The 118,779-nt window shown below is 31.9% G+C and overlaps 11 protein-coding genes and 1 pseudogene across 20 annotated transcripts; 5 read left to right on the forward strand and 7 right to left on the reverse strand.

Annotated features, from left to right (window-relative positions):
• The first annotated feature begins 5,287 nt into the window (after nucleotides 1-5,287).
• On the forward strand, nucleotides 5,288-15,534 carry LOC121230890 (homeobox-DDT domain protein RLT1). Of its 4 annotated transcripts, none has more exons than XM_041116420.1 (19): nucleotides 5,288-6,690; nucleotides 6,781-7,218; nucleotides 7,395-7,474; nucleotides 7,901-8,081; nucleotides 8,163-8,311; nucleotides 8,402-8,491; nucleotides 8,584-8,748; nucleotides 8,853-9,075; nucleotides 10,388-10,488; nucleotides 10,648-10,734; nucleotides 10,822-10,974; nucleotides 11,050-11,205; nucleotides 11,320-11,529; nucleotides 11,615-12,319; nucleotides 12,402-12,962; nucleotides 13,098-13,730; nucleotides 13,819-13,923; nucleotides 14,242-14,490; nucleotides 14,598-15,534. In XM_041116420.1, exons 1-19 carry the CDS (start codon nucleotides 6,549-6,551, stop codon nucleotides 15,339-15,341), a joined length of 5,172 nt encoding a protein of 1,723 aa, XP_040972354.1. In that variant the 5' UTR covers nucleotides 5,288-6,548; the 3' UTR covers nucleotides 15,342-15,534. The 4 variants fall into 4 exon arrangements, with proteins under 4 accessions (XP_040972354.1, XP_040972355.1, XP_040972352.1 ...); XM_041116421.1 differs by having other exon boundaries at nucleotides 6,148-6,690; nucleotides 8,163-8,299; XM_041116418.1 differs by having other exon boundaries at nucleotides 6,180-6,690; nucleotides 7,901-8,311.
• Nucleotides 15,535-17,322: 1,788 nt separating this feature from the next.
• Nucleotides 17,323-19,791, reverse strand: LOC107960217 (uncharacterized protein At4g28440). Its single transcript, XM_016896512.2, has 2 exons — nucleotides 19,278-19,791; nucleotides 17,323-17,979 (listed from the first exon to the last, which is right to left on the reverse strand). The coding sequence occupies exons 1-2, from the start codon at nucleotides 19,534-19,536 to the stop codon at nucleotides 17,765-17,767; spliced, it is 474 nt and encodes a 157-aa protein (XP_016752001.2). The 5' UTR covers nucleotides 19,537-19,791; the 3' UTR covers nucleotides 17,323-17,764.
• A 1,552-nt stretch (nucleotides 19,792-21,343) lies between these two features.
• LOC107960215 (MACPF domain-containing protein NSL1) lies at nucleotides 21,344-24,912 on the reverse strand. The gene is made up of 7 exons (XM_016896511.2): nucleotides 24,511-24,912; nucleotides 23,722-23,960; nucleotides 23,383-23,569; nucleotides 23,125-23,208; nucleotides 22,869-23,052; nucleotides 22,525-22,691; nucleotides 21,344-22,396 (listed from the first exon to the last, which is right to left on the reverse strand). Exons 1-7 carry the CDS (start codon nucleotides 24,778-24,780, stop codon nucleotides 21,704-21,706), a joined length of 1,824 nt encoding a protein of 607 aa, XP_016752000.2. The 5' UTR covers nucleotides 24,781-24,912; the 3' UTR covers nucleotides 21,344-21,703.
• A 5,905-nt stretch (nucleotides 24,913-30,817) lies between these two features.
• On the forward strand, nucleotides 30,818-31,917 carry LOC121230891 (ethylene-responsive transcription factor 4). The gene has a single exon (XM_041116422.1). It carries the CDS (start codon nucleotides 30,927-30,929, stop codon nucleotides 31,611-31,613), a length of 687 nt encoding a protein of 228 aa, XP_040972356.1. The 5' UTR covers nucleotides 30,818-30,926; the 3' UTR covers nucleotides 31,614-31,917.
• A 4,996-nt stretch (nucleotides 31,918-36,913) lies between these two features.
• On the reverse strand, nucleotides 36,914-40,825 carry LOC121230892 (protein FRIGIDA-ESSENTIAL 1). Of its 4 annotated transcripts, none has more exons than XM_041116426.1 (6): nucleotides 40,424-40,806; nucleotides 39,933-40,033; nucleotides 39,399-39,837; nucleotides 39,047-39,267; nucleotides 37,537-38,969; nucleotides 36,914-37,324 (listed from the first exon to the last, which is right to left on the reverse strand). In XM_041116426.1, exons 2-6 carry the CDS (start codon nucleotides 39,964-39,966, stop codon nucleotides 37,295-37,297), a joined length of 2,157 nt encoding a protein of 718 aa, XP_040972360.1. In that variant the 5' UTR covers nucleotides 39,967-40,033; nucleotides 40,424-40,806; the 3' UTR covers nucleotides 36,914-37,294. The 4 variants fall into 4 exon arrangements, with proteins under 4 accessions (XP_040972360.1, XP_040972359.1, XP_040972358.1 ...); XM_041116425.1 differs by having other exon boundaries at nucleotides 39,047-39,276; XM_041116424.1 differs by lacking the exon at nucleotides 39,933-40,033 and having other exon boundaries at nucleotides 40,424-40,825.
• Nucleotides 40,826-42,391: 1,566 nt separating this feature from the next.
• LOC121230893 (30S ribosomal protein S5, chloroplastic) lies at nucleotides 42,392-45,184 on the forward strand. Its single transcript, XM_041116428.1, has 2 exons — nucleotides 42,392-43,155; nucleotides 44,762-45,184. Exons 1-2 carry the CDS (start codon nucleotides 42,503-42,505, stop codon nucleotides 45,009-45,011), a joined length of 903 nt encoding a protein of 300 aa, XP_040972362.1. The 5' UTR covers nucleotides 42,392-42,502; the 3' UTR covers nucleotides 45,012-45,184.
• Nucleotides 45,185-45,408: 224 nt separating this feature from the next.
• LOC107960212 (transcriptional corepressor LEUNIG) lies at nucleotides 45,409-49,712 on the reverse strand. Of its 2 annotated transcripts, none has more exons than XM_041116427.1 (16): nucleotides 49,488-49,712; nucleotides 49,321-49,361; nucleotides 49,090-49,187; nucleotides 48,853-48,977; nucleotides 48,602-48,756; nucleotides 48,470-48,512; nucleotides 48,292-48,391; nucleotides 48,067-48,123; nucleotides 47,842-47,891; nucleotides 47,378-47,426; nucleotides 47,164-47,273; nucleotides 46,923-47,072; nucleotides 46,600-46,755; nucleotides 46,312-46,428; nucleotides 45,950-46,147; nucleotides 45,409-45,782 (listed from the first exon to the last, which is right to left on the reverse strand). In XM_041116427.1, the coding sequence occupies exons 2-16, from the start codon at nucleotides 49,353-49,355 to the stop codon at nucleotides 45,636-45,638; spliced, it is 1,590 nt and encodes a 529-aa protein (XP_040972361.1). In that variant the 5' UTR covers nucleotides 49,356-49,361; nucleotides 49,488-49,712; the 3' UTR covers nucleotides 45,409-45,635. The 2 variants fall into 2 exon arrangements, with proteins under 2 accessions (XP_040972361.1, XP_016751996.2); XM_016896507.2 differs by having other exon boundaries at nucleotides 49,321-49,397.
• Nucleotides 49,713-53,575: 3,863 nt separating this feature from the next.
• On the reverse strand, nucleotides 53,576-56,767 carry LOC121230894 (transcriptional corepressor LEUNIG_HOMOLOG). 3 transcript variants are annotated; one of them, XM_041116431.1, is made up of 12 exons: nucleotides 56,654-56,767; nucleotides 56,485-56,528; nucleotides 56,254-56,351; nucleotides 55,881-55,975; nucleotides 55,712-55,777; nucleotides 55,520-55,592; nucleotides 55,235-55,344; nucleotides 55,020-55,162; nucleotides 54,726-54,881; nucleotides 54,519-54,635; nucleotides 54,154-54,383; nucleotides 53,576-54,026 (listed from the first exon to the last, which is right to left on the reverse strand). In XM_041116431.1, exons 2-9 carry the CDS (start codon nucleotides 56,520-56,522, stop codon nucleotides 54,863-54,865), a joined length of 642 nt encoding a protein of 213 aa, XP_040972365.1. In that variant the 5' UTR covers nucleotides 56,523-56,528; nucleotides 56,654-56,767; the 3' UTR covers nucleotides 53,576-54,026; nucleotides 54,154-54,383; nucleotides 54,519-54,635; nucleotides 54,726-54,862. The 3 variants fall into 3 exon arrangements, with proteins under 3 accessions (XP_040972365.1, XP_040972364.1, XP_040972363.1); XM_041116430.1 differs by having other exon boundaries at nucleotides 54,154-54,455; XM_041116429.1 differs by having other exon boundaries at nucleotides 54,154-54,635.
• An 11,080-nt stretch (nucleotides 56,768-67,847) lies between these two features.
• LOC107961524 (uncharacterized) lies at nucleotides 67,848-69,588 on the reverse strand. The gene is made up of 2 exons (XM_016897635.2): nucleotides 69,049-69,588; nucleotides 67,848-68,301 (listed from the first exon to the last, which is right to left on the reverse strand). The coding sequence occupies exons 1-2, from the start codon at nucleotides 69,545-69,547 to the stop codon at nucleotides 67,883-67,885; spliced, it is 918 nt and encodes a 305-aa protein (XP_016753124.2). The 5' UTR covers nucleotides 69,548-69,588; the 3' UTR covers nucleotides 67,848-67,882.
• A 9,451-nt stretch (nucleotides 69,589-79,039) lies between these two features.
• Nucleotides 79,040-83,056, forward strand: LOC121230895 (probable hexosyltransferase MUCI70). Its single transcript, XM_041116432.1, has 9 exons — nucleotides 79,040-79,488; nucleotides 80,767-81,033; nucleotides 81,113-81,326; nucleotides 81,408-81,517; nucleotides 81,586-81,785; nucleotides 81,880-81,983; nucleotides 82,066-82,253; nucleotides 82,338-82,537; nucleotides 82,656-83,056. Exons 1-9 carry the CDS (start codon nucleotides 79,236-79,238, stop codon nucleotides 82,752-82,754), a joined length of 1,635 nt encoding a protein of 544 aa, XP_040972366.1. The 5' UTR covers nucleotides 79,040-79,235; the 3' UTR covers nucleotides 82,755-83,056.
• Nucleotides 83,057-89,657: 6,601 nt separating this feature from the next.
• On the forward strand, nucleotides 89,658-94,028 carry LOC107961068 (linoleate 13S-lipoxygenase 3-1, chloroplastic-like; annotated as a pseudogene).
• Nucleotides 94,029-100,239: 6,211 nt separating this feature from the next.
• On the reverse strand, nucleotides 100,240-104,020 carry LOC121230896 (linoleate 13S-lipoxygenase 3-1, chloroplastic). Its single transcript, XM_041116433.1, has 7 exons — nucleotides 103,584-104,020; nucleotides 102,825-103,331; nucleotides 102,472-102,747; nucleotides 102,302-102,387; nucleotides 102,100-102,207; nucleotides 101,151-101,716; nucleotides 100,240-101,067 (listed from the first exon to the last, which is right to left on the reverse strand). Exons 1-7 carry the CDS (start codon nucleotides 103,942-103,944, stop codon nucleotides 100,311-100,313), a joined length of 2,661 nt encoding a protein of 886 aa, XP_040972367.1. The 5' UTR covers nucleotides 103,945-104,020; the 3' UTR covers nucleotides 100,240-100,310.
• Nucleotides 104,021-118,779: the final 14,759 nt, after the last annotated feature.

Raw genomic sequence — 118,779 nt, forward strand, 5'->3', positions numbered from 1 at the left:
GTTTTTTGTTTTTTTTTGTCTTTCATGACACAATTTACTAATTACTTAGCTATAAATTTAATTTAAAAAGTGTATTTGTTAACTAGGAAAGCACACAATACCAAATACATTTTTGTCTAACGTCAACCACCCAATCAACGTTAAGGACCCCTTTTTTTTTGTCTTTCTTGACACAATTTACTGATTACTTAGCTGTAAATTTAAATTAATAAGTGCATTTGTTAACGAAGAAAACACACCCTACCAGATACCTTTTTATCTAACGTCAACCATCCAATCAACGTTAAAGACCTTTTTTTTTTTGTCTTTCATAACACAATTTACTAATTGCTTAGTTGTATTATAACTTATATCACTCTTCCAATATTAATAAAAAAACTTTTTAAAAAATTAACAAATAATATTAATAGCAAGCATTTTATTTGAAGTAAATGCTTTCATTAATGAGAAATAGCCTATAGTTACAAAACCGATGTGATGCGATTGGAAAGCAATTTTCCAAAGCATCAAGTTTTGAAAGCAAATAAAAATATAGACTATTCCCAATGACAAAGAATGAGCCTTGGAAAAACAACGAGGGAGGAGAAAAAATATAGACTAATCTCCAAAGCAAGGAATGGATGTTGACAATTGCTGGAAGCGACAATCAACGACTACTAAGTTTGAGACTTGAAATGAGAGAAGAGTTGAAAAGAAGTAGGGAGGCAATCGACAGTCAACACAACAAAGAGCAGCAAAATTTTCTTCTAGTGTTTTGGACTTTTAGTAGGTACACCGCAGATGATCGCTCCTCGGCGTGTGTACACCGAGGCAAAAGACTCAATGCAAAACTATCAAAATTAAACCAGCTTACCTACAAGTGCGGCAGGTTAGTTGTAATATTTGTCTTATAACGGAACATGGAGTATTCAGATGATCGAACCTTGAACACCAGCATGTGGTACACATCACTGTTTGGTATTTTGTTAGTCACACTAGTATTTAACATTACAAAGTGATGAAATGTTTAAAGGAAAGGACCAATTTGTTTTTTATCTAATGTACAATGAGTAATTTGCTTAAATTTTTAAGTTGAGGGTGCAAAATACAATAAAACTCCTAATACAGGAGCTTTAATGATATTTTTACCAACATATGATTTGCATAGAGTGAGACTTCAACTTATATTTTCAAAGTTCTCAAAATCTTAAACTTGCATAAAGTGGTGAAAAAATAAACCAATTGAAAAATAATACCATTACTAACTTAATTTTTTAAACTTGTCTGATAATCCACAATAAAAATTATTAGATAAAAATTTCCCTACAAAAAGATACAAAAAATAATAAATAGACAGAAAAGTAATATACCAAATAAATTTTATAATTTGAATTCAATTCTTAATTTTTTTTAAAAATTTATGAAAAGCAATAAATCAGACTTATTATTTATTTATTTATTATTTTTTATGCTCAATTAAAGTTACAAGGGAAATAAAATCTTTCCAAATTAGAAATATTATCAACTGTATGAATTAGGTAAAAGTACTGTGGCATTTTTGTATTAGTAATCAGATTACATTTTGCACCTTTTATTGAAAATTAGATAAATTAGTCCCTGTACATTACATTAAATAGTAAATTGGTCATTTCTGTTAAAATTTTTATCCATTTTTAGTGTTAAAAATTGGTTCGTGAATGTCAGCATGAGGTACATGTGGCATGTATATTGTGTAACTGTTTGGTTATTCTGTTAGTCATTTTAGTTTTTAACAGTAAAAATGGATTAAATTTTTAATAGAAATGACCAATTTGCTTTTTGATGTAATGTACAGGGACTAATTTACCTTTTTCAATAAAATGGGCAAATTGTAATCAGACTCTTAGTATAGGGACCTCCATGGTATTTTTACTATATGAATTATTTAAAATTTTTAATTAGGAGTTTCATTAATCTATTTTACTAAATTCAAGAAGTTGATAATTTATATCAATTTCGAAAGGGAATAACTAATGACAATTAATCACAATGTTAATATTTTTTGACAATTGTACATATTTTTATTAGTACAATAACAAATTTAGCTCTCAAATTTTACACATTTTGTCAATTTGGTCTTGATTTGAAAAATTTAGCTAGTAGCATTTATATATTTTATCAACATTTACATAGAATATATAAACATCAAGAGCTAAATTTGTTATTAGACCAGTCAAAATTATATAGATTTAACAAAAAATATCAACATAGTGATTAATTGTCATTAGTTATTTACTTTTAAAACTAGCAGAGATTAATTGCTCCATTTTTTTTAGATGAACCAAATTGCTTACTATTGAAATCGGGAGGGACCAAAGAAGTGTTTTTACAATAAAATAAAAAAAACGATTCTAATTCATGTGTTGGCCAACAATTGAGCTAATTTTTCAATTTTCATAAATTAGGAGGATCAAATTTTAACAAATTAAAGTATTAAACTTTTTTAAAAATTCCGTCTTAAAAAATTTTAATAAATTTTCATATTATTCTTTCTGATACGATGCCTAAAATTACCCATAGCTTCTCCTCAACCCTTAAATAAGAGGATAATACGTTTCAGCATAATCGAGCTCACGTCCTCCTATACCGGCAACAATACCAATACCAATTGAGTTAAGATTGAATCGAAAAATTCGTATTAAAAAAAAAGTTAAAAAAGAATTATCAATGATGCAAGTAATGAATCATGTGTCTAGGCACGTGATTAACATTATAAACACTAAAATATTTTTTTTTTAAATTCGTATCTTCTAATTAAATTTATTGTACTTTACCATACCAAAATGGAAAATTCATTTTTTTTTATTTTTCTACTTAAAAATTTATTTTATTTTTTTACTTTAAAAAAACTTAGAAATTAATAAATGTCCACGTCAGAAAGTTTTTATCTTACAAAATAATATATCTAGTGGTAGGTTTTTCATTAAAAAAATATGTTATTATCTTAGGTTTTTCCAATTTTACAATATGATGTTTTTATTTTTATATTATATAATTTATATTAATGAAAATTAAATATATAATACTATGTAGATATTTTTAAAAAATATATTTAAGTGATTAATGTTAAAAATTTAATAAAAAGTATTTAAAGGTAGTAAACATTAAATAAAAATAATATATATATTTTAAAATAAATATTATGTGCGGATTTTGACAGATTTAAGGTAACCATTAATAAATACAAACAAAATTTCACAAAACTCTAAGGATTAAAGCTCGAGCAATTATGTATAGTGTTGCTAGTATATTACAAGCTTGAGTTGTACTTGACTCCGATGTTTTTGGAATTTTATCAGTAATTGAATTAGTCAGACTACTAATTCTTAGTCCAATCGGTTTCAATTAAATAAATTATCAATATATTCATAAAAAATAAGAAAATAAAAAAATGTAAAACTCGGCGCTAGTTTTCAGTAGATGTGATTGTTGTATGTGCCATGTTATGAAGAGGTTATTATTAGGGCTTGGGTGAATTTGTCAGCTTGCAAGGTCGAGGAAGAAAAGGAATTAGGTGCGATGAATGAAATGTTGAGAATCAATGGGGATTCGAGGATGAAAGGATTGATCAATTGCCGGTTGTTTTCGTCAGACGGAAATTGTTTGGGGGGTAGAGAAAGTAATATCAACTAATATTTCAGGTGAATTGGTGCCTATTTTGAAAGATGCCGAGACTTTATGACTCTAATTTGTGAATCAATTTAATAAATGAATGTAGGATCATTGCTTCCTAATTATTTTCTTCTAAAAATTCATAGTGAAACTAAAACTTTGTTTATTCTTTTCTTTTACTACAAGAAAGAACAAATTCTTATTGGCAATTCATCGAACAACTCGTGTGCGATCACTAATACAACCCATCAACCAAAGCAAACTCCATGGCTTCTGAAGAACGCCCATCCTTTGGCTCAATAACATCGCTTTTTTCGTCGAGTAAACTACTTTAGTAGTCCCCTATTTATTAATAAATTTATTTTTTATCCTTCAACAATAAAAAGTTATGAAATGACCATTCAACTATTAGAATGTTTCTTTTTTAATCACTCAACTATAAAAAATTACAAAATAGTCACTAAACTATTCAATTTTATCTTTCTTATCACCAATTGGCTAACATTGGCTAACAGTGATAACTTTTAAAATTGACATAATTGCAACTTTAACGCTCAATATTTATACATTGTGTCAATTTAGTATTGATTCTAAAAAAGCTAACCTTTACACATGATATAATTTGGTTTTTTTTATAGCTTTGATTTTCTTTGTGACCCTTTCATCTAAAAAGTTGGAAAAATAAATTTATCTATTAAATTTAATTGAAAATATACAAAAAATAAAAATACCAAAAAGTACAATATAATATTTTTTATTATTTATTTTTAAATTAATCCTTAATGTCACAGAGAAAAACAAAATTGCAAAAAAAAGATACCAAATTACACAATATATAAATGTTAAGGGTTAAATTTTTTTAGAATCAAGACTAAATTGACATAATTTATGAACAATAAAGGTTAAAATTGCTATTATGCTAATTTTAAAAGCTGCCACTGATGGCCAATTGGTGACAAAAAAAGATAAAATTGAATAGTTATATGTTCGTTTTGTAAATTTTCATAATTGAGTGTAAAAAAATTACGATAGTTAGGTGCTATTTTTTTAACTTTTTATAGTCGAGTGGTCAAAAAATAAATAAACTAATAGTTAAGTAACTACTAGTGTAGTTTACTTTTTGTTTTTCATCTCATCAAGTAATCCCATAGCTTCATTACTGATATAAGTATAAACTAATGTATAAAGGATGAACATTTAAAGAACATATGAAGAAGAAGTATCATCTCATATTGTCATTTCTTTGAACGCTCATGCAGGGGTAAAGTCAGAAAACCTTTTTAGGAGTCAAAATTAAATTTAATTTCTATGATAGTAAAAATATATTTTTTAAAGAATTAAATAATTTTTTTATCATTTTTAGGGGGACTAAGTATAATTTACCTTTACTAATTTAAAATTTTAAAAAATTTAAAAGATTAAAAATGAAAAACTTTCTATTTTAGGGGGGCCTAGGCCCTGCCAGCCCCTAGATTCGTCCTTGCACTTATGTGCAATCAGTTAGGGGCGAAATCACAAAATATTATTAGGAGGTTAAAATTAAATTGTAATTTTTACGATAACAAAAATATAATTTACTATTTTAATAGTTTATATATTTATAATTTTTAAAGGATTAAATCAAATTTTTATATTTTTAGGAGGTCAAAATATAATTTTACTTTTATTAATATTTTAAAAATTTTAAAGTACTTAAATAAATAAAAAAATTCATTTTAAGGGGCATGCCATAGCCATCCCCTACTTTCGCCCCTGCGATCAGTACTAAAACCCATCAACCAAAGCAATTCCATGGCTTCTGAAGAACGCCCATCATTTGGCTCAATACCAGTGCTTTTTTCATCTCGTCAAACAATCCCGTAGCTTCATTTTTTCTTGACAGGCATAAGCCATGCATCAAAGTATGAAAATGTAAACATTAGAAGAAGAACAATCTCTTATCGTCGTTTCTTCAAACAATTCATGTGCGATCAGTGCTACAACCCATTAACCAAAACAATTCCATGGCTTCTGAAGAAGAACAATCTCATCAAGCAAATCCCATAGCCTCATTTATATTTGTATCAAGGGATGATTATGTAAACAACGGAAGAAGAACAATGTCTCGCTGTCATTTCTTCGAACAACTCGTGTGCGTTCAGTAATCTTTCGAAATCTCCAAAATCCAGCAAAAAGATCCCATAAACACAAGAATCTGAAGAACACCCACGATTAAGCATCAAATGAAGAACAGATTGGATCCATAGTTCCTATTGCAGAGTGCTTTTAAAACACATTCAAGATAGCAGCACTAGTTTGGTTACTGTGTTTATTCAAAGCATAATAAAATAAGTTGGAAGTTCATTTTTTTATATATTCAATGTTCTGATATGTATATAGTGCACCATAAATTATACATTAAACATTAAAAAAGTAAAAAAATAAAAAAAATACTTTTTTATTTCAAAATCGTAAAAAAAAAAAAACAATTTTGTTCTCTTTTAACACATTGTTTGGACATTTGAGGCACTAAAAAAAAATCAAATTCAATAAACAAACAAAAAAGAAAAATAAAAAATAAAGATTAATTATTCGTACCGAAAAAAGGAAAAAAAAAGGGAAATTTTATTATGGAATTTGAAATTGTAATTGGCCTCGAGAAACACTGCTGTTGTTGTAATTGCATTGTTCATAATTTCACTTTTTATTATATTTATTTTCCATTTATTTTAATTTATTTTTTGAAATTCATTGTTCTTGTTTTTGATAATAATCCTCATCCCTTTCCCTTTCTTGACTTTCACGATATTTCGTGGTGTTTTTTTTTGAGAGAGAAAAGGAATAAAGGAGAGGAAAAAAAAGAGGGATAAAAGAAAAGCTTATTTTGTTGAAACCCTAAAATTTTATGCTCCTTTGAATTTTTTTTTGGATCTGCTGCAATGGAGGCTGGTTCAGAAGGTGAGAATAATCAGATCAGTAATCCGAATAAGAACATTAGTAGTTCCAATGAAGGTAACGCTAAGCCTAAACGACAGATGAAGACTCCGTTTCAACTCGAAGCTCTGGAGAAAGCTTATGCTCGTATGTTGTGTTCAATCTCTCTATCTTTTTAACTTTTAACTTTTTTTTTGAAATTTCTGGTGATTTTTGTTTTGTGTTACTTTTTGTTAGTGGAGACTTATCCATCGGAAGCGACGCGAGCGGAATTATCGGAGAAATTGGGATTATCGGATCGGCAGTTACAGATGTGGTTTTGTCACCGGAGATTGAAAGAAAAGAAGGATACTCCTACGAAAAAACAGCGAAAAGGTGCTGCTTTACCACCGGAATCTCCGGTCGATGAGTTGCGGGCCATGCCAGGTCCGGATTATGGATCGGGGTCAGGTTCGGGGTCCAGTCCGTATATGGACACAAGGAAGTTGGGGGTAAGCTCTTCTCGGGGAATGATGGAGGATGCGCCGGCAGTTAGGAGGTATTATGAGTCACAGCAGTCAATACTGGAGCTCCGAGCAATTGCTTGTGTGGAGACACAGTTGGGGGAGCCATTGCGAGATGATGGACCTATGCTTGGCATTGAGTTCGATCCATTGCCTCCCGATGCATTCGGAGGTATACCTAAGCTCTATAATATTTGTATTTTTATTGAATTTTGACTACATTTATGTTGCAAGTCACAGTGTGTTATTTCTTGATAGTTTGTTCAGTGTAGCTTATGTAGTAGGCTTTGTAAGTGGAAATGCATGGATTTTAGTTTAATTTGTGTTTTTTCCCCCTTTTGTAAACAGCAATTCCTGAACCACATAATAGGACTGGACATCCTTACGAGAGCAAAGTATTTGAGCGACATGATGGCCGGTCAAGCAAAGTTGGTTTCTCAAACTCTATTTACTTTTAACTGCCAGTATATGTAGAACGTAGAATACTTTATACTGTAATGTAGTTGTAACGATTTCTCCATGGCAGGGTGAATTTTCCATACATTTTCCAAATGGTTCAAATTCTAATGCACCAATGTATATTGCTGAACTTTTTGTTTTTGGAAAGCTAGTTTTCTCTTCATCACCCATGTTTCTTTTGGACAGGTTAACCGGTTCATAATGTAGCTTCTCTCTTGTGTTGGCTCTTTGTTGTTGTTTTTGCGGTCTAGGTTGTTTGGATTGATATGCTGTTTTATCTTTGATTTTTTTTCAGCTTGAAGTCATGTTTGTTTTATATGTAAAATGCTCATTTGTTCTTGTTCTGTAAGTTAGATGGGTTAACTTATTGATATCGTATAAACTAATAATCTCAGGCTGCTGCAAGGGCTTTTCATGAGTATCAGTTTCTTCCAGAGCATTCAAGTATTAGATCTGATGCATATGGACTTGTTACTCAGTCTCATTTTCATGAATCCCCGGTCAGTGGTTCGAGGGGTAGAGCTACATCATTTGTGCATGGAGATGAACCATTGTCCAGGATTCATGGCATTCAAGGTCAAGGATCTCGGGCTCTTGTGTTACCTCAGCAAGGAATAATTCCTGCATCATCTCATGTGGCTGATGATTCTCTTGCAGAAAGGGAATCGTTTACGAATGGGAGAAATGCTCCGACTATTTGCCATCCAGTGTTGGGATCTGAAGATTCATATATGCTGTCTGCTGAGCAAACCTTGAATAATGATGCTGAACCACGGATCGATAGGAAACGCAAGGTGTCTAGTTTGGTAAAATCTGTTATATACATTATCTATTTTCCTCCTCGATTGTAATTCTGTATATCATCTGTTTCTTTTATCATTGTTTTTTCCTTGTAGAGTGATGAAAATAGAATTGCAAGGGAAGTTGAGGCACATGAGAACAGGATTCGTAAAGAGCTTGAGAAATTAGAGCATAAAAGGCGAAAGGTTTTCTGAGTTATAATTTTTTACTGACCGTGAATTTTGCTTCCAAGGAAATCCTCTATATTCACTCTTATTATAATAATTGTTTTTCTCAGAGTGAAGAGAGGATGCGGAAAGAAATGGAAAGGCATGAACGTGAAAGAAGGAAGGAAGAAGAGAGGTTGATGCGTGAGAAGCAGCGGGAAGAAGAGAGAACACAACGAGAGCAGAAACGTGAAATGGAAAGAAGACAAAAGTTTTTGCAGAAAGAATACTTAAGAGTAAGAATTTTTTGCAAATGATGTCTTGACCTAAATCATAAGTGATGAATATTTTCATTCTCTCCCTTCTAGTCATTTCTTTTATCTTTGGGTTTACCTTATAGGCTGAGAAAAAAAGACAAAAGGAGGAGCTTCGCAGAGAGAGAGAGGAGGAGAGACGTAGAGTTGCCAGGGAAAAGGCAACTGCACGGAAAATTGCTAAAGAGTCCATGGATCTTCTTGAAGATGAACAACTAGAACTCATGGAGTTGGCTGCTGCTAGGAAGGGAATGCACTCAATTATCCATCTTGATCATGATACCTTGCAAAATCTTGAGTCATTTAGAGGTAAATATCACTTGAAGTCTTGAATTGCATTTTTCTTGTATTTATTTAATTTGACTTTGCTTGGTGAGCTTTTTGGATTAGAGATAAAAACCCATTAAATTCTGATGTTACTTGCTCCACAGTTGAAAATAATATATTTTCAGTTTGTTGTGAGATTTATTTTTGCCCATTCTATGGTAAAGCTCGCTTGAATTGCATTTGCGTATTTGTACTTTGATTGGTAAGCATTTTTGGATAGCAGAAAAATCCCTTAAATTCTGATGTTACTTCTCAATATAAATTAATATGTTGTCAGATTGTATTAAGCTTTTTTTTTTTTTTTAGCCCTCAACAGCACCGATTGAATGAAAATGCTGGATGGCACTAATATAATGAATGTCGCAATGTGGTTGGTTGGAGCAATTCTATGTTCCCTGTAAAGAACAATTAGAATAATTTCTCGTTTTAGAGGGATATGATGCTAGGTGTACATAGGGTTGAGTATTTGATTGAGTTGAGTCAAATCAAGTGAAAAAGTTTCGAGTTAGTCGAGTTGACGAGTTTTATTTTGTCAACCGAACTTGAATTGAAATTTTATTGAATCAAGTCGAACGAAATGAAATTGAAGTCAAGTTGAACAAATCATTCGAGTTAAAATAAATATTCAATTATATTTAACATGATATAGGAAGTCCTATAAAATTTTACACAATTGAAGTCCACTTAAGAATCAGAAATCATCAATACCAGGAGAGACACAATTTTAAGTGGAAAATCCTTTTATAAGAAGGTTTAAACCATGAGACTTGAGAAAGTTCAGAAATTTCACAAAAAATATAGAACATCTATATGAACATCCAAAATGAACATTTACGAGTCTTCTAGCAATTGGAAAAAAATGTGCTTGATCGGACCACCTTTCAGTTGTTGACTCGATCAAAATTGTGCACAAGAGGTAGGGTAGAATTGTAGTTAATTTACTTGAATTACTCAAGTAATTTGAATAACTCGATTGTAAGTTTCAAATCCGAGCTAAACTTTTTAACTCTTAACTATTTATTTGAGTTGTCTCGAACAACTTGAACTATTTAAATTGAAATTTGAAAATTTAATTGATTTTTCAAATCAAGTCGGATTTTGCTCACCCTAGGTGTACTAATCTTATTTCAATCACTTGGATTTGCAGAAAGATTGTGATAGGTTTCTCTTACTGTTTTTTCTTTTTTTAAATACTTCTTTGATTTTTCATTTCTTGATGGGTTGTGTTCTTTCGCTGTATATTTTGATCCTTTGCACCTTTTAGCTGATAATAGCCCGAATATTTCCATTTTAGATTCTTTAAGCGTGTTCCCCCCCAAGTCGGTGCAATTGAAAAGACCATTTGACATTCAACCATGGATTGATTCAGAGGAGAATGTTGGGAATCTTTTCATGGTATAACATACTTGCCGGTTTTTCTTCTGCTATAAGATACACATCTAGTGATCTTTATATCTTTGAGTTTGTTTCCTAAATGATTTAAGGTAAAATTATAAATATAGCCGCTTTTATTTCTAAAGGTAAAAGGACTAATAACACGGTATCCTTTATCAGGCATGGAGATTTTTGATTACTTTTGCTGATATTCTCAGACTATGGCCTTTTACTCTTGACGAGTTTGTCCAAGCTTTTCATGACTATGTGAGTATCTATTGGAATGCCTTGTTTTCTAATTTTCATTTTTTGTTCAGCTTCCTATATGTGATATTCTTACAAATTTGACATCAGGATTCAAGGTTGTTGGGTGAGATTCATGTTGCTCTTTTGAGATCAATAATAAAAGATATTGAAGATGTTGCAAGAACACCAGCAACTGGATTAGGGATGAATCAGTACTGTGCTGCCAACCCTGAAGGCGGACACCTTCAGATTGTTGAAGGGGTAAGTGGTATTATAGGTTTTTCATGTTGCTTATTTTCATTGCTGCTAAACCATTTTTCATTTGGTGTTTGCCAGGCATATTCCTGGGGTTTTGACATCCGGAATTGGCAGCATCACTTGAATCCACTGACATGGCCTGAAATTTTCCGGCAATTAGCAATCTCTGCTGGTTTTGGACCTCAGTTGAAGAAGCAAAATGCAACGTGGACCTACACTGGTGATAATGAAGAGGTTGTTATTGCAGTCCTTTCTTTCTGCATAATGATGACCATCCTCTTTCTCCTATAACAGTTATTTAGAGTGTGCTTGCGCATGTATATTTATTTATTTTATCTGTATCTGCAGGGTAAAGGTTGTACAGATGTTGTCTCTACTCTACGCAATGGTTCAGCAGCTGAGAATGCATTTGCATTGATGCGAGAGAAAGGTCTGTTACTTCCTAGAAGATCGAGGCATCGTTTGACACCTGGAACTGTCAAATTTGCAGCTTTTCATGTTCTCTCACTGGAGGGAAGCAAAGGATTAACAGTTCTAGAACTTGCAGATAAGATTCAGGTGAGTTTGGGTTGTGTTCCTATTAGGTGTCAAATTAATTTGTATGTTTTTCATGCCTTTTCTTAATTTATCTGTTTCCTATAAGAAATCTGGACTTCGGGACCTTACAACGAGCAAGACGCCAGAGGCTTCTATTTCAGTTGCTTTGACAAGGGATGCAAAGCTTTTTGAAAGAATAGCTCCTTCAACTTATTGTGTACGACCTGCCTATAGGAAAGATCCTGCTGATGCAGAGGCCATACTAGCAACAGCAAGGAAAAAGATTCGGCAATTTGAGAATGGATTTTTAGGTGTAGAAGATGCTGATGAAGTTGAAAGAGATGAGGTGGAAAGAGATGATGTTGAGAGAGATGAAGACTCTGAATGTGATGTTGATGAGGATCCCGAAGTTGATGATATAGCTACTCCTTCAAATGCAAACAAAGATGCTGACTACCGTAAGGATGAAGTAAATACTTGTTTAGGAAGTAAAAAAGTCCTTGCTTCAGCTGATGATGACTTGGATGTTCCAGCTGAATTTGACAAGGATTTTCCATCTTTCCCTTCAAATACTGTGAAGGTTGACAATGATCCAAGTAATACGGGACAATATGTTGCCAGTGAGGAAAATGGAACAGGCAATCCTGATCAACAGAATATTGAAATTGATGAAAGCAAGTCTGGTGAGTCGTGGATTCAGGGTCTTTCAGAAGGCGAATATTCTCATCTTAGTGTTGAGGAGCGCCTTAATGCCCTTGTTGCCTTAATTGGTATTGCAAATGAAGGGAACTCTATTCGTGCTGTGCTTGAGGTAGATCTTTAGCTACAGTTTTGTCTGATTGTTCTGTTCCTTATCATTTTCTTCTTTGTAATTTCGATTTATGAATTTGCAGGATCGTCTGGAAGCTGCAAATGCTCTTAAAAAGCAAATGTGGGCTGAGGCTCAGCTGGACAAAAGTCGTCTGAAGGAAGAATGTATAATTAAAATGGATTTTCCACCTGTCATGGGAATCAAGACTGAAGCTCAACTGCCTAATTCTGCTGTGGAAGGCAGCCGAAGTCCATTTCCTGTTGCTGATAATAAAAATGATGAGGCATCTCCAAGCATTCCGGAAGACCAAAAACCCTTGCTATGTTCACAAAATGTTCAGAATGACCTCAATAGTTATCCTGCTGAAAGGGCATTGGTAGTTCAAGATGCCTCCATGGGTCCAGAAAACTTCTCTGCTCAGCAGCATGGATATGCTTCGAAAAGATCACGCTCACAGTTGAAATCATACATAGCCCACAGAGCAGAAGAGATGTATGTATACAGGTCTTTACCTCTTGGCCAAGATCGTAGACGTAATAGATACTGGCAGTTTGTCGCTTCTGCTTCTAAAAATGATCCTTGTTCTGGCCGGATATTTGTTGAACTACATGACGGAAATTGGAGGCTGATTGATTCTGAAGAGGTATGCTATACTCGTTAGAAAGAACTCTTTGATATATGTGGAAATGATTTGCTATACTAATCAAACAAATGAATATAACTTTTATATCTTACATCTGGTAATTTTTAATAATGTATTTAATCAATTTCTTTGTAGGCCTTTGATGCTCTCTTGGCATCTTTGGATGTACGAGGAATCAGGGAATCCCATTTACGGATAATGTTGCAAAAGATTGAATCCTCCTTCAAAGAAAACGTGCGTAGGAACTTGCACTCTGCCAGAGCTATGGGCCGAAGTGGAAGCTCTTCTGAAAATGAAGTTTCTGAAATAGATTCCAGTCCTGATTTTACTGGCAGTTTTGACAGTCCTCGTAGTGGGATCTGTGGGTTGAATTCTGATGCATTGGAGGCATTACCTGCTTTCAAAATTCAGCTTGGGAGAAACGAAAATGAGAGAAAGTCGGCCATGAAAAGGTATCAAGATTTCCAGAGGTGGATGTGGAACGAATGTTACAATTCCTCAACTTTGTGTGCCATGAAATATGAAAAGAAGAGATGTACACAGCTATTGGCTGTTTGTGATACATGCCTTGGCTCTCATATGCCAGAGGATGTCCATTGTAGTTACTGCCACCAGACGTTTCGAGCCTTTAACAATAATTTTAATTTCTATGAACATGAGATTCGGTGCAAAGAAAACAGGAAGCTAGACAACAAGGACAAACATACTCTCGATTCTTCTCTCCCCATGGGAATCAACTTACTAAAGTCCTTTTGTGCTGTAGTTGAGGTGAGTTAAAACAACAGCTCACTTTCGAATTTCCTAAATAAAATGGAATTCAAATTTTATGTTTTTGTCTAAAACTTTCCCTTTGCAGGTATCTATTCCCCCAGAAGCCCTTGATTCAATGTGGACAGAGGGCCAACGAAAGATGTGGGGCAGGAAGCTTAATGCATCTTCTTCTGCAAATGAACTGCTAAAGGTTTTTTTTTTGAAATATGGCCCAAATCCCAAAAATGATTCATTTAATTAAGGTTTTCATTTGTGGATTTAGCCTATTACTGTGATCAAATTGAGATCTTAACATTTTTTTGCTTCAGCCATTAACCGAAGTTGATAAAGAAGTTAGTGGTTATTGCTAATAGATTAAAGACTGCCATTTGATTGCATTCTCAAACGATACATTTTGCGAATTTTGGATCCTAACTCGAGCATTTAAACATTAATAGCATTTGCTCCTTCCTCTTGTTTTATGCAATTTTGATGTTGGTCTCACTCGAATGTCATGTTGGTGTTTCAGCTGTTGACGCAGCTTGAGAGTGCCATAAAGCGAGATTATTTATCTTCCAACTTCGAGACAACGAGGGACTTATTGGGTTCTAGTTTTCAGTCAGAGAATGATTCTTCTACTGATTCAGTGCTTCCATGGATACCCCAAATCACTCCAGCTGTAGCTTTAAGGCTTTTGGAGCTTGATTCATCCATCATGTATGTAAAGCAGGAGAAAGTTGAACCTCCAGAGAACAGGGAAGCTAGAGCATCATATATAGTGAGTGATTCTCGATTTCTTTTCTCCACTCTTCGTGTCTGTAATATGTAGGAACATTTTAATGTGGTCTATCTAATGTGAGCTAATCGTTTTTGTCTAATATGCAGAAGCTTCCTTCAAGAACCTCTCTTTTCATCAAGAATAAAGAGCTTGAATTAAAAGAACTAGACCAAGATGAGCCTATGAAAGAAGAAAACTTTGCTGACCTGAGTAACAGTAAACGCAGCAGCTATAAACGGGGAAGAGGCGCTCGTGAACAAGGATCTGGTAGAAAGTGGCAGAGGAAAGCATCTGGTTCCAAATCCGATATTGGCAAGCAAAGTGCTAGAGAAAACAATAATTTAAGTTTCCACCTCAAACAACAGAGCCAAAGAACCGGTCAGAGTTCTGGACGTGGCCGCCGAACAGTTAGAAAGAGAGCTGAAAGGAGAGTTGCTAACAGTACAATTGTAACTCAGATGGGTGATATGGTTAAACCTAAGTCAAATACGGTATCCTTACGAGACTTGGATGAAGAATGGAGGACTGAAAGATTCGGGATGATGGAAACAGTAAATCCCCCCGATAGTAACAGTACAGAAGAATCAGATGACAATGGACAAGGCGAAGGATATGAACAAGGAAACTGGGAGCTAGACCTTAACGGTGCCTCTAATGGGTGGAATCGAGAACCGATCGAAGCTAGTTATGAAGATGACGATGCTTATGAAGATGATAATGGCTTTGAACAGATGCTAGAAGAAGAATCCGAAGGCGATTTGGAGATGAGTGATGCATCAGATGATGTCCCGAATGAAACTAGAAACGATGATGGCTCAGACTCGGCAGATTCCGAAGATTATAGTGATTAAACTGTTTGCATGAGCTGCATCATGTTTTTTTTAAAGGAAAATTGCAGCTTGAAAGGTGACTGAACCCTAATGCAGATCTTAAATGCAATTTGGTTACTAAAGGGTTGCTAATGTAAGGGCATTCCTTTTGGGAAACCTTTTAAAAATGTTTGTATAACAGAAATTTTATTAAATGAAGTTTTAGTGATTCATATTTTTCCATCTTGAATGATATCAAACTCAACAATTAAATGGAGCTTTAGGGTTTGTAATTAGATTGTTCCACTAATGTGTAAATTAGACACTATTGACAGATCGAATTGAATTCAACCTTAGTAATATTCGATTTGTATAGTACACGAACTTTATCGATTTTTCTATTTTTAATAGGGTAAATTATATTAGTAGTCACCTAGTCATGGTTTCAATCCATATTCAACACATTTGAACTCACATTCTTCTACATTGACAACATTAATCATACCGAGCTAAGACTCAATCAGCATTTGATTGTTAGTGTTCATTAAATTATTTCTTATATTTTTTTTTCTGCTTTTAATATTCTAGAGTGAATATGATTTATGTGCAATTCGAAACAAGTATAGACATGTTAAAGATGAAACAGCCAAGAAAAATATCGAGAGCCAATGATTTGATCAAAAAAGAATAAACTTAATCGGTTGAAAAATATCTCCTTTCGATTTCAGATTTCGAACAAAGTATATACAACTGAATAATAAAATTCTTGGTGTAATTATTTCTGTATATAGTAACAGATGATAATCTTGTCTAACCCTATTGTTTAATTTATTAATTTTATATGTATTTTTTGAAGCTTAATATTTATTATATATATATGATCCAACTTAACATCATGATATAGAAATCCGAAAAATTAATATATTATAGTTGAAAAGATAAAAAAAAAAAAATTCTTTGGAAGAGCCAAAATTACAATTTTTCGTTTGGTCAATGTTGAAAAGGATTAAAATTTAAGTCTTAATTTTTAAGTGGGACTAAAATGGGTATTATCCTATTCGACAAGGGATAAATGCTAAAACAGACCTTGAAGTTTTATAGGTTCCTACAAGCATTTGGTCGTTAATTTTTAAGTTTATATTTCTCTCATTAGTCGTTAATTTTTAAGTTTATATTTCTCTCATTAGTACTTATTATTATTTTTTTTTGGTTTTATTTTGGTACCTAAACACTTCCTCCTATATACTTTGTCTAAAAATTTATCATTGTTCAAAAAAAAAAAAAATAGGAGTAAACTACAAGTTTAGTCACTTTATTTGCTTTAAATTATGTTTCAATCACCGAACTTCAAAAAATTTTCTATATGATCACTACCATTATCGATTTTAGGTATCAAAATGAGATAAAAAAAGGCATAATATCAAATTTAGCTCTTAACATTTATATCTTTTGTCAATTTAGCCCTTATCTTTTTTAAGCTGAATTTGACCATTCACCTTTTAAAAAGAGTTTAAATGGTATTTTTTTTGAAAAAGAGTTTAAATGATATTTTTTTACGAGAATACTAATTAAAATGTTAAAATTTTAAATATAGCAATCTACGTGACAATCACAAATTTTTTATTTTTATAATTTCTGAATTATTTATTGACATGACATAATACGAATAATGTTATGATAACATGACGTGCAAATAAACTACCATGCAAATTGTCAAGTCAAAATTAAAAATTAATATTTTAGTCATCATTTCCGTTAAAAAAAATACAATTTGACTCTTTTTTTAAAAAATTAAGGACCAAATTTAACTAAAAGAAACACCAAAGGGAAAAAAAAAATTAAACATTAAAAGTTAAATTTATCATTATGCTTAAAAAAACCTCCGATCCCTTTTGTAGGAATGGAACCTTCCTCACTAGTGTCTCAAAGGGGACCAAAGTACGTTCGGAAAATATTCATGCAAATACTGGTCGTGATTGACGTTAACACTGCATGACCAACTTAGAGAGAGTTGCCCCAATCATTCAAATATGAACACTTCGGCAGTCCAACATGAACGGCCTTTTGCATGGATGTCCAATACAAATATGTAAAACAAATACCTATTCCCGAAGCTAGACCAAACTTCGCATCACGGGATAATTACAATAAACCGAGAACATCTCGATGTATACGACGTATCCAAAGCAATGATCTTGGGAGTACTGATCATAATCGCTAATCCGTTTCGCCGCCGATATAAAACACTAAGGTATGGACATATATGAATTGAAAACTATGCAATTTAACCACAAGATAAGAGAAATAGTATTCTTCATAAATACAATGGCATAAAGACTAGCAAATCAAAGCAAGATTTGTATACCGAAACCCGACACTTTTTCGCAATGAAAACCTTGTTTTCCGTACCGACATTATGAGAAAAAAGAATCATTAGGCCAACTTCGTAACAACTTGATTGGGATCTAGTCATTGGTGTTCATACCAGCCTCTACTTCGACAACGTTAACCAACTCGTACTCGACAAGGGAGAGATTGTTGTCTTCTTTAACGATGAAGTTAGCAGGTTCGGTGACCTCGATACGACCCCATTTGTCAACAGCTAGCCTCATTGAACCTTTAAACATATCTATCTTTGCATTACGAAGAATTACGGTATTACCTGGCTTCATCAACTCAACTGCAAAATGATTCAAACATGATCAGATTCGAACGCCTTTCTCTTGATATAAACAAAATTGAAAACCCGAAACAGGTTTTAAACAAAAGAAAAGAAGCTCAAACAATGGTAAATCAATTCAATCACAATACATTAATCACAGTAAGGAACTCAATTCATGTAATCAAACAACCATCAGAATACAAAATAACTCCTAAATGAGAAGATAAAAAGTAAGATCCTTTCTTTGATTATATCAAATTCAACAACAAAAAAAAGAAGCAAAGATCACATGAAAATCATCAAAAATGGCAATGGATTTCACCTTTTAAACATGCTAAAAATTGAAAGAATAAAGCTTTTAGTATCAATAAAATGTATCATTCAATCACAGATACACTTTTTTGTTGCAGTGTTCATGTTCGAGGCTCGTGACTGCCCCTCCAAATAATGTCAGTCTCCAAGGTTCGAATTTGTGCAATGTGCTTTACCACTGCACCCAAATTCATATTTGCACTAACGAAAACAAAAATATCATAGAAGTCATAAAAAAATGCAATAGATTTCATCTTTAAAACAAGCCAAAAATAAAAAACCAAAATGAAAGAACACAGCTTTTAGTATCAAGGATGAAACAAAATGCATCATCCAATAACAAGTCATTTTTTTGGTATCCTAAATTCGTAATATCAGTTTTACAGTCCATATTCGGGGCTTGTTGAACCTATGCTCTATCACTCTTTTTAAGTACAATACGACTTAACGCTGCAACCAAATTTCACACTTGCACTAACAAAAACAAAGAAACAAAGATTTATTTGGTATTGTTCATTTCCGTTTCAGGGTTCATGTTCGGAGCTTATGTAAGCTATGTTCGAAACTCAATGTGACTTACCACCGCACCCAAATTCACATTTGCACTAACAAGTAACAAAAACAAAGATATTATAAAAAATAATAAAAAATTGCACTGAATTTCCATCTTTGAAACAAGCCAAAAATGAAAAAAGAAAACCCAAATTAAAGATCCAAGCTTTACCCTTTTTTGAGAAGAATTAAGATCAGATAAGTGAAATCATAAAGTTGTAATCACAATACAAAAATAACCCTTAATCACAGCTAAAAAAAACTAAGATCCGTCATCATATCAAATCCACACTATCATAAAAATGGCACTTAATTTCATCCTTAAAACAATCCCCAAAACTTTTTAAAAAAAACCCAAAGAAAAGATCAAAATTTTTACATACCCATTTTGGTAAATCGTAAAAATTCTTAAGATAAAAAGCAAAAAGAAAATGGGTTTTTAAAAAAAGGACCTTGATCATTACGAGCAGTGAAGAGGACAGTGCCGGTTTCATCACCGATAAGGCATTCTGCGATTCGGGTTTGACGGAGATGTTGAGAAGCAGCTCGACCTTTTTGAAGGACCATGTTTGAAGATAAGACCTTAGCGATTAAGGTATGGCCTTTGGTACCTGGCTTTAAATGGTCCACTTTCACAAACACTGGTTTTCTCTTCTCCGTTGATTTGATCTGTTGTTCTTGTTCTTGTTGTTGCTGCTGTACTGTCGCCATTGATTTCAATGGTGTAAAGCTCTTCTTTTTCTATAGTTTTTAACACTATACGTATGCGTGTGTGTGTATATATACTATCAGAGATTTGAGGGAGAATTGAGAAATGTGAAAGCCCTAGAACAGCAATCGAAGCGTTTCTTATTTGGGTAAATTACATCAAGGTCATTAAATTATTAGCAAGTTTACTTTTTAATCATTTAACTTAAAAAAGTTACAAAATGGTCACTAGACTATTAGAAAGTTTTTAAAGTCACTAGGCTATTAGGTTTTTTTTTTTAAAGCTCTGACTAGTGAGCTTTAAGCAGACGATTTGACAATCAATACCCATTGATGAGTAGAAGAACATACCTTAGATTCAATTCGATGACAATCAATGTTGGAAATCGAAAAAGAAAGTTATTCACATTTTGATTCACGTATTTGTAACGTTCAAAGTTAATTCATGATATAAATTTTTTGAACTGTAGAAGAGAAGGGGATTGAGAGCTTTTAATTAGTACAGGCAATGCAAACAGAGAAAGCTATGGGCGATTTTAACAACCTAATGACTTAAATGAAAACTTTTGAATAGTTCGATGATGATTTTGTAACTTTTTAAAGTTGAGTGACCAAAATATAAATTTCCTAATAGTTTAGTCTTGAACTTGTAAATTTTTTTTAATTTGGTCCTTATTTTTTTGTCCACATTAATCCTAGAATTTGACAATTTTTTTCAATTTGATCCATGAAGTTATATTACATTAAGGTATAATGACACAGCACTCAGAGAATCTACCATATTATCATTTGTTAACAAAATCTAAATTCAAAGACCAAATCATGAAAAGCTTCCAAATTTCGAGGTTAATATGGACAAATAAAAAGTTCAAGGACTAATGTGTCCTTGAAAATCAGTGTCGATTTTTATACTATTAGTCCCTAAACTTTAAAAAAAAGTTCTAATTTAGTCTTCAATAGTATCTCATCAATAAGATACTTATGTTCTAGTCGTGGATATTTATACAAAAACTATCAATTCAAATCTAATATGAAGTATATTTAAAATATGTAGATTAAATTGTAAATACATGTGTACTTATCACATGAGTAGCTTGGCTGATCAGATTCAAGTTGTCCACATAACAAACATACACGTCTTTACAATTTGATTTATGTGTTTTAGATATATTTCATGTCATAATTAAGATAGCATCAACAAAATGACTTAACTAACCCTCAAATTATACTTTTTTTTCTCACTTAGATGTCGAAAGTTTTGTTTTTTAGAAAACGGTACAAAAACTATTAATTCCATCTCATTTTACTGAAAAAGTAACAACATTCGATAATAATGTGCCAAATGATAAGTTCTTATTGGTTGATATTGTGAATTAGGGTAAAATGAAACAAAATTAATAGTTAAGACACCATTTTTGACCAAAAAAAAATTCTTTAAGTGTATAAATGAGAAAAGTAATAAAATTTGAAGGCCAATTTTTATTGAAGCCTTATATTTAAGTTTAATTATTTAATATTTTTAATTAAATAATTATAATTTATTGACTAAGGTTCAGCCATAAAACTAAATTTGCCAATTCTGGTTCAAACCCAAAAATCCTATCAGATTAATGCAAATTTAAAGTTGATACAATTTGATTTTACCAAAAAAATTCAACAATACCCATCAACTTAAACTCGAAACAACCTAAATCTATAATGACCAAAACATGAAAGCCCAAATGAAATAAACTCATAACAACTCAAACCTGGATTTGACACGAATTAAAATTACTTGAAAACTTTAAAACTCAAATAATTCAGACTTGACTTGAACTCGAACCTGACCCAACCTTTTCGATTCACTAACTTTGTATAAAACACAATTGACAAGAATGACCTTATAATTTGGAATAAATGAAGCAAATGGTAATATTTTTACAATGGCACAAATAATGCACATGAATTATATGGTTTCTCTTGGTAAAAGTAGCATGGAGGCTCTTGTAATAAGAGTCGAATTGTATTTTGTCCCCTCTACTTAAAAAATAGGTAAATTAATCCCTACACGTTAAATTAAAGAGCAAATTGATCCTTATACAAGGACTAATTGCCCATTTTCTAAGTAAAGGGAGCAAAATACAATCCGACTTTTAGTCCAAGTGCTTTCGTAGTACTTTTATGGTTTCTCTCACATTAACATCATACTATCTTCAGACAATATTGTCAACAATGAATACTTGGCTTTGATTGAGATTTTGCCACCTTCTACACAAAGTTTAGCTCCGGTAACCACCCAATATCCCGGTAAGTCCTCCGGACCCCTTACCGTCTCGTTCGTGTCAACGAAGCTGGTCAATTTCGGTGCTTTTGGAGGTAAAGGTGGACCTCCGGGGAAAACAGCCGAATTTAAATCCACTTTGGTTGGTTTCTCCGGTTGAGTCAGTCCGGAACTAAACCTAGTGCTGATCAACATCGAGAAAACTCCTGATTTCCGTGACAATGTCGAGGGTCCGTCCCATTCGGATCGACGGATCTTAGTGAAACTGACCATGGAGAATCCGAGCCTCAGGAATAGAACTTTCCTCATCCCGACAGACTTTACCTCAAACCCACCCTTGGTTACGATGGCAGCGGTATCATCAAAGTGGCTTCCATTGTATTGTATAGGTGCAGTGTATACATGCGAGAATATGCTCCACTTGACTGGCTCGAAGTACCCGCGTCCAAGTGGCTCGTCGTTAGGCTCGTAATTGTGGTCATCCGAGAGCTGAAGGATTGTAGGAAGAGTTGAAAGATGCTGAAGATGGATTGCTAGATGGTCGTTCTTCCTACCTTCCAAGTATAAACGTATTCCTGTCACAGGTCGGTTTCCGGTATCAACCTGTAAATGACGGATTCGAGAACAAGTCGGAAATGTGGGACTTTAGTAGAACCGTGAGTATAAACTTTGACTTAAGCAGCAAGCAATTGTAACGAACTAAAATGTTAAATTGTGGTGCAATACGATACCGGAACGGTATTAACATAAAGCTTAGGCCCCATAAAAGTGAACTGAAGTGACGGCGATGCTTGTTTTCTTCGCTTGAGACTGAGAGGCAGATCGCCATATACAGGAGCCCATTGTCGGGGTACTTGAAACTCGAGAAATTCACGAAGTTCCTCTATCGGTGGTTTATCTGCACGGTAATAGTACATCGACATTTTGTCGAGTATAAACATGTGAATGAGCTCACTATGATCCAAGCAATAGGGAAATTTTTTCGGTTTATAGAAACTAAGTCATTCAAAGATTCGACTTCCTTTACCAGTCGGAAAATTTAAAAAAGAAAGTATAAAAATTTATGCAAACTCACATCTTAGGTATAAATTCACCGCATGGCTTAAAAATCCGTTGCCTCGAGAACCACCCAGTAGGGAAGTAATAGGCACGAATTTCATCGATATGACATTGGGCGACTGCGATATAGTTGAAAGCCATTGACTATGACTTTGACCATAATCGACTCCTCCCCTTCGAATATAAACATTCACAATATCCTACAACGTTAAATGTAAGAGTCATCACCATTACCGAATTTCTTAATCAGTGCATGTAACCGAGAAACTTACATTATTCTTTGAGCGAGTAACAACGGGAGGCCTAATCGATGCAGCAGGCATGCCTTGAAGGTCCCACGGCATATAAGGTTCTTCCTGAAGCAATAAATAAACAAAATTGGACTGTCATTATTCCCTGAGCCTCATGGGCTGACGGTTTTTCATAAACTCGCATATATATTAGGTGCAAAGTGAACATTCCCCAGAAATTCCTCTAACTACCATAGAGTGCGAAAATAGAACAGACTAATACACATGCATTGTTTATACCTTTGGTTTTTCCGAGAATACGGGAGCTTCTTCATTTTCTGAGAACCTTTCATCAGCTAATTGCTTTAAAGTTTTCTGTACTTCATTAGGGTGGAGATTCGAATTGTTTGATTGCTTTATGTGTATAACATCTTTACCTCCCATTTTAACCCCAACGATAATGTGAGTACCGTATTTTTCAATGAACCTGAGAAAAAAAAAGGAACAAAACAGGGATTGTTTTGCAGGTGTTATAATCCGGAAAAAGAGGACTGCAATTCATTACAAAATATGAAACTTCAAGTCCAAGCAAGTCTTTTACGCAAAAACGATCCCAACATCCGAAAAAAAAGTACTTACTCGGCAATGGCAGTAGGGTCCCATGTCTCGGGCACATCTTGTTTTACACGCTCAGACAAAGTTATGTGAGCTCTGTCGAGCTCAACATTGTACAGCGTTATGAACCAACCGTCGAGAGCAAGACATTTTGTAGAACCGGCATCCTTTTGCCAGCAACCCTTGAACTCAAACATGGCATTGAATAAACCCGAAGGTATCTTTCCAGATAACGAGAGATCTTGGTTGAACTTTTCCGACATCTAAGCACATAATGAAACCAACAAGAAGTTAAATTCAGAGAAACGGAAAATTCCGTCAAGCAAAGACTAAAGAAAACACTCGAACTCCGGCCTCATTTATTTCCAAAACAACTTCCAAAGAACAAAGATGCATAATAAACAGCAAAAGTAGAAATGAGAAAAATATACATCTAAATATACATATACATTCACAAACATATACAATATATGTATGTACATGCATATACACATACACATAGACACATAGGCATATATACATATATGTATACGTATATCCATATCCATATCCATGTCCATATACATATACATATACATATACATAACAGCTCAATTGAATGCTGTTTCACAAGAACGAATCAAAATTTTTCTAAATTCATTATAAAACAGTAAAAAAGAAGCTTTTCTTTGTCACTCTACACTCTATGCAGTAGCAAATTGTATAAATTTCATTAAAAAATTTGAATCACTATTAAATTTGCAGAAATTCCCATAACTACATAATTAAAATATATAAAAAAAATTGAAAAAAAATGAACAAAAAAAAATTTACCTGATTGAACGAAAGAACATCGGAACGAAACCTAGTACGCTCGCCCTTATCGCATTTAATCGAATTGGGCACGTTTTTAACAGCAACCCCACCAGGAAAAACCAGTTCCCGACTCACCACTGAGTCAAGTTCAATCAATCTCGACCCGGAAGGACCAGGTTTACAAGCCGATAGCCTTAAATCATTATATAAATCGTACCCAAACCCGATAACCGAAACGGCCTTTTCCGCCGCCGATTGAGGATCCAATTGATGGAAGTTTCCAGCCATGGATATCGGAATCGACGATGTCTTGAATTGCTTGAAAGGTTTAATGAAACTGAGTTTGGATTTTGAGGTTTTTTAGTCCATTGCTGATGAAGGAGACGACGACCCATTGAAGTGGTCTTCGGTTCGATTAATTATTTTTTAATTTAAAAAAAACATATAATAATATATTTACTCAAAAAAGTAAACTCTTGAAGTTTGACTTCAGACATAAGCTGATGTAAACGAAAGGACCAAAAGGCGGCTGGCGACTCTCTGAAAATGCTTACTTTTACGACACGTGGCGACGTACTGAATAGTTTCGGTTTTTTTAATTTCTATTTGCTTAAGAATATACGCAAACGTTTTTAAATTATTGGACATAATTTTGTTTTTTTCAGAGTTTAGAATATTTTAAAATATTTTAGAAAATGTTTATAATTAATATATTATTTTTCAATTAAATAAAAATAAAATTGATTAATTGTTTTATGTTTTAAATTTTATAAAATATTTTAAATATAAAAATAATAATAATTTCCGAAATATATATTTTAAAAAATGGGTATTTTTCATTCGACTCAATGATGCTTCCGATGGCGCTTTCAATTAATCGTGTCCGAGTAGAAAACAAGAGAATTGTTTGTAACGTTTTTTCCCATTTTATTTATTTATTTATTAATAGTAATTTAATATATATATATATGAAATGTTGCTTTAAAATATAAGTAATACCACTTTGAATTCAGGTGGGTCAGTTAAATTGTTAAATTGATTGGAATATTAATTCGAATTGAGAGATTATTTCAATTAATTCGTAAATTGATATAAATTAATTGAACGATTTTCTATAATTTTTAATAATTTTTAATTAAATTGATCGGATTAATGAATCAATCACTGCTCAGATGAATTATAGGTAAAATCGTCAAACTTTTTATTAATATCATTATCAAATTTGATGTTTAATTATAAACTACATTAGTAGACACATAATTCTTAATATATTTTTTTGTTATCAAATTATGAGAAGTTACAAAATGGTCATTCAACTATTAGTGAATTTCTTCTTTAATCACTCAACTTTGAAAAATTACAAAATAGTCATTGAACTGTGCAATTTTGTCTTTTTTGGTCACCTAAGCATTTGAATTTTTTGGTGTTTTTATTTTTACCTTAGCTCACTAGTGATCAAGAAATACTAAATTGAATAATCAGATGATCATTTTATAACTTTTCATAATTGAGTGACACAAAAATACTAATAATTAAATGATCATTTTATAATTTTTGATAATTAGGTGATAAAAAAGATATTAATAATTTGGAATTAAACATACGAAAAAAATACTTATAATTGAATGATCGTTTTATAATGAATGAAATTATTTGTTTATTAACAATAAATTAGTTAAAACTTTATTTTTAAATATAAATTATTTATCGAATGAAAGGGTAAATTACACCATTAGTTACTAAATTGTAAGTAAGCTTTCGTTTTGGTCATCTAATTAAAAAAATATAATTTTAATATTGAATTATTCAAAAATTTTCATTTAAGTAACTGGACTATTCAAAAGTTTTTATGAGTCATTAAGTTTGTAAACAATGAATTTTTCGAACCAATTAGAAAGTGCCACATGTAAAGTTAAGATTACAGTGGGTCAAAATCAAAATTATCATGGTGAAAATGATGAAATCATATATGTGTAATAATTGGATCAAATGGGGTAGTTAAATTCTCTGAAGAAGACGAAGATCTTGAAGAAATTATGAAGAACACCACATTAGTTCAGAAGAAAAGTTGTCTTCCAATCCAACTCAACCGTGGAGAAGAAGTCAAAAGTCGTTTATGAAGAAAGTTGCCTTTCAATTCGTTTCAACTGAAGAAATGAGGTCCAAATCCGTTTCAAGAGCAAGTTGTCATGACACTTGAAGCAATTCACATCTATCTAAAATCAAGTCAAATGGCTCTTGGATCAAATTCAAACAAAAGAGAGCAATCAAAAGATATTTTTCTTTGTATTTAAGAAATACCCAAAGATTGTTACTTTTCTTTCAAAGTTATCAATAAATTTTATTTTGAATTTCAAGTCAATTTTCAACTCAAAATTTGAGTGTGCAAGGTTGTTAAAGGGTTTTTTTTTTTTAAAAGTTCCTCCAGCGGAGTTTCAAGTGACGATTTAATGATCGGTATAGTGAACCAGAACCAATTGACAAGTAGAAGAACATATCTTAAATTCATGTAGATCTGACCGTTAGTGTCGGAGATCAAAGAGAAAAACTATTTGAGTTTTGGTCCATGGATTCTTAACATCCAAAAATGTTTCATGAAAAAAAATGAATTACAAAAAAGGAGGAAAGAAAGCTTTTTATAAGACCAATACGCACCAATTCTAATAAAAAAACAATGCATTTTCCTATATAGTATTGACTACATTTCGAACTTAGATTTTTTTAGGTCTGAAATTTTTAGATTCAAGCTCAAGTCGAGCCGAGCGGGCTCTAACGAATTTAAATAAAATTGATTTTTCTAAGTTATATATATTTTAATTTCGAATGTAACTATTTATTTTACTTTCATACGACGACAACACAATTCAGACGTGTCTTATAAAAAGCATCTTTTGAAACTGAAATAAAGTCATCCCAAACATCTCTTTCACTATTGCTAAATCTGTTTGCACCTTCACCACTAAAGTTAACGACTACCATGGTCATTTTTTTAGCAAAAAAACTAACCATAACCATACATTTGACAAAACTCAAATCATTAAGCCAAAGGCAAATGTTTCAAATGTATAAAACCCAAAACAACAAGAAAGTGACTAGTTAACGAAAATAGACTAACAAATCTAACCATTTTCTTAAAAAAAAACTACAATAACACTAATCAAGAAAAGTTGTAAAAATTATTTGTAACTCATATTTGATTAAAAAATCCCATAGTGCATACATCCACCCATTGATGGAGTAAAGGAGTGCAAACTTGTTCCATGTTAGGTAATTGAAATTTTCCACTCAGTTCCTCTGATTTTTCCGAGGCATTGAACTTACAAAGAAAAATAAATTTGGATATCAATGATGATAATGAAGATGTGTTGAGTTCTGAACTCAAGGTCTAGATTCACAAAGTTTCTCATAGCATCAAAGAAAATCATTTGGGAAAGAGAAAGACTGGGAGAAAGGGCTTTATTCCAATGTTAAAATAAGAACCAAGAGGAGCTTCACCAGCAACAAGATGGGGAGCGGCGGCGGTTAGGTTTGGAAAAGAAAAGGTTCTTCATTTTGAAAAGAAGTTTGAAATTGAAGAAGAAAGGTAAAAATAAATGAGAGAATTGTTTTATTTATAAATTTATTATTTTAAAAATTTAATTCTATGTAATAATGTTTTTTTTTAAATTCCATGTCATTCACGTGGAAAAAAATAAACTTTAAAAATAATTTAAACTAATCATATCTACCACGTCATCAGTTCCATTAGTTTTTAACATTCAACGTTGGTCAAAGGGTTTATTTGATTAATTTTTTCGGTTGAAAGGCTCAATTGGGTGCAAAAAAATTGGAGAGACTTATTTGAATTTTTGAAAAAGTTTGAGGGTCTTTTACACTATTAAGCCTAACTTTTATTATAATCTATAATATAATCATAGTTAGATACATATATATATATATATATATATGTGTGTGTATTAATAGTTTGAGAAAAGTACAAGAATAGTCACTCAAGTTTTCAAAATTAAATATTTTAGTCATTCTTCTGTTATGGAAGTCTATCATGGATTTTGTTTTATTGCCTTAATAAAAAATTTAGCCCTCCAATGCTTTCACATTCTATTAATTTGATCATAAATCTAAAAATTTAATAAATTTAACCTCAATGTTTAAAAGAATTGTCATTTTAGTCCTACTTAAAACCCAAAAAACGATGTTAAATTTATATTACAAAGTCAAAATTGATCACATCTGCTCTTTTTTCACATAATGCATACAATTACCCGTAATCCCTCCCCAACCCATAAATAGAAGGATAATGCGCTTCAACACACTCGAACTCATGTCATCTTGCATTAACAACAATGCATATATCAATCGAGCTAAGACTCAATCAAACAATTCACTCAAAACTTGAATTATTTAATTTAAAATTTTAGAAAATTAATCATAATTTTTAATGGAGCCTGATTTTACTAGGTTTATGAGGGTTAAGTGCCAATCAACACGCGTGAGCAACAATCGCCGGATTGATTATTGGATGGAAGCGAACGATTCGAAAGGCAATAATTTAAGCTAAGACAAGCTTAACCTATGCAACCCTTTTCCATCGTACCTCAATATTAGAAACCAAATTAACCGATCCAAGTCACGCGCCGAAATAGCAGTTTATGCCGACAATTTGTTCAAACTTCCTACTCTCATTCCACTCTCAAGACCTCACGCGCTCTAATTTTCTTTTACTTATTTTATTAGAGCAAATTGCATCCCAAGTCACTAAACTATTCCTAATTTCCTATTTTAGTCATTTAACTTTAAAAAGTTATTATATAGTCACCGAGCTATTTGAAAGTTTTCATTTAAGTATTAAATTATTCAAAAGTTTCCATTTAAGTTATTGGGCTGTTAAATTTTATTTTAGAAAAAGTTCGGCTAGCGGCTTCAAGCGATGATTCAATGATCGATACGGTGGATTAGTAGCCATTAATGAGTAGAAGAACATACATTACATCCAAATCTATCTGATGGTCAATGTCGGAGATCGAAAGAGAAAGCTGTTTGGACTTTGATTCGTAGATTCATGGCCTTAAAAGTTATTTCATGAAAAAAAAATTGAATTATAGAAGAGAAGAGAAATGAAAGCTTTCGAGTGGTGCATGTAGTGCGAACAAAAAAGGTCATAACTTAAATGAAAACTTTTGAATAGTTTAATAACCATTTTTTAATTTTTTAGAGTTGTGTGACTAAAATGTAAATTTACTAATAATTTAATAACCTTGGATGCAATTTACCCATTTTTTATTTCATGAAAATTGTAAAAAAAAATTGTTTTTTTATTTTTTTGATCGCAAGTTAATATATTATTTTATAAAATAATAACATAGCAATAACTAATAATTTATACAATTTTAATGAAAATAAATTAAAAATATCATTATATCTGTTATTTTTGAAAAATAATTGCTTACACTTTTGAGTGAGGCGTGTAATAGACACGAGGGGAAAGAGAGTGAGATTGAGCCCATACCACCGCACGAATTAGCAGCCGTTAGATAATGATAACGTGATAATAATATAATGTGGTTACTTCAAGACAACCATCCACATGTCACGTAATCCGGTTTTCTAAATTTACAAAAGGTTAAAATTTGTAATAGGATCTTCTACTCTTCACAAAATTAAAATTGAGTCCCTATATTTTTTTAGATTTTAAAATTTAGTTCCAATTGTTACACTGCTAATTTTTTTTGTTTAATTTGGTGTGACATTTTGAAATAAAAAAATTGAGTTGGTAGTAATGTAACCAAGAAAATGATGTTACAATGAACTTAAATTTAATAAAATAATTTAAAAAAATGTTAACAGTTGGATCTAGATATTGAAATATGAAAAGCAGAAGAACTAAATTAGTAGTAATAAAAGAATAACTTACTCTTTGTAAATTTGAAATTTAGTCCCTATATTTTAAAAAAATTAGTCATTTTACTTTTTAAAATGTTGACATTGTTAAAATTATTTTTTAATTTTTAATTACATGACTATCAAGTGAGTATTTTCTAATTTTAAAATGTTACATCAATAAATTTAAAAAATAAATTTTAATGGTATTAACAACTGGACTTGAAATTTAAAAAATAAAGGGACTAAATTCTTGGAAATAAAAATATCTGGATTAAAATTTAAATTTATAAAGAGTATAGGGACTTATGGCATATTTTAACCTTTACAAAATTGCCATCACTACCCCACTCTTTAACTTCTCAGCCGCCCCCTTCAGTCAAATCCCTCGTTGACCCATTTAATTCCTCACCGATTCTTCCTTCCCCTCTATAAAGCACCTCAGCTCTCAATTCATTCCTCCCCCCCCCCCCCCCATATTCTTCTTTTAACCCCACACCAGTTCCAGCGATATTTTTCTCTCAATCGGATAGAAGAACGCCACGGTCTTTTATCAAATGGCGCCGAAAGATAAAACGGCGGCCGTCAACGGAAACGGAAGTTGTAAGGAGGTATATTTTAGAGGTGTAAGGAAGCGTCCGTGGGGCCGTTATGCGGCGGAGATCCGAGATCCAGGGAAAAAGAGTCGTGTTTGGTTAGGAACTTTCGATACGGCGGAGGAAGCGGCGAGAGCTTACGACGCCGCCGCTCGTGAGTTTCGCGGTGCTAAAGCTAAGACTAATTTCCCTCTTCCATTTGAAAACTTCAATAATGGTAATAAAATAAATAGCAAGAGTCCAAGCCAAGGTAGTACCGTGGAATCGTCGAGCCGTGAACCGACGCTTGTGATCGAATCTTCACCGTTAGATCTCAATCTTGGACGCGGGACGAGTACTGGATTCGGATCTCCCGCCTTTAGGTTTCCTTCCCAGAAAGTTTCGCCGGTGCCCGGCATTTTTACTGCAGCTGGTGGCGTACCGGTTGTCGCAAGCCATCAGGTTTTTTACCTTGATGCTTTCGTTCGACCTGGTTTAGTGAAAGGACAACAATATCAATGGATGAGATTCGATCATCAGGATTTTAATACAGCGTCGTTAAACTGCGGAGTACAAAGCGACTCCGATTCATCATCCGTCGTCGACGTCAATCCACGTCCACTTCTTAATATTGATCTCAATAAACCTGTTCTTCCGGAAATCGCCTGATTTTTTTTTCTCACCGTGGATCATAATGCCGGAAAAGCACTTTTTTTAACTTCCGTTTTTTAAATTTATTTAATCCCTTTTTTTTTACATTAGACCAAATGAAAAAAAAAAAGAAACTTTTTTTTTATAATCGTCCGATCATGAAATCGACGGCGGTCGTTAGATCTAAAATACTTGGCTGATAATCTTCTCTCTTTTTCCGACGGAGACATCACTTTCTGTTTATTTTGTTGTTCTATAACTAGCGGCTGTATTTTTTTTCCGATGAATTAACAACAACAACAACAAAAAGAAATTCCTACAAGCATTTATTTATTTTCTAATTTTTTATTAATTTTTAATGTTTTATAGTATAGAATAATATCAATCGTGAGGGAATCCGAAAATTTATTTTGTGAGATATTTTTAAATTTAAATTCATCTTATTGATATAACAATAATGATACTAATTAAACGTGATTAGTTTATATTAAAGATTTTGTCGGTTTAGACGATTGAATCTTCAGTCGAGTCTTAATTTAATTGATATGAACATTATTATTAATACAGTAGAATGTTTTTAAATGAGTTTTATCTGTGGTTTAGAAGTTGAAATCTAATTATTAATTCAATCCTCAAAGTCTTTAGAAATTTTTATAAACCTTTTAAAATTTTTAAAATTTTAATTAAATTTTCAAAAAATCATAATAACAACTTCTACTTTTATTAAATTTTATTACATGGAGTATAAAAAAGATAATTTTATTTTGAGGGACTAAAATTTGAAAGTGGAGTTTTGGTAATGGCATAAAATATGCTTAAAACTTTTATTTAGATATAAATTTTAAAATTATATATGAATTTTAATTTAATGTGTAATATTATACATGAATTTTAATTTTGTGCGATTTTATACATAAAATTTTAATTTAATTCAAATTTCACAAATCACTAACACGAATAATTATATTAATCCAATATGAAAATAAATATATGTATTTATTTCTTTAAATATGTACGATTGGATCAAAATCAAAATCAAAATTAAAATCAAAATTTCATATATACATATAATTCTCATTTAAGTTTCGTGTGTATAATTGTATCAAATTACACATTAAACTAAAATTCATGTATAAATTTAATATTTATCATTTGATTTATTGTTAAAAACAAACTCATATTTTGAAGTGGATAAAAGAGGCGAGTGACGGTGAGTTAATCAAGTTGCGCGTGAAGGAGAGGACAAAGGAGACGGAAAATGTAAACTCCCAAGTTGACTAGAAGTTGTCGGGATATTTTCATGTCTGAACAGCACGTGTTAGTTGCACACTTCCCGATCTTTGAGCGTGTGTTCTATTTATGTCTTCGAAGATGTGATTCCCACGTGGGTATTGTTGCTGGCATTGGATATGTAGCCGTCGATATGCTCAAAGATTTCGTTTTCCTTTCCATAATTAATTACTTTTTACTGTTGCAACAATTTGGATGACCAGTCGTTATAGATGTAAACCGGAACCACGTGATATAGATTTTGCTTTTGGTCAAAGTTTTCACAATCCAATCAGTGATTAAATTTATCAGATTATTAATATTTTTGATCTAATTATTGGTCCGATTCAATTCAAACAATCACGATTTTAACTTATTTCGTTTGTATCAACATATTCCGGCAAACTTGAACTAAAATTGATAATCGAGAAGAAGAGAAAAAAGAATTAAAATCTAGAAAAATCGAATAAGAATTTAAAATTTAAAATATTGTCCTTAAAATTTATCAAATTTTTATATTTTCTCCTTCACTTTAAAATTATATTTAAAAATAGTACGCTACTTTCGCTACAGTTCTTAATATATCCGCCTTATGATCACATCTAAATGTAAAATTTTTTGAAATATAATAAAAAGAAAAGGAGATATTTAATATTTGAGATGTGTCTTTTTATATTCCCTTTTATTTAGAAATATTTATTTGTGAATTTTCTTTTAACCATTATTTTTTAATTTTAAAACATTGTTTTACATTTGTGAATTTTCTTTTAACCATTATTTTTTAATTTTAAAACATTGTTTTACTTATTTTAATGAAGAGATAAAATTATTACCAATTTAAATAGATAACCCATTCATTATTATCAATAATTTTTCAATTTTTCAGTCCAATTTTCTGTAAAAGTTGTGGTTCTGGCTTTATATATAATATTTGTTAAGATAGATGCGTCATTAGATCTTATTAGGAATTGGTATTGAAAGATTTTGTCGTGAGCATTTTAATGATAATTGTATGATTGGACTTCGAGATGATGAAGAAAGAAATAAGTCAAGACTTGACTTTTCGTACATCACTAATGTAGTGAGATCTTTGAAGAGTTTTTGACGGTGGTTAAATGGGGTTTAACATCAGAATGGTTTAAAGATGACAAAGTTAGGATCATGACATTTGGTACCATACCGGTACCAATTGTATCAGTCAGTACTATCATTTTGGTCTTAAACAATACCAAATAATCTATAATTTATTAAGAAATTAAAAATTATACTATAGGAATATGCGTGTAAAAAATATTTAATAAACATCGATAAACCTGAAACAATACATCGAAATATGCTGATATCAATATATACCAATATCAAAACAAAAACGATACGCCTACCTGTACAATATTAATTACTTTAATTAGAATACAATTATTGGGAGTTAATCAAGGTAATGCATCTTTAATTAATTTTTAAACTTTCTATTGTCAAGGTTATTATCAGTTTTACTTTTCCATCTACTAAACTCTTACTGTAGACAATGATATAGTGTTTTTATTCATCTATACTATGTGCCATATGTATGTATAACTACTGATAAAAGTATTTTTTTTTTCTTAAAGAAAAAACAATAGCAATCTAGATTCATTGATGTCTGCAATTCGGGTAATGAAATGAAAGAATCTCTCTGAATCAAATGACACAAATCAAATTCATTTATAAATGTTCTGTTAGGATCTAAAAATATAAAGGTCAACCAAACAAATCAGCAACAAAAATGTTATCCAAATATCATATGAACGCATGTTAAAGATGTATATCTCATTTGATCTGGCTTGAAAAGTTTGAGGTGCAATTCACTTGTTAAAGAAATAAAATAGAGAAGCAAAATTGGAGATCTATGGTGGGCTATGGCCTCGGGTCGAATCACTAATCTCGACCGCCCTGCGGTATGTACCTTGCCGCACAAGTTGAACCCGTATAGGACTGTACTTTTTCTATTAGACGGGTTGTTTAACCCTTTAAAACTACGTATAGCCGAAAATCTCTTGTATTGGTGTTTTTCAACATTAGTGAATTTCTCCTCCTCTGCCCATGTTTTTTTTCTCGATAAGGGTTTTCCATATAAAATCTAAGTGTTCTTATTTTTCTTTCTTATTACTTTGCAATCATTCCTACTACTATTATTGACGTATAGTATAACAGTAAATATGAAGTTTGCTGTAGCAATCGGGTTCATAGCCCCGTCATGTGCTTATTTTAAAGATATTGTTCTTTTTGGACATCCACCGACCTTCAAGTCAGCAGTTCACTTGACTCTCTTTCGCAAGATTTATATCTATATTACTCCGACTCAAGTGTGATTATAGAATATGAGTATGTCTCCCCCATGTGTATGATTCCTTTTTATCTAAGTATTTCTATATTCTAATAAATGTCAAACATCAATACTATGAAAAGAAATGAAAAGTTGAATCAACATAATCATGTTCATTCAAAGACCAGAAACAAAAGTCTACGAGCATGAGAACTTACCGAAACAGTATAGATGATCGAGGGTTCGAGTTTGTATCGGGAACACCTGGTACAGAAATCAGAAAGCTTTATTGCAATCACAATATGATAACTCCAATATTCAGAACAATCTCAGGCAAATTTCAGGGTACAAAGAGTATAATGGTCACCATATCGCTGTAGTAACAACATTCCAATTCTTAATCATGATAATAACACAATAAGTTTCTCATGAATCAAATCAAGATGCAAAAAAGCAAGTTAAAAGGAAGTAAATCGGAGATATCAAGGGCGTAAGGCATACTCTAAGCGCTAGAACCCTTGTCATGCCTTGGATGCAAGGCACACAAGTAGAGGTGACCTGTGTGAAATAAAACGCAATATGTCTTTGTACGAGTAAGATATGTAATAAACTCTAAAGTACACTATAGTTCATCTACAAAACATGCAAAAAATTTTATTGGTGAACATGCACGATTTACTTGTGATCTGTATTTGTTGTTGAATACTCAAACACGCAAAAAGTAAAGAGAACTTTAATTAGACAGACTTTTTCTATGCCTATCGCCTTATAATAAAGTGTGCCTAAGTGCACCAGGCGTGTACTTGATCGAATAGGCTTTGCCTGAAAAGGTCTCGGGCACGTTGTCTAGTGCTAAGGCACAAGGCACGCCCTAGGCGCACACCTTGACAATACTGAAGCAGATTGCCTCATGATCTTGGTTTGGCCAGAAATTATTTCAATCATTTGTCTCTCTCATGGCTGCCAGAACAACTAAGAAAGCACATTTTGCCCAACAAGGAAGAATCAAGTTACATTATTTCAATAATTTTTTTTTTCAGAAATAAATCAGGCACCTGAGTTTTAAGAAATTGGTCCAAATCAACAGGGATTTTTAGAGTCAGTTGAATAAAAAGTTACAAATGTAACAATTTCACTAGTATAGTTGCCAAGCTCTCACATTCAAAGTCCTAACAACTCCATTAATATACAAATATATACCAAAGGGACTGTGATGTAATGATTTGGAGCTAAATTTCCCAGGGTTTGCCAGATGCTAACGATCATGATTGTATAACTTTAGCATATAGACTTATGAGAAGCTACCTGACATGTTTATTGACTGTGCTTTAAGTTGTACATGAAGCTTTGGAATAGACTATGAGACATTACTTCGTAAAATGGCCTATTAGCCAAATCTACTTCTTTCCTAGACCTTATAAAAAAATTTTTGCAGCAGCAAATAAACATGATTATAAGCAAACATACAATAGCAAAATCATTAGGGGGAGGAGCTACAAGAAAACTGCTTAAGGACTTCTACTATATAATCCCTAAAGAAAAAGAATGCTTTAAGCAAAAAGAGATGAGCAGATTTCATTAGTGAAAAAGCAAGGCAAGCCAAGGAGATGATCACACCAGAGTAAGCCTCCACAAAAATTCTTATACAAGTCCGATCCATTATCTTGAGGTACAGAGACCATAAATATCAATATTCATATCACCATAACCACAAAGCTTAAGTTTCACATTGCAACTCACCGAAAAGTTTCTCAAAAAACTGCAAGGAGTTATGAAATAAAATTTAACTTTTTTACAATTCATATCTTATATCCATAAAAAATGTTACCTAGCATACAAGTAATCTTGCAACTAACTATTCCATTGTCCTAAAGAAAGTTTAGCTGAAACTCCTTTGGAGACTTCCCAACATGCAAGCTAAGAAGAATAACATGCTCTCCTAGACTTAGCAACTACTAGTAAGACATGTATTGTAGAAATTCTTTCTACATACAACTAATAAAGGGAAAAAAAGAACGAAAGCATTTCATGATAAATATCCATACACTTCCATGATACTCAGTTTAAATAGTTCAAGACTTCCGTTTATAAAATATGCAATAAATACATTAGCACCCCGCCTAGCATCTCAAGATTTTTTGTATTTTTCGATATATCCCTGCAAAAAAGAAAATAAGAATGTCAATTTTATTAATGAGTTACATTTAAAATATACAAACTGTAAATATTAGTCCACCTAATTGATAGACAAAAAAGGCAATATTCATACGGTAAAAGAAAATATCTTTGGTTGGAAGAAGGAGGTTGGTAGCATTTATTATCTAGATCTTGCATAGAGTATACAATGCATCTCAAATCAAAGATTCTCACCTCAACAAGTCTTGTTATTTTTGGTTGGGATGAAGAAAGATATTGCTTAACTGACTCGAAGGTAACTGGAAGCTGATGAGGTTGTATGCTGCCAAAAACTTTGTCAACTGCTTTTTTGACTATTGTATTATGAGCATCTTTACTGAGATGACCCTCACGCCAAGTTGGTTTCAACAGTTCCTTAATTAAATCTACAAGAGCAGCATGGAAATGCCTCATTGCTTTTGATTCTTTATAATCCCCATCTGCCTTATGCTCAACCTCAACATCTATTTCATTCTTTTCTCTAGCCCTATCTACTTCTAAGTCTTTTTTGCATCTAGACCTGCCTCTTCGATGTCTGCCATCATGATCTCTATCATTTTTGTTTGCCTTTGAAATGTCTTTGTCATGAGAAGCAACCGAGGAAATCTCTTCTTTCACTAGTGTTCCATTTTGCATGTCAACAGCAGAAGTTCCATCATTTGCATCAGTTGTTAGTGAATCTTTTCCAGAAGGGTTGCAATTATTGTTGACCAAGTTTTCATGGTCTCCATTATGACAAGATGCAGTTCTTTTATCATCATTACATTCAGGGAGCAGTGGCCTTCTTGATGCAGAGTTGCCATATGTTGGTGGATCTGCTACATTCAAGAGGGATGGACCCTGATTAGAGAAAGAAAATTTAAGTGGCCTCTCTCCCGCATTGGACACATCAATGCTGTCACGAAGAGGATCATATTCGCTTCGTGGGGATGATATACCAGAGGTGACAAAAAAGGATGGCCGAAAGGGTACTGATGGCTCCCAATCATCTGAAGATATTTTTATTCTATTTTCTGGAAAGTGCAATGGATCACTGGCAATATCATTTACGAGAAATTTTTCTGGTTTAGAACTAGAGAAGGGAAAAGGGCCTTGCAGCAAAGAAGACAACTTGGAAGTATGACGCCCGCGGTCACTGTCCAACATCTTTTGAGCTCCAAGAGAGCATGCACTCAAAGAAAAATTTAAAGGCAATGATACTAGGTGTGTTGAGACATGATGAGATTGGTTCTCACTATATATATCGCCCAATGATGTAACTGAGCCACTCAATGATGATTTATATTCAGGAAGAAAACCATTCCCGAAGGTAGATCTATCACTCAGTGAAACAGGCAAGTTCTGACCTATACCATTTTGCCTTACATCCTTAGATGGTCCGAAATCATCTGTAGATGCAGAAAACCACTGAGAGGCAGGGGCAGTGCCCAAAGATTTATCTTTACTTTGGAGTAAAGGGAACTTATTCATTTCATGAAATAAGTGTAATCTTTGGTTTTCATCATGCCCCAATGGCAGGATTCTTTCTGAAAAGAAATGAGAAGACAATCCGGTCTTATTTACAACTGACGAAGGCAGTGCATCAGCAGAAGCAGGTGATCTTGATCTCTCAGCAGCACTTCTAAAACCTAATACAAAAGGTTCTAATCAAAATACAATTCAGAGAAGATTATGGATCATCCATAATACAGAAAATATTTTTTACCTTCATCAAGCTCAACAGCTCTTTTCCCATCTGCTGCAGCTGTATCTTCTTCAGGCAGTTGTCCAGGATTTTTCCCACCATCTTTTATGTGAAGAAATCTACATGAACTTCCTTTGATACACCAACCTCTAGCAAAAAAGTCACATATAAGTGCAGGGCGTTTGTTCTCGCTATTACTGCTAGGTGATAGACTTCCGGCACTTGTCTGAGGAGCAGCAGATCTGTGAAACCTATTGATTAGTAAATTAATGGATGTATAATCATGGGAAGGCAGAAACTTGCTGGCAAAAAGTACATAATAAAGAGCTTAAATTCATTCTATGTTATAAAAGGCATATAGGTCTCACCGCACCTTGATTTTATCTTCCTCTTATCATCATCTGTTTGCACATCCATTTGCTTATTTTTTTCCTCAAAACCTAGATCATTATTAACTCCTCCTGAGTGATACCCAACTGGGAGTGAATTACTCTCATCGACAACAAAATGGCCCTTGCCATTAGTATGCTGGTCGGGGTAGTCTTGAGAGGCTTTTCTTTCTAACATGTTACGAGAATCTTTTCCATTGCCAATATATTCTTGAATGCCATTTTCCTTTGCAGGCTCTTTTCCAGATACTGAATACTTGGAACCCACGTAGTTTGTGCATAGAGAAAATTCAAAATTAGAACTACCCTCTCCTACATTAAGGGTTTTAGCCGGTATTCTTGGCTCGCAATTTCCAGGAGTACTTGACAAATCTGACCCGAGTTGTCCATCATGCCCCCTGGACTCCACAACATTACCAGCATCTACATGAAAGAAAAACTCAATCAAGATGACAAAAATTAACCAAATTTTCCAGTCACACTATGAAATTATACTTAACGACAAATGAAATCTTTACATTTTGTTTTCTTATAATCTCCAGACTTTAGCATATTTAATCACCAGCCAAAGCGAAGAGTAAACAAATTCAGGTGCTTGCACTGCTGTTTCATGGCAGTACTGCAGCAACAAGTAAAATATAAGACCAATTCAGCTGATGCTAAGAGGTCAGCAACACTCTATAACAGTGTTAAAAGCTAACTGCAAATCACAAAAATGGATACAAAATTTCTCAAATACTAAAATACTTTGTTTCAACTGAAATGCCAATCAATTTGTTGAATAAATGTACACAAAATAATATATATATATATCTTTGTTTCTACTTTAAAAATTAATCTGTTCTTTTTTCATCTCCTTAGCTTCTAAAACGCTAAAATCTTCAACAGCCATTCAATTTTAATTTATAACAAATGTCAATATTTAAAATTTAATCTCTCCTATTAGAGAACTCAAAATGTCAACAGTATTATCATAATCGATTGACCGACGGTATAAAAATTGACTAACCATTTCGATTCGAAGAGCTTTGCAAATCCTCTTCGTTTTCATCATCATCATCTATTTCCATATCGGAACTGTTAATTTCTCGTTCCATAATTGAGGCGGCGCGGATTTCGTCGTCGTTACCGGCGCGTGGGACGGCGGCAGAAGTTGACGAAGACATTACCGGTCTTCCTCGGTGATTAAAAAAAAAAAAGAGGAGAGAGAGCGAGTGGTGAAAAAAAAAAAGTCGTGATGTGATTCTGAGCTGCGCGTGAGCTTTATTCGTGGTTTGCCATTTGGACGTCGATCATTTCACCTGAACGAGAACCTTTCCCGCTTACTTACTCACGCGCCTGCTTCGATGGTGATAAACTGATGATTGATTGATTGAGCTATTACTACTTTTGGGCCATGACTTTGAAATGTGTTCTTTAAATCACACAATTGGGTTTTTAATAGGCCATATTGGTCTTACTTAGTTTTTGGATAAATTTCACATGAGGTTATTAAACTATTAGTAAGTTTACATTTTAGTTATTTAACTTCAAAAAGTTACAAAATGATCACTGAACTATTCGAAAGTTTTCATTTAGGTCACTGAACTATTCAAAACTTTTTACTTAAGTCTTTGGGTTGTTAAGTTTTTTTTTAAAGTCTGGATAGCGAGCTTAAAGTAGCAAATTGATGATCAGTATGATTAGGGAAAAGTAATCGATTTAATTAGTTAGTTTGGTAGTTTTTTTTTCCCGAACCGAATTAATTGACTTTAACATAAGAAAACTGAATTAATTGACTTTAACATAAGAAAACTGACTTGACCAATTTTAGTTGAGAACACTGATCCAATCAACTTTAGTTGATAAAATTGACTAAACCGAACTGACTTTGATTCGGTCGATTTGGTCAATTAATTAATCTTGGGTTATTGGATTGAGTTTATATGGTTATATATCTATTATATATTATAAAATATAAAAAATATAAAATGAGTCGAGTTTTTTGGTCAGTTCGATTTCGAGATTAAAAAACCAATAAAATTATCAATTAAATTGAGATGAAAAACAACCAACTCACCCCACCCGACTAAATCGAAACCAAAAAAATTGAATCAAATTTTCTATTAAAATTGAAAATTGCTCCCCTTTAATAACCATTTTATAAATATTTCGAATAATTTAATAACCATTTTATAAAATTTTGAAGTTGAATGACCAAAACGTAAACTTATTAATAGTTTAGTAATATTGAATATAGTTTACCCTTTAAAAAATTAATATTTATGGGTTCAGTCTAGACCCGATCTAAAAAAAATCCAAGCTTGGATCGAACTTTCCCCATTAGAAAGTTTTAGTTTTCATTCAATGTTCGATTTGAGATAATAGTTCACTCTCGTAGTAACTAAAGATTCGAGAATAGCGAAAAATATCATTTGATAGAAAATCAAGAATCAACGAGTTTCGCTAATCCAGAAACACATCTACTAAGTTCAAATTTATTGCCATGGACAATACAATAAAGGCAGGTTTTTTGTTTTTTTTTTGAAATTTCCATTTTCATAAATAATTTTTCTGGTAAGAGTTAAATTGGTCATATTATATTTTGCTCCCTTTACTTAAAAATTGGATAAATTAGTCCCTATATGTTAAATCAAAAAGCAAACTAGTCTTTTCTATTAAAAAAATCGTCCTTTCTTATTGTTAAAAATTGGCGTGACTTACGGAATAACTAAACAATTACACATGTACTATATGCTGATGAACATAAACTAATTTTTAATAGTAGAAATAGTTTTGATTTAGCGTACAAAGACTAATTTATCTATTTTTGAATAGAGAGGGCAAAATGCAATATGACTCCTTGAATCCTACCAAGTTTCAGGATGAATGTGAACCAAGAAACTATTCAAGGACTAAGATGAACAAATTACAAAGTTCAGGGACTAAATGTTATTTTATACCTTTTAAAAAATCTGGTCCATATCCGTATTGTTCGGGTTACGCTTTACATCGTCTCCCCCAACATACAGACACAGTTTACTTATTTTTCTTTTTCATAAGATAAGCCTTTTTTTTGGCTTTTCATTTTGCTCCTTGAGCCTTATCCATGGCGGCAACAACAACAGCAATAGCCTTAACCCTTTCTTCCTTTACCCTTAGTTCTACCATTCCTTCCAAAACCTTCTTCTTCCCCAAACCCTCAAAACCAATTTCTCTCCGCCGCACATTCCGCCCTCTTTCCCTCACACCACAAGCTAAATCCTCCGACATCGACACTTCCTTTTTCGACGATGTCAACCCCGAAGAAGACATCGTTTTCGACCCACCAACACCACCAGAAGGTTTCACCCCACCGCAGTCTTTCGACGAGGGTCCAGAAGAAACGGAAGACGAAATAGCCGCAGCTTACGAAGAACTATACGGTCCGGCTTACAGTGGAGTCTCTGTTTTGGGAAACGATGTGTACGTAATGGATTCGAAAGTGAAGAAGTCTAGCGCTTTTGGGAAAGTTAAGAAAGAGAAAGTAAGGGATGGGTTTGAAGAAAGAGTGGTTCAAGTTAGGAGGGTTACTAAAGTGGTTAAAGGTGGGAAACAATTGCATTTTAGAGCTATTGTTGTGGTGGGTGATAAACAAGGTCAAGTTGGTGTTGGGGTTGGGAAAGCTAAGGAGGTTATTGGTGCTGTTCAGAAATCAGCTGTGAATGCGAGAAGAAATATTATTACTATTCCTATGACTAAGTATTTGACTTTCCCACATCGGTAAGGAGTTTATTACATAAAAGAAGTGTTTTTTTGAGTCTGTTTAGATGATGTAATTGAGTAAATTTCATTTCTTGGGGGTATAAGAATGATTCTTGTTGCATGTTTAGTAGAGGGTCTCTTTTATTTTTTAGAAGTTTTTAAATTTGTGTTGGATACATATTTGGATATGGAGGCCGTCATACGAATGATGAACTACTTGTACACGATCCTGATTAATGGGGGTCGGTAGCTATATTATTTGGATTGGGGTGTCAATGTCAGATACGGGTATGGTTCGATTTTTTCCCATTGGAGGTTAAATCCTTATCCATGTGTCGGACATGAGTGTTGGACAAGGGTACTTCGAGAAAAATGAAGAGTCCAACTAAATTTCCTTTCTTGGGGGTATAAGAATGATTCTTGTTGCATGTTTAGTAGAGGGTCTCTTTTATTTTTAACTTTTTTTTTTAATTTGTGTTGGATACATATTTGGATATGGAGGCTGGATATGATGCTCAGACTAACGTTGAACTACTTGTACATGATCCTGATTAATGGGGGTAGGTAGGTTAGCTATATTATTCGGATCGGAGTGTGAATGTTAGATGTGCTTATTTATATAAGACGGGTATGGTCCGATAGTCGGATGATCTTTCAATGTCATATCTTCGTCCATATGTTAGACATCACATGAGTAACAGTTAGAGTAAATTTCCTTTCTTGGGGGTATAAGAATGATTCTTGTTGCATGTTTAGTAGAGGGTCTCTTTTATTTTTAAATTTTTTTAAAAATTGTGTTTGATACATATTTGGATATGGATATGTTCATACTAATGTTGAACTACTTGTATATGGTCCTGATTAATGGGGTAGGTTAATAGCTACATTATTGAATTGGAGTGTGAATGTTAGATATGTGTAAGTATATGAGACGGTTATGGTCCTATTATTTTCTATTTTTCTATGTAGTTGGAGGATCATTGGAAATCATATATTTGTCCATATGTCCCACATGAGCGGTGGACAAGGTACATAGAGAAAGACTTAGTGTCCGAGTAACGTAGTGACTTTCATTTAATGTAGTTTTAACATGTAGAAGTTTTTACTCAGTGATTCCCAGTTTTTGGTTGAGGATTGTGTATCTATTTTTGGAAAGGTGATGAGATGATCTTAGTTTGTTGTATTTAAGAATCTGGGCTTTTCAAAATGTTTTAAGGAGTGTGTTTTTTATTTTAACCCATTGAAAGTGGTCTCTTAAGCTTTTCCTCTACGGTGATTTTCTGTTTGTGATCTGTGGATTATATGCAATTTTAGTCTTTAAGTTCTCTGCTGAACTTGGAAGGGCGTAATCGATACGCATAATGAAGCAAATTTAAAAATTTGTTGAAGCATTTATAGCCTACAATACTTTGCAGTCACTGGAAGTAAAATCTCAGGAGGCTTCATAATCTTGAAATTTAGATAGGATTTCATGTTGGAAAACTGTGTCATCCCTATTACAGATCACTCATTAGGATCATGTAATTATATTTTCATGGTAGCTGGCTCAATTTAGCCTAATATAATGGTGAAAGATGGCATGCCAAAATGCTTTTTATTAATGTCATCGTGAAATGGCTGGCAGATCGGAGGGTGATTATGGGGCAGCAAAGGTGATGCTTAGACCTGCAGCACCTGGTACCGGAGTTATTGCTGGAGGAGCTGTGCGAATTGTTCTTGAAATGGCAGGTGTTGAGAACGCATTGGGCAAGCAACTTGGAAGTAAAAATGCCCTTAACAATGCCAGAGCTACGGTTGTTGCTGTGCAGAAAATGAAGCAGTTCCGAGAAGTTGCTCAAGAACGAGGAATTCCCATGGAAGAGCTATGGAAGTGATGGTTGTGGAAATAACTTCACCGTTACCCTCAATTCTCCTCTGCAATGTAGATACAGTACATGAGGCTTTGGTAATGTAAGTCAACCAACAAGATTTGAGCATCTCTTTAACTGTCAATTATAAAAGTTATGTTACTCTGAGCTTCTATTAGAAATTTTCCATTTTCTTTTCATTTCTTGTCTCTGATGTTTCTAAAAACTGAGTTTCTTGAGAACTTGCCATTGATTACTTAAAAATCAAGTCCCTTTTGTAGGCAATAGACTCTTTAGTTGTTGACTGTTACGTTTAAGGAAATATAGAACTTGACATTATAATGACACACAAGCATAAACACTGCATGAACCAGCCCAACCATAAATAGAGCAGCCATGGTCATTCCCCCTAAAAGCTTCATTATTGTCAAAAGAAATCAGCAATGATCTATCATTTCTCATGTAAAAGAAAAAGGATCCAAGTCCAAACGACTAGCCAGCAAGAAAACAGAAAACAAAAACCAGCATTTTAGTCTATGTATACACTTGACTGTTTATTTTTGGCTGCGGTTGCCATTCATCCAAAAATGCTCCATATGTACACATGGTTCTGATCCAAGCAAATGCATGATTTCTGATGGAGAGGCTTCTTTATTTCCATAGCCTAATCAACTCATCATGGCTTGTAGAGGCAATCATTTCAGTGTCTAAAGAAGATGCCAGTGAAGAAACTGCATCCATGTGTGCTTCAACTTTCCATGTTTTATTGGTGTCTAATGGATTCCATAGTTGAAGTGACTGACAAAATTTGAACAATTAGATCCCAATAGAAAGGAATATCATCACACCATGACTGACTTGCATTCTTGTGTATTTCAGATATCAACAATGGCTTGCATATCTGATTGCAAAATAATGAAGAAATAAAACAGTATCTGATAATAAATATTCTTAAGACACTTTACCTGCTCGGCACCAATGACCCAGTGAAGCCAATACCCTGGATGGAATGTGCAACACTGGAATTTGTTGTCTGTTGCACGCAATTCATGCAAGCAGTTGTGCTGAAACACTGACCACAATCTTGCACTGTCTTCACTGATGGAGGCAATATATATGCCGTTTGGATCCCAACAAATTGACTGAACTTCATTTTCATGTCCCTGAAACAAAATATTAACATTTGTTCATACATGCAATGACACAAATAGACTATGTTAGTTGGAACTCTTGGGTGACTGTTGGGTATGGATATGTGTTTGACATGAATAGACGATATATTATTAGATGCAAATGAGTGCTATAATAGCATCCAAATCAATTCAACCTCGAAACGGGCACAGATCTGGCTGGTCTCAACATCAATTAGGTTGACAACATTGTCTGAACAAGTTGCAAGAAACCTTCCAAAGAGAGGCTGGAATCTGACTTGTTTACTAGCTCCCTGCAATTACCTCACACAAGGAAATATAGGTAAGCAAAATCAGGGATCAGTCCTTTATCGTCTATGAGATACTCTAAGGTTAAAATATGCCTGTAGTCCCTATACTTAATTTTTGAGAAGTACAGGGACTATAGACACATTTTAACCATATTCTAATAGATGCTATCTGACCTGAAAGATATGAATACAAGAACCTCGGTTGATATCCCAGAACCTAATCTCATCAATCCCGTCAGAGGAACAAAGGAGATTCTCCCTTTTGGGATGGAAATCTAATGACAAGACCTGGTTGATATGCTCTTCAAGCCTTACAGGAGGTCTCCCACTCTGCCATAGGAAGACATGTCATCAAAAGGAAAGTAAATGCTGTAGTACACTCATTATGTTACTCGGACTAGGATCTAAGCGTCGGGCCAAGGTGTGTTTAGTTCTTTTTGAATATTTTAGAAAAAATATTAAATAAATATCTGAAGTTACAAGAAGAACATTGTTACTTTAGGATCTTCCCATATTAGGACAGTCTTGTCATAGGAAGATGTTGCAACTATGTGTGAATTTGGTCCAAATCGAACATCAGTAATGGGAAGAGAATGGCCTGTCTTACTTCCAATATTAGAACGATGCCTCATGTGCCAAAAGACGACCTACCAGAAGAAAAAGTGAAATTAGCTTTGAACTTATACAATTAGATGTTGTGTAAGAAAAAAAGAAGCTAATATTACACCTTAATACCACCTTTTCAGGCCCTGCTGTAGCTAGGAACTTCCCATCTGAGGAGAAATGGCTGCAGAACGTTTCCTTCTTTCTTTTAAAGGGGAGGCAACCAACCTCTACTAAGGAGAAGCCTACACCATGGATGACCAATCTATTATTAGGGACTCAAGTGTGAGTATCAAACAAAGATACATGACTATGTTTAGTTTCTTCTGTTAGTTGTTGACAGAATTACCGTTATTTTCTCGTTCACTGGAAAAATAGGAAGTGCTTGGTTTATTACCCTGCAGATGAACATATCATTACAGTTATGATACTTTCCACTGACATTGAATTTCTATCTTCTTCTTCTATGACTGATCACATATTACTGATCTCAGTTTCCATGATGCTCTTTGGTTTGCATCGTTCAGTTCATCACAAATCAGTCACAAATGAGGAAAACAACTATGATGGTTTTCATATGAGAGTGAAAGGAATTCTAACAAATAAAACTGCTAATAAACAGCAGCATGCAATATGTTGCTTCAACTTTTCATTTTCCTCAAGCACTCATGTTTGGACATGAGTATTCAGATATGACCCTCCAAATACCCTTTTGAATACAATGAAAAACCTAAATGTATCCGAAACTTGTCTCTAAAACGAGGGCTTAAACAGCTATAAAATCAAAACAAAGATAATAAAAATTCCACTTACAATCATATGCAATATGTTGACTGGTGGCGGCTCAATTAATTCACTTGGTCCTGAAAAGATAATAAAAAGTCCATGAATGTATGATATACATATACATGAAGTAAACCAAGGCAAACACTGCATGCATCTCATGCATGTCTTCTCAAATAAAGCAGGTACACAGTATTCATCTCCTGTTTCTTTTAACACTGAATGAACTAAAACCAGATAAAAGGCCAAGCTAACCTTCACCATGATGTCCAGTGGTGTTGACTGGTGGTGGCTCAATTGATTCACTTGGTCCTGAAAAGATAGTAAAAGATCCATGAATGTATGATATACATGAAGTAAACCAAGGCCAAAACTGCATGCATCTAATGCATATCTTCTCAAATAAAGCAGATACACATTATTCATCTCCTGTTTTTTTAACACTGAATGAACTAAAACCAGATAAACGGCCAGGCTAACCTTCACCCTGATGTCTAGTGGCAGTTACCGGAAGTTGGAGGTTTTGTTCCCACTGGAAGGTGGTTGGATTTATAGGAAAGTTAGCGCTTTGACCTTCCGACTGCATATTGAAAATGTTAAGCGAAATTACTAACAACCCGGTGTTAATGCAAAGGTGAACTGATAGTTTAGAACATACCATTTCAACGTCCTGATCAAGATTTATCTGTGGTGGCAGAAAGCTGCTTGATGCAAGAAAAGAATGTAAAAGACAAAAACAAGAAAATGAGATACATGAACATGAAAATGAGATGCATGGACATATGTATACCTTGAAAATGGGGGCCTCATTTGATTATCTTCAGCATGTGATTGGAAAGCGGAACCGGAACAGAAATCTGTGAAAGTAGGAAAATATGTCTGTCCAGTCCATTGCTGATTCATCATTGATGTCTTCTTTTTTTTTGTTCGAACATTTTGTGCAGCCTGTAATATTGACAAACAACACATAACTAGACAAGATTGTAATAAAAATCACCGTAAACAATCACCATATGATCTTTAAGTTCCATAAACAATCACCGGATCTGAGGTTTCTGCCTCAGAGTTTGCTTGAAGAATTGGCGGCCCAGGGGTAAGTAGCTTATAAAATGGTTCACACCATTGTTTTAAGAATCCTTGACCTTGAGGGGAGTTATAGTCAAATGCTGAAAAGAAAATGGATCTCTTTTATAATCAACAAATCACAAATCCCAGAACCTTCAACATCAAGAAACTATATGTTGAAACATTTTATTAGGAAAAGTGAAGAGTTCATACGGACTGGATTGTTGGGAACATTGCCTTCTTGTCTAAAAATTGCAGCGGTTTCACGCATATCATTCTTCATGAAGTAATCGTGCAAGTAAAGCTCGAGCCTTTAGTTCCCCACAATCAAACAAACATAAGCTTAATCAGTAAACAAGTTTAAAACTGGAAAGCTTTAAAATCGCATGGCTATGGCGATGTCAAGAACACTCTATGGGCGAAAAAAAAAATTAGAAAACTCACAGTTTTTCATGGTTTGGATCGTCCCCCTCAGCCATGATTGCCTTCAAAAGGAAAGAAAACAAAACTCTTCACTTTCACTGTAAAAACAAGAAAAAGAAAAGAACATCAAAGCATTAAGCGGACGACGTTGGTAATAAGACTTATGGAGAAAGAAGAGAGTAACCCACATGCAGATTAAGCCTCAAGGATCAGTTGAAATCAAAATGAACGAACAAAGAAAAGGGGAAGTTGGGTCTTCAAAACTAACAAGAAGAACAAAGAAGAGTCCAGGGGGATGCAAACATATATATACCCAGAGGTGGCTAGGCAGCAAGTGACAATACCATGCATAAGAAAACCAAAATATAGTGAAATGTAGTGAAGCAAATCTTGCTTCAAGCCAGATGACTTAGCAAGTTATGTTTGTACATTCAAGAATCAAGAATGATTATCTATCTGACTGTTACAAGTATTTAAACATGCAGTAAACAGAATAACAAACTCAACTAACTGTAATTATAGATCTCTCATTAGGATCATATATATATTTCCATAGTAGCTAGCCCAATTTAGCCTAATATAATGGTGAAAGATGGCACGCCAATATGCTTCTTGTTGATGTCATTTGGGAAACGGTTGGCAGATCAGAGGGTGATTATGGGGCAGGAAAGGTGATGCTTAGATCTACTGCACCTGGTACTGGAGTGATTCCAGGAGGAGCTGTGCGACAATGACGGGTGTCGAGAACGCATTGCGGAACCAACTTTTAAGTTAAAAGGCCAACAATGCCTTGTAGCGCAGAAAATGCCTAGAACGTGAGATTCCCATGGAACAGCTTTTGTAATGCAGATACAGTACATGAGGCTTTTGTAATGTAAGTCAACCTCTTTGCCATCTTAAAAGTTTGTTTCCCATTAATGTTACTTTGAGCTTCTATTAGAATTTTTCCTTTTCCTTTTCATATATTTACAGGTGCATGTCCAAACTCAAGTACTTGAAAACTTGCCATATATTCTGATGTTGGCTGACAGTCTTTACAATCAAGTCCGTTTTCCAGGCATTAAAACTTTTGGTTGTTGACAGTAAAACTTGACATTATAGAGATATACAAGCATCAACACTGCATGAACCAACCATGAATAGAGCAGCCATAATCCTGTTGGTGTCGGGATAAAAATGAACTTAAAAGAAATTAACAATTGCTTCAATGCGTGTATCAATTCTACTTTCTTTAAGAGACTATTCTCTCCCACCTATATTATTTTGTGCAAAAGAGTTACTACAAATGAACCTCGAGAATACAATAAAGTCCAATGATTGTCTACGTTTTGCACTAAGGAAAACAGTCCACTGAGCACTCCGCTCTCATGTCTCTTCATAGAAACATAACTATCTAAATGGATAGTCACACCTTTTAACAAATTATTCAATAGATGTATCCATGAATAATCATGATTCATTGTTAACAATAAAGTGATATAATTTTTTAATTTAAAAGGCATAATTCATCATTATGAGATTTGATCACTTTTGGTTAATAATAAAGTGATACAACTTTTCACTTGCAACGATTGAAAGACTATATATATTTTGAAACTGTTCCAACAAATTCTTCCCCCTAAAAGCTTCATTATTTCCAATAGAAATCAGCAATGATCTTTCATTTCCCAAGTAAAAGAAAAAGGATCCAAGTCCAAAAGACTAGCCAACTAGAAAACAGAACAAAAACCAGCATTTTATGCTGCAGCGTGTATAAAATCTTCTCAAATAAAGCAGATACAGATTATTCATCTCCTGTTTGGAACACTGAATGAACTAAAACCAGATAAATGGCCAAGCTAACCATCAGCATGAGGTCCAGTTATCGGAAGTTTGAGGTTTTGTTCCCCATGGAGGGTGGTTTCATTTATAGGAATGGTTCTCCCATGCCTCGACTTTGTTCCTGCATTTCAGAAGGTCTGGTTATCAGAAGTTCGCAGTTATGTGCCTCATGGAGGGTGGACGGATTTGTAGGAATGGTTCTGAGTTTAAGAACAATTCAGTGTTATTGCAAACACGAATAGATAGTTTAGAACATATCCTAACAAGTTCTTGATGCCGAGCATAATTTTGTCTGTGGTTGCAGAAGGCTGATTGATACATGAAAAAATGTTAAACAAAATCAAGAAATCGAAAAACTCTCCAAAAATTGTTGAAGCAAATTAGATACCAGAATGGATAATCATATACACTTCACTAATAATCTAAAATTATACTCTTCACCAATATGCTAAACTTGGCACTGAATCATGTAATATGTACCAAACTATAAATTGTTTGTGAATGATACAAGCCTTGTAATTAGTTCAATAAAAACATATTTATACCTTGAACTAGATGCAGCAGAATATGGGGGGCACACTTGATTAGTTTCAGCAAGTGATTTGAAAGCGGAACCAGAATGAAAATCTGCGGAAGTAGGAAGATATCTATGTCCAGTACCAGCATTTTATGCAGTCTGTGATATTAACTAAAAACACATCACTAGACAAGATTGCAATAAAATGAACATGTATAGCACAATATGATCTTAAGCTCCATAAACAATCACCTTAGCAGAGGTTTCTGCCTCAGATAAGTCTTGAAGATTTGGTAGCCTAGAGGTAAGTTGGTTATAAAATACTGTCCACCATTGTTGTAAGAATCCTTTGGCTTGGGGGGAGTTATAGTCAAATGCTGAAAAAAAATGGATCTCTTTTACAATCAACAAATTACAGGCCTTGCAAAACGAAGAAACAAAAGATTCATGTAGAAGAATAAGCCAATTTTGTTTATGAATCGTTGTTCAAAAGAGAGTTTAACCAACTTACAACCTTCAACATCATGAAACGATATGTTGAAAAGTGCACAACCATTTCATTATGAAACAGGCTTTTAATAAAAATGAAAATATTTTGAAAAGTGAAGAGTTCATACAACTAGCTTCTTCTCTGAAAATTGCAGCGGTTTCACGCATACCATTCTTCATAAAGTAATCATGTAAATAAACGTTGAGCCTTTAGTCCCCCATAATCAAACAAATACGATTCAATCAGTTAATAATATAAAACTGAATAGCTTTAAAAACCAATGATTATGGTTGTTCATATTCCTGGTTGTTCCCCAAATCCATGATTGCCTTCAAAAAGAAAAGAAAGCAAAGTCTTTACTTTCACTGTAAAAACAAGAAAAAGTAAAGAACATCAAAGCATTAAGTGGAATACATTGGTAATAGACTTATGGAGAAAGAAGAGAGTATCCACATGCAGATTAAGCCTCAAGGAGCAGTTGAAATCAAAACGAAACAGCAAAGATAAGGGGAAGTTGGGATTGGAAGTAAACAAGAGGAATAAAGAAAAGTCTGGGGGGATGCATCTATATATATACACCCAGAGGTGGCTAGGCAGCAAGTGACAGTGCCATGCAAAAGTTAACCAAAATTTAATGAAATGAGATATAATAGCAAGTTATGCTGAAATGGTTGGCAGATCAGAGGGTGATTATGGGGCAGTAAGGTTACGCTTAGAACCTGCTGCACCTGGTACTGGAGTGATTGCAGGAGGAGCAGTGCAATATTTTGATGTGGATGCTTTTATCGGAAAACAATATCAGAGAAAGAATAGGAAGGGAGACGGCTGCCAATATGAAATAAAGAGGTAAGCAATTTATAACTTTATTTGGAGGGGTTTTAGTCAAGGACGAATCTGCCTCTTGAATAACCATAGGTCAAAACATCTTCCTGTGCATAACACAATGATAGGTGTTGGCAACACTTTGTGGCACCAACTTTTAAGTAAAACTGCCAACAACGCCAGAGCTACAGTTGTTGTGCAGAAAATGAAGAAGTTTTGAGAGGTTGCTCAAGAACCAGGGATTCCCCTGGAAGAGCTGTGAAAGTGATGTTCATGGATGCAACGTCACCATTACCTTCATTCTCCTCTCCAATGTATTTATACAGTACAAAAGGTTTTATAATGTAAGTCAACTTCTATGCCTTCTTAAAAGATTGTTTCCCATTAATGTTACTTTGAGCTTCTATTAGAATTTTTCCTTTTCATATATTGGCTGACAGTCTTTACAGTCAAGTACTTGAGAACTTGAGGACTTGCCATTTATCCTGATATTGGCTGACAGTCTTTACAATCAAGTCCCTTTTGCAGGCAATAGACTCTTGGTTGTTGACAGTAAAACTAGATATTATAAAGATATACAAACATCAACACTGCACAAACCAACCATAAATAAACAGCCGTAATCCTTCCTCCTAAAAGCTTCATTATTGTCAATAGAAATCAGCAATGATCTTTCATTTCCCATATAAAAGAAAAAGGATCCAAGTCCAAAACATTAGCTAACAAGAAAAGAGAACAGAAAGAAGCATTTTATGCTTCAGTGAGTATAAAATCTTCTTCTGGATGTAAACTTCCGTCCGTAAGTTGTTTAGTCTATGCATACACTTGTCTTGACTGTTTGTTTTTGTCTGCAGTTGCCGTTAACTTCATCCAAAAATACTTCATATGTAAACATGGCTCTGGGCCAAGCAAATGCATGATTTCTCATGGAGAGGCCCATAGTTTAACTGACTTGTCATAGCTTGTAGAGGCAACCATTTCAGGCTCTATAGAAGTTGCGAGTGAAGAAACGAGTTCCTTGTGTGCATCAATTGTCAATGTTTTATTGCTCTCAAATGGATTCCATAATTCAAATGACTGAAAGGAATATCACACCATTACTCACTTGCATTCTTGTGCATCATCAACAATGGCTTGCATATGTGATTGCAAGATTACAAGAAATAAAACTGAATTTGATAATAAATATTCTGAGAGACATTACCCGGTAGCCACCAATGATCCAGAATTTCCAGTTCCATGGATGGAATGTGCAACACTGGAAAATATTTCCTGTTGAACTCAATTCATGCAAGCTTTTCCGTTCAGACACTGACCATAATCGTGCACTGTCTTCACTGATGGAGATAATATGCTTGCCATCTGGATCCCAGCAAATTGACTGAACTTCTTTGTCATGTTCCCGTAACAAAATAGAACATTTCTTCATACATTCTAGGAGGCAAATATATCAAGTTACTTGGAACTTTCGGGTTACTTCAGAGTATGGATGCAAAGCTTGTAGATCTGAACACAAAATACTAGCTTAGATGCATGAAAAAGCTATAATAGCATCCAAATATATTCGACCTTGAAAACGGCATAGAGCTTGTAGGTCTGCACATCAAATACGTTGACAACATTTCCTGAAGACGTTGCAAGCAACTTTCCATTGCGAGGCTCGAATCTGACTTGTTTAGTAGCTCCCTGAAATCACCTCACAAGGCAATATAGGTAAGCAAAATCAGGGTTAAGTCCTTTAATATCACTGAGATATTCTAATAGATGCCATCTGACCTTAAAGATATGAGTCCAAGAACCTTGGTTGATATCCCAGAATCTAATCTCATTATTTCTATCAGAGGAACAAAGGAGATTCATCCTTCTAGGATGGAAATCTAATGACAAGACATGGTCGCCATGACCCTGAAGCTTTAAAGGAGATTTCCCAGCCTTCCATGTCAAAGAAATGAAGACATATCATCAAAAGGGAAGCAAATGTTATACATTCGGCCTATGATTTGAATGCCAGATATTATATGCGTTGAAAATACTAAAAATATATCTGAAGTTCAAGAGGAACATTGTTACTTCAGCAGAATCCCATATTTGGACAGTCTTGTCATAGGAAGAACCATGGTTGAATTTGGTTTAAATCGAACATCGCTGATGGGCAGAGAATGGCTTTCACCAGTTACAAATTTATTATGATCTTCGGTATTCCAAAACAAAACCTGCAAGAAGAAAACTGAAATTAGCTTTAAACTTGTACAATATTTAAAGTCTTGTGAAGAAAAAAATACCACCTTCTCTTCACGCCCTGCTATAGCTAGAAGCTTCCCATCTGAGGAGAAATCACAGCACAAGACTTCTTCGGTACTACAGTTGAGGCTACGACCCTCTCCAAAGAAGAAGGCTACACCAGTAATGACAAAATGATTATTAGGGAATCAAGTGCGAGTGTCAAATAACGATACATGTACACACAACCCCAAGAATTTAAGGGTCCTTAGAGGATCTTATCCATGTACCATACACACAAATTAAAGTATAGCTGCAAAGCTTTTTTGTGCTAGTCTTGACAGAATTACCTTTATTTTCACTTTCACCAGAAAGGCCGGGAGATGAATTTCTGACAGGGGTGCTTGTATTACCAACAGAATCCTGCAGATGAACATTTCATTTAGTAGCCAACATTTATGATGCAAATCTGTATGACACTTTCCACTGACATGGAATTTGCTATCTTTGGTAAAGAAACCTAATGACTGATCACATATTACCTGCTGTTGCTGTAGCATATCATCTGTGTTTTGATTTTCTTCGGTTTGCATCATGTGGTCACTCATCTGATTTAACAAATCAGTCTTTAATGGGGAAAAGAACTATGATGGTTTTCACAAATTAATAAGTATATAGCACTACATGATCTTAAATTCCACAAACAATCACCTGAGCATAGGTTTCTCCCTCAGAGTACTCTTTAAGAATTATGTCAGAACATGTTGACCACCATTCTTTTAAGATACCTTGGGGATGGTCAATCTCTGGAAAAAAAAAATGATGTCTTTTATAATCTACAAATTACAAGATTTATAGAAAATGTGAACATTTTAAATAATCTCAAGAAAAAAAAAATTGGAACTCCTAATTCTTTCTTGCGTTAGAAGAAACAAAACGTTGATGAGTGAAGACATGGTTGAAAAAAGGTACATGCCAGAAATTTCAACACCAAGAAACTTTATATTGACAGTGAACAATCAATTCAATAGGAAACAGGCTTTAATAAAAATGAATATATGGTGAAAAAGTGAAGAGTTCATACGGACTGAATTGTCGGGAACACTGGCTTCTCGTCTGAGAGATGCAGCAGTTTCATGCATATTGTTCTTAATGAAGTAATCGTGCATGTAAAGGTGGAGCCTTTAGTAAGAACAACCAAACAAACATAAATTCAATTAGTAAATTAGTATAAAACTAAAAAGCTTTAAAAACCAATGATTATGGCAATGTCAAGAACACCCTATGGGCGAAAAAAAGAATCAGAAAACTCAACAGTATTTCATCATTGTCCTGACCGTCCTCCGAAGCCATGATTACCTTGTAAAAGAGAAGAGAACAGAAGATTTCACTTACACTGTAAAAACAAGAAAAAGAAAAGAACATCACAGCATCAAGTGGACTACATTGGTAATACACTTATGGAGAAAGAAAAGAGTACCCACATGCAGATTAAGCCTAAAGGAGCAGTTGAATCGAAACGAAAGAACAAAGAAAAGGGGAAGTTGGGTCTTGAAAGCTAACAAGAGGAACAAAGAAAAGTTTGGGGGGATGCATATATATATATACTCACATATTATCTATATGACTGTTAAAAGTATTTAAGCATGCAGTAAACAGAATAACTGACTCAACTAACTGTAATTACAGATCAATAATTAGGATCATATATATATATTGACATAGTAGCTATCTCAATTTAGCATAATATCATGATGAAAGATGGCATGCCAATATGCTCTTTGTTGGTGTCATTGGGAAATGGTTGGAATATCGAGGGGTGATTATGGAGCAGTAAAGGTTATGCTTAGACCTACTGCACCTGGTACTGGAGCGATTGCAGGAGGAGCTCTGCGATAATAATGGGAGTTGAGACCGCATTGCGGAAATGCCAACAATGCCAGAGCAACAGTTTTGCAGAAAATGAAGCAGTTTCCAGATGTAGCTCGAGAACGAAGGGTTCCCATGGAAGAGCTGTGGAAATGACGATCATGGAAGCAACTCCAGCATTTCCCTCATTCTCCTCTGAAATGCAGATATAGTGCATGTCAGCATGAGGCTTCTGTAATGTCAGTCAACCTCTTTGCCTTCTTAAAAAAAGTTTGTTTCCCATTAATGTTACTTTGAGCTTCTATTAGAAATTTTCCTTTACCTTTTCATATATTTTCAGTTTCTAAACAAGCTGCCATTAAAGAAATTAATTCCTTGTGTGCTTCAACTTTTCCATGTTTTGTTGGTCTCAAATGGATTCCATGGTTCAAGGTGACTGACAAAATTTGAACATTTAGATCTCAATAGAAAGGAATACCACACCACTACTCACTTGCATTCTTGTGTATCATCAAAAATGGATTGCAGATGAGATTGCAAAACAAGAAGAAATAAAACAGCATCTGATAATAAATATTGGAAGACACTTTTACCTGGTAGCCACCAATGAACCAGAATAGCCAGTACCCTGGCTGGACTGTACAACACTGGAAATTGTTACCTGTTGAATGTTGTTTCATCCATATTATTCTTCATGAAGTAATCATGCAAGTAAAGGTGGAGCCTTTAGTTTCCCACAATCAAACAAACATAGAGTCAATCAGTAAATAAGTAAATTGGTACAATGACAACTATAAAACAAACAAAAAAAAAGCTGAAAAGCTTAAAATCTCATGGTTATGGCAATACCAAGAACACCCTATGGGGACAAAAAAAAAACTGAAAAGCTGATATATAATAGTTGAAAATAGCTGATTGAATTTCCTTGTCTTGATTGTGTGATTGACTATAAAATAAATATACATCTAACGCGATTGCATTTTACCTCTTTACTAAAAAAATAATTAAAGTAGTTTTTATAGGTTCGATCAAAGAGTAAAATGATCATTTTGTTAAAACTTTCATCTATTTTTATTGTTAAAAAATAAAAATGGGTTCTTAAACGTCAGCTTGAGGTGCATATGGCATGCCACATATATCTGTTTAATCATTCCATTAACTACACTAATTTTTAATAGTAAAATTGGATGAGATTTTCAATTGGAAGGACGAGTTTGCTTTTTAATCTAATGTACGACGACTCGTTTATCCATTTTTTGAATAAAAGAGACAAAATGCAATCTGACTTTTAGTATAAAGGCTTCCATGATACTTTTACCGAACCTATTAATAATAATATATAAATAGAAAGATAAATTTATAAGCTTTAGTTCCAAAGCTTAAATATTAACTTAGTTAAGAAATTACTTAAAAATATTCTTTTAATAAAGAATTTAATATTAATATAATGGTATTTTCATCTTTTATTATTTTTATATGAACTCAAAGCTTGAATACTAACTCAATTAAGAAATTACTTAAAAGTATTCTTTTAATAAAGAATATAATATTAATATAATGGTATTTTCGTCTTTACAAGTCTAAACTAAAAACATAGCAGAGGACAATACAAAAGTTGTTTATCTAGTTGAAGGTAAAACCTGGTTGTTTAGCATTACTTATGCCTTCAAGTGGTGTTTTTCAATCTTTAAAAGCAATGCTAAACAAGGCTTAAATTTAATTATATCGATTAACTCAATTTTATCCAAATTCGATTCATCCCTAATGTCCTGATCAATTTCTGATTAAAAAAAGAGAAAAATTTAGAAAATATGGAAATTTTTTTATTTTGAAAAACACTTGGTTTTATTAAAAACCAGTCACTACTAATTTTTTTGGCTAGGTGCCTTAAAATCTAGAAATATGTGGGTTTGAGAGTCGTTATGCATGAGAAAAAATTTAGCACCCTCACGGTGCCCAAATGACACCTTATTAAATGTGCATTGTTTTAATTTTCGAAAGTATGAATTCAATTTTGATACTTAAATGTGATATCATGAAATAAAAATTTTTGTATTTATATATTTTTAGAGTAAATCCCATTTTATTTAAAAACAAAAATATCTCCGAATATTCGCCGAGTTTAATTTGAAAGATAAAGAAAATTTGACATTAATAATTTTTTTGTCAATTTGACATTTATTCTTTTTTTAGTTAAATTTGTCTCTTAAACTTTTAAAAAGAGTCAAATTTAATCATTGCCGAGTTAGTCCCTATTGATTTCAACAACGAGCATCTAAAGATAATTAATCACAAGGTTGATGCTTTTCGTCAATTATACATATGTTTTTATTAGCATAATAACAAATTTAACCCTCAAAATTTATACATTCTGTCAATTTAGTCTTGATTTAACAAATTTAGCCCACAACATTCTCACATTCTATCAAACTAATCTTGATTTAATAATTTTATCCCGTAACATTTATATAGAATATATAAACATCGAGAGTTAAATTTATTATCATAACAATCAAAATTATGTAAAATTAATGAAATATATTAGCATCAAATACATCGACCCATTAAAGCCAAGCATAAAACAAAGACCTTCGGCAAACACCACATTTTTAAAATTGATAGCTCTATTTTTTAGAGGGATTAAAAAGGTGTTTTTTTTAACAATCTCATTAAAAGTTCTGATTGTTATCTATTCTTTTTAACACAATAGCTAGAACTATCCATAGTCTCTCCCCAACCCATAAATAAGATAATAATACACTTCAACGCGCACTAAAACCTATGTCCTACTGCATTGGCAACCATACCTATACCAATCAAGTTAAGACTCAATCGACTCAAAAGGATATTTTAACCCATAAACTATATACATTTATTTGATAAAACTAAAACGAAGGGGAGAAAATTACAAAGAGAAAAACAAGGGCAACCAAAAGAAAAATCAAACTAAAGAAAATTATAAACCACAAATCAACCCCTCTAAATCTCTCACCATCTTTGCCTTTAGTTTTCCCTTTTATGAGGAAAGGCAAAGCTTAAGCTTTTTTCTCTCACATAACTTCAACTTTGTTTTCTTCTTCTTTTTACAATTTCATTTTCATCTTCACACATTTTTCTTTAACTTTTTAGCATTGATTTTTAAAACTCATTCTTTTAATTCTTTGTTTTTGTTTATTTTTTTTTTAAATTTCCCTAAATGGGCTCCAAGGTTTGGCTTATGTTCATGCCATTGGCCTTGGCAATGATGACCGGTTGCTCCACCGCTACCATATTCAACAAGGGCCATCGCTATTTCAGAACCAGTAACAGAGGCTTGTTGGTCGAAAAAATCGACGAGATCGAACCCGAGATGATGATGGATTCCGAGACCGACGACCAGTTGGTTAGCTTAGGGATAAGATACGTTAGCTATGCATCACTTCAAGCTACTACAGTCCCATGCAATAAACGTGGTATATCCTATTACAATTGTGCACAAGGGATTAAGTACAAAAAGAGATGAAACAAAACCCTAATATGAAATATCTATATTTATAAGAAGAGGTATTCACTTATATAGGTATGAAATTAATAGTTTTATACCTTTTTTTTTGTATGATTAGTACTTTTACGACCTAAACTGTTGAATTTATTGATTTAATCGTATTTGTCATGTACTTAAAATTTCAAACTAATTTAATATTTCTATCATATCGAATTGAAACACTATATAGATTAATCTTTATTGAACTGTTAATTTTTTTGTATAAAACAAGTAGTTAAGATTCTTTTTAATTTACGTTAAATTTGACATGCATGATCTACTTATATAAGGGAGGTATCTACTTACACCCATGTAAAACTAAAATAATTTTATATCCTTTCGTGTTTTTCACTAAAACAACCCGTATTTTACACTTTTATAACATATTCATCCATGCAGATAGTTTAATTCATTCACAATAGACAACTTCTTTTTATTTTACAACACATCTGTTCAAGTAATTTAATATTCACCTTTCAAAACGGGATTGTCTGGTCGTATATCAGTCACTAAATCATTTATATCTTAATCTACAAAATTTTAAATTAATATCTGATTGTTCTTTTTAAAACTAGGCTCAATGAACTTATTACCGTAAAAATTTCAAAATTCATCTTCTTGTACACGTATGAGCTCAAGTTAGAAATTAAAGAAAAGAAACACTAAAATAAAGTAACAAAGTTTCATTTCAAGATAAACAACCCATTCCATTGCCATTAATACTTGTTTTACTTTTGGTCCTTTGCATTAAAGTCCCCCAAATTTATTAAATGGACTATGCCATACCTCACCAATCAGGCAATCACATCCTTTTCTCTCTTTTTTTTTTCTTTTCTTTTTCGTTTTTTTTTGTGAATTACAATAACATGACAAAACCCGAACAACAAACACGACTAGCGAGACTCGAATTCAGGTCACACTTGGAGCGGTGAACACCCTTGATCATCAAGCCATCACGTGGGGTTCTTTTTCCTCTCTTTTTAACTCACATTTTCTTAATCAGTTAAAATATATCATATGTCTTTGTACTCATCTTAAATTTAAAGTTTATCTCCTATACTTTTATTTTTTAAAATCTAGTCTCTATACAATTAGATCTGAATATTGAAATTTGAAATTTGAAATGTACAGAGACTAAATTTTAAATTGGGAAATAAAAAGGGATGAAAAATGAAAAAACAAAGAGAAAAAAAGGATGTGATTGGTGGGACATGGACAATCCATTTAATAAAATTGGGGGACTTTAATGCAAAAGGACCAAAAATTAAAGAGCAAAGTACAAGTATTGATGGCAATGGAATGGGTTGTTTATCTTGAAATGAAACTTTGTTGTTTTATTTTAGTGTTCTCACTTGAGCTCATAGGTGTTTGAGTATTTTTAGTTTCGTCAAGACCAAACTTTTTTCTCCCTTTCTTTTTAACTTCGTTTCCATTTTCACATAGTTTTAAGCATTGTTCTTTAAAAATGGGTTCCAAGGTCTTGCTTATGTTCATGCCTTTAGCCTTAGCAATGGTGGCTAACTCTTCCACCACCACAGCCACATTCAACAAGACCCTGGCCCATTTTGGAACCGGTGTCGGAGCCTTGTGGACAGGCAACATTGAAGATAACGAGACCGAGATGATGATGATGATGATGAAGGATTCCGAGACCAATCGCCTGTTGCTCAACGGTGAGAAACGAAGGTACATTAGCTATATATCACTTCACCAGATTTTGATCCCATGTGACCAACGGGGTCAGTGCTACTGCGCTTGCCAAAGAGGGAAACCGGCTAATTAAATACAACCCTGGTTGTTCTATCAAACGTTACAAAAGGTTTACTTAGTTAAGGATATGAAACCTATGTTTGTAGCTTTGTCTTTACAAAATCCTAACATCATACGCTACCACCACCCCATTATTTACTACAAAAGGTTACAAATCATCATCAACTATTCGAATTATGATAATTGATTACCCAACCATTACTATAATAACGGCACATAATAGTCGAGTTATCATTTTGTAATGATCCGATAATGCTATTGTTAATTTTAAACAATTCTAAAAATTCAATGATTTAAAAATATTTTTCTCTTAATGTATAATTCGGATGCATATACAGTTTGTTATGTTAGAAACTAGATTCGATCAAATTTCCAAACATATAATTGATCCTTCTAATTCAATTTCTACAATTTTTATTAACCAAGAGAAGTACTTGAACACTAGAAATTAAAAAAAAATAAGATAATAAAGTTTGATTTCAAGATGCTTTTGGCTTTACAAAAACCCCAATATACATTGGCAAATTCAGGAAATTTTTTTAAGGGAGTTGAAATCAACATTTTATCATTTTAAGGGGGTCAATGTGTAATTTTATCTTTACTAATTTAAATTTTTAAAATTTCTAACAAACCTAAATAGACAATTTTTCATTTTAGGGGGAGTCGGTGCCCCTGCCAGCCCCCTTAGATACGCCACTGCTAATAAAATATATATTTATAAAATTATTTTAATCAATGATTATAGATGGAGTGGTAAGAGATTATTATTTGAATTTATTGGTTTTGTGTTTGATTCGTAAATAATATTTTTCAATTGTTTTATTTGGAATATTATATAAAACTGTGAAATAACAAAAAATATCGTTATAATAATATTAATTACCCTTTTTAAGTTAAGGGTATTTTAGTAATTTTATAATTGAATCAATGTCAAGTTGACTCATGACACCAACTCAATTAGTCATATTATATATATAATGTATATATATTGTTGTTGTTTTCAAAAGAAAACAAAGAAAAAAACATAAAATATGATACGATAAACTACAACTATTAGCAAATTTCTTTTTTTTGGTTAATTAACTATGAAAAGTTACGAAATAGTTTTCCAATTACTCAAATATTTACTTTAAACAATTAACGAAAAGATGATGTGTCAGCTTTTAAAATTGGTATAATAATGACTTTAACCCTCAAATATTTATATATTATATCAATTTATAATCTTAATTCTAAAAAAAATTTAACTCCCAACATTTACGTATCGTTAATTCTTAGAATCATTGTTGTATCGACATATATCCCAAAAGGCATACAAATTGAGGATATTAAAACCCATATTATAGCTTTTATCTTACAAAACCCTAATATAAATAAATATTATATACTTTGTTAAATGGGCATGTGTCATGCTCCAAATTTATTAAATGTGCATTTATATACTTTGTTAAATGGGCATGTGCCATGCTCCAAATTTATTAAATGGGCATGTGTCATGTCCCAAATCAGCAGGGTGAAATTAAAAAAATTAGATTAAAATTAAATTATATATTTTTACAATAATAAAAATATAATTTTATCATTTTAATATCTTGTTTATAATTTTTGAAGGGCTAAATTAAATTTTTTTCATTTTGAGGTCAAAATGTAATTTTACCATTAATAATTTAAAATTTTATAAATTATAAAGTGTTTAAATTGAAAATTTACCATTTTAGGGGGGCCATAGCCCCTTGAGTGTCGTAGTTTGAATTTCTAATGATCTTGTTAATAGAATAAATTTAGTTTTAATTATGAATATGTTTAATTTTACATTTAATTTGTCAAATACAATCCGTTGGATGTAATTTAATTCGAGTTTTAGAATTGATTTGACTAAAAATTCATAATTGATCAACCCCAAAACCCGAATTAAACACTAAAAAGCTAACACAATTATAAATACCAAATTAGACAGAAAAAAACTAATATCACATTAGGGCGACCGGAGAGGTAGGCAAAGGAGAATCTAGGGGGCTAGCAAGGGCCTTGACCCCCCTAAAATGAAAAATTACTATTAGGCTCTTAAATTTTTTAAAAAAATTTAAATTAGTAAAGATAAAATTGTACTTTGGCCCCCTAAAATTATAAAAATTTGATTTAATCCTTTAAAAATTATAAAGATATAGACTATAAAAAATTAAAAATTCATCCGGTCCCCCTAAAAAATTGTTTTGGCTTTGCCCATGGGGTAGACATGGTCATTGACACCACAAAAATTGGAAAATTGTATTTTTTTACCCTTTAAAATGTATAAAATTATAAATTAGTAATGATAAAATTACACTTTGACCTAAAAAATATTAAGATTTTAATTTAATCCTTTAAAAAATTATAAAGATATTGACTAATATAATGGTGAAATTGCATTTTAACCCTTATCAAAGTTATATATTAAACCACGAGTAAACCATCTTCCCTACAAAGCTTAAGCTTTTCTCTCTCAAATAGCTTCAACCTTCTAATCTGATTTTCATTTTCACATAGTTTTAAACATTGTTCTTTAAAACCTTCTGCTTTTTCTTCTTTAATGGGTTCCAAGGTCTTGCTCATGTTCATGCCTTTGGCCTTAGCAATGGTGGCTAAGTGTCCCACCACCGCAACCACGTTCAACAAGACCCTTGCCCATTTTGGAACCGGTGACGGAGCCTTGTGGACCGTCAACATTGAAGATATCGAGACTGAGACGACGACGATGATGATGATGGATTCCGAGACCAACCGCCGGTTGCTCGCGACAAGAAGGTACATTAGCTATGAAGCACTAAAAAAAAACAACGTCCCATGCCTCCAACAGGGTCGGTCCTACTACGAGTGCAGTACAGGGAAACCGGTTAACCCTTACACACGTGGTTGTACTTACGCTACGCGTTGCAGAAGGTATACAGCTTGAGGATATGAAACCCATATTGTTGCTTTGTCTTTACAAAACCCTAATATATATATATGTCTAAGAAAAGTTGACCATTACACCAGTAACAACGTTTTGTAATTATCCTAGTGAAAGTTTTAAAAGTTGGGTTAGTGAAATGTAATTTTAATTAAAGTTAAGGAATAATTGATATAGTTTACCCATAGTTTAATTTGATCAGGTTTAATCCCTGTACTATTTGAGTTGGTCAATTTTATTTCAAGTGCTTTGCAAAATTTGAAATTTTAATTCTAACCCAAATGGTAGCAGTTAAATCCGGTTAGTTAAATTCTACTATTATCTTGTACTATGCGTTAAATTGTAGATTTAATCCTTGTTCTCGGATCATCCTTAGTTCCATTTTTTTTAATTTGAAAATTTTAGTTTTGACGCAAACAATAGCAGTTAAATTCATTAATTGGCTTTTTTTGTGAGTAATATATGGAAATGTACATGTGATAATATGTTTTCCGTGTCAAATTCTGGAAATAGGAAAAATTAACCTAATGAATTTAATAGTTACCATTTGATCAAGACTGAAATTAGAAACTTTGAAAAATATGGGACTAAAATTAACAAATTAAAGTATAAGGATTAAATTTGAAACTTATACATAGTACAGGGACTAGTGGCACATTTTAACCATTAAAAAGGAGTGGTTCAAAAGATTATGAAGGTTTTCTTTGCACTTTCTCTTATATTTTTTAGTATGTATTTTAGGGAGGAAATAATTTTATATATATGAACAAGAAAAACTAGGCTAGAAATGTACTTTAATAAAATTTCTAAGGGGTTAAATAAGTTATTAGTACCTGTACTTCTATAAAATTTGAGATTTAATCCATGTACTTTAAAACTTAAATTTTCAGTCCTCCTACTTTTCTAATTTAAAAATCCTACTCCACTCATTATCATTGTTGATAGCTCTCAGTAAAATTTGTCTACTTTAATATATTTATTTTATGTCAATTATATGTCACATCACATGAGGATAATCTAATCAACATGTCACATTGATAAATTTTGACAAAAAATACTTACGATTTTAATGATTATGACAATGTTCTATCATTTAACCTCTTATAAAAAAAAGAATATGGACTAAATCTCAAATTTTATTAATGTACAAGGACTAACTACATATTTTAACTTTTCTAAGAGGCAACTGTCTGTTATTTCTCTTATAAAAAATTACTTATTCCAATTTTACTTATAAAGATTTTCTATTTTTACTTCTTAATTCTAAAAAAATAATATGAAATATAATTATATATAAAAGATATAATTTTAAATCATTCTAATTACAACCCCAAACTATTAAAATTATGTCAATTAGGTCTTTCCGTTACTAAAATTGTTAATTTAACTATTAATTGACGCATCAAATCTTATGTGATATAATTTAAAATGAAATTCTGAAGAAAAATACATGTTTTAAAAATTTTAGTTTTGAGGTTTTCGATACTTTTACGAAGTTTTATAAAAGTTTTATTGTTCACTTTTTTTTAATTTTACTTTATTTTTAGCTTTTCCTTCAAAAAGTTACCTAACAACGTTCTATTTTTCTTTAAAATTTTCATTTTAAATTCAACGACATAAGATTTGATGTATTATTTAACGGTTTTAATAACGAAATAACTTGATTAATATAACATCGATAGTTTGGTGATATAATCAGAACGTTTTGAAGTTTAAAAATCATATTAGAATGAGGGTCGATTTTGATTCAATTAATGTATACTTTTAAAGAAATGAATATATCAATTTATTTTTATCTTAAGTATAGTTATTTATGTATATTGGCGTTAGGGATTCATGAAAATTGAACCAAAACATACTCTCGTGTATAAAATTGCATAAAATTAAAGTTTATTATATAGTATTGCACATTGGAACAAAATTTTCGGGATTTATCTTCTTATGTATGTATAGAGTAATTACACTTAATAAAAAATGATATTTTTTTTAAAAAAATAAGATGATATAATAATAAAATTTAAAACTCTTACCCAACAATAAAATAAAAAAAATCTTAAAAATTAAAATTATTTAATATTAAGAAGTATTAAGATGCTCGAATTCAATGCACTCGATAGCTTGAAAATGCTTAAACTTAGGTCTAATTATTGAATCAAATTCAAATTATTTTCGAATTAAACTTGAATTATTTACAAGTAAAAATGTATCATTTAAACCCCTTAGGTAGACTTGTCAATTGGACGAGTTGAGTTGATTTTGGTCATTTTGGGGTTTTAAAATATGCACGTAATTTCAATTTCACTCAATTTCATATTTAGATCGTACCAAGTTCATATCCTTTTGAGCTAGACAATTTGAGGCTTGAGTTTTTTGAACTAAGTCATTATAGGTTTGAATCATTTCAAGTTTTGATTACTTAAGGTTCCGATAATTTTAAATTACTTGTTCAAACTGTTTTAAGTTCGGATCATTTCTCATTCAAGTATCAATTTAGTTTTAGATTTCAATTCGGATTAAGGTTAAACAAGTTTGAGTTCTTAATAATTAATAATTAATGATTAAATCAGACTGAATTGGAAGAGAAAGAAAAGGACAATTTTTGGTTATTTTATCTAACAACCTTTATACAACCTCAACCGCTGTACAACGCACATCGGAGAAGTTTTCAAGCAAATCTACAGTTAACATCGAAGCCCTCGGTTTCGGCAAACGACCGGAATCTCCTACTGGCAATGATCTCGTCGATGTATTCCGTTCACAAGGTTTTAACCATTTAGCTTGCATATAACTTTGTTTCCTCCATGGTCCCATATGCATTTTCTTTTCCTTCATACATTTCTTGGCAGCCAAACACAAAATCTTTATAACGTCATTCAACCTCTCTACTTTTCCGACGAAAACTTCCGGCAACCGTCGAACTAAACGATTGTAATCTTCACTTGCTCTTGCCATCTCAAATTCTGCTCTGAAATTCAATTCTATGATTATCCTTACATCACCTTTACTTGAATTTTCAATTACATCCAAAAAACTATGCTCTCCTGCAAAAAAAAAAAAAATCAGATCTGTTAAAATTGTATGGTACAGGGACCATGTGTGTAATTAAACCTTTTTATTTTTATTTTTTAGGTAAATAATAGTCATCCAATTATTTTGTTTTTGTCACGTAACTATGAAAAGTTACATAAATATCCCAACTATTAGTAATATCATTGGTGAATCCAAAAATTATTTTAGCAAGGGTCAGAATTTAAATATATTTTTTCATAGATCAAAATATAACTTTATTATGTATTAATTTATAATTTCATCATTTTTTAAGGACTAAACAAAAAATTTTCATTTTTAAAGTGATAAAGTGCAATTTCATTATACATTAATATATAATCTATTTATTTATAAGAGGACTGAACTGAAAAAATTCATTTTGAAGGTCCAAAACCCTGCCTGCCCCTTCAAATTCTCCTATTAGTATTTTTTTTTATTACCACTATAAAAAATTATAAAATAGTCACCAAATTATTTAATTTTATCTTTTTTTAAGCATCAGCTAACTAAGATAAAATAAACCTAAAACTTCAAGTTAAATAGGTGACAAAAAATAAATTAAACAATTGAGTGATATTTTGTAATTTTTTATTCGGTAGTCAGAAAATAATTACTAATTAGGTGACTGCTATTTACCTAATCCAAAACTAAGCATTTCAAAAAGTTCAAATCTGTTAAAATTGTATGGTCCAGGGACCATTTGTGCAACTAAACCTTTTTTATTTTTTATTATTTTCTACCTGATGGGATATGTGATGTGCTTCTCCATTTAGACCGGCAAATGGCGGTGTTGAAACCGGCGGTTTGGAGACGGCGAAACACTTCTCTCATTAAACAAACCCTACAACCCTCCGCCATTGATTTACCACCACAACCGCAAACGACGGTCGTCGTTTCTCTCTTAATATCTCTCAAAGCTTCTTTAATGGCGATTCTAATCCTCGATTCTAAAGAACTGATCCTACACACCGTAGCTTCGAAAACCTGGTGCTGAATCTCCCAAAATTCCTCTTTATTCTCACCATCGCTTTCTTTTCTCTCATCGTCGTCATCATCATCATCACCGTCCTCATCCCCATCGTTGTGGATTCCGACGATTTGATCGCCATCGTCGCCGTCTTCGAGAAAACCGAATTCCATACCCAACGAATCCGAATCCGGATTCTCCGGCAACTTGAATACTTGATAATTCATTAAATTCCGGTGATCCCATAGGATTCTTGTCCCTACGCCAGCCATTTTTAGGGTTTTATTTTTTATTTTTTTTTTGGTAATTTAGAAAGCTGGTTTATGGCTTATGAGAGTTTCGTTTTTATACTAAAAGGATTCGGGAAAAAACCGGGACCCGGTTCATTTTTTATTCAACTACCATTGTCGAACGAGCCGCCGCTAAAATGAGCGAGAAATTGAATTTTCCAACGTGGCGAGGACTGATCCAGTCTACTATTCTTGGACCAGATAACGAGGACCCACGTATGGATATACTCGAATATTCACATCACAGCTTTTCTGGGTAAAATTATTTTTTGGGGCCTAAACTTATCAACTTTTTTTATATTGGGGCTTAAACTTTTTTTAAGTTAGGCCCTAAACTTGGCAATTGTTCCTAGATTGAGGCCTAAACTTTTTTTATCCAAGTTGGGCCCTGAACTTGACAAGTGTTTCTGCACTGGGACTTGAATTTTTTTTTTAATCTAAGTTAGTTCTTAAAAGTTGTACAATTTGGGAACAATTACCAGGTTTCGACCCGAATGTGAAAATAATTGTGAAGTTCAGGACTTAACTTAGACAAAAAGGTTTAAGCCCTAATGCGGGAACAGTTGCTTAGTCCAGGTCCCAATGTGAGAAAATTTGCCAAGTTTAGGGCCTAACTTGAACTTAAAAAAAGTTTAGGAAAAAAGTTGTCAAGTGCAGACTCCAAATAGTTATTTAACCCTTTTTTTTCAATTATAAAAATTGAATTATTTAAATCAGGCGTGGATAATAGAATAACCGGGCAGTAACATGTGTTATATTATATATACCTCATGCTAACATATAGAGACTCGTTTTAATAGTAAAAGTGAAAGGAAATTTTAACAAAACGACTAGTTTACTCTTTAATCTACCCATTTTTTTGAGTAGAGAAGATAAAAATCTTTTATTTTTAATTCTGAAAAAAATATTTAAATCTTTGATTACTAAAGACTTATTGTGAAAAAAATCTTGTATAAGAACTTCCTAGTATGTTTTATTACTAAAGATTTAACTTTTTTTTTATTTTTAGTTGTGAAAAAATATTTAATTTTGAATTCTTTTTATTTTTGTTATGGTGTTTGTCATAATAGGCCAGTTATTCGAATAAGATTAATCCGACCTTTATTACTTCAGTAAGTACATGAGTTCGCACATCATACATATGAACTTATATTCAAGAGACACGTGTTGACTCTAAAATATGATACATATTATCTAATCTTAATACGTAAAATTCATAAATCGTCAACAAAAAAATTTATGCTTTTTGGAAACCTTGAAAATTATCAATTAATCAACCGGAATTGATTGATAATTAGATCAATTTACCATTTCATGAATCATGATCTCTTTAAATTAGAAATAGACAAAAGTGAGATGATTTTCAGGTCAAACGTGGCAAAATCCTAGACGTTCAATGTGTGATTTTTTATTTCTTCCCTAACTTATTTTCTTAATTTTAAATATTTATTTATATATTTATATATATATTTATTTCTCAATATATTTATTGAACAAGTCCACCAATTAATGCTTCACATTTTGTAAATTTATTAAAAAATAAATATTAATAACAAATTTTAAAATTATGTTGTACTTAAATTTAAAATAAAAATTAAACTCTCAATTACGGACTAAAATAGAAAATACGCTTACTGTTGCATAGTATATAATTTGATGAAGTAAAAGTTGTTGAGACTCAAAAAAGTTATGTCGTGAATAAAACGCGGTCTTTCGCCACTGGTTTGCTATCTTTTTAGAATCCGACAATACAAGATTCTACCTATACAGCTATACTTATTAGGGGTTGTTTTATTAGGACACGTTTCATGTTCTAAAATGTCATGGCTAAATATCACTTGAAAAAGAAACTTTAATTTAAGTTGGAAAAACGAAAAATATTTTAAAATAAGTATGATAAATAATATATATAATTATTTTTATAATAAAATCTTGTAAAATCCGTTTTAAATCAATAATTATAATTAAAAGATAAAAATAAAAAAAATATTATTATATATAAAAAGTATAATATATGAAAAATATATTATATTCACATAAATGCTAAGATTATAGAAAGGGAAATTATATTGGTAGTCACTCAATTATGATTTTTTTTAAAATTTTTCTGTCATTCTATTACGAAAAGTTATAAAATGGTCACTTAACTATTTAATTTTATCATTTTTTGGTCACCAGTTGGCTAATATAAAAATGAAAATACTAAAAAATCTAAAATAGTTAAGTGACCAAAAAAAGATAAAATTAAATAGTTGAGTAACTATTTAGTAATTTTTCATAATTAAGTGATAAAAAAACATAATCGAGTGACTAATAATGCAATTTACTCTTATATTTAATTTTTTTTCTTTATTAGGATTGAAATTTCGATTTAATCTATGAATTTAGATTCTGTCAAAGTACGATTGCGTAGTACTCTCGGTTATCATTTTAAATTGGAAAAAAAAAGTTAAAAAATGTTAAAGTGTCACGTTTCAAGACTAATATAAATATAAAAAAATTTAAAGGACTAAATTGAAAATATTTTATTATGAGAATAAAAAAAGTTTTAAAAATAGATTTAATATGACTTGCACGGGGCTCGTTGAAGATTCTTGTTGATCTCTAAAAAACTTATTAATTATTATTTGATCCCTATAATTTATACCTCTTATTGTAGTAGGTTTACATAATTAAAGAATGGTTTAATACATAATTTAGTATTTGAGTTTGACACTTTTTTTAATATGGTACTTGTGTTGTTTTTTTGGTCTAATTTGCTACATGTATTTGAAAAAAGGTATATACTTTGGTTTTAACTAAATTTTTAGTGTTTAATTTAGATTTTCGAGTTGATTTAACTAAATTACATAATTATCTAATAATGTTAGCAATTAAATTTTATCAAATCAATCCTATAACCTGAAGTAAATCACCTCTATTAGACTGTATTTGAAAAATTAAACTCAAAATTAAATAAATTCGCAAGTTGTATTAAATTTATTCTATTAATAAAATCATAAAAAATTTAAACTTAATTACGTTAGCAATTGATTTTCATTAAATTAACCCTAAAACCCGAACTAAGTACAAAAAAGTTAGCATTGTTATATTTGACTATCAAAATCTATAACTTTTGTCAAATACAGGTGCTAAATTGAACAAAAAAAACACAAATACCACATTAAAAATATCAAATTCGGAGACTAAATGATATATTAAGCCTTAAAGAATTTATTAGCTCAATAGAGAGCTAAATTCATGGAAATTTTTATTTTAGAATTATTGTTTATTAATTAAAAAGGTAAAAATATCATGAAGGCTCATGTACTAGAAGTTGGATTGTATTTTGCCTCGTCTATTCAAAAAATGGACAAACTAGTCCCTATACATCAGATTAAAGAGCAAATTGGTGATTTCTGTTAAAAATTTCATCTATTTATATTGTTAAAAACTGACATGGTTATTAGAATAACCAAACAGTAACATGTGACGTGCCACGTATACCTCATGCTGACGTACAATGATCAATTTTTAACAGTAGAAATTGATGAAATTTTTAACAGAATGACCAGTTTTCTCTTTGATCTAATGTACAAGACAAATTTGCCCATTTTTTGAGTAGAATGGGTAAAATGCAATCTGACTCCTAGTACAGGGGCCTCCACGGTACTTTTACCCAATTAAAAAATACAATATTAAATAATTGAGTGACTATTTTGTAGCTTTTTATAATAGGGTGACAAAAAAAAAACTCATAATCAAGTGACTACTAATGTAATTTACCTATATATTACTACAAGGATGTTTTCACCCTTCATAATATAATATTACTACAATATTTTTTTATATAAAATTTAAAAATACATATATTAATTTTAAACATAAAACATTATAATTTTCAATATTTCAACTTTATCATTTAAATTAAATCCGCATTCATTTTTATATCAATTTTTAATTATCATATATAATATATTAATTGCATGACTTATAATGTTATTTTATGTTGGCCAAGTGAATATCATAATCATATCATATAATGCACGTGTTCAATATTTATATTATTAAATTTTCTTTTATTTATTTTTTTAATAATCTCATTACAGGTTTTGATCATATCTGTTCCTTTTGACACAATGCTTAGAATTATCCATAACTCTTCCCCAACATATAAATAGGAGGATAATGCGCTTTACACTCAAACTCACATTCTCGTGCATCGCCAACAACGCTTATGCCAATCAAATTAAAACCTAATAAAATTTGTTTTTTCATATCTGCAAAGACCTTCATATTTATAGCTAGCTAGCTAGGTTTCAATGAATTTATTTAAAAAAAAATTCCAACAATGGATATATTCCTCTTTTTTTCCACAATGTTGTCAAGACAAAAATAGGATTTAAAAAAGAAACCAAAAGTTGAAACAGCTTCTTAGAAATAATTGAAGTTGGGACATTTGCAATTTTTTTATTCCTTACTAAATAAATGTTAGGTCTTCCAATTTATCAATTGTTCAACATGATTATACTGACATTATTGGCACTATTTTTAATCTTATTTTTCTCTTTTTTTTAAAGAAAAAATAATAAAAACAACATCTATAGATGATAATATAATTAGAAAATTGTTATATTCACACTTATATTAATATTGGAATTTGGCAGTTTTTTTTTTCAATTTGGTCACTGAACTTAGATTTCGTTAAAATATGTTGATGTGGTACTGGTACTTTGAGATTGTAACACATCATCACTTGAAAAATCTAAACTTTCTTTATAACTTTTAATATTTTTTTGTATTTTTAAGATTATATATATTTTAAATTTTTAAGTGATGATATGACAAAATCTCAGAGTATCACATAATCACATTTTAATGGAATTTAAATTCAGGGACTAAATTAGGAAAAACTTCCAAATTCCAAATTAATGCGAACCAAAAAGTTAAGGGACCAAGTTAAGAAAAATTGCTAAATTTAGGACCTAAATATTGTTTTATCCCTTATATAAATGTTAAAAACATATACATATATGAACATTTATTATATGGGTTAAACCATTATTTTAGGGGTTGAACTTGGTAACTATTTTCGTATTGGGGTTTGTACTTTTTTTATTATTCAAGTTACGCTATGAACTTGACAATTATTCTTATGTTGGGGTTTGAACTTAGCAATTGTTCCCATATGGGACTTGAATATATTTTTTTTATCCTAGTTAATCCTTTAACTTGGTAATCATTTCCATACTGGAACTTGAACTTAGTAATTGTTCCCACACTCGAACTTGAACGTTAGGGTTTTCAAGAAAATATCAGGGACCAACTTAGACAAAAAAAATTCAATTATCAATATGAGAACAATTCTCAAATTCAAGACCTAATTTGGACAAAAGAAAAATTCTGACTCTCAATATGAAAATAATTACTAAATTCAAGGCCTAATTTAAAAAAAAATCATACCCTGATATAAAAATAATTATCGAGTTAATTAGATCTAAATTTATTTAATGAAAGTTATTTTTTTTTATTTTGGTACATAGGAAAGTTTATTGTTAATTATTATTTAAGGAAAGTTAATTATTAATGATGGGAATATAAAATAATTTCAGACAAGCTATGTGCTGATACATGACAGCTTTGGTGTTTTTCTAATACAAATGGAAACTCGCCATTGCGTACGAGATTACTTTTTATAGGATGGGATTTCCAATTTTCAACTACACATCATGTCATTAGCTTAGTTGCTTTTATACCTATCGCTAATAAATTATTTAAAAGTTTTTATTACAGGAATGTTAAGATTAATATCGTATGATTTTTTATGTATGTATTGTTTACATCAATCGAAAATTTTCTTTCTTATTTTATACTGCAGTTCAAATTTTTTTATGAAACAACTTTAAACGTTATGAATCTGTGAACCAAAATTCAAACAATTTTCTTCTTTGATCTTTGGCAATGACTGTCAGATCGACTTGGATCCAAAGTATATTTTTCTACTTGTTGATGGGTACTGATCTATTGTATTGATTGTCGAATCGTCGTTTGGAGCTCGCTAGCGGAACTTAAAAAAAATTGAACAGTCTAGTGATTTAAAAAACTTTTGAATAGTTCAGTGATTATTTTGTAACTTTTTGAAGTTAAGTGACCAGAATGTAAATTTGTTAATAGTTTAGTTACCTTAAACGTAATTTACTCTTTTATTTTCTATGGAAAATAATGGATTTCCCGAGAAAACTCCGTGAGGTTCAAGAAATTATGTGCCAATTTGTTCCTCCTAAAAATGTTTACGCACAATTTAGGTATTTTTATAAAAATAATATTAAAAATTAATTAATTACAAAAATAAGATAGGGAACAAATTAATTATGAAAATATAGTGTTTGCTATAGTAATTTTTGGTGCTGCCTAACACATTGGCGGTATTGTCAACACTGGTAAACTTTATAAAAAGTCTGATAGAAAAAAAAAGTTGAAAAAGTGAAAAAAAATTCAATTGATGCTGTCAATGTGTCTGGCGGTACCCCTTGACTAAATAAAAAAACTATGGTTTTAAAGATTAAATGCAGGAAAAGGACATTAAAGCATTAAATGTAGGGAAAATACATTAAGACATTAAATGCAAGAAAAAAGCTACTGTCTGGTATTGCAATCACAATTCAACATTTTTTTTTCTATCAGACTTTTAAAAAAGAATTTCACCGATGCCGCCGATGTTCGGCAGCACCACAATCCATTTTTTTTTCACTTCTTCAATTTTTTTTTGTTAAAGTTTTTCTTTTTTAAAGTTCACAAATGCTATCAATGTGTTAAGCGACACCTAAAGTTACTGTAGCAGACACCCCATTTTTATAATTAATTAACTTTTTAATATTATTTTTATAAAAAATTTTACAATTTTACGTATTTCAAGCTCTGTCGAGGTTAAAGCGGTACATAAACCCTTAAGCTTTAGCGAAAAAAAAGAAATATAAATTACTTTTAGAAATCTAAAGGAGCCCAAACTATTTGAGCACACTCGAATTGATTCGTTTATATAATAAAAAATGGGCTCCAGCTTAGCCCAAACACATTAATCATTTAAGCTAAAGTTTCGGGCTTCAAGGCCCAGAAAAAATTAATTTTGTCCATTTAAAATAAAAAATATTATGGCATAATGCTAAATTTAGTCCTGAACTTTTAAATCTTTTATCAGTTTGGTTTATTCATTTTTTTTAGCTAAATTTGGCTTCAACTGTGAAAAAAAGGTTAAATTGCTCTTTTTTTAACGAAAATGCAGACTAAAATTTTAATTTTTTAACGATGTTGGCATGACAATATATATGACGGTTTATGTATACTTTTTGCTGACGTAGCACTAATTATAACAACCAAAAAAGTTCGGAAGTGTTGAAGAAAGTGGAAAATTATTAATATAATTACTTGTAGAAGGAGGGTAGTTACTTGACAAAGGAAATATAATTAGAATGGTGGAGAATTAAGAAGGATTAAGGTGTAAATTTTTCCCACAAGGCAAGAAGGGACTTAGATTGCAATTAAGCCATGAAACAAAGGTGGAAAAGAATTCGGTGGGGCTGGAATTTAACTACGTTGATGACGACAATGGAAATCAGGCATCCCAACGGGGTGGGGTAGATTTTTGCCTAACCCAAACTTGACTCCAAACTCGAATCAAAAGTTTAAGTATCAGACTTGAAACTAAACTCGACTCAAAAGTTTAAGTATTCGTTTTAAAACTAATTCAGTTTCAATTCTTAAAAAAAAATCTGTTCCGAATCCAAAATTTAATAAGAAATCCAACTTCAACTTCGACGTGAATTCAATTTAATTTTATTGTTTTAATTTTTTATTTTGAAACAAATAAGATTACATTTTTTAATTGTTTTATTTTTATTTTTCAAGAAAATAAGATTATTATTTTAGTTTAGAATTAAAATTTAATATATTTATAAAGCAAAAACTTAATATATATGTTAATGGTATTTTTGTAAATATTTCGTGGCGAGTGGATTTACTTCAAATCCGACCTTGACTAGATTTGACTTTTTTTGTAATTTCACTCAATCCGAACTCGATTTTGTTTTGAATAATGGCTTTTTCAAAAAATTATAATTGTTCTAAATACAAATTGTTCCAAATAATGGTTGTGATAAACATAGTTATTCTCGATCAATAATTGTTTTGAATGACAACTATTCTAGACAATGGTTGTTTCAGAAAAGATATTAAGTGAAACGATGATGCTATTGGTAGCACAATTTCTTGAAATATTAAATTATTGATCTCAAAAAAGAGATAAAATATTAGTAGCCAAAATTGGGTATCTACACGGCATAAATTGAGTATATATAATTTGATTAACACCTGAAAAAGCAAAAGGATAAAAAAAAAGAAAAGAAAAGAAAGAAGGTAAACAACACCCAAGGTCGTTAAACTATTAGTAATTTTATGTTTTGGTCACTCAACTTCAAAAAAATTATAAAATGGTCATTATACTATTTGAAAGTTTTCATTTAAGTTACAGAGCTGTTAAAATCATTGTTGTATAATATTCATTGTTCGCATCGCTTGTACCAATCAAAAGCTCTCATTCCTCTTCTCTTCGACAATTCAATTACTTTTTCATGAAACAACTTTAAACATCACAAATCGGATTATCGAACAACTTTAAACAACTTTTTCATGAAACAACTTTCTTTTGTTAGATCGACTTGAATTTAAGGTACGTTATTGTATTTGTCGATGGGTATTAATCCATTGTAATGATTATCGAATTATTACTTGGAGCTCACTAGTCAAACTTAAAAAAAAAAACTTAACAGCCCAATGACTTAAATAAAATCTTTCGAATAATTCATTAACTTAAATGAAACTTTAGGATAGTTTAGTAACTATTTTATAATTTTTTAAAATTAAATAATAATTTAGTGACTTTAAGTATAATTTACCCAAAAAAGACAGCAACCCTTTTCAGTTTCAATTCACATTGTACTTTTCTCATGTTTTTAAATCCAAACCAGCAATTTTCATACATTTTCATCAATAATTTGTTTGACAAATATTGTCAGCTTCATTTTTATTACAAAATTAAAAACCAAATAAAATAGAACCATCATCGTCTTATTCTCGTATCGATTATCGAACTATCGCTTAGAGATCACTAGTTGAACTTTAAAAAAAACTTAACAACCCAATGACTTAAATATAATCTTTTGAATGGTTAATTAACTTAAATGAAAACTTTAGAATAGTTTAGTAATTATTTTTTGACTTTTTGAAATTAAGTGACTAAAATGTAAATCTACTAATAATTTAATGACTTTGAGTACAATTTTCCCAAAAAAGACAGCAACCTTTTCAGTTTCAATTCACATTGTACTTTTCTCATGTTTTTATATCCAAACCAGCAATTTTCATACATTTTTCATCAACAATTTCTTTGACAAATATTGTCGGTTTCATTTTTATTACAAAATTAAAAACCAAATAGAATAGAACCAATCAGAAACTTATTACATATCACAATCATGTCATAAATTTTTCATGTATAAACACTTTGAATTTTCCCTCATTTTCCCACATAAACTTTTTCCATTTTCTTTTTCAAAAGACACCCACTTTTCTTCAGTTAGAACCCAGATTTTCTTTTCTTCAAAGTTCTCAGTTTTTTGAACTTTTCTTTTAGACAATGAATGGGGGTTCATTGGGGATTCGTTCAGGGAGTTATAGTTCTTTAGATAAAAAACAGCAACAAAATGATGTCTTGTTACCCATTCAAACACCTTCAACGACAAAAACTAAACCTTATTCGAAAATGTTTAAAGACAAGGAGAAATTGTTTCATTGGGCCTGTAAATTTGCTGGTCGGAAAAGAGTTAGGATGTTTCTCCTTTTAGCCATTTCAGCTGCTGTTTTTGTTTGGGTTTTCTATGTCGGCAAAGGTTGGTTCCTTATGACTGTTCTTCGTTTACTTTGCGTTTGAAAATTATGTAATTGTTTTATATTGATTTGTGAATTTAGTGCTTAGTAAATGTTTGATGATTCTAACTCAATTGAAATTGCTGGTAAAATTATCATGGAGTCCTCCAGGTGTGAAATCAGAAAATTTTTTAAGGGTCAAAATTAAATTCAAATTTTTATAATAGTAAAAATATAATTTCATCATTTTAATACATTATATATTTATAATTTTTAAAGGATTATATCATATTTTATACTTTTTGAGGGGTCAAAATATAATTTTATATTTATTAATTTAAAATTTTAAAGAGCCTAAATAGAAAATTTTCTATTTTAGGGGACTAAGTTCCTACAACCCCCTAGTTTCACCCCTGGAGTCCTCTATTCTAGGAGTCATATTGTATCTTGTCCTTTTGCAATTTAGCCCTTGTATGTTAGATCAAAAAGCGAACTGATTTTTCCGTTAAAATTTTGTGTATGTATGTCAGCATGAGACACATGACACGACATGTATCATTGCTTGGTTATTTTGTTATCCATGTTAGTTTTTAACAATATAAATTAATATTTGATCTAATGTATAAGGATAAATTTGTTCATTTTTTTTAGTAGAGTGGTAAAATACAATCTGACTTCTAGTATAATATATCATACTACATGTACCAATTTAGTGCCTAATGTTTGATGATTCAACTCAATTGAAATTGCTATTTGTTAATGGTAAAAATATCATGGAGGCCCTCGTATTAAGAGTCAGATTACATTTTGCTCATTCGATTAAAAAATGAGCAATTTAGTCATTGTAAGTTAGACCAAAGAGCGAATTGATCATTCTATTAAAAATTTCATTCATTTTCACTGTTAAAAATCAACCTATGATATTAGCACGAGACACATATGGGACGTTATGTAATATTGTCTGGTTATTCTGTTAACCACGTCAGTTTAATAGTACAAATAGATAAAATTTTTAATAGAAATGATCAATTCCTAATATATAAGAACTAATTAGAGGGGGCAAAATGTAATCTAACGTCTAAAACAACAGTCTCCATGATACTTTTACCATTTGTTAATGTATTTGACTCCGATATTATTGTTTGACACAGATATGATTCGATTTTTCAAAATTTCAATGTATTTAAAGTATCTTTAGGGGTAGAATATTTCAAGAAAAATGAAAAGTTGGAGCTATATATATGTATTTCATTTTTTTATTTATACGTGAATTTGAATATATTCCATTGCTTTGTTTATAGATGAAGATCAAGAAAATCACAATGGGCATAAGGTAAATGATAGTTTGCCTCTAAACAGTTCCGAAACTCCTCCAATGAACGAAGTGCAAACTGTCGGAATTGTAAATCGGGTGTATTTTCCGATCGATGTGGAAAGAACTGAAGTTCGAGTAATGCCTCCGCCGCCGCCTTCGTATTTTTTAGGCTATACTCTTCCTCCAGGGCATCCTTGCAACAGTTTCACTTTACCCCCTCCACCGGCCGATAAAAAACGGACTGGGCCACGTCGTAAGTCTTTTTTTATTCTCGATTTTATTCGACATTGCGAATTCGGGTTTTCCCTTGTTGAAACATTGTTTACGTACAGCTTGTCCTGTATGTTACATTCCTATGGAGGACGCTATCGCCTTGATGCCGAAAGTCCCGTCATTTTCGCCCGTAGTTAAAGATTTAACATATGTTTACGAGGAAAACTTGAATAAAGAGACGGAGTTCGGAGGTTCCGACTTTGGTGGGTATCCTACTTTGAAGCAACGGGATGATTCATACGATATAAGAGAGTCAATGAATCCGCATTGCGGGTATGGTTCACTAACATGATTTGGTATTATATTTTCAATTTAGTTTTTGATTGATCACTTTTTGTCGTGTGCATTTGCCAGATTTGTTAAAGGAAGAAAACCCGGACATGGGACAGGGTTTGATATCGATGACAACGATCTTCTCCATATGGAACAATGTCGTGGAGTGGTTGTTGCATCGGCAATATTCGGTACCAAAACCGCATTACCATGTTGGAACCGATGATTTTTTATCGAATAATCCGATTTTTCTTTTCAGGAGCTTTCGATGTCATACAACAGCCGAAGAACATTAGCGAATATTCCAAACGAACCATATGCTTCTATATGTTTGCGGATGAAGAAACCGAAGCCGATTTGAAAGCTAATGGTGGTCTAGACGAGACTAGGAAGATCGGAGTGTGGAGGATCGTTGTTGTCCGTAATCTTCCTTACACCGATGGAAGACGCAACGGAAAGGTAAGCATTTAAAATCGGAGTTATAGAATTTGAGTTTAGTATATGATGATGATGATGATGATGATGATGAATATGGTCTGTCTTGCTATAATAGATTCCGAAGCTTCTAACGCATAGGCTATTTCCGAATGCTCGTTTTTCTTTATGGATTGATGGGAAACTTGAGCTTGTTGTTGATCCATATCAAATTCTTGAGAGGTACTCGGAATTTCCGTCCAGTTTCTGTATGTTAGCCTGATTTCCGGGCGAACATTCGTTTACTCCGAGTCTTCTTTTCCAGGTTTCTATGGAGAACGAATGCCACTTTCGCAATTTCTAGGCATTATAAACGCTTTGATGTATTCGATGAAGCCGAGGCAAATAAAGCTGCTGGCAAATACGATAACGCCTCCATCGACTTTCAAGTCGATTTCTATAAAAAGGAGGGTCTAACCCCATATTCCGAGGCTAAACTTCCCATCAAGAGTGGTAAAGTACACGACTTGCTCGGATTATTTCGTTTCGACCCGTATCTCTTTCAGCTTCAACTAATGAACTTGACCGGTTTTGCAGATGTTCCCGAAGGATGTGTGATAATACGAGAACATGTTCCGATTACCAACCTCTTTTCTTGTCTTTGGTTCAATGAAGTCGATCGTTTTACTTCCCGAGACCAAATTAGTTTCTCAACCGTTAGAGACAAGATCGCGGCGAAGACAGGTTGGATGGTTAACATGTTCTTGGATTGTGAACGCCGTAACTTTGTCGTTCAGGTATTTATTTTCCGGCTTTCGTTTTAACAATGCAATTAATGTGTATCGGAAATCCGAGTTCCGAACATGCTTCGATTATACTGCATGATAACCCGATTCTTTTCCTTTTTACTTGTAGCAATATCATAAGGAAGTTTTAGCGTATTTGGCTCAAATGGCTCCTCCGGTTATTAACCCGCCACCGCCGCCGACGTCGTCACGGTCTTTCGTCCGATGATCCACCAAGGATTTTCGCACTCAAAACTTCGGATGAAAGGAACAAGAACATGGGTTTAAATTAAAAGAAACAAAAAAGAGGGTCCTTTTTCAGGAAAATTTCCATTTTTTCCACCCAATTTTTCATTCTTCTTTTTGTTGTATATAAAATATAGTCCCCAAATAATTATAATTATGATTATAATTATAATATTATATATATATATATATATATGATTGCCACCAAAATTATTGTAATTTAATAGCCATATTTATGTCTCCTCTTTGGAAGATAATAATAAAAACCAATAAATTTTACATTAATCTTTTTTTTAATTATTTTCTAGTTTGCTGCATTTTGTCTTATAAATGTAATTGGTTAAATTCCCTGTCAAGTCCCTGTATTATAGGTTGAAAAGTAAATTAGTCACTTTACTATAAAGTATGGGACTCCAAAATTTTTTGAAAATTTTAATGGACCTTTGCATAATTTTTGAAAATTCCATTTAGACTTCTCTAAATTCTTTTGTAAATTGTTATTAAACCTCAAAATCTTTTGAAAGTTTTAATTAGACTTATTAAAACTTTTGAAAATTTTCATTAAATACCGTAAATTTTATAAAAAATTTAGTAGACCTAAAACAAAAAAAGTAACATGTAAAAAAATTAGCAAATTCTAAAATATTGCAAGGACTAATTTGCTTGTTTTTGTCAAATTTTATGATTTTGCTCCCCATTCAAATTTCGGACTTAGTCTCTATACTTTAAATTGCTATATTTTAACTTGTATATTTTTATAATGTCATTACTTAATCGAGACAGTTAACCCTATTAATTATTTCAGTTACAAAAACTAATGTGGATTTTTCTTACGAACACCATTTCTAAAACAAAACAATTAATGTAAGCCTGATAAGTTAGAATGTGTATTTTCTAAAGAAAGTTGTATACTATATCAGTATTTTAACTGAAATAGTCGAGATTAGCTATTTGGATTAATTAATTAAGTTATAAAAAAGGGACTAAATTATACAAAATTAAAGTATAAAGGTTAAATCTCAAATTTGAACATAGTAAAAGGACCAAAACTAATATTTAACCATCAAATGTACGAGAACTAAATTTGGACTAATTTACTCTAATAGGTCCGTAGTTTAACCAATATTGTAAGTCACTTGCAATTTAAGAATAGGATTAAATGAAAAGTTGGTCCTCAAACTATAACACTTTTCCCCCTTAGGTACCTAAATTTTTTTTGGTTAAAAGTAATACCTAAACTATAATTCCGTTACACTTTTTGATCCAACCGTTTGCTTCGTTAAACAAAATTTCATTGGTCAATTATTTTCTGACATGCAACAAAAAAGTTTAATTTTGAATTTTATCCTTCAGTTTCTTTACAAAAACTAAAAATTTAACCCCTTCTACTTTATTTTGTCAAAAATTGGTCCTTTTTTGAAAAAAAAAACAATTGGAGCACAATATTAAACCTTGTTGTTAAATCACTACCTTGAAAATCAATAGTTGAGCAATTTATATAGAAAGAAGTTGCAAAAATCAGTAGTTCAACAATTTATATGTAACAAATTTTAAAAAAAATTCATAGTTCAAGTTCATGTGTTTATCAACGATTTGACTAATTTTTCGGTTTTCGTAGAGTGTGAAAATCCAATTTTGATTAAGTTGTCAATTTTTTAAAGCGGTGGATGAAATTCACAATTAAATTAAAAATATACGAATATATAAAATATGTAACTATGACATCAATTCAAATTTTATATGTATTTAGACATCACATAAAATGATCATAATTGAGCCGAGCCGAGGTTATTAGCAGCAAGCTTGAGCTCAACTTGAAATTTAGGATACTCCGCTCAGGCTTGATTGAATATCAATTTTTAAGCTCAAGCTCAGTTCAAAGCATAATTGAACTGCTCGAGCTCAAGTTCAAGCTTAATTAATCTAAATTATCAATTTTCAGACTTAAACTCAAACTTGAACTGGATCAAGCCTGCTTGTACTTAAGTTCTTTCGATATAATAAGGGTAAAAATATAATTTCATAATATAAAATATATTAAAATAAAAGGCTCTATTAAATCTATAAACCATTTGAATCAAATATTACGGTTCTTAAATTCGACTCAATCAATAACTCAAATTTTATCTCAATAATTATTCAATTAAATTCGAGTTTTTTTTAATAATTCTAGTGCATTCACTTAACCTTAGTTGTGGGGCGAGGCACCTGTATTCCTGGTACCTTCTTCTTTTTTTTTCTCTAGAGTTGTGTCGTTTTCATCCCATTTTTAGAACGTTTTAATTATGATGTATTTTGTGGTTGGAAAATTATTCAACGAATTTAAACAAATGCAACGTGTATATATATATATATAAATGGTATAATGTTAAATTTAGTCTTTAATATTTACATATTTTAACAATTTAGTCCTTAATTTTTTAGCTAAATTTGGTCATCGACCTTTAGAAAAATAGAGTCAAATTTGACCATTAATCTTTTGAAAAGAGTCAAAATGATTTTTTTTAATAAAAATACTGACTAAAATGCTAAATTTTAAATGTGGTAGCCAGCATGATAATTCAGTGTACTTCATTCTAATTTTTTAAAAAAATTTAAATATTTATTAACGTGTTATATAAAATAAATAGTATCATGTCAGCATAAAGTATATGTAAACTAGCATTCAGGTTGCCATGCTAACAATGTTAAAAAAATTAATGTTTTAGTTAGCATTTTTGTTTAAATGTTCAAGGCCCGGACCCAGCCTGACTTGTTTTTAAGTTTATAATACTTTATATTATGTTATTTTTATATATTATGTAATTTAGAATACATTAAAAAAATAAACTTATATTAAATATATAATACTACTGTAATGTAAACATTAAAATAATGTTAAGATGACTATATAAAAATTTTCAATAAATAAAAAATGTATAATATAAATATTTTTTAAAAAATAATTAAAAAAATATGGGCGAGCCTAAAATAGATTTTGGGTTAGTCTTTTGCAAATATGGACAAGTTTGGACAAAATTTAAGTTCATATTTTAGGCCGGGTTGGGTTTAGACAAGCATAATATATATTAATATTATGCTTATACCCGACCCAACTCATAAACATCGACCCAACTAAGTTAATTGGTAAAAGATCCATGTTTAAAAGTAGGTTTGATATACAAAATGTGTTCAATTTTATTAATTAACCAAAACAATCTAAATCTAAATTTGGTCATTCTATTTTTTCAAAGACCATACTCCTCTTATTACAGAATTATAATAAAATATATTATAATCTGAATTGAAGTCTAATCCACTTTGATGACTCGAAATTTGATCGGAAAAACGCCTCCTTATATAAATTTCTAAAAACACTCTTTAGAAGGGGACACCAGAACATCCTCCCCCTCTTTCTCCACTTCCGTTGATACTATGTATCAAAGCCTCTATTTTTTTAATTTTTTTTTGGAATTTTGTTCTTTTATGATAAAAGAATAATTAGGGCACAATATTAAACTTTATCATTAAATCATTGATTTGAAAATCAACCATTCAAAAATTTATATATAAAAAATTGCAAAAATCAATAGTTCAATAATTTAAATGTAATAAATTAACAAAAATTAATAATTCAAGTTCATATGTTTACAAACCGTATAACTAATTTCTCGATTTTCATAAAGTATAAAAATCCAATTCTAATTAAGTTGTCAATTTTCATAAAGTAGAAGAATGAGGTTCAAAATTAAATGAAAAAATATGTGAATATAATACTAGTATATGGAAGATGTAATTATGGCATTAATATAAGTTTTATATATATGTATTAAATATCACATAAAAATAACTAAATGTAGGGTGTAATAGAGTTGAGTTGAATAGTAGTAAATTCGAGCTCAATCGAACATTAATTTTTAAGTTCGAGTTAGGCTTGGGACATAGTTTGAGCTACTTGAACTTTAGCTCAATTATTCATACTCAAGCTCGATTAAGCCAGTTCATATTCAAGTTTGACCTTTTTTGTACTAATTAAATTCTTTTTATATAATAAGGGTAAAAATGTAATTTCATAATATAAAAATATATTCGAATGAAAAGCTCAATTACACTTGCAAGCCATCTGAATCAGATATTATGGTTAGGGGAGAGCAATTTTCAGTTAAAATCGAAAAGGCCGACCCAATCGGTATATCGGTTTGGGCGAGTTAAGTAGTTTTCTCGATTATGGGTTCGGTTTTGTTTGTGTTTTCGGTCAGTTATCGATTTTTGAATTCTCAAACCGACCCTACTGAAAAACCGACTTAATTTGATATTGTTTAATTATTTAAAATATTTTATTATTTATTATTTTTATAATATATATTATCCAAGCCCAATAACTATAGTTGATAAAGTCAACTAACCGACCAACCTAAAGTTGGTTCAACTCTATAGGTTCTTGAGCTCTAATTCGACCGATTCGGTTTTTGTAGATTAATTATTGTCGGTTAAACCTGTTTAATAAAAAAACAACACTATAACTTTGAAGAAGACATTATTAAAATAGATAATCACGAACTCCAAATATAAACCGTAAAACGTAGTTAAAAGTTACCTAAAAAAAGGATAGCTATGATACTAGTGCATTCACTTAACCTTAGATGTGGGGCGAGGCATCTATACTCCTAGTACTTCCTAGTAGTTTGTTTCTAAGGTTGCGTCGTCTTCATTCCATTTTTAAAACGATTTAATTATGGTTAATTATACCATATATCTAATGGTTGAAATTTATTCATCAAATTTAAATAAATATAACATATAAAACCATTACATCATAAGTATCGAACTCCGTAAATTATATTCTTAGTATTTTTTTTACTTAATTATGAAAAGTTACAAAACGACCAAACTATGAAAAGTTACAAAATAGTTATCTTAATATTAGTAAATTTTGTCTTTTTTATTATTATTGTCGTGTCTTCTTTTTTTATTATTTCTGGGCTAACGATGGCAACTTTTAAAATTTGCAAAATAGTAACTTTAACCCTAAATATTTATATATTATGCTAATTTAGTCTTGATTCTAAAAAATCTAATCCTCAGCATTTATACATTGTATAAGTTAATCTTTTTTGCTCAATTATGCTCGTTTAACAATTTTCATACTCAAACTCGAGCACAATTAAGTTCATTTGTGTGGGATAATATGGATGTCATACACACACATAGATATAATAAGAATAATTATATGCTATTATTTACTATTATAAAATGTTAGCCCGGGCTTCAGTTGTTAAATGAAGTATGAGTTAAATATGTGTAAATACTCTAATAACTAATTTGTAATCGATGATGGATTGATTAGAAATTCAGGTTATGCTCAAATTACACATAGATAACTTTTCTGACATATCTCATCTTTAGAAAAGAGAGTGCACATTCTCTAAAATACTTGTGTGTTAATTTGAAAGATCAAAATCACAAAATTTGAAGTTCTCAAGATACTGATGGATTCAGGTATACTTCCTCATCTAATTTTTATTCTTGATGATCTGAAATGAAAAATCCTAAGCTACAGTTCTAAATATTAAATCAGAGTTTTTACGGTTTTAACGGTTCATACTTAACTTCTTTCTATATAATAAGGCTAAAAAGAAAATTTCATAATATAAAATATATTAAAATAAAAAAGCTCGATTAGATTTATGAACTGTTCAAATTAGGTATTACGATGCATAAATTCGACTCGATCAATAACTTTAATTTTATTTCGATAATTATTGCATCAAATTTAGATACCTTGCAACTACTGGTGGACATTCACTTAACCTTAGCTGTACAGCAAGGCATCTATACTCCTAGTCTCCTAGTATTTCCTAGTTTTTTGCTTCTAAAATTACGTGGTTCTCGTTCCATTTTTAAAACGTTTTAATTATGGTTAATTATGGCGATAGATTTATTGGTTGAAAATTATTTATCGAATTTAAACAAATATAACATGTATAGAAAAGGCAAAATATCTCATCAACCTGTATGGTAGTTGCTACACTTACATCTTTAAAAATTTAATATTTTTAGTCAACATTTTGTTAAAGAAAAGTGATTTGATTGATTATTTTTTAAAAATTAATAATTAAATTTAGCTAAAAAAAGAATAAGGACTAAATTGATAAAAATATAAACGTTAAAAGACTAAATCTAGAATTATTACATCATAAGTATCAAACTAAAAACATTTCCTATTTCACATATATTTTTTATACAGTAAAACATATCTCTTTCTTTGTCAATAATTGTAACTGTATTATTTATAAAAATATATAAATATTAATATAAAATAAAGGGTAAATTACACTAGTAGTTACTTAGTTATTAATATTTTTTTATCATTCAACTATGAAAAGTTACAAAATGATCGCCTAATTATTTAATTTTGTTGTAATATCGAGGATTAATTTTTAAAGAATGAAAAACGATAAAAATTATTATATTAGATTTTTGGATGTTTTCATTTTTTTTTGTATATTGTCAATCAAATTTGTTTTTTCAACTTTTTATGTGAAAAAAAAAACGCAAACATGCAAAAAGGAAGAAGACCAAATTGCATAATATGTAAATGTTGAAAGTTAGATTTTTTAGAATCAAGATTAAATTGACACAACGAATAAATATTGAGGGTTAAAGTTATTATTATATTAATTTTAAAAGCTAATATCATTAGCCTAAAAATACAGTTAAATAATTAAATGACTAAAAAATAATTTATTAATAGTTGGATGACTATAAGTAATTTAGCCGATAATAAATACCGCGTAATGTAAACAAAAACATGTGATTCACAATTCATATTCAAGTATTTCAGTTTCCTGTTTGCTTATAAATTGGATACTTTTTTTTAAAGTTCCAATTCATAGTCACAAAGCAACTTTTGATTATCATTTTTAAGCTTTGAATTTGATTTGCTTTTATCATCAATGGCGGCAACTAAGATCGAAATTTCGGGTCCCAAATCTTTGTTTTCTAATGAATTTCTTTGCAATTCAACTACGTTGTTGATTTCAAGGAAGAGAAGAACAGTGAAAGTGAGGATGCCGGTGGCAGCGACAGCGGCTTTTACGGCGGTTCAAATGGAGGCGAAGCTCATCGAGCTTGATTCCATCAAGGTTATCCCCGAAACTCCGGTGCAATTCGCGGTGTCGGGTAAGGTAACGGTGGAATACGATGCGATGGAACAAATGAAGGAGTTGATGTTTAATTGGTGGGATTCTTCTAAAACCGCCATCGATGCTCAGAGAGGAGTGTTTTTACAGCTTGTTAGCTCTGATATTGACCCAAGTAAGCATTCTATTCATGAATGCCATTGGTCGTGGCGATGAATGATTTTGACTTATTTGGTTAAAACCTAACATAAGACCCTGTACGTTTTTAAAATTTAGAATTTAGTCCCTATGTTTTTATTTTTAAGAATTTAGTCCCTCTACCTATGGAATTGAATTTAACAAAAACAAGTAGAGGGACTAAATGCCTGAAAATCAAAGAATAGGAACTTTTTGCATAATTTATAATATTTTGTACTTTGAAAGCAAAATTGCTAATATGTTTTGAAATAAATGAAGGGACGGGGAAGGCGAAGGTAAGCAAAGAAGCCATATTAGATTGGTCCAGAGATCTGCCCATAAACGCCGATAAATTCGTCACTCACGAGGTTCAGTTCCTCGTCGACGGGAACTTTGGGGTCCCTGGAGCTATCCTCGTCACCAACAAGAACTCAAAGGAGTTCTATTTGAAAAGCATCACCCTCGAAGGCTTCCTTCATTTCGACTGCCAATCTTGGGTTCAACCGGAGAAACTTCACCCGAGAAAAGAATCTTCTTCACCAATAAAGCATATTTGCCAAATGAAACGCCAATGGGACTGAGAGAGTTGAGAGAGAAAGCATTAAGGGAATTGAGAGGGAATGGAGAGGGTGTTAGGGTTTTATCTGATAGAATTTATGATTACGATATTTATAATGATTTGGGTAACCCTGATAAAGGCCTTGAATTTGCAAGGCCGGATTTGGGTGGTCAACGTCGACCTTATCCAAGACGATGCCGTACTGGCCGTCCATCCACTAACTTAGGTGAGCTTAAATTTGTTTAGTTATTACTGTATATATGTATGAATATTATGTGAATGTCGGCAATTAATATATCGATGAAAACGGCACAGATCCCAAGTCTGAGTCTCCAGCGAACGAAATGATGCCGATGTACGTACCGAGAGACGAAGCATTCAGCGACGGGAAAAGGAGAACAGTCGATGCCGGAAGTCGGAAAGGGATGATGAACAATCTTTTTCCCTTCTTTAAACATTCGATTGAGGGTGACTCAATCAATTCCTTTGCCGATATCAATAATCTCTACAAAGAATCTCGAAACCATTCGAATTTCCCAGTTGAATCCACGGCCGATGCTTTCAAATTCGACCCTCCTAATATTGTCTCCAGTAAGTTCCTTGTCCTTTAAATTCAGAAAAATATATTGAAATGAAAAACAATGTAATTTATGAGAAAAAAAATTTGCAGGGGAGGCTTCGTGTTGTTTACGAGACGATGAATTTGGTCGATTCACACTCGCCGTCATGAATCCCATAAGCATTGAAAGGCTCAAGGTATTTACATATACATATATATATATACACTGAAAACTTTGGGAAATTCAACTCAGTGAGTTAATTCGGGGTTGTTTTGTGCATGTATATGATCAGGTATTTCCACCTGTAAGCAAATTGGATCCCTCCATTTATGGTCCAACTCAGTCAGCTTTGAGAGAAGAACATCTTATCTCTCATCTCGATGGCATGTCCGTTCAACAGGTAAGAAAAAAAGCTACGACATTGACTGTCTCGTTTGATTTCGCGAGTTGGCCTACGCTGATAGCATTTTTGCTATCACTACGTACGTAAAGTTTGGTTAAATTGCATATTACTTTTTTTTTCCCTAAAAAAAAATTTAAATTAATCCATAAAAAGTAAATAATCTTTTTTGTTAAAAATTCTATTTCTAAAGTTAAAATTCAATGTGGTTGACAAAAAAACCATTCAATTACATTTGATGTGTCATGTGTATCTCATGCTAACGTATATGAACCAACTTTTAATAATAAAAATGGATAGAATTTATAATAGAGGGATCAATTTATTCTTTAATCTAACTTATAAGGACTAATTTGCTATTTTTTAAATAAAGAGGATAAAATGCAATTTAACTCTTAATACAAAGTCTCCATAATACTTTTACCTGACCTTATATCATTTATCTTAAAATTAATTTTGGTTAATTAAAACAATAAAAATGTATTTATTTTTATTTTCAATTTATTATATTCATATTTGAAAATATATATATATTAATATTTAAATGATTTTATAGTTAAATTATCAATATTTAACCACTTAATGTATATATATATTTTGAAGTAACTTAATGTATATTTTCATGGAACCAGAGAAAGAATTGTATAAAACTGTGATTCGACATCATGTTTATCTCTTTCTAATAAGAAAATGACAAATCAAATTTTTTCTAAATCAAAATTTATCTGATTTGTCATTCTCTAATTGTCATACAATCACTCCTCATATTCCTATCAATTCAAACATTATTGTACCTTGTTTGTCAAGACGCTTCAATTTTACATTTTATTATTATGGATTTTATATGTTTATTTTGTTTTGATTTTTGTTTGTTTTGTTTTGTTTTTTTGCAGGCAATTGAAAAGAAAAAATTGTTTACATTGGATTATCACGATGTGTTCCTTCCGTTTCTCAGCAGTATAAATGCTCATCCCAATCGAAAAGCTTATGCAACTCGGACTATTTTCTTGTTGACTCAGTTTGGTACTTTAAAGCCAATAGCTATTGAACTCAGCTTACCATCGATGAACCCTTTTAAGCCTTCAAAACAAGTGATTACACCTACGGAGGATGCCACTTCTAACTGGCAATGGCAATTAGCTAAAGCCCATGTTTGCTCCAATGATTCCGGAGCTCATGAATTGATTCAACATTGGTTGCGAACTCATGCATGCAGGGAACCATTTATCATAGCAGCACGACGACATTTAAGTGTAATGCATCCGATCCACAAGCTTCTTCATCCTCACATGCGATACACAATGGACATAAATGCCAGAGCTCGTGAACTTCTCATTAATGCTGATGGAATAATCGAGTCTCTCTTTTCCACTAAAGAGTGTTCCATGGAGATTACTTCTCTTGCTTATAAAAACTGGCGTTTCGATATGGAATCCCTTCCTGCAGATCTTATTCGAAGGTATATACATATAGGGATTAGTTTGCAATTATTATATATAAGATAAATATGAATGAGAGCTGAATTTTACTTTTGTAATGCAGAGGGATTGCAGAACAGGACCCAACTGAGCCGCATGGCATAAAATTACTTATAGAAGACTACCCATATGCTAACGATGGGTTACTTATATGGTCAGCCATAGAGAGACTGGTTAAGGACTACGTGAACCATTATTACCCGGATTCAAATAGTATTCGATCTGACTCGGAACTCAACACTTGGTATTATGAGTCCATCAACGTAGGCCACGCTGATCTCCGCCATGAGACCTGGTGGCCAAAGCTCTCAACACCGGACGATCTCGTCTCGATCTTAGCCACCCTCATTTGGATTTCTTCAGCAAAACACGCTGCTCTCAACTTCGGACAGTACCATTACGGCGGCTACGTCCCCGTACGCCCACCCTACATGCGGCGTCTGATCCCAAACGAGGACGACCCGGAGTATTCAAATTTTGTTTCGGATCCAGAAGGGTATTTCTTGTCATCGTTGCCGAGCTTAAAAGAGATGACGTTTTTATTGTCAGTGCTCGATATGTTATCCACACATTCAGATGACGAAGAGTATTTAGGTGATCGAAAAGAGCTTTCAACATGGAGAGGGAACCCGGAGATTATTGAAGCTTTTTACAGGTTCTCAATGGAGATGAAAGCTATTGAGAAGGAGATTGATAGGCGAAATAGTGATCCAAAGCTTAGAAATAGATGTGGGGCTGGGGTTTCGCCTTATCAACTACTGGTGCCATTTTCGGGACCTGGAGTTTCTTGTAGAGGAGTGCCTAACAGCATTTCTATATGACTGGATCTTGGGACTTCTTTGTATAGAAATACAAATTAGCAATTTCTAGGGGCCAACCAATACAAAAGCAAAGCCTGAAGCTTTAATATTCAGCTCTGATTAAATTTTGGAGTGAAGTCGGGGAGGTGCAAAGCTTTTTTAGAGTTGTTTTCTTTCATTCTTTATTCAAATTCGAGATTTTACTTAAACAATATCAAATTCTTTATCGTTTCAATTCTACAAGAGTTGGTATATGTAATACAAATTTCTTTTGACTATAATTGTATCATATTTTAAGGCCTAAATAAAAAACGGGTCTCGAAATTGTATCGTTTTTTCCACTTATGTATCTATACTTTATAGGTTATTGTGAAAAAAATAAATAAAATAAAGAACACACAAATTTTTACGTGAAAACCCTTTCGGGAAAAAACCAAGGGTAGAGGAGAAGAAACTATGTCGAATTCGAAAAAACTATATCTATTTATAGGCTTGTAAAGTCATATTCTAGTAAGACTAAAATAACTTATTCTAATCAATATCAAATAGATAGAATTTAATAAGGTTTAAAAAAACCTTATTCTAAAATAAAATAAAAGAAGTGTAATTCTATATGGATTCTTCTTTTATTTTATTTTACCACTGTATTTTATTTAAATAAGGATTCGGGTCACTTAATTCTAACAATCTCCACCTTGACATGAATTCTCAATGAACAAGTTCTTCATCGTGAACTCTCAACGAACAAGTTCTCCACCTCTTCCGTAAAACCCCTTAAAGGTTTAACTTCAACAATGAACACCAACCAAGTCTAAGCAATGCTCAAACTTGGTTATAGGAAGTGACTTAGTCATCATATCTGCAGGATTTTCATGAGTACTAATTTTGCTCACAACAATATCACCACGAGTAATAATATCACGAACAAAATGATACCGAACATCAATGTGTTTTGTTATCTCATGAAACATTTGATCTTTTGTAAGAAAGATGGCACTCTGATTGTCACAAAATACTGTGTTGATTTAAAGGTCTTCATCGAGTTCACTAAAGAGTCCCTTCAACCAAATAGCTTCTTTACAAGCCTCAGTAATTGCCATGTACTCAGCTTCAGTGGTAAACAAAGCGACTGTAGTTTGCAAAGTGACTTTCCAACTAATTGCACAACCTCTGATTGTAAAAACATAACGTGTGAGAGATCTTCTTCTATCAAGGTCCCTAGAAAAATCAGCATCAACATACCCAATTATTCCATCTCTAGTTCTTCAAAACTATAAGCAAACATTAGTAGTACCTCGTAAATATCTTAAAATATCTTAAAATCCACTGAACTGCTTTCCAATGTTCTTTACCGGGATTCGCCATATATTTGCTAACTATCTGGACGTGAACAAACCATAGCATACATGAGAGATCCCACTGCACTAGAGTATGGAACATGTGACATGTACTCAATCTCATCATTTGATTGTGGAGACAAAGCTAATGAAAGTCTGAAATGGGCTGCTAAAGGAGTATTTAGCACTCTGCATTTTGAATCTGCAAAGAACTTTCTCAATGTACCCCTTCTGACTTAGGTACAATTTTTTTGCTTTTCTATCTCTAAGAATCTCCATACCAAGTATCTTCTTTGCTGGTCCTAAATCTTTCATCTCAAATTCTTCACTTAGTAGGGTTTTGACCTTTCTTATCTCTCATTTATCTTTTACTGCTATCAACATGTCATCAACATAAAGAAGTAGATACACAAAAGAGCCATCACTGTTTTTCTTAAAGTAAACACAACTGTCAAAACTACTTCTTTTGAAATCATGAGAAGTCATAAAGGAATCAAACCTCTTGTACCACTGTCTTGGTGGCTGTTTCAAACCGTAAAGGGACTTTTTCAGCAAGCAAACATAGTCCTCTTTTGTTGAGACTGTAAAACCCTCTGGTTGTTGCATGTAAATATCCTCCTCAAGTTTTCCATACAAAAATGCAGTTTTTACATCTAACTGCTCAAACTCCAAATCATGCATGGCCACAATACCAAGCAAAGCTCGAATCGAACTATACTTAGCAACTAGGGAGAACACATCTGTAAAGTCCACTCTTGGAATTTGACTGTAATCCTTTGCAACAAGCCTTGCTTTATATCTCGGTTCTTTAACTCCTAGAGTCCCTTCTTTCTTTTTAAACACTTATTTACAACGAACAGTCTTTTTACCTTTAGGAAGTTTCACAAGATTCCATGTTCTGTTTTTGTGGAGTGATTTCATCTCCTCTTTCATAGCAAATATCCACTTTTCTAAGTCTTCACAGCTAACCGCCTCAGAATAATTAGATGGCTCTTGATTCGCATCTATATCTTCAGCCACATTTAAAGCATAAGTAACTAAATCAGCCTTAGCATACTTCTTTGGAGGTTTAATTTCTCTTCTAGTTCTGTTTTTAGCGATAGAGTATTGTGGTGAAGAAACAACTCTATTCTCAATTTTTGTACTGGCTTGAGGAGTCGACTCTGTATTAATCTGATGTTCCACCTGCTTTTGATTTTCTTTATTGGAAGAGTCTTTAAGAGATAAGTTAGGCAGCATAGCAGTTTCATCAAAAACAACATCTCTGCTAATCACAACTTTTCTATTTTCAAGACACCATAACTTATACCCTTTTACACCAGCTTTATAACCAAGAAAAACATATTTAATGGATCTCGGTTCCAATTTTCCATTATCAACATTAGCATATGCAGGACACCCAAAGATCTTTAACTCAGAATAACTAGCAGGATTACCAGACCATACCTCTTGTGGAGTCTTTTTCTCAATGGCAATGGATAGAGATCAGTTGATCAAAAAACATGTAGTAGAGGTTGCTTCGGCCCAAAATGACTTTGGTAAGTTGGCATTTGACAACATACATCGAACTTTCTCTATGATCGTTCTGTTCATTCGTTCTGCAACGCCATTTTGTTGTGGAGTATGGCGAACTGTCAAGTTTCTCATAATCCCTTCTAACTTACACAATCTATTAAACTCATCAGAACAGAACTCTAAGCCATTGTCTGTGCGGAGGTATTTTATTTGTTTTCCCGTATGTTTTTAAATCATAATTTTCCAAGACTTAAATGCAAAAAACACATCGCTTTTCTGCTTCAAGAAGAACGCCCAAACTTTTCTGGAAAAATCATCAATAAAGGTTAGCATATAATTAGCTCCACCTATCGAAGGCACTCTCAATTACCCTCACAGATCAGAATGAATATACTCCAACGTTCCCTTTGTGTTATTGATTCCTCTATTGAATCGAACTCTTTTTTGCTTCCCAAAAACACAGTGTTCACAGAAATTCAGTTTGCAAATTCCTTGCCTATCAAGAAGTCCTCTTTTGCTTAATTCTGCCATGCCATTCTCACTCATATGCCATAGGCGCATATGCCAAAGTTTAGTAATATCATCATCTGACAAGGAAGAGGAAGCAACAGCTGCATTACCAGTAACAGTAGAACCCTGCAAAACATATAATTTGGCAGTCTTTCTCTGTCCTTTCATCACAATAAGGGAACCTTTGGAAATCTTTAAAACCCTACTTTCAGCTGTGTATCTGTACCCTTTTGAATTAAGAGTACTTAACGAAATTAAATTTCTTTTAAATTCTGGAACATGTCGTACGTCACTAATTGTTCTGACAACTCTATCAAATATCTTAACTTTAATTGTTCCAACACCTGCGATTTTGCACGAAGCATTATTTCCCATCAAAACAACACATTCAGACACTGTTTAATAAGTTGTAAATCAATCCCGATTGATACTCATGTGAAAGGTGCAGCCTGAATCAAATATCCACTCCTTGCTTACTTTAGAATCATTGACAGAAGCGACTAGAAGTTCACCATCGCTGTAGTCTTCTACAACATCAGCTTCATCGAAATTTTCTGGTTGTTTTCCCTTTTGATTCGCAGCCTCCCTTTTAATCTTATTCTGTAGCTTATAGCACTCAGATTTAATGTGTCCTTTCTTCTTGCAGAAGTTGCAAGTTTTACCTCTGTTTGAAGAGTTTGATCTACCCTTAGATTTACCGCGAGGATTCCGTTCCTGTGTCCTTCCACGATCATTATTAGCATTCTGATCTTATCTCCCACGAACAATGAGACCCTCTCTCTGACAGTCGGGTTTAACCACAAGATACTTTATCTTATCATAAAAGGTCAAAGAATCATAAACCTCATCAACTGTGAGAGACTTGCGGCTATATAAAATTGTGTCTCTAAAAGTTGAATAAGACGGGGGCAACGAAAAAAGTAGAATCAACCCTATATCTTCCTTATCATACTGAACCTCCATGACCTCCAAGTTTGAGAGAATTTCTTTAAACACTGTTAAGTGTTCGTGTACAGAAGCACCTTCCTCCAAACGATAAGTATAAAGACGCTGCTTCATATGCAACTTGTTTGTTAGAGTTTTCGACATATATATTTGTTCTAACCTCTTCCATAATGCAGCGGCGGTCTTCTCTTTCATCACATCCTGCAAAATTTCATTGGACAAATGCAGATGTAATTGTGTTAACGCCTTTCGATCCTTATGCTTCTTCTTTTCATCTGTTAATGTCGAAGGCATCTTATCTATCCCTAGCAGGGCATCCTCCAGATCCATCTGCACAAGAACTGCTTACATTTTAATTTGCCACAACGCAAATCTGGTGTTCCGATCCAACAACGGAATTTCATACTTCAAAGACACCATTGCCGTGATCGAGATGAACAATCCGAAAGCTCAGATACCAATTTGTGAAGAAAATAAAAATAAAATAAAGAACACATAAATTTTTACATGGAAACACTTTCGGGAAAAAAACTACGGGCAGAGGAGAAGAAAATTCACTATGTCGAATTTGAAAAAATTACAAGAGAAATAGACTATGTCTATTTATAGGCTTGTAAAGCCATATTCTAGTAAGACTAAAACACCTTATTCTAATTAATATCAAATAGATGGAATTTAATAAGGTTTAAAAAACCTTATTCTAAAATAAAATAAAAGAAGTGTAATTCTATATGGATTCTTCTTTTATTTTATTTTACCACTGTATTTTATTTAAATAAGGATTCGGGTCACTTAATTCTAACAGTTATTATGTATTGAGAGTTGTTAGCACTTATCTATTCACTGAGGAATTTGTAACTGTGAGGGCATTGAGTTCGTAAACAAGTGTATTGCTTGGTTTATAACCTAAGTGTTCAGGGAGAAAACTTAGAGAAGAGAGATATAAATCTTTAGGTGTATAGGAGTATGGCATATGGCGTAAACAATTGTTGAACTTAACAAATACACAGTCAAATATATCATATGCGGTTCAACACTTGAGTCAATTTATGTAAAAGCTCAAGAAATCCCACTTTGAAGCAGCACTTCGGATTGTTCAGTGCATAAAGAAGAATCCAAGGCAATGGATTTTGTTGGCTGCGATAAATAAAGCGCGGCTTGTTGCCTATTGTGATTTTGATTGGGCTGCATGTCCTATATCTAGAAGGACAATCATTGGGTTTTGTGTTAAGCTTGAGGATTTGCTTGTTTCTTGGAAGTACAAAAAGCAAAGTACAATCTCATGTTCGTAGCTGAAGCTAAGTATAGGAATATGGCGTCGACAGTTGCTAAAATAGTATATGGTTGAATGGCCAATTAAAAGAAATATATTTAGCCTTGTTATTTTTTGGCAGCCAAGAAGCACTTTAGATTGTAGCAAATCTTGTGTTCCATCGGCAGACTAAACACATTGAAATCGATTGCCATTTTATAAGAGAATAAATACGAAATAGGTTGATTCAGATGCAACATGTGAGTAACTTGCAGATGTGATGATAAAGGTGCTTGGAGTCCAACAACATGATCAATATTTGATATCCAAGTTGGGGGTTAAAGATCTTTATCAAATTCCAACTTGAGGGGGAGTGTTGAAAGGTTAGCTGATAATTACTGGTTAGTTAATGCTTTAATTTGTAATCTAACTAAAAATTGTTAATTGGTTAGTTGGTTAGGGGCTAAACTGTTACGTATAAATACACTATGAATGTAATTTAAAATATATTTGTTTTTCATTTAATGAAAGTTATTATTCTTTTCTCTTCTTCATGCTCTAGCTGTCGCATTTGCTCTTCTACTTTGCTTCTCTTGTACTCATCAACAGCGTGTCATGGGTTGACTACGGTCATCGGTGTTTCTCAACGGGCTTAATAATCTCTGTAACTTGCAACTAAGTATAAATTTATTTTTTAGTAGAATATATTTTATTAGATTCACAGTTAGCATAAATTTTTAAAAATCATTATTAAATAATTATATGATATACAATTTCATGATTTACATTTATAAGCACAACTGAAATACAAAGCTATATTTCAACCTTAGCTTTTGTATTGGTTGGCTCCAAATAAAAAATTGAAGGTTTAGAATTTCCCAATTTTCAAATGGAAATGCTGTTAGGCACTCCCCTGCAAGAAACTCCAGGTTCCGAAGATGGCACCATTAGTTGATAAGGTGAAACCCCAGCCCCACATCGATTTCTAAGCTTTGTATCGCTATTTCTCTTCTCAATCTCCTTCTCAATAGCCTTCATCTCCATCGAAAACCTGTAAAATGCTTCAATGATCTCTGGGGCCCCTCTCCACGTTGAAAGCTCCTTCCGATCCCCTAAATACTCTTCATCTTCTGAATGTGTGGATAAAATTTCGAGCATTGACATCAAGAATGCCATCTCTCGTAACCTCGGCAACGATGACAAGAAACACCTTTCGGGATCAGAAATGAAATTTTGGTACTCTGGGTCATCCTCGTTCGGGATCAGCCGCCGCATGTATGAGGGGCGTACGGGGACATATCCGCCGTAATGGTACTGTCCGAAGTTTAGAGCGGCATGTTTTGCCGATGAAATCCAGATGAGAGTTGTTAGAATCGAGACGAGATCGTTTGGTGTTGAGAGGTTGGGCCACCAGCTTTCATGGCGATGATCGGCGTGGCCTACGTTAATGGACTCATAATACCAAGTGTTGAGTTCCGGGTCAGATCGGATACTATTTGAATCAGGGTAGTAATAGTTGACGTAGTCCTTAACCAGTCTCTCAATGGCTGACCATATAAGTAACCCATCGTTGGCATATGGATAGTCTTCTATAAGCAATTTTATGCCATGCGGCTCAGTTGGGTCCAGTTCTGCAACCCCTCTGCATTACAAAAGCAAAATTCAGCTCTCGTTCATATTTATCTTATATATAATAATTGCAAAGTAATCCCAATATATATGCACCTTCGAATAAGATCTGCAGGAAGGGACTCCATGTCGAAGCGCCAGTTTTTGTAAGCAAAAGAAGTAATCTCCATGGAGCACTCTTTAGTTGAAAAGAGGGACTCAATTATTCCACCGGCGCTAATGAGGAGCTCACGAGCCCTAGCATTTATGTCCATTGTATATCGCATGTGAGGATGAAGAAGCTTGAGAATCGGATGCATTGCACTTAAATGTCGGCGTGCAGCTATGATAAATGGTTCCATGCATGCATGAGTTCGCAACCAGTGTTGAATCAATTCATGAGCTCCAGAATCATTGGAGCAAACATGGGCTTTAGCTAATTGCCATTGCCAGCACGTAGTGGCATCAACGGGAGGCGTAATCACTTGTTTCGAAGGCTTAAATGGGTTGGTAGACGGTAGGCTAAGTTCAATCGCTATTGGCTTCAAAGTTCCCATTTGAGTCAAGAAGAAAATCGTTCGAGTTGCATAAGCTTTTCGATCGGGGTGAGCATTTATACTGTTGAGAAACGGAAGGAAAGCATCATGATAATCCAATGTAAACAGCTTTTTCCTTTCAATTGCCTGGAAAAAAAAAAAAACAAACATAAGACTCATAAATTAATAAAATGTAAAAGCATATTTTTATATACAATTATTATAATTATTTTTAAATTTGAAATCCAAGTGCCGTAACAAGCAAGGTACAACGATTTTGAATTGATAGGGACCTGTTAATGTCCTCATGTTGGTTTCATGACAAATATCTGTTAAAAAACGATTTATATATGTTAATACAATGTGCACATACTAGGACAAATGTAACTGTTTAGTTTTTCGTCAGCAATGTTTGTTTTTAATGTAGAAATAAATAAAAATTTCGTATGTAGTGATAGTAAAGTCGCTATCAGCGTAGGCCAACTCGCAAAATCAAACAAGACAGTCAATGTCGTAGCTTTTTCTCTTACCTTTTGTACGGTCATGCCGTCAAGATGAGAGATAAGATGTTCTTCTCTCAAAGCTGACTGAGTTGGACCATAAATGGAGGGATCCAATTTGCTTACAGGTGGAAATACCTGATCATATACATGCACAAAACAACCCCAAATTAACTCACTGAGTTGAATTTCCCAAAGTTTTCAGTGTATATATATATGTATATGTAAATACCTTGAGCCTCTCAATGCTTATGGGATTCATGCCGGCGAGTGTGAATCGACCAAATTCATCGTCTCGTAAACAACACGAAGCATCCCCTGCAATTTTTTTTTGTCGTAAATTACATTATTTTTCATTTCAATATATATATATATCTCTGAATTTAAAGGAAAAGAACTTACTGGAGACGATGTTTGGAGGGTCGAATTTGAAAGCATCGGCTGTGGATTCAACTGGGAAATTCGAATGGTTTCGAGATTCTTTATAAAGATTATTGATATCCGCAAAGGAATTGACTGAGTCACTTTCAGTTGAATGTTTAAAGAAAGGGAAAAGATTATTCATCATCCCTTTCCAGCTTCCGGCATCCACTGATCGTTTTTTCTCGTCAACGAATGCTTCGTCTCTCGGTACGTACATCGGTGTCGTTTCGTTTACGGGAGACTCAGCCTTGGGATCTGCGTCGTTTCCATCAAAGTTAATTAGCGTCCAACGTTCGTACAATAATGAAGAGCATCTTTAAATATAGCTTTACCTGATTTTGTGGAAGGACGACCAGTACGGCATCGTCTCGGATAAGGTCGACGTTGACCACCCAAAACCGGCCTTGCAAATTCAAGTCCTTTATCTGGATTTCCCAAATCATTATAAACATCATAATCATAGATTCTATCAGATAAAACCCTAACACCCTCTCCATTCCCTCTCAATTCCCTTAGTTCTTTCTCTCTCAACTCTCTCAGTCCCATTGGCGTTTCATGTGGCAAATATGCTTTATCGGTGAAGAAGATTCTTTTCTCTGGGTGAAGCTTCTCCGGTTGAACCCAAGATTGGCAGTCGAAATGAAGGCAGCCTTCTAGGGTGATGCATTTCAAATAGAACTCCTTTGAGTTCTTGTTGGTGACGAGGATAGCTCCGGGGAACCCAAAGTTCCCGTCGACGAGGAACTGAACCTCGTGAGTGACGAATTTATCGGCGTTTATGTGCAGATCTCTGGACCAATCCAATATGGCTTCTTTGCTTACCTTCGCCTTCCCCGTCCCTTCATTTATTTCAAGACATATTAGCAATTTTGCTTTTAACGTACAAAATATTATAAATTATGGAAAAAGTTAAATTGTAATATTTAAAAACTTGTAATTTAGTCCCTCTACTTGTTTTTGTTAAATTCAATTCCATAGGTAGAGGGACTAAATTCTAAATTTTAGAAACTTACAGGGACTTAGGTTTTAACCAAAAAAGTCACAATCATTAATCGCCATGACAAATGGCATTTCATGAATAGAATGCTTACTTGGGTCAATATCAGAGCTAACAAGCTGTAGAAACACTCCTTTCTGAGCATCAATGGTGGTTTTAGAAGAATCCCACCAATTAAACATCAACTCCTTCATTTGTTCCATCGCATCATATTCCACCGTTACCTGACCGGAGACGGTGAATTGCACCGGAGTTTCGGGGATAACCTTGACGGAATCAAGCTCAATGAGCTTCGCCACCATTTGAACCGCCGTAAAAGCCGCTGTCGTGGCCACCGGCTTCCTCACTTCCACTGTTATTCTCTTCCTTGAATTCAACAACGAGGTTGAATTGGAAAGAAACTCATTAGAAAACAAAGATTTGGGACCCGAAATTTCAATCTTAGTTCCCGCCATTGATGATAAAGCAATTCAAGTTCAAAAGCTAAAGAATATTCTCAAGAAGAAATGGTTTCTCGTTGTCTGCGACTTTGAACGGAACATAAAATGTTCAATCCTATTTATAGGCAAAGGGAACTGAAATTTTGAAGGTAAAATTCTATATGAAGTCCTTATACTATGCATTTTTTGTGGGTTTAGTCCCTCTATTATAATTTAATATTTTTTGTGTATTTTCATGTGTAAGGCCAATTTTTTCGTTGATTTTTCTAAAAAAATTGATGTGATATATTTTTCTAAAACATTTTATTTTTCTAAAACATTCTATTTTTCTAAAACATGTGATGAAATGATATATCACTGATGAAATGATATATCACAAGTTTTTCTTTTTCTTTTTATATGCCAACAATTTTTTGGTAAACTATAAAAATAGTCATTTTTGTTTGTCTCGAGTTATATTTTAGTCACTTATGTTTGAAATGTTACATTTTAGTCACTTACGTTATCATGTTGTAATATTTTAGTCACTGAGTTGTTAATTGCCATTAGCAGTATAATTATAAGCTGACGTGTGGTACGTTAAATCATCATTTCAATTAAAAATTTTAGGTTAAATTATACTTATTTTTAGTTTGATTCATACTGTTTCATGAGTCCATCGATTTTTTGTCTTGCTCTGAACTGTTGTATCAATCGATTATTAATCCAATCAATCTGACCGACTAACTAATCTAGTCTAGTTTCAACAACCTTGGCATATTGTATAAAAAATGCCAAGATGTATAGGACACATGACCACGTGTTTTGTAAAAAATAAACCACGTCAAATTATTAAAAGAAAATTAGCCTCCAAGGAGTAAAGAGACTAGAAACTATGGAATTATAATTGAGAGACTTAATCCACTAAAAATACAGTAAAAGTATCAAGGAGGTCCCTGTATTAAGAGTTGTATTGCATTTTGCTTTTTCTACTGAAAAATAGATAAATTAATCATTATACATTAGATTAAAGAGTAAATTAGTCATTTTAAAAAAAATCCAATCCATTTTTACTATTAAAAACCGTTCTTTATACATAAAAAATAAGGTATACATGGCTTACCATGCATCACAGTCTGGTTTTTCTATTAGCCACGCCTGTTTTTAACAATAAAAATAGATGAAATTTTTAATAGAATGAATCATTTTACTCTTTAATTTAATATACAAAGACTAACTTATCCAATTTTTTAGTAGAAAGAGCATACGCTTTATAGGCTCACGCAAGGGGCGGAATTAAATTTATATTTTTACGATTTGAAAAATATAATTTTATTATTTTAATAATCTATATATCTTTATAATTTTTAAAAGGTTAAATTAAATTTTTATCTTTTAAAGAGGCCAATGTGCAATTTTACCATTACTAATTTAAAATTTATAAGTTAGAAAAAACTTAAATTAAAAAATCTATCATTTTAAAAGGTAAACATGAGAAATGAGTCTCTTAGTTGGTCAGCGACTACTCACGCGGTCCCGTTGAATTATTTTGTTGTCTTACTAACTAGCAACCATACCGATCAAATTTGAGTGAATCATATGTAACAAATTTTGGACCATTAAATCATCCACGTCAGAAAAACCACAAATAAAACGTTTAAAAAGTGAATGACAAAAACGACAGAACTTTACACACAGATATGGAACATGGTCTACCTGGCTTCTTCCCACCCCTACCTAAGCTTTTAGAAATAACGTTTAAGATAAATACTTTATAAATATTTGGATAGACGGTGAGTTTGTGTTCGGTGAAAATTAACGGTGAAAAGATATTTCGATTTTTCATAATTTTGAAATTGAATAAATTGATTTTTTTTCAAAAAAAAATTAAAGTAATTTAATTTGTGTTAAATTTCGAATGTGAACAACAGATGATAATTAATCACGATATTAATATTTTTCATCAATTGTATATGATTTTGATCGGTATAATAATAAATTTAATCGTTAAAAGTTTATACATTCTGTCGATTTGATCTTGATTTAACAAATTTATCTTGTAATATTTGTGCAAATGTTGAGGTTGAGCTTATTGAATTTATCAGAATTAAGGTCAATATGACAAATTACGTAAACATTCAAGGCTAAATTTGCTGTTTTTCCAATTAAAATTATACGATTAACAGAAGATATTATCGTTAGACTTAATTGTCCTTAATTGTTCACTTTTGAAATTTACAGAAATTAAATTTATAGTTATTCATTTGTCTTGAATTGTCCTTTGTTGTTGCACACATGAATAGAATAGCACCAGAATCTAGCCTCCACTCAGAATGATTTACTTGTAGTAGCCATATGAACTTCAAAAACAATCCCTAATAAAATGCCATTTCTTTCCACAATTGAACCAAGAATAAAAGCATTACGAGCAATTTGTAAATGAGTCAGAAAATTTTGTATAGCATATGATTTCGAAAAATGTAACATCTTCTTCTTATATCCACTTTGAGAGGGTGTCAATGTGGATAAAATTGCACATACTTGAAGTGAATTAGGAATCTTAATTTCTAGTTCACTTAATTTTGAAACTAGAATCTGTAATTCATGCACTTGATCCACAATAGATTTAGCGTTAGCGATGGTAAATTCAAAATATTTTAATGCTAAGAACCTTTATGTGCCTTTCTTCTTGTTCTTGTATGAGTTCTTAAGTGCAATCCATATTTCCTTTGATGTAGTCATGTTTCTGTAGAGGTCATAAAGACGACCTCTGAGAGAATTCAGTATGTAACCACGACAAATACACTCATCTTCTTGTTCTTTCTTTCTTTCTTTCATAACATCATTATAGTAGGTAGGTGTTCCTTCTAGTAATGGTTGTACATTTGGATCAAAGACATAGAAGATCTTCTTTGTTGTTAACATATACAATATTTTAGATCAATGCACAAAGGATATCAGATTGGTTCGAAAATTTACATGCATAATAAATACAATTATATCAATAAATTCAATGGTGGATCATTAAAATATTAATATTTTTTAATATTAATCTCACTATAGATTCTTATAATATCTATTCTTTTTTGTTACAATGCTTAGAACTTCCCGTAACCCATCCCCAACTTTTTTTATTTCTTAAGGTATCTACTGGAGCAAACCCCGTAACTAACCCTCCACATTTTGTAGGCCCATTAAGGGGATAGATGCTGGCCACGAGTTTTTAAAGCTACTCCATACTCAAGGCGAGGATCAAACCCTTGACCAACCCTTCTCCAACTTTTAAATAAAAGGATAAAGCGCTTCAGCGTATTTAAACCTACATCCTCTTGTATTAACAACAATATTCATGCCAATTAAACCAAGAATCAACCCACCCTTTATAAATATTCTTAGCACTATTTTTTTTGGATAAGTAAATTATATTCATCCATCCAGAACAATCTTTTATAATTGAAAATTTTCCAATCAAACCACAATTGAGCCTCAATGAAAAATAATTCACTGCCCAATTCATCCTTTGGGTCCATGTTTGCCTTCAATTGGAAAGACAGGTAGTTTGGTTATCATGTTCATTAGTAAATGTGAATTCAGAAGAGAATGACAAAAAAAAAATTATTTGATGTGCCATTTTGAAGATAAATAATTTTAAATTTTAGGCATAATATTAAATATATCTCTTAACGTTTATATCTTTTGTCAATTTGATCTTTATTTTTTTTTAGTTAAATGTGGCTTTCGATCCTTTAAAAAGAATCAAATCTGACCATTCACCTTTTGGAAAAGAGTTGAATTGATTTTTTTTAATGAAAATACTGACTAAATTATTAAATTTTTAAACATAGCAACCTACATAGACCATAGCAATTCACATGCACTTCATGCAAATTTTTAAAAAAAATTTATAAACCTTTTATTTTTATTTTTGAATATTATTAGAAATTTCAAATTATTTATTGATGTGACATATAAGATAAATAGTGCTATGTTAGCTAGGAGTGAAGCCAGAAATTTATTTTAGGAGGGCCGAAATTAAATTGTAATTTTTACGATAGTAAAAATGTAATTTTATCATTTTAATAGCCTATATCTTTATAATTTTTAAAGGATTAAATCAAATTTTTATCATTTTACGGAGCCAAAGTGTAATTTTATCTTTACTAATTTAAAATTTTAAAAATTTTAAAGGACCTAAATGAAAAAAAATTATTTTAGGGCTGGCTAGGGCCTTGCCAGACTCCTTAGCTACGCTCTTGATGTTAGCATGTGGTGCACGTGGACTATTACACAAGTTACCACGCCAACATCACTAAAATATTAAGTGTTAGTTAGCATTTCTATTAACGATAAATTTAACTTTTTTCTTCAACGTCCAAATGGACAAAAATATAAACTTCGATGATTAAATTTATCGTTATGCCAACATTTTTGATATTATTAGCAATGTGTTGGCTAAATTGAAGTATGTAATCATAATTTCAATAATTGAAGTATGTAATCATTATTTCAATTATTGAAGTGAAAAGAAAATTCAGAAATAATTTCCTTCCTTTATCTCAGTGTTGGCTTTTTACTTTTCAAATAGTTAGATAATATGTTTTTTCCCCTAAATAGATAGGTTACATCTTTACATGTTTTAAAAAGTAACTCATTTTTGCTTTTCAAATCCAACAACTATAAATTTCTTTTTCTCATATCGATCTATTATATCTATCATATATTCATTTTTACTTCTCAAATTGATGAATTATATTTCGACAACACATATTTTACGTCTTTTGAAAAAAATAATCGTTTTTGCTTCTCAAATCAATTGACGATAAGTTTTTTCCTTCAAATCAATGGATTATATCTTGATAGCATATCTTCTACGTAAATTAAAAGATATACTCGTTTTTTGCTTATTAATTTGATCGACGATAAGTTTTTTTCTCAAATCGATGGATTATATATCTTGACAACACATCAGAATTCAAAACATACACTCGTTTTTTACTTATCAAATATGATATTTTATTTTAAATATAAGATATTTGCTTAAGACATATCTATCAATTCAAAAATTATTAGAAATATATAATTTTTAAAATTATTTTTCATAACATATATATTTAATACTATTTTTTTGAATAAATAAATTCTATCCACAAAAAAATATTACTGAAAATGCCCCTTGAATTAAACAAAAGATCACTTGTGTTGTCTAGCACATGTTTTCTGTCTGTCTTTTACTCTCTTTTTTCATATAAATATATATATTACCATAACAACAGTGGTAAAGCCAGAAATTTATTATTAGGGGTCAAATTTTTTTTAAAAAAAATAGAGGATAATGTTAAAAAATTATTTAGAAAAGCTTAAATTAAATATCTCATAAGTAAAAGGGACTAAAATGAATATTATACCTCTTAATTAAGGGAAGCTAAGGTCATTGCTCGCGTACTTTAACAACGCTATTGCATAACAATGATTGATTGCTTCCAGATATCCTAAACTTAATTATTAATGTACGGCTTTGCATAACAATGATTGATAGCTTCTAGATGATCCTAGACTTAATTATTAGTGTAAACTGTAGAAGTAACTTAACTATGAGTTTTTTTTGTCACCCACAGAGGTGAATCTAGGGAGGCTGGCAGGGCCCCAACCTCCCCTAAAATGAAAAATTATTATTTAGGCCTTTTAAAAAATTTTAAAATTTTAAATTAATAAAGATAAAATTACACTTTGGCTCCCTAAAATTATAAAAATTTAATTTAATCCTTTAAAAATTATAAAGATATAGACTATACAAAAATTAAAATTTCATTCGACCCCCCTAAAAGTTTGTTCTGGCTTTGCCCCTGGTCGCCCAACTATGAAAATTTACAAAATGGTCATTCAACTATTTAATTTTATCTTTCTTTGGTTATCAGTTAGCCAACGTAGAAAATGGAAACATCCATAGATCCAAGATAGTTGGATGACCAAAAAACACAAATTTGAATAGTTAAGAGACAATTTTGTAACTTTTCGTAATTGGGTGACCAAAAAAGAAAAAAATACTGTCATTGAGTGATTATTAGTATAGTTTATCCTTTTTATCAAATGCATCAATTATATGTTGTCAACATATCTTAAACGTGATTTCAAAGATACACTTCTTTCTTTCTTTTTCTTTTTGGTGAATTACAAGAGAAGGGCAAAATCCTAACAGCAAAGCAACTAGTACAATTCAAACCCAAGCCACACCTGAGACAAAGAACACCTTGGCCATTAGGCCAACACATGGGGTTCAAGATACACTTGTCTTTACTTCACAAATCAACGGATTCTATCTTGACAACATGTTTTTTTTTATGTGTTTTGAGAGAGAGATTTGTTTCTTATCAAATCAATGGATTATATCTCAATGCCATTTTTTTTACATGTTTTGAAAGATATACTCATTTTTGTTTATCAAATTGATCGTTGATAACTTTTTTTTCCTCAACTTGTTGGATTATATCTTTGTAGCACATCTTTAACAGAAATTGAAAGATATACTAATTTTTACATCTAAAATCGTTTGACAATAAGTTTTTTTTCTCAAATCGATTGATTATATCTTTTTTACTTCTCAAAGTGTCATGTTTTCCTTTTATAATTCCTTAATTCAATGAAGTTATGATATTTGTGGAGAGAAATTGTTATAAGGGAGAGAGAGAGGGAGAGGGAGAGGGAGAGGGAGAGAGAGGGAGAGAGAGAGGGGGGTGGAAAGAGAGAGAGGGGGGAGAGGGGGGAGAGAGAGGGAGAGGGAGAGAGAAAGAGAGAGAGAGATTAAAATTAAAATTGTTAAAAGGGCAAAAATGCCCTTAAAAAATAATCTAATAATATATTTTTGGCATAATGATTTATTTGGCCCTCTAACTTTACAAAAAAACATTAACCCTCCATTTAATTTTTTACCTCTTTGAACTCTTGAACTTGAATTGTTTGTCAAATCACCTAAAAATAGATGGAAAAGTCAATATTTGTTCACTTTGTTGACATGGCATCCACATGGCAGTCCATGTGTATGCCACATTAGTCATTAATTATTTTTAAAAAATTTAAAAATATTTTTATAATTTTAATAAGTTTTATTTTTAAAAAATAATTTTTATATTTTTTAAAATTTTAAAAATTAATTATTTGCTAACATGGCATATACGTGGACTGCCACATCAGTAAAATGAACAAACATTAACTTTTCTATCCATTTTGGGATAATTTGACAAGAAATACAAATTCAAGGGTTCAAAGAGGCGAAAAATTAAATGGAAGACTAAAATAATTTTTTTATAAAATTAGAGGGCCAAATAAATTATTATGCCTATATTCTTTTCAAGACGATGTTCTTATTGAACATTTTATCTTCTCATAGTTTGTTTTCACGACAATATTAAACAATTAAAATTTTAACAACACTTTTCGCAAGAAACCCTTTTTTTATCATTATAAATTGCACTTTCAGGAGAAAAAAACTCAAATTCAAAGTTCAAACCCTAGAAGCAATATTTTAATAACTGGACCAATGGTTGAATTAGCCAAACAATCAGTTTCCGATTTGACTGCCCAAAAAAAAATTAAATAGTTGAAATTTTCAAAAAAATAATAAAAAATATTTAAATTATAAAACTAGTTCAATCTTCAATGTTTTTTTCATGCTTTTTATCGACTCGAAGAATTTGCTCAAATTTGGTTCAAGTTCAACCCTATGTCCAAAATAATATGCAAGTCAATTTTCAACCCAACTGATAAAAATCAATTAGAACACTATCTGTAACACCCCCTACCTGTATTCCGAGCCTAGAATAGGGTACGAGACATTACCAAACTTAATATGATCAATCATGAAAAAAAATCAGCCATAATTTTTTTTCTAAATTAAAAAACTTTCATACATGTGTTTAACGTCCCTTATATGGGCCTAAGGGGCCCAAAACATACATTCAGGGTGGTTCGGGACCAAACCGTAAACATATGAACCTTTTGCAACACTTAGAAAAATTTCACACTTTGGAGAGTCACACGCTCGTGTTTTCAACCCGTGTAACTCTCTGTTTATAACTTCATCACCCTTGTCAATCGTACACTTCATATAAATAACAAATAACGTGTATGGGCTTAATTCTCATTCAATTTCTCATATATATACACAATTTCACGTTATGTAATCATACAACATATATCAGCCATATCTCTGTAATCTAAATATATTTTCATAACAACTTATCTTGATTTCAGACTATTTCATATTTAAGCTTAAATAACCAAAGTATTTGAAATATCATCTTTATGCAAATAGTACACATGAGGTATATAATTCTATAATTATGAATAAACACATTTATCAAACATTTTCCATATTCATATATCAATGTCTCATGTCTCCATATATCAATAACCGTCATTTTCATGAATTCCAAGTTCAATTTCATAATTATTTGTCTCGTGTTCAATTTATTCCATATCGGAATTTTATTTATTAAAACATTTGAATTATCAATACATATGGATAGTACATTCAAGATGAACAATTATATAATCACAAATGAATTCATTTATCAACCAAGTTCTATACTCGTATCTTATCAACTCGTACTTCCTTGTATCACATAATTCCATGTAACACTTACCAAACATTGTCAAATTAGTGAACGTCTTACGAAATTGAGTACTTCGTTTTCTCGATGCCATAGTTCAACTATGGTCTTACACATCTTCACATAATGATGCCATAGCCCAGCTATGGTCTTACACATATTCATATATCGATGCCATAGCCCAGCTATGGTCTTACACGAATCACATATCTCACTGATGCCATATCCCAGATATGGTCTTATACAGTAACATATATCACACCGATGCCATATCCCAGATATGGTCTTATACGAAAATCACTTGTCACTTGTCACTTGTAGCTGAAGCTACCACTATTCACTGATCAGGTAGCCGCAGCTACCATTTTTCACTGACTAGGTAGCCGGAGCTACCACTTTTCACTGATCAGGTAGCCGGAACTATCACTTTTCACTGATCAGGTAGCAGAAGCTACCACTTTTCACTGATCAGGTAGCTGAAGCTACCACTTTTCACTTGTCATTTGTCATTGATCAGATAAGTGTAGCCGAAGCTATCACTTATCACTTTCACTTTTCCTTGATCAGATAAGTGTAGCCGAAGCTATCACTTATCACTTGTTGTCATGGTCCAACCATGGTCTTTTCCTTCAATTCATCTTGTCACTAAACTGAAATGCTCAATTTGATCATTTATTCAATTTTCATGCTTTTACATTATTCACGATTTTATCATCAATACATATGAAATAACACATCATGAAATTCATAAAATTAACAAATAATCACTAAAATTTAGCCATATAAACTCACAAGTTCAATTTTTGTATTATAACGATAATCATAATTTCATAATAAATATACCAAATAAAACATTATATCATTTCTAATCCAACACTTATCGATTATAATCGGGCATGTGATCAATTTATACACGAGTCATTCATATATTTTTGTATATTTTCCTCCTCCTCCTTTCCATCCACATCCTTAGTATAAACAACACACTTGTAGGTAACATTATCCATAATTTTCACTATCTACTTATGTGAATATTCAAGCTGTCCATCTGTGTCATAGTCACTAAATTATTTTTATCTTGAGCTACAGAACTCCAAATTAAGATCCATAAATTTTCCCAGAAACTAGACTCATATTTATTTTTACCATAAAAATTTCATAATTTTTGGTTGGGCCAATTAATACAGTTTATTCATTGAAGTCTCCCTTGTTCTACTGTCTGATAGTTCCGACCCTTCTTCACTAAAAATTAATTATCTTCTCGTACAAGATTTGAATGATGTCCTCGTTTGTTTCTCTTGAAAATAGACTCATTCAGGATTCTAAAAATATAAATTTAATCCTCTAATTATTTTTATCCAATTTTTTATGATTTTCAAAATTCAAAACAGGAGAACCTAAAATCATTTTGACCTTGTCTCACAAAAGTTATTATATCTCATGATTTACAATTCCATTGCTTACATAATTTCTTTTATAAGAAACTAGACTCAATAAGCTTTAATTTCATATTTTATTAATCCCCTAATTAGATTTGTAAAATTTTTTGTGATTTTTCAAAGTTAAACTACTGCTGCTGCCCAAAACAGTTTTAGTGTAAAATGTTGATTTCCATTTTACCCCAAATTTCACAATTCATACAATTCAGTCATTGCTCAATTAACCCCTCAATTAAGATAATTTTCTCAATTAATACTTTTTCTAGGCATTATAAGTTATTTCATAACTATTTAAATTCAGAATTTTCACATAAAACCCTAACTTCAAACTCTTTTACAATTAGGTCCCAAACATTCACTTTCTATTCAATTCTTTCAATAAAATCAGAATATAAACAATTTAAAGCTCTAATTCCATGCCAAATCATCATATACTTCCAGCACTCATCCAAAACAACTTAAAAAATTAGACATGGAATCAAAAACTAATGAAATAGTAAGTTGGACCCAATTGTAAAAGTCCAAAAACATAAAAATTTCAAGGAAAAAGCAAGAACTAAACTTACATGAAGTTAGAGTATGAAAACCAGCTTGAACCCTCCTCCATGGCTGTTTTTCAGCTGATGAATATGAAGAGAAATAAAGAGAATTCTAGATATTCCAATTTAGTCCCATTTTTATTTAGCCAATTTTGTCAATTTTCCAATTTTACCCTTATTTCACCCATTTTCCTGATTTTTCTCAGCTATTGCCGCCCAAAATATCTCCTTTGGGCTTATTTTCACTTTAGGTCCTTCCTCATTTGACAATTGAGCTATTTAATCCTTTTAGCAACTTTTACACCCTTTTCAATTTAGTCCTTTTTATTTAATTAACCACCCAAATGTCAAAATTTTCTGACTAAATTTTATTACTACCTCACCAACACTCCATAAATATTTCTAAAAATATTTATGACTCGATTTATGAAGTCGAGGTCTCGATACCTCATTCTCGACCCAATTTACCTAATTAATTCTTTTAAATCACCAAATTCACTAATTCAAAAATACTTTTATATTCACATTTGACTCATAGGTATTAATTTATTAAATTTTCAACTCACCCGTCTGATTTAGTGATCTCAAATCTCTATTCCCGATACCACTGAAAATTAGGCTGTTATACTATCTAAATATGATGTTGTTGGTAATGTTAAATATGAATCTTGAAAAACTTAATTGCATTATTAAAAAAACATATACGTCTACACGTTGCATGTAAGGTGCTCATGAGTCGAGTTGGGCTTGAGCTGAGCTCATGCAAGGTATCTAGATTAATTTTTCAAAAATGAGCCCAACCTAAAAAATGAGCTTATTTTGTTGCCTAAGCCCGACCCAATTTAAGAAAGGTAAACTCAAGCCCCACCTAACTCAGCCCAGCCCATCCCATACTTGATTTTTTTTAGATTGGTTTTTATTTAGAAGTAAATTTTTAAAAAATAAAATACACTAAATGTACTAAAAATTACCAAGTTTTTTAATACATTAAAAAAATATTTATATAAAAAAATATTACTGTAAATATAATAAATATTTTGTTGTATTAAATATAATTTTTAAAATTTTATATTTTTAAGGTAATTTTTTTTTAAGTTTTGAATAACAAGTTTAATTGTTATTAGACTAATGATTTAATATAAATATAAATATATATAAATATTTTATTTAACATTTATAATTAATATAATATTTTTTATAACATGATACATTCGAATCAAATCAAGCTTGGACTAAAAAGATCTTGCTCAATACTCGATTCATATAAAAAACGAGCTTCATATTTTACCTAATCTCTTCATTTTTTGTACCATGAGTAGTGGCGAATCTAGAGGGAGCTGGCACGGGCCCTGGCCTCCCTAAAATGTAAAATTGTTATTTAAGCCCTTAAATTTTTTTAAAAATTTTAAATTAGTAAAGGTAGAATTGTACTTTAGCCTCCCTTAAAATTATAAAAATTTGATTTAATTCTTTAAAAATTATAAAGATATATACTATAAAAAATTAAAATTTTATTTGACATTCCCATAAAAAATTGTTTTGATTTTACCCTAACCATGAGGAGGTATAATGTGGATAGGAAAAAATTAATTGCCTTATTAAAAAAAACAAACGCACACAAACTTCTACGTGTTACACATGAATACGATTTAATGTAAAGATTCCCATTTTTCTTAGTAAAAGGAATTGATGGATAAGACTTGGGACCATTTTCATTGTTCTCTACATATATAGAAAAAAAAACTGTAACGTATGAATAATATTTTATTTATATAATTTATATTTGAAATTCGTTATTATCTTCCTAATCTTTTCAAAGTATTATATGTAAAACCCATCAATAATATTTAATATAAAATTAGAACTGTAAACTAGGATTTGTCATGTCAAATCATCAATAATAAATTAAAAACAAAATTAGATACAGAAGCATACTTGAATTCATCGATTTCTTAAAATCTACAAATCTTGAGGTTTTGATCTTCCAAATTAGCACATAAGTAATCTAGAGAAGGTGGCTCTCTCTTTTCTAAAGACGAGCCCTAATATATATAGCTTTAGCACATTAGCCTTAATTTCTAATCAACCCATCATCAACACATATTCAACCCATACTTTATTTAATAATTAAAGCTCATAAACTTTAACCAAATTAGATCGCTTTTAATTTGGGCTAACCTATTATAATAGTAAATAATAATATGTAATTATCCTTATTATATATATATATGATGTTCATATTTTTCCAACATTATATACTTTATTATTACATTTAATACTTAAAGACCCTTTCATACATTTTATTAGGTATCAAGGAAAGTCAATTCTGGCCTCAAAGGATATGTCTCTTCTGATCAATAAGTGGAAATATTACTTTGTCGATTTATGGCAACATTATTTTTATCTGTGGTCTCAATCAAGAAGAGTCCGTATAAGTCAATTATCTAAATATTCTCTCGACTTTCTGAGCTATCTTTCAAGTGTGCAATTAAATCCTTTAGTGGTGCTGTAACAGCCTAATTTTCAGTGGTGTCGAACAGTGATTCGAGATCACTAAATCAGACAAATGAGTAGGAAATATTATTAATTTAGTGACTATAACTTAAATGTGAAGTTAGGAAAAAATTTGAAGTTGTGAATAGTGTATTAAAAATAAATATTAAAATAATTAGAATCAAAAATGAGGTATCGAGACCTCGAGAATTTTAAATCGAGCCATAAATATTTTTATAAATATTTATGGAGTGTTAATAAGTCAGTATTAAAGTTTCGTCAAGAAATTTTAAAGTTCTGATAGTTAATTGAACAAAAAGGACTAAATTGTATTAAATGCAAAATTGTGGGAAATGATTAAATAGCTTAAATGATAAAAGAAAGAGGGTTTAAAAGGAAAATAGACCCAAGGTCTCTTTGGGCTGGACGGCAATGGCATGAAATCAGCAAGAAAATAAGGAGAATTAAGGGCAAAATTGGAAAATTGCAAAATTTACTTAATAAAGCTAGGACTAAAGTGGAATTATCTAGATTTCTCTTCATTTTTCTGCATTCTCATCAGCAAAAACACCATGGAAGAGTTCCCTTAAGCTGCTTTTTTCATATTTTTACTTCAGGTACGTTCAATTATTGATTATTTCTTGAATTTTTTGTGTTTTTGTGACTTTTACAACTAGGTCCGCTTGTTAAATTCATTAGTTTTTGATTCTATGAAAGAAATTGAAAGTTTCTATGAATATGTCCTGGAAGTATATGATGATTTAGCATGGAATTAGGCTTTAAATTGTTTATATGCTGATTTTATTGAAAGAATTGAATAGAAAGTGAATGTTTGGGACCTAATTTTAAAATAGTTTGAAGTTAGAGTTTTTTTTGTAGAAATTCTAAATTTCAATAGTTATGAAATAACTTATAATGTCTAGGAAAAGTATTAATTGAGAAAATTATCTTAATTGAGGGGTTAATTGAGCAAGGACTGAATTGTATGAATTGTGAACTTTGGGGCAAAATGGAAATCAACATTTTGCACTACAACTGTTTTGGACAGCAGCAGTAGTCTAACTTTGAAAAATCACCAAAAATTTTAGAAATGGAATTAGAGAATGAATAAAACATGAAATTAAAGCTTATTGAGTCTAGTTTCTTATAGAAGAAATGATGTAAGCAATGGAATTGTAAATCATGAGATATGATAAATTTTGTGAGACAAGGTCAGAATGATTTCGGGTTCCCCTGTTCTGACTTTGTAAAATCATCAAAAATTGGATAAAAATAATTATGGGCTTAAATTTATATGTTTAGAATTCTGAATGAGTCTATTTTCAATAGAAACAAACGGGAACATCATTCGAATCCTGTAAGAAGAGATAATTAATTTTTAGTGAAGAAGGGTCGGAACTGTCAGACAGCAGGACAGGGGAGACTTCAATGAATAAACTGTATTAATTGGCCCAACCAAAAATTATGAAATTTTTATGGTTTCATGGAAAATTAGCGTATCTTAATTTTGAGTTCCGTAGCTCCAGATATAAATAATTTAGTGACTACGACACGGGTGGATAGTCCGAATATTCACATAAGTAATTAGTGAAAATTATGGATAAGGTTATTTACAAGTGTGTTATTTATACCAAGGATGTAGATGGAGAGGAGGAGGAGGAAAAATATATGAATGACTCGTGTATAAATTAAAAACATGCCCAATTATAATCGATAAGTGTTGGATTAGAAATGATATAATGTTTTATGTGGAATATTTATTATGAAATTATGATTATCATTATAATACAAAAT

This window comes from Gossypium hirsutum, chromosome A06 (assembly GCF_007990345.1).
Source record: "Gossypium hirsutum isolate 1008001.06 chromosome A06, Gossypium_hirsutum_v2.1, whole genome shotgun sequence".
In the NCBI taxonomy this organism is placed as follows: Eukaryota; Viridiplantae; Streptophyta; class Magnoliopsida; order Malvales; family Malvaceae; genus Gossypium; species Gossypium hirsutum.

Bases quoted from the DNA above. Each gene is read 5' to 3' on its own strand.
- LOC121230893 (XM_041116428.1), top strand. From the start codon at position 42,503: ATGGCGGCAACAACAACAGCAATAGCCTTAACCCTTTCTTCCTTTACC. The intron at 43,156-44,761 runs GTAAGGAGTTTA...AATGGCTGGCAG, and splicing joins TATTTGACTTTCCCACATCG to ATCGGAGGGTGATTATGGGG.
- LOC107960215 (XM_016896511.2), bottom strand. From the start codon at position 24,780: ATGGCTGGAAACTTCCATCAATTGGATCCTCAATCGGCGGCGGAAAAG. The intron at 23,570-23,721 runs GTAAGTACTTTT...TTTTTTTCTCAG, and splicing joins GACCCTACTGCCATTGCCGA to GTTCATTGAAAAATACGGTA. The intron at 23,053-23,124 runs GTAAGTTTCTCG...TTAACGTTGTAG, and splicing joins TTACTCGCTCAAAGAATAAT to GATATTGTGAATGTTTATAT.
- LOC121230896 (XM_041116433.1), bottom strand. From the start codon at position 103,944: ATGGCGGGAACTAAGATTGAAATTTCGGGTCCCAAATCTTTGTTTTCT. The intron at 103,332-103,583 runs GTAAGCATTCTA...AAATAAATGAAG, and splicing joins TAGCTCTGATATTGACCCAA to GGACGGGGAAGGCGAAGGTA. The intron at 101,717-102,099 runs GTAAGAGAAAAA...TTTTTTTTCCAG, and splicing joins ACGGCATGACCGTACAAAAG to GCAATTGAAAGGAAAAAGCT.
- LOC107960217 (XM_016896512.2), bottom strand. From the start codon at position 19,536: ATGGCGACAGTACAGCAGCAACAACAAGAACAAGAACAACAGATCAAA. The intron at 17,980-19,277 runs GTCCTTTTTTTA...ATCATTTTGCAG, and splicing joins CACTGCTCGTAATGATCAAG to TTGAGTTGATGAAGCCAGGT.
- LOC121230891 (XM_041116422.1), top strand. From the start codon at position 30,927: ATGGCGCCGAAAGATAAAACGGCGGCCGTCAACGGAAACGGAAGTTGT.
- LOC107960212 (XM_041116427.1), bottom strand. From the start codon at position 49,355: ATGGCTGAGGGGGACGATCCAAACCATGAAAAACT. The intron at 47,427-47,841 runs GTAAGTGGAATT...GTTCATCTGCAG, and splicing joins TCAACATATTGCATATGATT to GGTAATAAACCAAGCACTTC. The intron at 47,274-47,377 runs GTAATTCTGTCA...TCCATGGTGTAG, and splicing joins CAGTGAACGAGAAAATAACG to GCTTCTCCTTAGTAGAGGTT.
- LOC121230892 (XM_041116423.1), bottom strand. From the start codon at position 40,580: ATGTCTTCGTCAACTTCTGCCGCCGTCCCACGCGCCGGTAACGACGAC. The intron at 38,970-39,046 runs GTAAAAAATATT...CTTTTGTATTAG, and splicing joins AGCTGTTGAGCTTGATGAAG to GTTTTAGAAGTGCTGCTGAG. The intron at 37,325-37,536 runs GTGAGAATCTTT...TCTTTTTTGCAG, and splicing joins AAATAACAAGACTTGTTGAG to GGATATATCGAAAAATACAA.
- LOC121230894 (XM_041116431.1), bottom strand. From the start codon at position 56,522: ATGGCTTCGGAGGACGGTCAGGACAATGATGAAATACT. The intron at 56,352-56,484 runs GTTGAGTTTTCT...TTCTTACTAAAG, and splicing joins CAGGACAATGATGAAATACT to GCTCCACCTTTACATGCACG. The intron at 55,976-56,253 runs GTATGAACTCTT...TTTTTTTTCCAG, and splicing joins TGTTCCCGACAATTCAGTCC to AGATTGACCATCCCCAAGGT.
- LOC121230895 (XM_041116432.1), top strand. From the start codon at position 79,236: ATGAATGGGGGTTCATTGGGGATTCGTTCAGGGAGTTATAGTTCTTTA. The intron at 81,786-81,879 runs GTAAGCATTTAA...TTGCTATAATAG, and splicing joins ATGGAAGACGCAACGGAAAG to ATTCCGAAGCTTCTAACGCA. The intron at 82,538-82,655 runs GTATTTATTTTC...TTTTACTTGTAG, and splicing joins GCCGTAACTTTGTCGTTCAG to CAATATCATAAGGAAGTTTT.
- LOC121230890 (XM_041116418.1), top strand. From the start codon at position 6,549: ATGGAGGCTGGTTCAGAAGGTGAGAATAATCAGATCAGTAATCCGAAT. The intron at 8,312-8,401 runs GTAAAATCTGTT...TTTTCCTTGTAG, and splicing joins AACGCAAGGTGTCTAGTTTG to AGTGATGAAAATAGAATTGC. The intron at 12,320-12,401 runs GTAGATCTTTAG...ATGAATTTGCAG, and splicing joins CTATTCGTGCTGTGCTTGAG to GATCGTCTGGAAGCTGCAAA.
- LOC107961524 (XM_016897635.2), bottom strand. From the start codon at position 69,547: ATGGCTGGCGTAGGGACAAGAATCCTATGGGATCACCGGAATTTAATG. The intron at 68,302-69,048 runs GTAGAAAATAAT...TTTTTTTTGCAG, and splicing joins CACATCACATATCCCATCAG to GAGAGCATAGTTTTTTGGAT.